The 138059-nt window shown below is 57.1% G+C and overlaps 3 protein-coding genes across 5 annotated transcripts; all 3 read left to right on the top strand.

The window, feature by feature from the left end:
* Window positions 1–32187: 32187 nt before the first annotated feature.
* LOC122114421 (rho GTPase-activating protein 11A-like) lies at window positions 32188–49125 on the top strand. Its single transcript, XM_042687584.1, has 12 exons — window positions 32188–32736; window positions 35491–35561; window positions 38315–38411; window positions 38811–39067; window positions 39779–39942; window positions 40109–40255; window positions 40959–41033; window positions 41723–41890; window positions 44779–44908; window positions 45661–45769; window positions 46327–46465; window positions 46800–49125. Exons 1-12 carry the CDS (start codon window positions 32614–32616, stop codon window positions 48371–48373), a joined length of 3054 nt encoding a protein of 1017 aa, XP_042543518.1. The 5' UTR covers window positions 32188–32613; the 3' UTR covers window positions 48374–49125.
* A 765-nt stretch (window positions 49126–49890) lies between these two features.
* On the top strand, window positions 49891–92408 carry LOC122114422 (neuroendocrine protein 7B2). Its single transcript, XM_042687585.1, has 6 exons — window positions 49891–49961; window positions 52043–52275; window positions 78634–78783; window positions 81322–81434; window positions 89100–89153; window positions 92188–92408. Exons 2-6 carry the CDS (start codon window positions 52050–52052, stop codon window positions 92281–92283), a joined length of 639 nt encoding a protein of 212 aa, XP_042543519.1. The 5' UTR covers window positions 49891–49961; window positions 52043–52049; the 3' UTR covers window positions 92284–92408.
* Window positions 92409–112154: 19746 nt separating this feature from the next.
* On the top strand, window positions 112155–112709 carry Grem1 (gremlin 1, DAN family BMP antagonist). 3 transcript variants are annotated; one of them, XM_042687997.1, is made up of 2 exons: window positions 112155–112181; window positions 112392–112709. In XM_042687997.1, the coding sequence occupies exons 1-2, from the start codon at window positions 112155–112157 to the stop codon at window positions 112707–112709; spliced, it is 345 nt and encodes a 114-aa protein (XP_042543931.1). The 3 variants fall into 3 exon arrangements, with proteins under 3 accessions (XP_042543931.1, XP_042543930.1, XP_042543929.1); XM_042687996.1 differs by having other exon boundaries at window positions 112155–112268; XM_042687995.1 differs by having other exon boundaries at window positions 112155–112709.
* Window positions 112710–138059: the final 25350 nt, after the last annotated feature.

Genomic DNA, 138059 nt, shown 5'->3' with positions numbered 1-138059 from the left:
ACTTGGGGGTGTCTTCCTCTTTTATGCATTTCTCTTCAGCTTACAGCAACCTCCCAGGCAGACGTGATGGAGAAGAGTCCGTAGGCAGCCTGTGGTTGCTCAGCCTTGTGGGTGGAGGGGAGGGCAGCCTGCGGTTGTGCAGCCTCGCGGGTGGAGGGGTAGGCAGCCTGCGGTTGTGCAGCCTTGCGGGTGGAGGGGAGGGCAGCCTGCGGTTGCGTGGCCCTGCGGGTGGAGGGGAGGGCAGCCTGCGGTTGCACAGCCTCGCGGGTGGAGGGGAGGGCAGCCTGCGGTTGCGTGGCCCTGCGGGTGGAGGGGAGGGCAGCCTGCGGTTGCGCAGCCTCGTGGGTGGAGGGGAGGGCAGCCTGCGGTTGCGCAGCCTTGCGGGTGGAGGGGAGGGCAGCCTGCGGTTGCACAGCCTTGCGGGTGGAGGGGAGGGCAGCCTGCGGTTGTGCAGCCCTGCGGGTGGAGGGGAGGGCAGCCTGCGGTTGCGCAGCCCTGCGGGTGGAGGGGAGGGCAGCCTGCGGTTGCGCAGCCCTGCGGGTGGAGGGGAGGGCAGCCTGCGGTTGTGCAGCCTCGCGGGTGGAGGGTGGCTCTTTCATTCAATGTTCGAATCATCCTTCCTTCTCCCTTGGTGCGCTGCGGGCCTTCAACATTCTTTCTGACTTCCCATTTCTGAAATGGAGACGTCACCAAATGCATGAGTTAGAGTTTCCCTTCCCCGGAGAAACTCAGAGCTAGACCGTGTGTCCTGACCTGTGCCAGCCCAGGCCTGAGCCTCACTCCGCCCAGGGAGGCTGGGGAAAGCAGCCCGGCTGCGGAGTCCCTGCTGGGGAGAGAGAGGCCGCAGCGGCCGTGATCCAGTCTGCGTGGTGTTGGTGCCCTTGCAGCCTGGTGCCTGCCGCGGGCGAGCAGAAGGTCTGTGCTGTGTGCTGGTACACCCTCCTCCACAAAGCCCAGCGCTGCTCCACTGGACTTGTGCGGATTTTAGGGCTTAAGTGCGGCTCCCAGTTCAGGTACGTTACGCTCAGCACGTGCATTTGTTGTGCAGGTCCCCAGTGCTTTATATTACTTATTGGTGCTGACATTAATCTGGATGAGACACCCAAGGGCTGGCGTAGGAAGGGTTGTGACCAGGGTATAGATAAAGAAGCCTGAGTGTGAACAGGGAACTTCAGTTTGCCTTAGGTAACTCAGCCGTCATGTGCAAAGCTGGGGCACGAACCCAGGCTCCCACACACGTGACCACCGCTGTCCCGGGACTGTCCTTCCTTGCGGTCCTCTCCCGGCGCCCGGCCGGCCTCCACGCGGCAGCCGCACCTGTGAGGAACACAGCCCTGCCTGCCGCCCTCACCCTTTACAAGCCTAGCCATTAGAAAGAGGAGCAGGTGTTACTTCACCACAATGGGACAGACTCTTCCCCTTGGAGACTCTTAGGTAGCTGGGAGAATGTCTACTACTCGTTAACCCGAAGAAGTGTTGCCGTCAGCGCAGGAGCGTCAAAATAAAAAGAAATAGGGATACCCATCCAAGCTGATTCTCGAGACTCTGCCCTGCGTAGGGTGGAATTCTGTGTAAACACGGCTGTTTCTGTACAAGATGTTGAGGTGAAGCGCCTTCTTCTTATTTTACTTTTTTGCTCCGAGACCAGGACTCGAGCTCAGCGCCCGCTGCACTTGCTCATTGGCTAGTGCTCTCCCAGCTGAGCCACGTCGCCAACCCCTGGTGAACATCACTGTTGGTCCTCATGGGCTTTGGGTCTGTGTCGCCCGCGTTTCCCAAGCTCCGTCTCCCAAACCTCGGGGGGGGGGGGGCGGGGGGGAGGGCGGCTGAGGACAGACCTGAGGAGAGGAGAGTGGTTGTTCGTGTTTGAAGTGGGGGTCCGGGGGTCTCAGATGTGACCCTAGAGGGACTGCAGCTCTCCCTCTTGACTTTTTATGTTCCTGTGTGTGTGTGTGTGTGTGTGTGTGTGTGTGTGTGTGTGTGTGTCCTGGGGCTTAAACTCAGTGTCTGGGTGTTGTCCCTGAGTTTAGTGTGATCCTCTGTATAATTTTTCTTTTTGGGGTCTGGTTATGGGGCCTGAACTCTGGACCTGGGCACTGTCCCTCACCTCTTCAGCTCAAGGCTAGCGCTCTACCACTTGAGCCACAGCGCCACTTCCGGCTTTTTTCTTTTTGCTTATGTGGTGCTGAGGAATCGAACCCAGGGCCTCAGGCATGCAAGGCAAGTGCTCTACCCCTGAGCCACCTTCCCACATAATTTTATTTTTTTTTTCTTTTTTGTTTTTGTTTTTTGTCGGTCGTGGGGCTTGAACTCTGGGCCTGGGCGCTGTCCCTCAGCTCTTCAGCTTAAGGCGAGCGCTCTACCACTTGAGCTACAGCGCCACTTCCGGTTTTCTGGTGGTTTATTGGAGATAGGAGTCTCACGGTCTCTCCTGCCCGGGCTGGCTTTGAACCGCGATCCTCAGATCTCAGCCTCCTGAGTAGCTAGGATTACAGGCGTGAGCCACCAGCGCCCGGCAATTTTATTTCTGTCTATAATTTTATTTCTCTTTGTTACTTATCATAGAGACACTTGTCTTCTAGGTCTCAACATGGTGAAACAAATTTTGACACCTCATCTATGATTATTTGCTGTGTTACAATGGTGATAAACACTATTCATATAACCACCAACGGTTGTTTATTGATTTTTCCCATAGCAGAGGATCAATAAACAGCTACTAGCCAAATACTAGTCTGCTGCTCACTCAGATACTGATCTTCGTCTTCTCTGATGCCCCAAGCAACTACCCTGACAATCATCCTCTCCTTACAGATAAGGAAATCGCGGTCCAAAACACTGAATAACCAACTTATCAGCCGCAGTCGGTCTGACCGCAGCCTGCCCGTTTTCCCCACTAAAGCAGGCTCTTGCGGCCACCAGTGATTGATAAGGACTGAGTCCCGGGGAGGGGGCAGTGGGAAGTCACAGGAGTGGCACTGGCCAGTGGCCCGCGCCCGGGCGTCTGAGCTTAGCCCGATCGCTGGCCCGAGGGCCACTTCTCAATACGTCCCTGGGTCACTGAGCGCTGGCGGGAGTTCTGGGCAGGGCATGGAGACGCAGTTCTGCCACTGTGACACCACCACCGCCCAAGCCCGCTCCACCGGGCCCAGGAAGTGCAACCTCTGACCCTGGGCCGGGTCTGCCTCCAGCCCTGAACTACATCTTGTCGCGCAGTGCAAATGCACGGCCACATTAGATCCAAGCAGATGAAGAGGAACCTGGCGTGGTGTCCCGGGTCCAGGATCAGGGCACGTGGAGTTCAAGGCCAGCCTTCATTTTCGGGTATGCTGACTCGGGGTCCCCCCTGCCTTCCCTGTCTCTGTGTCCCTTCGGTGACTGCCCACTCTCCACGCAGAAGGCTCTCCGGGGGCAGCCACGTGATGGCTTCAGCACCCACCACCACCACCCGCTCTTAGGAAAGTCGCCGGTCTTCCGTCCTGCTCACGCGCCCTGTGGAGGCCTCACTGATCTCTGATGATAACACGCCTTTCCCTCCGGTGCCTTTCAGCCTTCCCTCCTCTGCATTCTCTGCCCACCTGTCAGTATTTAGTTTTAAACGGTTTACTCTTTAATTCAATTAATTTATTTAGTGGGTCACGGGCCTCTGGGCCTGGGCGCTGTCCCTCAGCTCTTCAGCTCAAGGCTAGAGCTCTACCATGTGACTCGGGGAGCCAGAATGGACCCTGATGGACAGGCTGAGGGCAGACCACACGCCCGGGGACTGGGAAACACTGAGCCCCTTTCCCGTGGCGCAGGCCTCGCCTCGACCCCGTGACGGGGTTCAAAGGCCAAGTTCCATTCCTGTCTTGCTAGAGTTCCAGCCAGAGAAGAGCTTCGGCCTCCCGGGGTGGCAGGACATCTCCAGCGGTTTCCTCTCGGGCACCATGCGGTAAATCCAGTGACCAGCCCCCTTGGCCGGGAAATGAGGCCACTGTTTCAACGGGAAAAGATCAGAGCAGCAAGATCCTGCAGCCCGAGAGCGTGGCACGGACTGGGGAGGCTAATGGAATCAGACGAGGTAACGCGGAGCCTCTTCCTGGGCCTGCCCTCCCTCTGGTCCACGATGCCCCCTCTCCCCCTCTCCCCCGTCCCCCCCTGCCCCTCTTGAGAGCACCCCAGCTGCACGCTCCCAGTCGGAGGCAGGGCTTGGCTTGTTTAATATAGCACAGGATTTGTTGGTGTTCATCATGGCAAAAGGCCTCCACTGGAGGAGCCTGCTCTGGGGGGGGTCCCCCAAATCCAGGCCGGGCTGGTGTTGGGCTCTCAAGGCTCATTTTCCCCGTGCAGCCCCTCCTCTCCCGCACCCCACGGGCAGGAGCAGCTGCTGGCGCGCTCATCTCCAGCCACCCTGAAGCTTGTGGACAGCAGGCGGCCGGCCTGACCTCCTTGGCCTGGTTCTGCGGGGTCCAGCTGCCGCCGCTCCCTCAGGCAGCCCTGCCGCCGCCACCCACATCTGGCCGGGGCTTCAGCCAGAGAAGGCAGACGGCCTGCATCCCGAGCTGCCTGGCTCGGCAGGCTGTGGTCATGGCGGAGAGGGTCAGCGCCGGGGGAAGACGCTGCTGTCCCCCAGAACTCTGGGTCTTGTCCGTGGAAGGATGAGCGGGGACCCGGTGCCTGGGCCCAGTCTGTGCAGGGCACGTCTTTCTGCATCTCTGCGGGGCTCTCGGGGACCTGTGGCCGGCCAGGGGAGGGAGGAGGGGCTGCTGCCTTTGGGGGGGGGGGGGAGAGTTTCCAAACGCAAGATGGGTGACAATGTGTAAATATGCACAGATTGCTGCTGGAGCCCCCGGGAGGGGTCCCAGGTGGCGGAAGGGCTCATGTGAGCTAGGCCAGGAGATGCAGACAGAGGCGCAGGAGGCTGGGTCCGGGAAGAGGCAGCTGGCCCGTTAGCTTTGCGCAGATCCTGGGGTCCGTCCACAGACAAGCTGGAAACACATGGACTCGGGAAGACAAATGCCATGTTTCCTCTTGGGTGGGGAACCTGAACTTTCTTGAAGAGACATAGAAGTAGGATTGGGACGCTATTGGGCAGGGGAAGGGGCTGGTGGGAGGGTGGCCAAGGCAGGGGTGGGGTGGGGCGTGTATAGGACCACACTGTGTGGGTCTGGTCGGAAAGAGTCAGGACGAACCCCACTGACTTGTGTAATCAGCACATATTAGTATTTTTTGGGGGGGTCTGGTTGTGGGGCCTGAACTCTGGGTCTGGGCGCTGTCCCTCAGCTCTTCAGCTCAAGGCTAGCGCTCTCCCACTTGAGCCACAGTGCCACCTTCAGCTTTTTTCTTTTTGCTTATGTGTTGCTGAGGAATCGAACCCAGGGCCTCAGGCATGCAAGGCAAGCGCTCTACCACTGAGCCACCTTCCCAGCCCAAAGTGCTTAAACAAAAGTGAAGCCTGACGTCTCTCCGCAGAGCCTGTCAGTGCCTTTAAGATGCTAACACCACGGGAGCTGTCACTCCACCCACGGTCCCCCCTCTACTATGTGCCCCCAGCTCCAGCCCGGAGCCACCGCGGCCACACACCTGGGCGTGTGTGCACCCGTGGAAGGGGTGTGGGTCAGAGCGACAGAATGTCCAGCATGGCAATCCCGTCACCAACACGGCCGGTGGTCATCGTGGAGCTGACGACCCCAGAGAGAAGCACGGCCATTGCTGCGGGTGGATGTGTGGCCCGAGGCGGGTGGGCGTGGGCTCTGACGCGTGGCCCGCGAGGAGAGCGGGTGTGGGCTCTGACGCGTGGCCCGAGGCGAGTGGGCGTGGGCTCTGACGCGTGGCCCGCGAGGAGAGCGGGCGTGGGCTCTGACGCGTGGCCCGAGGCGGGCGGGCATGGGCTCTGACGCGTGGCCCGAGGCGAGTGGGCGTGGGCTCTGACGCGTGGCCCGCGAGGAGAGCGGGCGTGGGCTCTGACGCGTGGCCTGAGGAGAGCGGGCGTGGGCTCTGACACGTGGCCCGCGAGGAGAGCGGGCGTGGGCTCTGACACGTGGCCCGAGGAGAGTGGGCGTGGGCTCTGACGTGTGGCCCGAGGCGGGCGGGCGTGGGCTCTGACACGTGGCCTGAGGAGAGCGGGCGTGGGCTCTGACACGTGGCCCGAGGCGGGCGGGCGTGGGTCTGACGCGTGGCCCGAGGCGAGTGGGCGTGGGCTCTGACGTGTGGCCCGAGGCGGGTGGGCGTGGGCTCTGACGCGTGGCCCGAGGAGAGCGGGCGTGGGCTCTGACGCGTGGCCCGAGGAGAGCGGGCGTGGGCTCTGACGCGTGGCCCGAGGAGAGCGGGCGTGGGCTCTGACGCGTGGCCCGAGGAGAGCGGGCGTGGGCTCTGACGCGTGGCCCGAGGCGGGCGGGCGTGGGCTCTGACGCGTGGCCCGAGGCGGGCGGGCGTGGGCTCTGACGCGTGGCCCGAGGCGGGCGGGCGTGGGCTCTGACGCGTGGCCCGAGGAGAGCGGGCGTGGGCTCTGACGCGTGGCCCGAGGAGAGCGGGCGTGGGCTCTGACGCGTGGCCCGAGGAGAGCGGGCGTGGGCTCTGACGCGTGGCCCGAGGAGAGCGGGCGTGGGCTCTGACGCGTGGCCCGAGGCGGGCGGGCGTGGGCTCTGACGCGTGGCCCGAGGAGGGCGGGCGTGGGCTCTGACGCGTGGCCCGAGGAGGGCGGGCGTGGGCTCTGACGCGTGGCCCGAGGAGGGCGGGCGTGGGCTCTGACGCGTGGCCCGAGGAGGGCGGGCTTGGGCTCTGACGCGTGGCCCGAGGAGGGCGGGCGTGGGCTCTGACGCGTGGCCCGAGGAGGGCGGGCGTGGGCTCTGACGCGTGGCCCGAGGAGGGCGGGCGTGGGCTCTGACACGTGGCCTGAGGAGAGCGGGCGTGGGCTCTGACACGTGGCCTGAGGAGAGCGGGCGTGGGCTCTGACGCGTGGCCCGAGGCGGGCAGGCGTGGGCTCTGACGTGGCCCGAGGCGGGCAGGCGTGGGCTCTGACGCGTGGCCCGAGGCGGGCAGGCGTGGGCTCTGACGTGGCCCGAGGCGGGCAGGCGTGGGCTCTGACGTGGCCTGCGGTGGGCAGGCGTGGGCTCTGACGCGTGGCCCGAGGCGAGTGGGCATGGGCTCTGACGCGTGGCCCACGGGAGGGTCGCAGCCTCCTCCTCGTCCCTGGCTCCGTGCTGTCTGTCCGCTGGGGTCTGGCGTCCACCACCCCACGGGTGTCTGTCGCTCACGCGTGGCACGAGGTGTGTAAGTCAGGTGGAAGCATGTCCTGAAGGCAGCGGTTCTGACGCCTGAAGTGACAAACCATCAGAAACTGCGCTGGGGCCAGGCACAAAGCAAGACGCTCCGGCGCAGGTGGCAGGAGCAAAGGCAGGGTGGGAAGTAGCGGGAGGGGGCGGGCGTCCGGCTACGTTGTGCCCTCGGCCGCAGAGACAGCGCTGCGCCTGGTTTGCCCGCATGGAGACCGGGTCTGATCGATAAAGTGCGAGTCTGTCCTGGCTTTCCTGTCCTCCTGGGTTTCCTGCGCGCACGCTGGTACGCAAGCGTGCTCTTTCTAAGGTGGGAAACATTTGGAGGTGAGATGAGCTTCTGTCAATGCCAGAGGGAAGGGCCGAGACCTAGCGGGTGACTTCAGACTTGCAGTCCTTGCTGAGCGAAGCGTTGGATGAGAAGCGTCAGAGAGGAGATGCCGGGCAGAGAGGACAGAGAAAGAAGACAGAGAGAGGCAGAAGGAGAGATGGGAGGCAGAGGGAACAGGGAGGGAGGGAGGGAGGAGAGGGAGAGAGGCCCCGCTTCGGGCCGGGTCAGACGCGGGAGGAGGGCGCCAGCGCTCGGGCGGTGGGCGACCTTCATCTACCTTCATCGCAGTTAATGTGGCTGCGGGCATGTTAAGTGAATCTGCGATCGTTGCACTCATTACGTTTAGCAAAGAACCTCGTCCTAAGCCTTTGGTGTGCACTCAGGTGCTGGGGTCTGTCCGTCCATCCATCCATGTGGGGCTGGGGTTAGTCCAGGGCTCCATGTGTGCCAGCCAAATGTCCCTCCCGGCCCCCCAGCCGCCGCAGCTATGGGCACCAGCGGATCCAAGTAAGTCATCACGGCTCAATTGGCATGGACAGGATCTTGTCTTGTCCTCTGTCACCCATCCTGTGGGCTTGGGTGACCCTGAGTGGGATCTGTGGGCTCAGGAGCATTCCCACGGCTCCTAAAGAAGGCGCGAGCTCGTGGTGCGTCCACGCGAGGTCACGGTGCATCCACGGCCCGGGTCCTCGGCCCCGGAAGAAGCGGAGGGAGGAGGTCAGGCTGTGAGAGGTCTGAAGGGGAGATGAAGCTTCCCGCCCGCTCCGTGCATCCTGCTCCATTCCTGGGCTCAGCCCCTCGGTTCTTGGTCCTCGCCCCCGTCCAGACGCTTGGGAAGGCAGGTGTACTGACTTATTTATCGATGCCCGGTTCCTCGATATGGGTGGCATGAACAGATGAAGAGGCAGAGAGAACACCGCCGTCTTCGGCATAGGGATTTGGTAGCCATGCTGGCTCCCGGCTCTCTGGCAGGATCCGAGTCTCCGGGAAGTCCTCTTTGGCCCCGTCCGGCCCTCCGGCCCAGCCTTGTGGCTTCCCGAGGGCTTGCAGGGAATGGCGCTCGCCCGTGGCTTTGCACAGGCCTCCGGTTTTTGTTGTGAGGACCGTTTCCAGAGGCCTGGGTGTGCCAGGCCGGGGCACACCACCAACAGAGCAGAGCCCAGCACAAGCTGCACAGGGAGCAGCACCAGGCCCGGCAGGCCCGGTGCAGACACGCCCGAACGGGCAGGTTTGGGACACCCTGGCATCGCCTTACTTGAGCACCTGCTTCCGTCCAGGGGTGCAGACCTCCTGCTTTGCAGGCTGTGCTGAGAAGCAGGCTGGGGCCGGGTGCTGTTTGCCTGGCACAGAGTCTCTGAGCTGCAGACGCCGTGCCCTGGGTGCTGGGTGCTAAGTAGCGGAGGAAGAGCCCTCACCGAGTCTCCTTCTGCTCCTGTTGGTCCCGGTACTGCCGACGCTGGCCAGGACTCGGCATGCTGTCCCCAGACCTGCATCTCACGGGGAAGGAGGGCGTCCAAAGGCTTCCCTTGGCTGAGAACGGATGGTTGGCTTTTTCTGGCGTGCATTTGGTCTGTCTATAAAGCAACAGATGTTTTGTTTTTGCCTCTTTTCTCTCCGTCCACAGCTCCTAATGTGGGTGACACTAACCGGCTCTGACAGGTTTCGGGTTTTTATTTATAGCAGTGGAACATTGTCTCCAGGAAGCTGCAGGGTTCTGGGCTTCTGACCTCGGTCTTTGCACTGTCCCAACCGGAAATCCTGGAGGGCAGAGAGCAAGAGGCTGGAAGGATCTAGAGATTAGGAGTGCTGTTCTGAGCTGGGCAGAAAACTTGCCAAAATGGATGGAACTCCATCCCCTGTCCCAAGGCAAGAGACCCAGGGCCTGGCTGGAGCTGTAGGTTTGCAACCATAGAAATCCTTCCCTGTGGCATTGAAGTAGGAGTCTGCTGTCTGATACTACCAAAGCAACACTGGACAGTGAACTGAGGGGTCGAATGGCTACCTTCAGTGTTCACTTTAGCCAACACATATATAATATATGCATATGTGCAAATATACTTGTGTGTGCATATGCACATATATGCTGTGCATGCCTACCCTAGGTATCTACCCAAAAGAAATAAAAGCAGGTCTTACACAAACACACGAGTAGCACCATCAAAGCAGCTGTGTGTGTACAGCCCACCGTGGAAACAATTCAAATATGAATTCAGTGCATGAACAAGAAAACCGTGATATATGCCCACAGTGGAATGCTACTCAGCGATTTAAAAGAAGAAAACCATTGACACCATAATGAAGCTCATGCAAAAGCAAGTGTGTGTGTGTGTGTGTGTGCGCGCGCGCGCGTGCTGGTCCTGGGCTTGAATTCGGGGTCTGGGTGCTGTCCCTGAGCTTAGTGCTCTTGCACTTGAGCTACAGCTTTGTTTCTGGCTTTTTGTTGGTTAATTGGAGACAGGAGTCCCCAGGACTTTCCTGCCCAGGCTGACTTTAAACCACAATCCTCAGATGTCAGTCTCCTGGGCAGCTAGGATTCCAGGTGGGATCCATCAGTGTCTGACAAAACAAATACTATATGAAAAATTGACCCTGCTTTCCCATCAGTCAGGCCTCCCGACACACACGCATACTCCCCGACTCAGGCCGGGCAATCCTCCGGAGCCTGCCCGTAAGCATTCCATTGTGGGCCCCACTGAAAAGCCCCCCACCTCCCTAGACCTAATTAACAGCTTTTCCCTCCACCAGTCTCCAAGCCCGCGGGAAGCCTGTGCCCCTCGCCGCTCTATCTCAATAAACGAGTCCTGCCTGTTTCCTTCCTTTCTCCTCCATGTTCCTGGCAGTATGGAACTGCAGGAGATGCAAAAGCAGTATTTGACTTTGCTTACAAAGACTGGAAACGGTGTCGTGCCTCTTCTCTGGATTTCCTTTGCGGCGCTAGCCACGGCGGGTTGGGAGAGAGCAGGTGCTCCTCCGCTGAGCACCGCTCGTTTCCTGTGCTCGCTCTCTTTGGTCTCTTGGGTATTGCTGATTCTAGAACTTCTTTGTGAGATGTTGAATCACACTGATGATAGCTTGCCCTCACAATTAAGTGAGATGCTAGCTGGAAATACTTTGTAGACGTTCTTTATTAAGTTAAATACATTTTGCTCTTCTCCCTCCCTCCCCTCCTCTCTCTGCATCTGTGTTATATATATATTTTACATATTTATATATATATATATATATATGTAAAATTGGGATTTGACTCTGGGCCTTGTTTTGGCCAGGCAGGTGCTCTACCACTTGAGGCACGCCACCAGCCACTTTTGCTGCAGTTGTTTTTCAGATGGGATCTCTCTTTCCACCCAAGCCTCGCCCTCCTCCTGCCCTGCCCTCCCACATTGCTGGGGTGACAGGTGTGTACTGCTATGCCTGGCCTTCTCATGTTCTTTTTCCCAGCTGCCTTGAAATGTGATCCTCCCGATCAGCACCTGTGGAGTTGCTGGGATTACAGGTGTGAGCCACAGCACCTCTGTATTTTTCTGAAATTTTTAAGTGGGTATTGAATTTGTCAATGCTTTTTACAGGTCAGTCCCATGATGTTTGGGTTTTCTTTAGCTTGTGGGCATGAAGAATTACGTTGGCCCTTTTAATTTTGATAAAACATGCTGCCTGCAACTCACCCCTTTGCTCAGTTCACATTGACTTCTTTGAAGCGTGGCTCCACCTTGCGTCACCCTACTTGGCGCTGGTGTAGAATTCTTTTCATACATTGTTGTCGGCTACCCCCATGTCTCCAATCGCAGACGCTAATCCCTCTTAAAATGACTCAGCTAAAGTGGTGCAAATAGCTCATTTTTGCCAGGAAGCATGTGTGCATTTGGCGGTGCTATGCAGGCCCCAGAGGGAGCCACACGGCGGGATTCCCGGTGGCCGGACGTTCTGACCCTGACTCCTCCCGCGGGCTCTGCGTGGTGTCTGTCACCGCGTCCTTCCCCTGGGCGAGGGGAACGTGGAGAAGACCCCTCCAGCCCCGCGCTCTGTGGCTGCCGCCTAATCACACTGGTCTTTCCAACAGCACCGTGTCCCTGGGCTCCTCCTGCCTCCAGCTCAGGGTGCTCAGAATTACGCCGCAGGTTCCACACCCCGTGTTGGAGAGCAGCGGGCGAGCATGAGGCAGGCCCCGGGAGCAGGGTCCCCGGGAGATGGACGGGGCTCCGGGTGGGCTGTGTGCAGGGACAGGGGCTGGCTGCGGGGAGCTCTCGGCTGGGGCGAGGCAGGCCTGCGCCCACACCCCGCTGCTGTGCCTGTGCCCGGGAGGGCGTGGCAGCACTCCTGGTCAGCTGGCCCCGGGAAGAAGGCTCTCTGCAGCTCCGGGCCGGGCTCCTCACGCCACGCACATGCTGAGCCCCCACCGCAGACGCAGCCAGCCCGGGAATATGAGCCATGAGCGCACTGAGGTGTGAAACCAAACTTCACTGTAGGTCTGACCTCAGGGCTTGCTAGACATGCGCTCTGCCACCTAAGTGCGGCCCACAGGTCTCTTTGCTTGGTGGGGCGGTCAGTTCTCAAATAGGTTCTTACTCGTTGTCAGAGCCAGCTTGGGGTGGAGCGCATACTCAGTATACTCCGCACAGCGGGCTGGTATGACAGACAGAAGCACTGTGCCCCGCTTATTGGTTGAGATGGGGTACAGGTGTCTTGCTTTTTGTCCAGGCCGGCCTGGAACTGTGAGACTTTGGATCTTCACCTTCTGAGAAGCTGAGGTTACAGCAGGGATCTACTATATCTGGATGTGTGTGCTTTTCAAACATCACTGAAATACTGCAACACGATAGATAGATAGATAGATAGATAGATAGATAGATAGATAGATAGATAGATAGATAGATAGATAGATACACAAATACACAGATACACAGATACATAGATAGATACAGACACAGATACACAGATACATAGATAGATACAGACACAGATACATAGATACATAGATAGATACATAGACAGACAGGGAGAGAGTAATACACAGATAGATACATACATATATACAAATAGATACTAGATAGATACAGTGTGCAGAGATGTCTTCAGTGTGTAAGGATGCCTCCAGTGTGCAAGGGTACCTCCGTGTGCTGGGGTGTCTGTGTGTGCTGGGGTGTCTCCGTGTGCTGGGGTGTCTCTGTGTGCAGGGGCGTCTCTGTGTGCAGGGGTGTGTCCGTGTGCAGGGGTGTGTCCGTGTGCAGGGGTGTGTCCGTGTGCAGGGGTGTGTCCGTGTGCTGGGGCGTCTCCGTGTGCAGGGGTGTCTCCGTGTGCTGGGGTGTCTCCGTGTGCTGGGGTGTCTCCGTGTGCAGGGGTGTGTCCGTGTGCAGGGGCGTGTCCGTGTGCTGGGGCGTCTCCGTGTGCAGGGGTGTGTCCATGTGCAGGGGCGTCTCTGTGTGCAGGGGCGTCTCCGTGTGCAGGGGTGTCTGTGTGTGCTGGGGCGTCTCCGTGTGCTGGGGCGTCTGTGTGTGCTGGGGTGTGTCCGTGTGCAGGGGTGTGTCCGTGTGCAGGGGCGTCTCCGTGTGCAGGGGTGTCTCCGTGTGCAGGGGTGTCTCCGTGTGCAGGGGCGTCTCCGTGTGCTGGGGTCTCTCCGTGTGCAGGGGTGTCTCCGTGTGCAGGTGTGTCTGTGTGTGCTGGGGTGTCTCCGTGTGCTGGGGTGTCTCCGTGTGCAGGGGTGTCTCCGTGTGCAGGGGTGTCTCCGTGTGCAGGGATGTGTCTGTGTCCAGGGGTGTCTCCGTGTGCAGGGGTGTCTCCGTGTGCAGGGATGTGTCTGTGTGCAGGGGTGTCTGTGTGCAGGGGTGTCTCCGTGTGCAGGGGCGTCTCCGTGCGCAGGGGTGTCTCCGTGTGCTGGGGTGTGTCCGTGTGCAGGGGTGTCTCCGTGTTCTGGGGTGTCTGGGTGTGCTGGGGTGTCTCCGTGTGCAGGGGTGTCTCCGTGTGCAGGGGTGTCTCCGTGTGCTGGGGTGTCTCCGTGTGCAGGGGTGTCTCCGTGTGCAGGGGTGTCTCCGTGTGCAGGGATGTGTCTGTGTGCAGGGGTGTCTGTGTGCAGGGGTGTCTCCGTGTGCAGGGGCGTCTCCGTGCGCAGGGGTGTCTCCATGTGCAGGGGTGTCTCCGTGTGCTGGGGTGTGTCCGTGTGCAGGGGTGTCTCCGTGTGCAGGGGTGTCTCCGTGTGCAGGGGTGTCTCCGTGTGCAGGGGCGTCTCCGTGTGCTGGGGTGTCTCCGTGTGCAGGGGTGTCTCCGTGTGCAGGGATGTGTCTGTGTGCAGGGGCGTCTCCGTGTGCAGGGGCGTCTCCGTGTGCAGGGGCGTCTCCGTGTGCAGGGATGTGTCCGTGTGCAGGGGCGTCTCTGTGTGCAGGGGCGTCTCCGTGTGCTGGGGCGTCTCCGTGTGCTGGGGCGTCTCCGTGTGCAGGGGCGTCTGTGTGTGCTGGGGCGTCTCCGTGTGCAGGGGTGTCTCCGTGTGCAGGGGTGTCTCCGTGTGCAGGGGTGTCTCCGTGTGCTGGGGTGTCTCCGTGTGCAGGGTTGTCTCCGTGTGCAGGGATGTGTCTGTGTGCAGGGGTGTCTCCGTGTGCAGGGGTGTCTCCGTGTGCAGGGGTGTCTCCGTGTGCAGGGGTGTCTCCGTGTGCAGGGATGTGTCTGTGTGCAGGGGTGTCTCCGTGTGCAGGGATGTGTCTGTGTGCAGGGGTGTCTCCGTGTGCTGGGGTGTCTCTGTGTGCAGGGGTGTCTCCGTGTGCAGGGGTGTCTCCGTGTGCAGGGGTGTCTCCGTGTGCTGGGGTGTCTCCATGTGCAGGGATGTGTCTGTGTGCAGGGGTGTCTCCATGTGCAGGGGTGTCTCCGTGTGCAGGGGTGTCTCCGTGTGCAGGGATGTGTCCGTGTGCAGGGGTGTCTCCGTGTGCTGGGGTGTCTCCGTGTGCAGGGGTGTCTCCATGTGCAGGGGTGTCTCCGTGTGCTGGGGTGTCTCCGTGTGCAGGGGTGTCTCCGTGTGCTGGGGCGTCTCCGTGTGCTGGGGTGTCTCCGTGTGCTGCGGTGTCTCCATGTGCAGGGGTGTCTCCGTGTGCAGGGGTGTCTCCGTGTGCAGGGGTGTCTCCGTGTGCTGGGGCGTCTCCGTGTGCAGGGATGTGTCTGTGTGCAGGGGTGTCTCCGTGTGCTGGGGTGTGTCCGTGTGCAGGGGCGTCTCCGTGTGCAGGGGCGTCTGCGTGTGCAGGGGTGTCTCCATGTGCTGGGGTGTCTCCGTGTGCAGGGGTGTGTCCGTGTGCTGGGGTGTCTCCGTGTGCAGGGGTGTCTCCGTGTGCAGGGGTGTCTCCGTGTGCAGGGGCGTCTCCGTGTGCTGGGGTGTGTCCGTGTGCTGGGGTGTCTCCGTGTGCAGGGGTGTCTCCGTGTGCAGGGGTGTGTCCGTGTGCAGGGGTGTCTCCGTGTGCAGGGGCGTCTCCGTGTGCTGGGGTGTCTCCGTGTGCAGGGATGTGTCTGTGTGCAGGGGTGTCTCCGTGTGCAGGGGTGTCTCCGTGTGCAGGGGCGTCTCCGTGTGCAGGGGCGTCTCCGTGTGCTGGGGTGTCTGTGTGTGCAGGGGTGTCTCCGTGTGCTGGGGTGTCTCCATGTGCAGGGATGTGTCCGTGTGCAGGGGTGTCTCCGTGTGCAGGGGTGTCTCCGTGTGCAGGGGTGTCTCCGTGTGCAGGGGTGTCTTCGTGTGCAGGGATGTGTCTGTGTGCAGGGGTGTCTCCGTGTGCAGGGGTGTCTCCGTGTGCAGGGGTGTCTCCGTGTGCAGGGGCGTCTCCGTGTGCAGGGGCGTCTCCGTGTGCAGGGGCGTCTCCATGTGCTGGGGTGTCTGTGTGTGCAGGGGTGTCTCCGTGTGCTGGGGTGTCTCCATGTGCAGGGGTGTCTCCGTGTGCAGGGGTGTCTCCGTGTGCTGGGGTGTCTCCATGTGCAGGGGTGTCTCCGTGTGCTGGGGTGTCTCTGTGTGCAGGGGTGTCTCCGTGTGCAGGGGTGTCTCCGTGTGCAGGGGTGTCTCCGTGTGCTGGGGTGTCTCCATGTGCAGGGATGTGTCTGTGTGCAGGGGTGTCTCCATGTGCAGGGGTGTCTCCGTGTGCAGGGGTGTCTCCGTGTGCTGGGGTGTCTCCGTGTGCAGGGATGTGTCTGTGTGCAGGGGTGTCTTCGTGTGCTGGGGTGTCTCCGTGTGCAGGGGTGTCTCCGTGTGCAGGGGTGTCTCCGTGTGCAGGGGTGTCTCCGTGTGCAGGGATGTGTCTGTGTGCAGGGGTGTCTCCGTGTGCAGGGGTGTCTCCGTGTGCAGGGGTGTCTCCGTGTGCTGGGGTGTCTCCGTGTGCTGGGGTGTCTCCGTGTGCAGGGATGTGTCTGTGTGCAGGGGTGTCTCCGTGTGCAGGGGCGTCTCCGTGTGCAGGGGCGTCTCCGTGCGCTGGGGTGTCTCCGTGCGCAGGGGTGTCTCCGTGTGCAGGGGTGTCTCCGTGTGCAGGGGTGTCTCCGTGTGCTGGGGTGTCTCCGTGTGCTGGGGTGTCTCCGTGTGCAGGGGTGTCTCCGTGTGCTGGGGTGTCCCCGTGTGCAGGGGCGTCTCCGTGTGCAGGGGCGTCTCCGTGTGCAGGGGCGTCTCCGTGTGCAGGGGCGTCTCCGTGTGCTGGGGTGTCTCCGTGTGCAGGGATGTGTCCGTGTGCAGGGGTGTCTCCGTGTGCAGGGGTGTCTCCGTGTGCAAGGGCGTCTCCGTGTGCAGGGGTGTCTCCGTGTGCAGGGGTGTCTCCGTGTGCAGGGGTGTCTCCGTGTGCTGGGGCGTCTCCGTGTGCAGGGGCGTCTCCGTGTGCTGGGGTGTCTCCGTGTGCAGGGATGTGTCCGTGTGCAGGGGTGTCTCCGTGTGCAGGGGTGTCTCCGTGTGCAGGGGTGTCTCCGTGTGCAGGGGCGTCTCCGTGTGCAGGGGCGTCTCCGTGTGCAGGGGTGTCTCCGTGTGCAGGGGCGTCTCCGTGTGCTGGGGCGTCTCCGTGTGCAGGGGCGTCTCCGTGTGCTGGGGTGTCTCCGTGTGCAGGGATGTGTCCGTGTGCAGGGGTGTCTCCGTGTGCAGGGATGTGTCCGTGTGCAGGGGTGTCTCCGTGTGCTGGGGTGTCTCCGTGTGCAGGGGTGTCTCCATGTGCAGGGGTGTCTCCGTGTGCTGGGGTGTCTCCGTGTGCAGGGGTGTCTCCGTGTGCTGGGGCGTCTCCGTGTGCTGGGGTGTCTCCGTGTGCTGGGGTGTCTCCATGTGCAGGGGTGTCTCCGTGTGCAGGGGTGTCTCCGTGTGCAGGGGTGTCTCCGTGTGCTGGGGCGTCTCCGTGTGCAGGGATGTGTCTGTGTGCAGGGGTGTCTCCGTGTGCTGGGGTGTGTCCGTGTGCAGGGGCGTCTCCGTGTGCAGGGGCGTCTCCGTGTGCAGGGGTGTCTCCATGTGCTGGGGTGTCTCCGTGTGCAGGGGTGTGTCCGTGTGCTGGGGTGTCTCCGTGTGCAGGGGTGTCTCCGTGTGCAGGGGTGTCTCCGTGTGCAGGGGCGTCTCCGTGTGCTGGGGTGTGTCCGTGTGCTGGGGTGTCTCCGTGTGCAGGGGTGTCTCCGTGTGCAGGGGTGTGTCCGTGTGCAGGGGTGTCTCCGTGTGCAGGGGCGTCTCCGTGTGCTGGGGTGTCTCCGTGTGCAGGGATGTGTCCGTTTGCAGGGGTGTCTCCGTGTGCAGGGGTGTCTCCGTGTGCAGGGGTGTCTCCGTGTGCAGGGGTGTCTCCGTGTGCTGGGGTGTCTCCGTGTGCTGGGGTGTCTCCGTGTGCAGGGGTGTCTCCGTGTGCAGGGGTGTGTCCGTGTGCAGGGGTGTCTCCGTGTGCAGGGGCGTCTCCGTGTGCTGGGGTGTCTCCGTGTGCAGGGATGTGTCCGTGTGCAGGGGTGTCTCCGTGTGCAGGGGTGTCTCCGTGTGCAGGGGTGTCTCCGTGTGCAGGGGTGTCTCCGTGTGCAGGGGCGTCTCCGTGTGCTGGGGTGTGTCCGTGTGCTGGGGTGTCTCCGTGTGCAGGGGTGTCTCCGTGTGCAGGGGTGTGTCCTTGTGCAGGGGTGTCTCAGTGTGCAGGGGCGTCTCCGTGTGCTGGGGTGTCTCTGTGTGCAGGGGTGTCTCCGTGTGCTGGGGTGTCTCCGTGTGCAGGGGTGTCTCCGTGTGCTGGGGTGTCTCCGTGTGCTGGGGTGTGTCCGTGTGCAGGGGTGTCTCCGTGTGCTGGGGTGTCTCCGTGTGCAGGGATGTGTCTGTGTGCAGGGGTGTCTCCGTGTGCAGGGGTGTCTCCATGTGCAGGGATGTGTCCGTGTGCAGGGGTGTCTCCGTGTGCTGGGGTGTCTGTGTGTGCAGGGGTGTCTCCGTGTGCAGGGGTGTCTCCGTGTGCAGGGATGTGTCTGTGTGCAGGGGTGTCTCCGTGTGCTGGGGTGTCTGTGTGTGCAGGGGTGTCTCCGTGTGCAGGGGCGTCTCCGTGTGCTGGGGTGTCTCCGTGTGCAGGGGTGTCTCCGTGTGCTGGGGTGTCTCCGTGTGCAGGGGTGTCTCCGTGTGCAGGGGTGTCTCCGTGTGCAGGGGTGTCTCCGTGTGCAGGGGTGTGTCCGTGTGCAGGGGTGTCTCCGTGTGCAGGGGTGTCTCCGTGTGCAGGGGTGTCTCCGTGTGCAGGGGTGTCTCCGTGTGCAGGGATGTGTCCGTGTGCTGGGGTGTCTCCGTGTGCAGGGGTGTCTCCGTGTGCAGGGGTGTCTCCGTGTGCTGGGGCGTCTCCGTGTGCAGGGGCGTCTCCGTGTGCTGGGGTGTCTCCGTGTGCAGGGGTGTCTCCGTGTGCAGGGGCGTCTCCGTGTGCAGGCGTGTCTCCGTGTGCTGGGGTGTCTCCGTGTGCAGGGGTGTCTCCGTGTGCTGGGGTGTCTCCGTGTGCAGGGGTGTCTCCGTGTGCAGGGATGTGTCCGTGTGCAGGGGCGTCTCCGTGTGCAGGGGCGTGTCCGTGTGCAGGGGCGTCTCCGTGTGCAGGGGTGTCTCCGTGTGCTGGGGCGTCTCCGTGTGCAGGGGTGTCTCCGTGTGCAGGGGTGACCTCCCCCTCTCCCCAGTTTGCAGCCATGGTCTCTCACTCACCGGCGGCCCTGGTCTCCTTGCACTGGCGGCGCTCACGGTGTGGCTTCATCCTCTGAGTGGAGAGTTCCTGGCCGCTCTGCACTGGCGGCGCTCACGGTGTGGCGTTACCGTCTGAATGGAGAGTTCCTTGGGACTCTCGCCACGGTGTGGTGTCGCTGTCTGAATGGAGAGTTCCTTGGGACTCTCGCCACGGTGTGGTGTCGCCGTCTGAATGGAGAGTTCCTTGGGACTCTCGCCACGGTGTGGTGTCGCTGTCTGGAGAGTTCCTTGGGACTCTCGCCACGGTGTGGTGTCGCCGTCTGAATGGAGAGTTCCTTGGGCTTCTCGCTCACGGTGTGGTGTCACCGTCTGAATGGAGAGTTCCTTGGGCTTCTCGCCACAGTGTGGTGTCGCCGTCTGGAGAGTTCCTTGGGCTTCTTGCTCAGGGGTCTGTCACCCTCGCGAGTCACACTCCGTGCTGTTGAGCTCAGGACACACGTGCACCGCAGCATCCTCACCTGCTCTCTGTCTTTTACCCCACATTCCGAGGGAAGGAGCGTTTTCTAGCATTGTCCTTCCTGGAAGGGCAGACTCCCCCCTACAGTCCCCTGTGCAAGGGGCCTGGACGAGCCGCCGGAGCCCCGGGCTCCCTGGCGCTCCCCCACCTGCCCCCCACTCACCGCCCCTCGGGCTCTGGGAAAGCAGATGGGCGGGGTCACGCTGCCAAGGTGGCGTCCCAGGGAATGAGAGGGACTGTCCTGGTAGTGCAGTGGACAAAGCACCGAGTGTGCCCCGTCCCCGTGAAGCACTGAGTGTGCCCTGTCCCGACCCAGCGGGAAAGCCCTGGCTGAGGTCAGCCGGCCCAGCCAGGCCACAGGCTTCCCAGTGAGGGAGGAGGCTGGCGGGAAGGAGGAACTGACTTGAGAGGATCCCCTCAAACACCAGGACAGAGCCGGCCAGGCCTCGGCGCTGACAGAGAGGGACATTCTCATCACCACTGGTACCCTGGCCCCCACGGAAGGCCCTGGAGGCCGACACTCTCTAAAGCAGCACTCTGAAGTGCATAATGATGAAAATAGTCTCTGTGTTACTGTTTTAATCCTTAAGGTCAACAACATGTGGAATTATGACGACAGCAGCTGCTCTCTGTTATTAAACTCAAAGTTGGCTGTTTCACTCGTGCAGATCATTCTCATGTTTAAGTGGGAGTAATTAATTAAGTACTTAATACAGTGCTAGAGGTTGTACCCAGGGTCTCAGGCAAGCTTGGTAAGCAGTCTTCTACTGAGCTACCGGTGAGCTCTACTAGTAAGCTAAAATATCAAATTATTATTATTATTGTTTTTTGGTGCCCATCCTAGGGCATGAACTCAGGTCCTGGGCGCTGTCCCTGAGCTCTTCTGCTCAAGGTTAGCGCTCTACCATTTGTGCCACAATTCCACTTCTGGTTTTCTAGTGGTTAATTAGAGATAAGAGTCTCACAGACTTACCTGCCTAGGCTGGCTTTGAACCACAATCCTCAGATCTCAGCCTCCTGAGTAGCGAGGGTTACAAGAGTGAGCCACCGGCGCCCGGCTGGTGATGTATTTTCATTTTTATTTTTTTGTCCAAGACTAGGACTTGCGCTCAGCATCTGTGCGTTCACTCTGGCTGGTGCTCTACTACCTGAGCCACACCCCCACCCTCAAAATTGGTATTTTAAACAATTTCCACTAGCTTTCTATGTTGCTTGTACTTATTGTACAATTTACTTCATTTTCCATTTACATAAGAGCCATAAACAGATTTATGCTTCACACTTAGATGCCATTAAAATGTGCGAATGTGGCAATTCTGTGAGCACGTACTGCCCCTCGTGTAATTATAACCCTCTGTACACTAATTTTACAATAAACATTAAAAAAGATTCACATATTGGTCAATTTGGGGAAATACAAGACTTGATTTTTTTTTTTTTTTTAACCAGGCACCTTAAAATCTCTGACTTAGGCTACTTCCGTGTGTGGAGCTGGCCGAGCACCTCTGCTCTTTCGGAAGACAAGAGGAGGAGCAACTCTTCTGCCTGGGCCTTATTTCCTTCCCACAGGGCTTCTGAATGAGGAAGAACAGGAAGCTTAGTAATTAAAAAAAAAGTAAGCTAAAAAAACCCACCTTTAACACTACAATAGAAAGATTACAATCAAAAACTTTAGCCGCGGCGCTGGTGGCTCACGCCTGTCATCCTAGCTATTCAGGAGGCTGAGATCTGAGGATCGAGGTTCAAACAAAACCAGCCTGTGAAGGACAGTCCCGATTGACCGCCAAAACAGCCAAAATTGAAGGTTTGGCTCAAGTGGTAGAGCACTGGCCTTGAGAGAGAGAGAAAGAAAGAATGCCGCGGGACAGTGCCAGGCCCTGAGTTCAAGGCTCAGGGCCGGCTCGCAGCCTAGGTCTGCACGCGACCCGCTGCTGCCGGCAGTTGATCTTTCATGGAAGCCGAACGCCGGCTTGTCTGCTGAGAGCAAGCTTGCGGCCTCGGCACAGGGTGGGAGCCCCGGTGGGCACACTTCTGTGCGTGCGGCTTTCCCGACCGGCGGCGTGAAGAAAGGGGACTCACCCCATGATCTGGTGAGGCGCGTCTGCACAGAATTAGAGGGTGGATTATGGTGGATTTGCTTTCCTTTTGGAATTAGGGCTGGCACGGGCTTAGCCCGGTGCAGCAGAGGTATTAACGGAAATGCATTTCTGTCTTAGCGGCCGCATCCCTTTTAGCCTTGGTGACTTTGGAGCGACTTCCAGAGCAATCTCATCAGAGTGAGTCGGCAGATTAAGGCTAACTATATGTCAGAGAGGGGAGACTCCCGCACGGGCCTCCCGCGGCCAGAGCAAAGCCAGGCGGCAGGAGTGAGGGGCTGGCGGGCCGGCCGGGGTGCGGGGGGGGGGTGGCATGGGGGGGTAGCATGCAGTTGGGCTTCCCTCAGCCAGCCGGTGGCCGGAGGACTCAAAGCAACAGACAGCACTCAAGACAAGGGACACAGCCTGCAGCCGTGGCCCACGCCGAGGGCTCCCAGGCTCACCAGCAAGCGTGTGGAGAAGCCTCCTCCTTCTATCAATCTAGAACACTCAGGAGGCACCACCGGGCCCCTGGGAGCTTCGGCCCGCCCTCCGGCGAAGCGGGGCTGTAAGAAGGTGAGGTCACATGTCAGGACGCTTTGTAAGCCGCAAAGTGTCGCTTTTGCCATGTCCTTTCTCCGTGCCTAGTGAGCCAAACAGAAACACGGCCCGTCCCCCACGCTGGAAGTCAAGAAGTGGACTTAGGCGCTAACACCAGCTCAGCTCCTCGCCTCTCACCGCCATCGATAACTCCGCTGGGCCCTGGGGTGGGAGAAATGCAATCTGCAGAGACACAGGGTTCAGCCCGCGTTTCCGGGACTCGGAATGTTTTCCCGGTGCTTCCTCTTGCCCGCCCCTGCCCTGCTTGCTGGTTCTGTGCGGCACACTCGCTCTGTACTTGCCACACAGGAACTTCCCAGGGCTCTGCCACACCAGACCGGCTTTACGATCACCCCGGTGGGTGGTGGCCTGTAGTCCATAGCATCAGCTGCCTCCCAGGTTTTTCTGTTCTAAAATGCCTCTCCACTAATTTGGAATGTGTACCCCAAACCCCTTTATTGTGGGACCCATTTGCTTAAACCACAGACTCATTACATCTCAAAAAGATAAAGATTCCTTAGAAAAGTACCCACTATTGCGGTGGCTGCCAAACACTGGCAACTTCCTAGACTTCTCTTTGTTATATATTTTTCCAAAGTAGGAAGACATCGCTGTTTTTCTTGAACTCGGGGCCTCGTGCCCACGAGGTGGGTGCTGTGCCTGGTGCGCCATGCCTCCAGCCCTTTTGCTTTGGCTGTTTTTCTCGACTTCGGTGGCTGTGTCTGTAGGCTGAGGGGCAGCTCCAGCAGGTGTAGCAGCCACACGTGGCCATGGCTAGAATTATCGCGGGAGGGCATGCCACCGAACCCAGGCACTGGTTCAGATGGAGTTCTGTCAACTTCTTTTCTGTCTGGGTTGGCCTCGAACCTCCACCTTTGCTTCCCAAGTAGCTCGGAGCACAGGCTGAAGCCAGTGGCGGTTAGAAGCTAGGGGGATGGACAGGGCACAGACACGGGGAGCAGATGTCTCAGGAGTGGTGGGACCCTGAGCACCGACCGGCATCTCCCATCACGGCTTCAACGCGGAGGGTCTGCACACCCTTGTCACAAATACCTCCGAGACTCCTGGCCGTAGGCCTGCGTCCACTGGATTCACGCAGCAGAGGAATGAAGCAAAGGAAGGCCGAGTGGCTCCCAGGGTCACCCAGACCCCTATAGACAAGTAGAAAGAGCGAGGTGGTCCAGAGTGCATCTGGGCCCTGCCACCCCGGCCCACGCCACCGCCACAGCCCTGTGCTGGTCCCCACGGCACCTTGCTGCCCAGCTGCTGTCCTAGAAAGCCCCCCAAAATCAACGCTGGAACCTCAGCTTCCACATCAGGCTGTGCTCAGGGACAGGTCTGCGCCACAGGCCCCAAAGTGACAGGGGAGGGGGAGGAGAGGGGAGGGACAGAGAGGGTCAAAGAGGTGTGAACGGAAGCTATGTTGGTAGTGTCCTTCTCAGCTGCGTTTCACGTAGGTGTGAAGAGTGTATGGCCCACTGCAGGGTGTGACTGACTCCCCAGGAGAAACGGGAGAGACGGACCGACGGACGAGGATTTGCCTCCTGAAGAAGAGGGGAGGCTCCAGCCCCTGCTGGGTGGAGGAGGACCTTGAAAGGTCCGTAAGCCCCACGGATGGAACCCCAAACAGTAAACATAGAAACCAGTCACACAGCAATAACGAAAAGCAAAGCAGCAGATGTCCATCCAGCCTCCAGGCGCCGGGCGGGGGTGTGTGGGGGGGGGTGGGGACGAGACTTCTGCACAGAGAAGAAGGTGTCTCGGGTCAGGAAATGACAACAGCTCTGGTCTAGGGGTGCTCCAGGCGGACTGTGGAGACGGAGCTGGCTTTCACCAAGAGGGAAAAAGGCTGACACGGCCAAGGTGGTGGTGTGCAGGAAGAACCCCAGCTGCTGGAAAGGCACAGCAGGACCGGCCACACATGCACACACCACCACCACCAACAGCAAGAAGTCATGGTGGAAGATCTTCTAGGTCGCTGTCCGCGTCACGCGGGTTGGAAGAGGCCGCCTGCGTGCGGCAGGCTTTGCCACAGTCTGCTGGCTTATTTCCCCTCCTGCCAGCAGCATCTTCTTCCCAGTGTGACAACCAAAATTGTCTCTAGATGAGTGCCAAGACTGGGGGGAAAGCTCTTTTCCTGCGGAGAAACACTGTCTCGTGAACGTTGAGAAAAAGTAAAACCGTTGTAAAAAGCCACAGGCCCTAATTCTCGGGAAATCGGGTCGGAGAACTTCCGGCCCCACCCGTAACTTGTCCTGAACAAGGCGGGCAATTTCCCCAAGCCTGTCTTCTCACCTCGAGCTGGAAGTTCATTTTCTCACCACCCGAGAGAGCCGCGGAGCTTTGGATGAGAATACCGGTGTGAGATCCTTAGCAGCCCCTGACACGTAGCAAACTGCTAAAAACCCGACCCTGCGGAAAATAAGTTATACCCAACACCTCCTCCGCGGTGCCCTTCCCTCCAGAGACCTCTGCCTGCCGCACCACCTGCCTGCACTCATTTGTCTGACATTTGGACTCTTTGCACCCAGTGCCCACACGAGCCGGCTCCCCTGTGTGGGCTGATTAGACTCGGGACACCGGTGCTAAATTTATGTGATCTTATTTGTCTACATCTAGTTCCATGTACTGCCACTAAAGACTTACGTGAGTGGTTTGGGCCTAGTTTGTGTGTGTGTGTGTGTGTGTGTGTGTCTGCACATAGTGGGATTCAAGAATCTCCATCTATTTAAGCTTCAGAAGAGGAGGGAGAAGGAAAGACGAGTCTGTCAGTCCTGACGTGAAACTCTTCTATCAAAGCAGGACGTGCCCTGCTCCTGGGGTTCCTTCAGGGCCCAGTGCTCTGATAACGGCTTGTGCTTTGTTCCCTGCACTGGACTCCAACCCTCAGCCCGGGGACTGTGGGCATGCCCTCTCAGACCAGCCCGACAAGGCCCATTTTATCCATTCCTTCCCGACTCCCGTTGCACAGTGCCCGATCACATCTACTGCTGTTCCCAGTGGCAGTCACATCTCTGCTCACATCACGTGGCTCCGCCAGGACGGTAAGTTCACTAGAGAGGCAGGTGTCCTGCACCCCTCTGGGTGTGTGCGTATGACGCCCACTCTAGCTAGCCCAAGGGCCGAGCGGATTCTGGTTATCAAAGTCATGTGAGCCTAGGCAAGCAGGACCGTGCCGTGGGAATCCCCTCCCACACCCAACAAGCCTGGGCAACTCTCGGCAAGGGAGGCCTCGGGACCAGGAGCGGGCAGGCCTCGCTGTGCACGCACTTCTCTGGGCTCCAGGAGTGCTTGCCCAAGTAATTCCCCCTACTGTGGTTCATTAACAGATGTTAGCAATCCCCTTTGGCCTTAATTAATTACTTTGCTTGGGAGCTAAAGAGGGGAATGGTTGTCATGGGCATTATTTGCTCAATTACCCAGAGCCACAGACAGCATGTGGTAATGAGCTGGAAGATGGAACTCGGCCCCACTCCGTGTGTGATGTCAGCTCCTGGAGCTTGGATTCAGAGCAATACCGAGTGGAGTAAGACGTAGGTGCGTCTCCATCCTCAACAGAAAGTATCTCCGTTTACAGCAGACACAATGCTCCACCATGACAAGACTCAGTGCTCTAGAAAATTCATGGAGCAATTATTGGAGTTGCCAGCTATTTTTTTTTTTTTTTTGTCTGTCTGTCTTTCCTTGGAGTCTACCTTTGGGCCAACTGTAGATATTTCACAGCAATTTCATCCACAAGGTCTTGATGCTAAAATGACACTTGACTCATTTGCTTTGAAAAACTCATGTTCTATTAGGACTGGTTTGTAATTGCAAAGGACACGTCTTCTTCGGTAAAGAACCCATCTTCATTACAGAAAGGGTAAATCTTCACATACTTGAGATGGTTGCTAGGGAGCTAACAGGTTGGAAATAACAAAGCTTCGAGGGTTAAAGACATAAGGTAAAGAGAAGTCAGGTCAAAGGCCGGTTCTCTAAGGAGGAAAAGAAATCTGTATCCTACACTCGAGGGTGTGTGTGGCTGAACTTTCTTTTTACTTGAATGCGGGGAATAGAAAGCAACTCTTAATTTGGTTTGGTCAAGTCCTCGGTCAAGCCTCTGCTCCTCAGCTTTTGCACTGGCCTTGTTGGCTGCCATGGGTCTGAGCCATTCGGAGGGAGTGCAGTGATCACAAACCGTTCAGAATTTACGCTGCGATGTCTTCATCCGAGGGAAAAGGCGCTGTTTGGAACTGTGGGATGCACAGTCCGGTGAAGGCATGAGAACTGGCGTCGTGAACACCCAGGAGACAGTCCTCAGCTTTGTGTTGTGTGTGTAACACGCGTCTGGGGGAGCATGTGTGTGGCGTGAGCCTTGGGTGGGTACGGTGGTGTTGCGGTGTGTGCACCTGGGTTTCACTCCTAGTGTCCGCTGGGCTGAGTGTGAAGGATGGGCGCTGCGGGAGGATGAGGAGGGGAGACCCTTCAGGCAGGATGACCAACGGGTTCTGCTGAGGAGTCAGGCTGCCCGACAAGGCTGTCACCACCCGCGTGCCCATGCCCGGCGAGAATGGATCAGACCTGAGGGAAGAAAGCAGGTCCTTTGGGAGTGGCACTGTGGCTCAAGTGGTAGACTGCCAGCCTTGGGACAGAGAGGCTCAGGGTCAGCGCCCAGACCCTGAGTTCAAGCCCCAGGATTGGCAAAATAAAATAAAATAAAGCTGTGAAAACCAGAAGTGGCACTGTGGTTCGAGTGGTAGAGCGCTCACTTTGAGCTGAAGAGCTCAGGGACAGCGCCCAGGCCCTGAGTTCAAGACCCATGACTGAAAAAAAAAGCAGGTCCGGTTGTCATTGCTTGGAAACCTGCCACTCAGCAGGCAATGTAACTTGGCCTTCACGTGGACACACCTGCCCAGTGCAGACGCTAAAGTCACCAATGGGTTTACACCTACAGCACTTAAACTTCTGCCGTTTCCTTGGTCTGTCTGTTCTATTTTTTTTGGAGGGGTGGTGGTAGGGGGGTTGAGACACTTGACACTGTTTCCAGCTGTCTTGCCCTGAATCTGCGTCTTTGCAGCTTGAAAGGAAAATCTAGACTAGATCACATAGCTCAGTCACTCTGTGCACCCTGGTGTCCGTCGCTTCGTTGCTTTGTGTGGCACAGACCTGCATGCATCTCCACCGACACTAACCAGCCACGGCTGCCACGTGGTCATCGGAGTGCGCAGCCTGGCACAGCGCTTCGGGAATACACAAGGGTGAACTCTCTGAGTTCCTCCTGCGGTGAAGACCTTCATCCCTACATCGAAGGATCGTTCCCTCATAAGTGCTACTTACCCTGAAGGGGAAATCATGCTTCTGATCTCTTTCCAAATGTTCTGTTCCCGTGGCTCAGGTTTCTGTCAGGGAAAGCTAGGTTACTCCACCTTTCATGGAGAGAATGAGGTGTCACCAGAGGAGGGCAGGGATGACACAGGAGGCGGGCAGCAAGGCCCCAGCCGGCCCGGGGCGCCGTGGTTCTGAGCTGCGGGGGAAAAATCACTTCCTGACTGCCGTCAGCAGGCCGACGGTTCACTGCCAGGTGAGTTCTCTCTCTGTTCACACTTCATGTATTTCACACCCCGGCTTGGTTCTGAGGATGCTGCTGCCGTCACTGGATGCAAGTGGCACCCATTTCTCAGATAAGTTCACACACCTGCAGAACAGCCAGGCCTGTACCGGGTGTCAGTCAGCTGGGAGTGACCTGGGCACCGATGGCACTGGCATGGGGTAGAGGTCGGGGGAGAAGAGTACCTGTGAGGCCCTGAACTAGGCCACGCCTGCGTCCCGGTGGCCAGGGGGCGTCCCTAGTGATGGGCACAGGCAGCTGTACTGCACACTAACACTCTACCTGAGTCCGCAGCTGCTTCCATCTGGGCCTCTTCCTCCAGATTCTTTCCGAGGTTGGCACTTCTGCAGTTTGTGCCACTAACGCGGACTTTTTAAGGAGCTCACTCTTAGCTGGTGCCACGTGCACCGCACCTGGGGCCCAGGGTAGGGATGCAGGGTGTGGACCTGCTCTTCCATTCCCTGCTTCTTGGCCCTCCCCAGCGAGCTCACTGACAACCACAACTGGACCCAACCATGAAATTCTACAAGAGCAGCGGTAGTGAGGAAGATGGTCAGAAAGCAACCGTAGCTCAAGGAAAAATAAAATCTTTATGTGAAGAACAGGAGTCTAAGGAAGCAGCCTCCCAGACTGCATTCAGCCTTCCAGGGCAACACAGATCGAGTTAATGATGTCTCCCATGGCTCCGAGGCAAGTCAGAAACGGCAGGGCGCAGGCTAGCAGAGATGCGCTTCCTCGAGCTTGAGGAGGACCCAGAGCCAGGGCTGGGGGCTGGGCTGCCCCCCGCGGCGGGCACCCGCAAGCAGCCATTGCCAGGCCCTCTCCTTGTCTGTTTCCCCACCGGAAATCAATGGCTCCATTTTTTGGTGGTTAAGAGGCTTTGATACTGAAGTAAACTCCAAGGTGCAATGCCAGGAAATGAGGCTTATTAGCACATGCACCACTGAAAAACATCCCAATTCCATTTCACCCCCGGTGTTTATGCTCACCTCAGGAGAGATTAAAGTGAGTCTGTTTAGAAAAAGGAAATTTCCAAAGCCCTTGGGAGAAGAACTGGAGAGGTTTCCTGCTCTAAAAGGGTGGTTAGAGACCGAAGAATTCGCTCAAATTCATGTCCTTTTCCAGATTAATGGTAATTGCTACTTGGATTTAAGTCAATATTTTAGTCAATGAAGATCAATAAAAGACACCGAATTTCCTCTCTGCCACCTTGTTTAGAAACATCTTCTCAATAGAAACCTTCTAGGGAATTATTTAATTTTCTCAACATCATTTTAGTATTTAAAAAAACCTGACTCAAAAATCCTTATGAGCCTTGTGTGAGCTTACTTACACACGGGCACGTGAGCGCTTTCCTATGCACTCAGATTCACTGTAAGTTGTTTTGTGTTAGAGACAGGGTCTGGAGTGCACACACTTCATGCTTTGAGCTCCTGCGTGCTGGATTATAGGAATGTGCCACCACGCTGGCCAATGGGTCAGCTTTGCAGGTGACTGCATAGTGGTCATATTCTTTGGACTGTAAGCTCAGGAAGATTCTCTTTTAAAGCACAGCCACAGTGGACATGGCTTTTGTGTACTCATCTGGCTCCTGACTTACATCAACTTTTTGGGTATATGGTGGTGGGTGTGAAACCCACCCACTTTCAGTAGAAACTGTGCTTCAAATTTTGATCATTTTTCAGCCTAGCAGCATGTAGTGGCATACTACTCCAAGATGCTCGGCAGAGGAAAGCTGCCCTGCTGCTATATTGCCATGAACCTTGAGGACATAATAGGAAGGAAATACACTGGTCACAAAAGATTACCGTTGTGTGATTCTATTTATATGATTTATTTGATGCGACTCAAGTAGCCCCTGGAGACAGAAAGCAGAGTGGTGCTTCCAGGATAGCAGGAGGGAGGTGGAGAGCTTCTACAGTCTCCTCCCTCAAACTCAGAAGTTCTGAGACACTAACTTGAGTCTGTGGCTCACGTGGTAAAGTGCCAGCCTTGAGCAACAAGGCCAAGACCCCGAGTTTGAGCCCAAGAAATGGCACCATAGGAAAAACTGGCACACAAAAACAAATTTATTCTAGAAATAAGTTTCAATATTAAATCCTTTCTTCAGAAACTTCAGTACAGAAAACTGGTTTTAGTATAGTTTCAAGAAACATGAACGTAAAATGCAATCGGGGACACGTGACCATAGCAGAAAAAGAAGAAAAGAAATGGAAGGACCTGGAGTGGCTGCCGGAGCCTGCTGCAATCCCAGGACTCTGAAGGCCAGGCGTGAAGGTCCCGCGTTCAAGGTTAGCTTGAGCTACACAGCAAGGCAAGGTCTGAGGCCAACAGAACCAAAAGCACGGAGGCAGTTCACTCTTCATTTTGCCCGTGTGGTCAGCAAAGCTGTTTGTTTGCCTCTGCTACAGACGGAGCAGCTGACCAAAGTTAGTGCGCTCCCCCTAGCCCAGGGGCTGGCTAAGCACACAGCAGGTCTGAGCGCCAGCGCTCCACGCAGGCCCCGAGGTCTCGCGTTGCGCTCCGTTGCCGCCCTCTGCTGGTACGCGCTGACTTCTTAGGCGGCTGATGCGCGCTGAGAGCTGCGGTCTCCGGACGGCGTGTTTCGGACGGGCGCTGCGTAAAGCCGTGATTGTGGTGTCGGACGCTGTCTGGGCCCCGCTTCCGCCCGCACCGGCGCGGGGGACCGTGTCGGGGCCGGGGCTGGGACCGGGCTCGTCTGGTCAGAACTACTCACCCGCTCACCTCCTCTCCCCGCACGGGCCCTGCACACGGCCCCTCTCCCCGGGAAGCGGGGAGCCCCCGGCGCGGGTGTGTGTGGGGGCCCCGGCGCGGGGGTGTGTGGGGGCCCCGGAGCGGGTGTGTGGGGGGGGGCCCCCGGAGCGGGTGGGGGGGCCCTGGCTTGGGTGTGGGGGGGCCTGGCTTGGGTGTGGGGGCCCTGGCTTGGGTGTGGGGGGCCCTGGCTTGGGTCTGGGGGGGGCCCTGGCTTGGGTGTGGGGGGCCCCGGAGCGGGTGGGGGGGCCCTGGCTTGGGTGTGGGGGGCCCTGGCTTGGGTGTGGGGGGCCCTGGCTTGGGTGTGGGGGGGGCCCTGGCTTGGGTGTGGGGGGGGCCCTGGCTTGGGTGTGGGGGGGCCCTGGCTTGGGTGTGGGGGGGCCTGGCTTGGGTGTGGGGGGGCCCTGGCTTGGGTGTGGGGGCCCTGGCGTGGGTCTGGGGGGGCCTGGCGTGGGTCTGGGGAGGCCTGGCGTGGGTCTGGGGGGCCCTGGCGTGGGTCTGGGGGGGGCCTGGCCTGGGTGTGGGGTGGCCCTGGCCTGGGTGTGGGGGGACCCTGGCCTGGGTGTGGGGGGGGCCTGGCCTGGGTGTGGGGGGGGGCCTGGCCTGGGTGTGGGGGGGGGCCTGGCCTGGGTGTGGGGGGGGCCTGGCCTGGGTGTGGGGGGGGCCTGGCTTGGGTGTGGGGGGGCCCTGGCGTGGGTCTGGGGGGGCCTGGCTTGGGTGTGGGGGGGCCCTGGCCTGGGTCTGGGGGGGGCCCTGGCCTGGGTCTGGGGGGGGCCCTGGCTTGGGTCTGGGGGGGGGCCCTGGCTTGGGTCTGGGGGGCCCTGGCTTGGGTCGGGGGGGGCCCTGGCTTGGGTCTGGGGGGGGCCCTGGCTTGGGTCTGGGGGGGGCCTGGCTTGGGTCTGGGGGGCCCTGGCTTGGGTCTAGGGGGGGGCCCTGGCTTGGGTCTGGGGGGGCCCCCGCGCGGGTGTGGGGGGCCCTGGCTTGGGTCTGGGGGGCCCTGGCTTGGGTCTGGGGGGCCCTGGGTTGGGTCTGGGGGGCCCTGGGTTGGGTCTGGGGCCCCCGGCGCGGGTCTGCGGGCCCCGCGCACCGCTCCGCTCGCTCCCCGTCCCGCAGGAGCAGGCGGCCCTGGAGGCCGGGCAGGCGGCGCCTGGCGCGGGCTGGGCGCGCGCAAGCGCTCGGGGCTGGGCAGGGGCTCTGGGGTCGAGGCTCGCCGGGCTGCCCGAGCCCCGGGTTCGAGTCCTCGGCCCCCCTCGGGCAGGAAGGGCCGGAAGTGGCGCTGTGGCGCCTCGGGCTGAGGAGCTGAGGGCGGCGCCCAGGACCCGGGTTCGAGACCCAGGTCCGAAAACAAGCAAGTGGGGGGGCCCTCGGGTCCGGGGGGAGGCCGCCCGGGGCGCACCCCGCCGCGGCCCCGCACCCCGGCTCCGACGAGCGAGCCGGGCCCGCAAACCCCGCGCGACAGTCGGGACAGAGCCCCCGCCGCCGGCCGGCCCCGGCTGAACGCGGCTCCCGTCGCGGTCCGTAGACGCGCGCCCCGCCCCCGTGGGGCCTCGGCTGCGCCGGTCGGGGAAGAAGAGCCGCGGGCGTCTACCGCGTTGCCCGCAGCGTGGTGTCTGAGGGGCGCGGTCCGCCCGCCACCGGCTGCCCCGTCAGGCGGCCGCTGGACAGCCCTGGGGTCCTGATTTTGAAAAGCGCAGCGGACCAATCAGAGGCGGGCGCCGCGGGCGCTGCCGTTTGACTGTGCGGGGCCGGGGCCGGAGCGCGTCCGCGGCGTCCGCGCGGAGCCGGGCGGGGCGGGAGCCGGGCGGGAGCCGGGCCGGGCGGGGCGGCTCGGGGTCGGCGCAGGAGCTGGGCCGCCGCGCTGCGGCCTGCCAGACGCGGTGACGGCGGCCACCAGCCCGGGCGGGGACCGGGACCGCGAGGCCGCTGAGCAGCCGGCGGCGGGGCGCGGGGCGCGGGCTGGGCCCGGGGGCGGGCGGGGAAGAGGATGGCTGGAAGTGGCCGGAAGTGGTGAGAGGCTGCGCCGGCCTCGGTGACCGGAAGAGGCCGGAAGGGGGTGCAGACAGGAAGGGAGGCCGGAAGGAAAGTGCAGACAGGAAGGGAGGCCGGAAGGGGGTGCAGACAGGAAGGGAGGCCGGAAGGAAAGTGCAGACAGGAAGGGAGGCCGGAAGGGCGTGCAGACAGGAAGGGAGGCCGGAAGGGCGTGCAGACAGGAAGGGAGGCCGGAAGGGCGTGCAGACAGGAAGGGAGGCCGGAAGGAAAGTGCAGACAGGAAGGGAGGTTCAGACCGGAAGGGAGGCCGGAAGGGAGGTGCAAACAGGGAGAGAGACGGGAAGGGAGGCCGGAGGGAGGTGCAGACCGGGAGGTTTAGACAGGGAGGCCGGGGGGCGGCGGGGCCGGGATGTGGGACCCCGGGCTGGTCCGGCTGGCGCTGGCGCAGCAGCTGCGGGCCGCCTACGGCATCAAGGTCAAGGGCGGCCGCGGGCCGGGCGAGCGCCGGAGGCGCGGGGCGGCGGCAGCGGCGGTAAGTGGGGCCTCGGCCGGGCCGGCCCTGCGCTTGGTGAACTCTCATCTCTGTCGGCCCCTGGGCTTGAGCCCGGGGCTGGGCGCTGCCCCTCCGCTCCCCGGCCCAAGGCCGGCGCTACCGCAGGAGCCACGGCGCCACTTCCCGGTTCCCGGCGGTTCCCGCCTGGCTGGCTTTGAACCGCGGCCCGCCCCGCTCTGGGAGCTGAGCCTCCCGACCGGGCGGCTGGCGAGGGGTGGGCAGCCTGTGGAGACCCCGGCCCCGCCTGGCTGGGGGCCGTGGCCTTTCCAACCCAGTCGGCGTGCCGCAGGCACCGTGCCCACCGGGGAGAGCAGCGGCCTGCTGCTGGGCCCGGCGCGTGGACACAGGCCTGGCAGCCTGCGGGGAGCCGGGCCCTGCCTGGGGCAGGCCTCCCCACGCCCTGCAGCCTGCGGGGAGCCGGGCCCTGCCTGGGGCAGGCCTCCCCACGCCCGGGCCCTGCCTGGCGCAGGCCTCCCCACGCCCCGGGCCCTGCCTGGGACAGGCCTCCTCACACCCTGCAGCCTGCGGGGAGCCGGGCCCTGCCTGGGGCAGGCCTCCCCACGCCCTGCAGCCTGCGGGGAGCCGGGCCCTGCCTGGGGCAGGCCTCCCCACGCCCGGGCCCTGCCTGGGGCAGGCCTCCCCACGCCCGGGCCCTGCCTGGGGCAGGCCTCCCCACGCCCGGGCCCTGCCTGGCGCAGGCTTCCCCACGCCCGGGCCCTGCCTGGCGCAGGCCTCCCCACGCCCGGGCAGCCCGCGGATGAGCCCACGCCCAGCCTGGGGCAGGCCTCCCCACGCCTGGGGCAGGCCCGCTGTACTGAGCTACCTCTTAGCCGAGCCACTCCTTTGATAAATGAGAAAGGAGTGCCTGACAGCTTTTGGTGAGGTGTTGGTGGTGGAGGTCAGGGGGTTTTGAGGATGGTTTAATACCGTGTGTGCACCACCAAGAATGTAGTTGTGAAAAATAAAGTGCCCATAAGGCACTTGCTTGAAGTGTAAGTGCTTACTTTACTGGTACAGGGCAACAAAAACTAACAATTAGCTTGCATGGCTTTTTAATAGTTTATATTTCTGGAGGAAAAAAAGGATTTAGTGGTGAAAACTACTTAAAATAATTCCCATACACTTGACAACTTTTAAATTTTAGAGGAATTGTTTGCTGTTTGCAAATTAGTAATATGCATTTATTCTATACTTAAGCATTACTGTGGGTAATCCTGAGTTTCCCATATCTAGTTGAACATGGATTTTTAACTGTTGAACTGGAAAAGCTAACACTTGGGTGGATTTCCTGACATCCCTTCCGTTTCAGTCCTGTTCCACATTTAAATTTGTTGCTTACTCAGTTTCACAAGCTTCTCTGTCCCTTCCTGTAAAGTGGTATTTACGTGTTGGAGATGCAGCTCTGTGGGAGGAGGCTTGGCTGGTGTGTGTAAGGCCCTCTTGCCACAAGTGTAATGGTATTTATGTTGTCTTCCCTTGGATTTTATAGGGGATTTAAGAAAGATCAGGTCAGCAGGTAAGCAGCAGCACAGGCCTGTCAGATGTGACTTCAGAAAACACTTACCATCTGTCTGCGTTCTCATTGATGGTTGTATTGTGGAAGTTCAGCTCGAAACACTAATTGCATTAAACACCAATTGTATTAGTGTTTATAGTCTAATGGAGAAATACAGATTATTCTGTTCTAAGTGTGTGACCTACCTAATGAGATGGGTAATTTGAAGATGGATTTATTTTATTTTTGGTAGTATTAGGGTTTGAACTTAGGGTCTTATTTTTTTTGGGGGGTCCGGTCGTGGGACCTGAACTTTGGGCCTGGGCGCTGTCCCTCAGCATTTCAGCTCAAGGCTAGCACTCTACCACTTGAGCCACAACGCCACTTCCAGCTTTTTTCTTTTTGCTTATGTGGTGCTGAGGAATCGAACCCAGGGCCTCAGGCATGCAAGCCACCTTCCCAGCCCCGAACTTAGGGTCTTATACTTGCTGGGCTGGCTTGCTTGCCTGGTGTTCCTACCCACATGAGTTATGTCTCTATCCCTGCTTCTTGCTGGTTATTTTGGGGATGGAGTGTCATGGACTTCTCTGCCTGTACTAACTTCAGATTACAAATCTCCAGATCTCTCCTCCTGAGTAGTTAGGATTAAAGTATAAGCCACAGGTACCTGACTGGAAATTGCTTCTTAGGCCTGGTGTTAGCTAATAGTAATTCTTGAGGGTCTGTTTGTTTTTGGTGCTGGTCCTGAGACTTAAACTCAGGGCCTGGGAACTGTCCTAGTGTAGTTTGCTCAGGGATAGTGCTTTGTCCACCACCTGAGCCACAACTTCACTTCTTGCTTTTTTTGGTGGTTAATTGGAGATAAGAGTCTCATGGACTTTTCTTCCTGGGTTGAAAGTATTATAAACCTTAAAGAAAAGACTAATGCTTTTCTACTACATAAAATTCAAAATGCAATTTTATGAGATTACATTATAATGACCGAGTGGCTGGGCATAGTGGTGCATGCCTGTTATCATCACAGCTGCTTAGGAGGTAAAGGCTCATGGCCCAAAGTTGGTGCAAGAACTTACCCAGAAACACACTAAAAGCAAAAATTATTAAGGACAATGGCTCAAGTGTGGAGCACTCAGCTAGCAAACATGAGGCTCTGAGTTCTTTGACTTCGAATGTTTTATTTTGTCCAATGTTGACAATTTATGCCTACTTTTGGTAAAATACTGAGTTTGTCATTTCAGGGTAAAATATTTGGAGTTCCTGTTCGTGCGCTGCCCCATTCTGTTGTACCAGAATATGGAAACATTCCAAGGTAAGCAGAACTGGAAGTGCATCCTGTCAGCCTGCCTGTAGGGGGCTTAGAAAGAAACAGTTGGTGGATCACACACAGGTTCCAAGCTAGCAAATTACTGTATTTCTTTTTTTTTTTTTTTAGCAATCATTAATTTAATATTTATTATCTAACTACATTATAAAAATAATACCAATGACATTCTAAAAATATTTTTCCTTTAATATTGAAAACAAATCAGGATTCTTGAAGGAATTTGAAATATAAATTTTGAATTTTTTAAAAAGAAGGCAAAACAAAGGAGGAGGCTACAATGCTTGATAAGAAATGTACTCATTATTTTGCCCATGTAATTGTAACCCCTCTGTACAGTTTTTTCACAATAAAAAAATAAAAAATAATAAAAAAATAAAAAGGCAAAACATATAACAAAAACTACTGTTCTCACAGTTCAGAGTCAATATCAAAGTACTAATATTATTCTGTTTTTATTCCATAATTTTTATAAAAATGAGGTAAAACTAATTTAGTGTTTAAAATTTTTCATGAACACTTATCTATATCATTAAAAGTCTTTGAATATATAATTTTAATGATTTTATATATTAGAATACATCCATGTATCATAATTTTATTGCTTATTTTTTGTCTTTCTCTTTTTTTAGCCATTCAACAAATCAGTTTATAAGTACAATGCATCATGATTGATACTACCCCTTTCATTATGTTCCCCCTTCTTCCCAAACCAACCCTTCCCCTCAATATTTGTAGTTTCAGAGGCTATGCATTGAATATTCTGACTTCATTCTCCCTCCTTCCTCTCTTCATGTCTAATCCCCCTTTTCTTGATCTCCTCCCACACATTTCAAGTACTAGCCTTCTGGCATTCATTTTGTTGGACTGTGAGTTATTTTTCCCTAAGGAATTATATACTATTTGAATTCTCCCCTGCATACATTCTACTTCAGTTAATATGTTTGTGTATAATAGCTGTATTTTGATTTTATTTATTTTTAATAAGTTTTTTAAATTGTGAAGATACTGTACAGAGGTGTTACAGTTACATGAACAAGGTAACGAGTACATTTCTTTTTTTTTTTTAATTTAATTTAATTTTATTTGTGAACATACTGTACAGAGGAGTTACAGTTACATGGGCAGGATAATGCGTACATTTCTTACCAAGCATTGCAGCCTCCTCCTTTGTTTACCCTTCACATCCCTTCCCAGCCTCCCCCCCTAATCCCAATCCTTCTCCTTCCCCCCCCCCGAAATTACTGTATTTCTTAACATTAGCTAATGTAAAAGTACAAACTAGAACTTGTACATCATTTCAGTATACAATTTGTGCTTTTCAGGATTTGAATTTTAGTATCCAGTAATGAGTAAATGTTAAAAATCAATTTTTTGTTATTTGTGTCATACTGAAGCTTGAACTCAGTGCTTGGGTATTGTCCCTGAGTTCTTTTGCTCACGGCTAGTGTGCTATGACTTTTAACCACAGCTGCACATCTGGCTTTTTGGTACTTAATTGGAGATAAGAGTCTCACCAACTTCCCTGCCTGGGCTGGCTTTAAACAGTGATCCTCACGCTGAAGCCTCCTAAGTGGCTAGGATTGCAGGTGTAGCCCAGCTACTGTTCATATATGGGAGGGGGGGGGCTTGATTTTCCCATAGTAGAAACCAACCTGTATTAACTTCAACATTAGGAATCACAAAATCTTAAAGCTAGGAATGACTAAATTTTTATTACCATTTCTTGGTTCTTTAAAAAAAAAAATATATGGTTGGGTATTGGTAGCACACTCATGTAGTCCTAGCTATTTAGGAGGCTGATATCTGTGGATCACGATTCAAAGTCAGCATGAGGAGGAAAGTCTATGAGACTCCTATCTCCAGTTAATCACCCAAAAGCTGTTAGTAGAGTTGTGGCTTGATAGAGCACTAGCTTTGAGCAAAGTAGCTCAGGGATAGCACTCAGGTTCTGAGTTCAAGCCCCAGGACTAGAACCAAAAAATAACAAAAATCCATCCAACCCTCCGTGTGCAGGGGTGGCTTGACGCTCAGCCGTCATGCACCGGTATAGCTAGATCATCTGTTTACCTGACCTATATTTTGATTTGGGGGGAGTACAAGCTGTTAAATGTATATGTCTCTAAAGCTAACATTGGTTAAGGTTGTTGTTTAGAGTTTTTAAAAAATGAGTATGTGCCTCTTAAGTGTGAGCAAGATTGTAAGGCCTGGGATGTATCCTCTTTTTCTGAGTAATAGTGTTGAGGTGAGGGAAACTTACTTTTGGGAAAATGCAGTAGATGGTAGCTATTTGAGGCTATGTGTGCTCTCTGCGGTCAGTCTGGCAAGTAGACGTCAGGTAAAGAGAAGCCAGAGGAGCTCGGGAAGGAGCTGCTAGGGAGGTAATAGGAGATTGACTCAGATGGGTCAAGCATCATACAGAATGAGTGAACCGTGGATTTGGCACAGCAGTGTCCAGGGCCGGCCTTAGTGGGAGTGGTGTCGTTTGAGTATTGAGAGCAAATATGATTGGAGAGAGGTGAGTGAAGGCCCGCCCGGTGCATGTGGGTGAGGCCAGGAACAGCCTTGTGCTGTGACAGAAGCAGAGCCAGGAGTAGTATTGATTCCAGAGGAAGCTGGGCCTCATAAGAGTGTAGGAAGCAAGGAGGACCCTGAAAGGAAGCTATCAGGAGGGCTACAGGGACTGGGACCTGGTGCTTGTCTGCCGGGGGTCCCGCCACAGGGAAAGGTTTCTCTTGCAGCTTTCTTGTGGATGCCTGCACATCTTTGGAAGCCCACATTCACACTGAAGGACTGTTCAGGAAATCAGGATCTGTTATTCGTCTAAAAGCACTAAAGGTAAGCATACCCCTGGGCTACATATTTCATTTGTACCATTTTCTGATTGGGTTCTTGATGACTGAGATGTTTCGAACTTCATTGATAGAAATTGAGTTTACAAGTAGCTTTTATTCCTGGCAGAAAGAATCTTTTTTTTTTTTTTTTCCCCTGAAGAAATTCTGTGTCGTTTATATACTGCTTTCAAAGTTTACAGAGGACTTTCAAAATTCATTGTTTTTATTCCTATAAAGTTATATATTAAAATTTTCTGTTTTAGCTGTATAGAAAGGAGTAATGCATATAGAAATACGTGAAGAGAAACTTAGGAAAGAAAGCTTGTTAGTTGCAGATAATGGTTCCGTTATTTGCAATAAGCACTATGTCTGAGGCCTGCTTGCACTGTCTCATTCATTTCAGAGCAGAGTGGATCGTGGCGATGAAGGCAGCCTGTCTTCCGCACTGCCGTGTGATGTCGCAGGGCTCCTCAAGCAGTTTCTCAGGGAGCTGCCTGAGCCCATCCTCCCAGCTGATTTGCATGAAGCACTTTTCAGAGCTCAGCAGTTGGGAACAGAGGAGAAGAATAAAGCTACATTGTTGCTCTCCTGTCTTATGACCGATCATACAGTTGATATCCTGAGATACTTCTTTAGCTTTCTCAGGAATGTTTCTCTTAGGTAAGTGGTAATTAAAAAGCCTTGAGAATGACTTTAATTTCCCAACTTCCTAAAGATGTACTGCTGTAGGACATTATTGATGTCATTGTATAAGTGACATTTATTTGGAACGGAAATTTTGCTAAGGAGTTATTTTCTTACTATGTATAAGAATTATAGCCTGTATATTTTATTTATATAATTTAAGAAACAAATTATTTAATGTCTTTACCTAGAGTTAGTGTAAAAATGCCTTAATGACATAATTTATAAATTTAACTGTGGCTACTGTTCACTGTGTGTTGCTTTTTATGTTTTTGCTATTAGTGAGCATATTTTACATATACTTACTTTACATATACTTGCTACCTTTTTATGATTAAAATTCAATAAATGTTCAGTTTGTGTGAAGGAGTCCATGTGAACTCTGATTGGCATAGTTTTTGTGGATCATATTTAAGTGCAGAGAGGCCATGTGTTTTTGGTTGGTTCCTGTGTTTTTTCTGTTACTTTGTTCTGTGTTGCTGGGACTCAGCAGGACTGTGCATTGTAGGCAAGCTCTACCACTGAGCTTTACTCCTAGTGTTATGCCTTTTTCTTTAAGCCAGTTGTGTAGATGAACAGAGGGATAAGTTATTTTGACCTGTGTATAACTGATAAAGATGTCAGTGTAGTGTTCTTGATAGTGTTAGTTTAACTTTCTGTGCTTTTACCTTTTCTCCATCCTTAAAGAGCCAGTGAGAATAAGATGGATAGCAGCAACCTTGCTGTCATATTTGCACCAAATCTTCTTCAGACAAATGAAGGGCATGAGAAGATGTCTGCTAACACGGAAAAAAAGCTACGATTACAGGCTGCAGTAGTACAGACTCTTATTGATTATGCACCTGACATTGGTAAGGTGTAGCTACACTATTGAGTAGTGGGATTTATTGGAATGAGGGCAGTCCCAGCTGCAAATGAACTATGAATGTAGCTGGTAGGAAGTTGGCATATTACTTCTGCACACATTTTAGGGGAATGAGGAAGGGTAATAGTTATCTTTCAACCATTTTCATTAAGGGCGTGTACCAGACTTCATCCTAGAAAAGATGCCAGCTATGTTGGGAATTGATGGTCTGTGTGCTACTCCGTTACTGGAAGGTTTTGAAGAAGGTGAATGTGAAACTCCTGGTGAATGCAAGAGGAAACGGAGGCAGAGTGTGGGAGGTACGTGATCATCTCACTTAAGCAAGGTATTGATTTGCTTTTATCTACCTGTCCTTTAAGCATAAATAACCATAGCTCTCTATGTGCCTTTTGATGCTTATGGCATAGTTAGAAAAATTAGATATGGGCATGTTAAAAGATTCTAATATTAAGCTGGTGCCTGTGGCTCACACCTATAATCCCTGTACTCAGGAGGTGGAGATGTGGGGATCTAGATTCAGAACCAGCCAGAGCAGCAAAGTCTGTGAGATTTTTTTGTTTGTCCTGGGGCTTGAACTCGGCTCTTCAGCTCAGGGCCAGTGCTCTACCGCTTAAGCCACAGTGCCACTTCCAGTTTTCTAGTGGTTTATTGGAGATAAGAGTCTCACAAACTTTCCTGCCTGGGCTGGCTTTGGATTTGGACTGTGATCCTCAGATCTCAGCCTCCTGCATAGTTAGGATTACATGCGTGAGCCTCTGGCACCTGGCTGTGAGACTCTTTATCTCCAATTAACCACCAAAAAATTGGAAGTGCAGCTGTGGCTCAAGTAGTAGTATGCACAAAAGCTTAGGACAGTGCCCAGGCCCAGAGTCCAAGCTCTGGGACTAATACATACACAAAAAAGTCTTTAGCTCATCTGGAGGTTTTAAGACTATTAATAGCATTGATAGGTAAAGGTTATATTTTAATTGATTATGTGATTTTATGTACCTTGCATTTCAGATTTTGTTAATGGAGCCCTCAATAAACTTAAATATAACAGAACACCTTCTATTACACCTCAACAGGATAGAACTGGTATGTGTTTGTTAGATATATATCTAATTCAAAGACAACTATGGTAATTTATAAAAAAAAAAATTAGAAAAATAGTTACCTGACTTATTTTAGTTAATTAACCAAGTTGAGTTTAATCAAAGCCAAGTGTTTTCCATGGAGGTATTGTACTGTGTATATACTGTTGCATGATATTGCTAATTACATTGGTCAAATTGAACCTAAGATGTAAGATGGTTTAGTCTTTTGCCACATTTTAATTTTTTAAATCATTATCTTTACGTAGTTCTATTTAATGTTGTTAATCATTTTCAGTTTGGATGTAATTTCAATGCTGTTGAACTTGTAAATATAACCTCATTTTGTCTTAGAGCCAGGAATTTATTGTTACATGTTCTATTTTATCCTGTGCCTGTCAGGTTATCAGACAACAAAACCTCCATTTTTTTCTGTAGTAAAGAAATGAACTGTAAGTCTCAGTTGTAATGAGAAGCAAACAGATCAGTCTTGGTTTCAACATCTTGAGTATAATTTCTTTCCTCGTGTTAGTATTCTTTAAATAATTGCAGAGTATTTAGTCATATGACGTGTTTGACAATGGAAATATATCTCCTGCATTTTTGCTATCTCTAAGTAATAGCTTTATAATTGAGAAAAGCTTTTGTATTTTACCAACTCTGGGAGAAACAATAATTGGTTTTTGTTTTCAGCTCAGCTCTCTGTATCACCAGTGATTTTTACACCAAGTGCTAAACGCAAATTGCCAGTAGATTCTTCCCATGGCTGCTCGAGTAAGAAAAGGAAGTCCATCAAGCACAGTTTTAACTTTGAGCTGTTGCCGAGCAACCTCTTCAGTAGCAGTTCTACACCCGTATCAGGTAGCAAACAGAACTTAAGAAATGGAGTCATAAACAGTAAAGATAAATTTCTGTTCTTAGCAATGAGCTATTTCAAATTATTACCACTCTTAAGAGCCAACATTTTATTTTGTGTTTTATCAAATCTGAATGTTTGTAAGATCTACTGAAGATAGTTTTAATAGGGGTGTGTGTGTGTGTGTGTGTGTGTGTGTGTGTGTGTGTGTGTGTGTGTGTGTGTGTGTGTGTGTGTGTGTTAGCCATGTCTATTGAAAGTGAAGAGAAATAACTCATGAAGAGTTTGTCTTCTGCAGATAATGGTGCCACTCAGGCTTTATGTTACTTTAATCCTACCTTCATTACATCTGGACCCATAACTGATCACTTCTGAATACAGTGGTTATTACCACTGTTTTAGTTTTTAGTTTTAGTTGACTGTACATGGTAATTACATATTTATGGGGAACCGTGTGGTGTTTCAGTATGTGTATATTTGACCAGCACAGGAAGTTTCATGTTACTCCTGACATTTTACCAGTTCTTAGTTTGGAGATTATTTAGAACCCTCTCCATTAGCTATTTTTATTTATTTATTTTGGATGCTGGTCATGGGGCTTGAACTCAGGGCCTGAGGGTAGTCACTGAGCTTTTGTGTTCAAGACTAGTGTTCTACCACTTTTGAAGTATAGCTCCACTTCTGGCTTTTTTGGTGGTTAATTAGAAATAAAACGCTCACAGACATTCCTATCTGGACTGGCTTTGGACTGTGATCCTCAGACCTTAGCCTCCTGAGTAAGTGGAATTACAAGGGTGAGCCACCAGTACCCTAAACCCAAGTTTCTGTTACTGTAGGCTTAGATTTAATTGATTTTCTTAGCATGTGCAGTATATAGCAATTGCTCATATAAACTTGATGATTAAACACGAAAATCTAAGCCCAGGGTCCCCTCCATCTTCTGTCTGCCTCATAAACCGTGTGTGTGAGTGTGTGTGTGTGTGTGTTGAAAGTTTTATTTTGAGCCCAGTGCTGAGCTAGGACCCCTTCTTCCCCAAAATGTTTTCTTTTGTCTATGTTATTTGAAGGTTAGTGCTTCTTGTTGAAGTTGACCTGAACCAGTACTTCTTGCTACTCACTGAAGTGTAAGAACTCTGATGTTTCCATCTACAGTTCTGTCTGTAGTCAGAGATTCTAGACTTAAACTCCCTAAAAGTAACAGTGGTTTCTCAGTGCTTCCTAATAATGTTCTTACAGTTAGGAACATTTTACCTGCCTTTGCTTGTTAGCATGTTAGCATTACAACAAAGAATGACCCTTTGCTTCCTCCTCTAATTGTTCTTCACAATGGATGAATTTTACTATTATTCAGTTATTAAAAAGTTCAACAATACTTCCATTACTTTTTTTTTTTGGGGGGGTCGGTTGTGGGGCTTGAACTCTGGGCCTGCGCGCTGTCCCTCAGCTCTTCAGCTCAAAGCGAGCGCTCTACCACTTGAGCTACAGCGCCACTTCCGGTTTTCTGGTGGTTTATTGGAGATAGGAGTCTCACGGTCTCTCCTGCCCGGGCTGGCTTTGAACCGTGATCCTCAGAGCTCAGCCTCCTGAGTAGCTAGGATTACAGGCGTGAGCCACCAGCGCCTGGCTTTCCATTACTTTTAATTAACCTTTTTTGTTGTTGCTGATCATGGGGCTTGAACTCTGGGCCTCAATTCTTCAGCTCAAGGCTAACACTCTACCACTTGAGCTACAGCGCCACTTCCGGTTTTTTTGGTGGTTTATTGGAGATAAGAGTCCCACAGACTTTCCTTCCCCGGACTGGCTTTGAACCGCGATCCTCAGATCTCAGCCTCCTAAGTAGCTAGAATTACAGGCGTGAGCCACCAGTGCCCAGCCTTAACCATTTTTATTTGACTGTACTTTCTCATTCAAAGCAAATTCCATCTGTAAGATTGAAAATAGATGGATTTTTAAGTTTGAGTTTGGCGTTTTTTTCTCAGTTTATAGAGGCAGCAAAATGAATCTGCAGTCACCATGGTAGCTGTTTATGGCTTTCTCTTTTATGTGATAGTTTATCATTCTGACTGTGCCTCCTTAGGACACATTCTTAGGACAACCAGCCTGTAGCCAAGGACGAAATACCTGTGTCACGTTGTGGGTGTTATGTCTCTAAAGTCACTGTGGTGGTTATAGTTTTTTCTGTTTTCATGACCTGAAAACCCAAGAATATCTATTTGAAGAGCTTTCTGAGTTTCTGTGTTTGTTGCGTATATAGTAGAATCGGAGCAAGCCTTTGTTGATAATTTTCACTTTTTGCACACTAAATTGCTATAGTTGATTTCATGTTATAAATGCTGTCAAACAGTTTAATTTTGCTCTGTTGTAACCACAGGTTTGTTCTGAAACATAGCAGATGCAAAGTTGCAAATGATGACTCATTCTTACTGATAGTTTTGTTTTAAAATATATTCCAGATTCAGGTGGACAGCATTGACTGGCAGATACATTTTGAATAATCAGATTCCAAATTGTCAGTTTATTTTCTATAATAGCATTTACTAGTATTTTGTACCAGATAATGTATTGGAAATTCCTTGTATATTCACAGTGGTATTTATTTTCATCACAGTGTCTGTCTTCAGAGTATAAAACCGTTTGTCCAGTATGTTTGAGCCTATTTTCTTCTTCAAATGACTACAAAGGTCCAAGCCCAGTACTGCTTGCTTAACCTTTATTTGGTAATTAAAGAGTAAGAAATCAGTACCTTTTTTTACTTGACCTTGGTCTTCAACCGGAAATTGTGTTTTTTCACTTTTGCTTTGAGGTGTCAATAAACACTTTACATCCAAGTGCCACTGTTGCTGTTTTACACTTTGACAGTCCCCATGGTAATATGTGTGGTTATGCTTTACAGTTCACTTTGATACAAGCCCAGAGGGGTCATCTCAAAGTTCCATCTCTCCTGTAGCCATGAGTGGAAACGGTTTGATGAGTACAGATGTGCTGAGGCGGAGTAAAAGGATTGCAAACAAAAGACTTTGCAGGTAATCTAGCTCCCATCTGTTCTAATTATAGATGCGTACTTAGAGACTGAGATCATACTGAAATAGGGATCTTGATTAGATATTTTGTTATTCTACCAAGAATCATGTTGAATCATCATTTTTAAATAATCTTTTGGTCTTTATGTTCTTACTAATCTAGTGCCTTTCATATACCAACCAAGGGAAAAACTTTCTAATTTGAGTGTTTTGCTTACTTAAAATCTTCATATTATTGATGTAATTTTAAGTTTTCCTGCTACTTTTAAAAGCTGGAAGTGATTGACTCACTTTTATGATAAACTATTTTATATGCAAACATAACGTGCTCATAATTTAGTTTAAAAAATGTGCTGGCCAGGCCCTGGTGCCTCATGCTTGTAATCTCGGCTACTCAGGAGACTGAGATCTGAGGATCATGGCTCGAAGCCAGCCAGGCCAGGCAGATCTGCAAAACTCTCGCCTCCAATTAACCACCAGAAAACCGGAAGTGGTAGAGCACTACCTAGACTTGAGCAGAAGAGCTCGGGGACAGAACCCCGTCCCTGAGTTCAAGCCCAGACTGATAAAAACATTGTGCTGCAGGTGTGACCAAGTGGTAGAGTTTCTTCTTACCAAGTATGAAGCCCTGCATTCAAACCCCAGTGCTGAAAAGGATCACTCAATTATTAGCAGCAATAGGAGTTGCTATAGGAGTTCTCAAATTCCATTTTATAATATGTTATAAACTGACATTTTAAATTCCACTTTTTTAGGGTAGAATCTGGAAAAGCAGGCTGTTTCTCTCCTAAAATCAATCGTAAGGAAAAAGTTCGAAGATCTCTTCGTTTGAAATTTAGTCTGGGGAAAAGCAGCAGAGATGCCGTAAGTGTTACACACACCTCATAGATCTGATAGCACACTCTATGGTGTATTAGCCATAGTACTGGAGGCTTGTTACTAAAAGACCCTTTCAGCCCTCCCTCTGCTCCGGCTATCTCCACTCTTTATAGCCACACCCCTTTCCCAGCACGGCCCTAGAACTGCCCTCGTCTAGGTTGCCCGTGAATCCAGGATTGCTCAAAGCAGCGTGCGTCCTTACTGGATCAGACCTGCTAGCAATCACGGGTCCTCTGTGCTGGTCTCCCCTTGCCCCCTCACCATTGCCTTGGCTTCCGCCGAAGCTCCTCGTCAGTACACCGAGGTCTGTGGCCTTGGCAAAAACAGCACAAAAGCTTACTCTTTTAATTAAATAATGCAAGGCTATTTTTAAGTTGTACCTCAAAATATCAGGAATATTTGTGTTTATTTTGTTTTCCCAGTGAAGTATGTTTTTATGTCAGCTTTTGATTTCAAAACCCACAGAGTTCTATTTGGTTTGAACCTTTTGAATTAACTAGAATTACTTTTTACAACATTGTCATCTTTTCTTTTCTGCACAGAATGGGTGTTCTGGTGTCAACAGATCCGAGCATGTTGGTCGGCGACTTGCAAATCAACCAAGTTTAAAAACTAGGATCGAATCTGTAAAAACAGGTCTACTTTTTAGCCCAGATATTGGTGAAAGATTACCAAAGAAAGGTACCCTCGTATATGATATGTTAGAATTTTGCCCCAAAATCCTGCTTTAGTTGTTTCTTTAATGGTAAAACATATTAAATAATCTGCTGTTTTTAGAAGTTAGAAAAAGTTCCTGCTTCATAGGGAAAAATACTTAAATTGACAGCATATTTTTCCATCAACAATTGGAAGGTGCTTATAAATTAAATAGATGGTTGACATTTTTATATTATGTCTTCACACATCTTTAATTTTCTGAAGTGTAAATGCTTAATACTCTTACTTGCCATGTGTGGATAGTATTTCAAAACTAGAGATATAAAGTATTAAAAGCACTGAACCTACTTCATTTTAGGTCCTAAAAAGATCAGTAAGTCTGAGGAAAACTTACTAACTCCAGAGCAAATGGATGGAACAAGTTACCGGATGTCTTGGACAGGACCCAGTAATTTGAGTTTTCAAGAAATGGATGTAAATGAAGTGTCTCCAACAATGGCAAATCCTGAGGTGGAGAACTTTTCTTTGGAGCCCAGCGTCACGATTGAAAAGTTACCTGCTCCGTCATGTGAACTCAGGCCTTCTGCTCTGCAGGGCCGGCCTGTGGGCAGCGCCTTGGCGAGCTCCCTCAGTGGGGATGAAAACAGTGTCACCTCAGAAACGGTGGTGAAAATTCAGAGAGCGTTTTCTGAGTCCGGAAGTCATCTTCATGCACTGATAAGTCACAGACGGTCATCAGTGACTACAGAGGAGGAAGTAAAGTTAACCGAAACATTGTACATAGAAAGTAGCCCGGAGAGAAGCCTGTGTGAAGCTGATGATGTGACTGTGCGAGAGTCAGAAGAAAAGTATGGAAACGGTAGTGGTAAAGACAAAAATTATTCTTCAGAAGTAGATGGCTTACCCCATCAAAGTGAAACACTTGGAAAAGAAGCCGTCGTGGGGTGGGAGTCAGCTCAGATGAGGGTAGAAGATGAGGTTCATTCAGATATGCCAAAAGATCATCTAAGCCAACAGCTCCCCAGTCGTGAGCAGGTCCCGGAACAGCAGTCCCCAGGGAACGGTCAGACAACAGAGGCGAAGGACAGCGAGAAAGAGAGTGAAGACAAGAAATCTGCAGCTTCCAGCCCAGCTGAGGCTCAGCCCTCTTCCTCACAGCAGAGTATGTGCGGGGTTTTGGGCCAGTCAAAGCCTAAGCCTGTGGGACCTGCTAAACAGCGTGCTCCGGTAGAAAGCTGTGACGGGACTGTTTGTGAACTCTTGCAAATGACAGAGCCTGGGAAGGTTTCAGACCACATACAGTGGTTTAATAAGCTGTCTTTAAATGAGCCGAATAGAACAAAAGTGAAGTCACCTCTGAAGTTTCAGCGTACACCTGTCCGCCAGTCTGTTCGAAGAATTAATTCTCTGTTAGAATATAACAGACAGCCTGGTAGGCAGAAGCTGGTCATCCCTTGGGATGCAGCTTCGCCCCTGGTCAAGTCTGTGAGCTGTGACAGTGCCCTTCCCTGCCACACAGGGGGGCCGTCAGCAGAGTCCTCTACTTCAGATACTCGCTCAGCTCCTCAGGACCCCAGGGCCTCATCGTGTGAATGGTCGGGTATTGACGGGATTTCAAAGTCGAGCACAGGGCTACCTTCCAGATCTTTTTCAAAACTAAGGAGACACCCAGAGTCTGTGAATGCTACTCTTCAGCCTAGAGTCTTTAAACAGGAAGTTGTATCTGATGGCCAAATTAAGATTCCCTTGGATGATCTGACTAATCATGATATTTTAAGATCTGGTGTAAATAACAAGGGCTTTCCTCCTGGGATAAAAACAAGGGTCCTCAGGAAACCCTCGGAAAGAGAAAGGGTCTGGTACAAAGGATCTCCAAAACATCCTATTGGAAAGGCTCAGCTGTTACCAACAAGTAGACCTGTGGACTTGTGACTGGCATGTGTACCTGTCGTCAGTGTAAATAAAATTAGTGACTTGCAGGGCAGTGGACATGTTAGTTTGTAGCTCAGGGTGACTTTATGTAGTAAATTTTCCTTGAAACTTAATTTTTACCACAGGAACACTTTGAAATTCCATATTTGTGCATATGACTTTTTTCTTAATGATGGCAGTCTTTTAAACTTAATTTTCCTGCAGTCTCTTAAAGCGGAGGTTACCCTTTACTCTCTTCAACAAATCACTGTCTTGATTTACAAACACCTCTGCAAGTGATAATTTTTATTGTACAAACGATAGGAAGAATCGTGCAATTAAACCTATGGCTTGATTTTCCTCCAAGTCAGAGAAGGTTTCTGAAACAAATGTTCCTACATAAAGGGGAAGAGAGGGTTAGCCTCCCCGATCTTAGGTCTTGAATTACCTTAGTGTTTCTTGAATACCAAACTCCTTAGAAATGAGTTGCTCGGATGGTGCCCCGTGCGCGTCTGGTACCTTGTGTGGACTTGACCAGGGGTAGGGACTCAGTCCCGTGGTACCCTGCGGGTGTTGATTCTTGAAGCCATGCTGTTTTCAAAGGTCATCTGGGCCAATGCATGTGTGTCTGTTATACCCAATATGGAACTGAACTAAGAAGAATGGGGTTAAAGAAATGCAGGTGGCCTTCCCCTTGAGGATGCTTGGTTTTAACGTTTGGATGCTTGATGAATGTGTCTTCCTTTTACTTGGATTAAAAGCCGGATGTTTTATCTTGTGTGTACGTGGTCGGTCTTTAACACATGTGGAAGAGACCTGCCCAGAGTGGCTTCACACGCTGGGCCACTGAGTACAGGCGCTGGGCCTGGCTGTGTGCAGTTGGCCTGTTTCTCAGGGCCCAGGGCCCTGGCTGGGACCCCGAGGCCGGGCCCCGCCCAGCCTCCACGCTCCGCCTGGGCCCCGCCCCCGGGGAGGCAGGCCCCGCCCAGCCTCCAAGCTACGCCCGGGTCCCGCCCCCGGGGAGGCAGGCCCCGCCCAGCCTCCAAGCTACGCCCGGGTCCCGCCCCCGGGGAGGCAGGCCCCGCCCAGCCTCCAAGCTCCGCCTGGGTCCCGCCCCCGGGGAGGCAGGCCCCGCCCAGCCTCCAAGCTCCGCCTGGGTCCCGCCCCCGGGGAGGCAGGCCCCGCCCAGCCTCCAAGCTCCGCCTGGGTCCCGCCCCCGGGGAGGCAGGCCCCGCCCAGCCTCCAAGCTCCGCCTGGGTCCCGCCCGGGCCCCGCCCAGACGCTGTATGTTCTGAGAAGGTGCTTCACCGGGCGAGGGCCGACTCCCGAAGAGACCAGCCCAGCCTGCGGAGAGAGAACGGTCACGGCCAACCCCTGGCTCCTCCCGCGGGCAGGGACAAAGGGAGCACGGCAGGGGCGGGCGGCCTCCTGGGGGCGGGGCCAGGTGCGGAGTGCCGGGCCGAGGGGCGTGGCTTAGCCGTAGAGGCCAGGCTGGGGGCGGGGCTCCTCGGGGGCGGGGCTCGGCGCCGGGCGGGGCCTGCGCGGAGGGCGGGGCTGACGCAGGAGCTGTCCAGCACCGAGGCCCAGGCCGCCGCGGCGCCGAGCTCTGGTGAGTCCCGCGGGGCTGCGTCCGCGGCCTGTGCCGGGTCGGACGGAGGAGAGGCGGAGGGGAGGCCCGAGGGCCGCGGCCGCCAGCTCACGCTGACCCCCAGCGGGCCGGGCCGCTTCCGCGGTGCGGGCGGCGGGCGGGCGGGGACGGGCCTGCAACGGCCATCCATCCTGAGCAAGCGCTGCGGGCGCGGGCGGGGCGAGAGCGACGCCCTCCGCTGCTCCCCCTCCTCCCATCCCCCCTCCGCTGCTCCCCCTCCTCCTCCCATCCCCCCTCCGCTGCTCCCCCTCCTCCTCCCATCCCCCCTCCGCTGCTCCCCCTCCTCCTCCCATCCCCCCTCCGCTGCTCCCCCTCCTCCTCCCATCCCCCCTCCGCTGCTCCCCCTCCTCCTCCCATCCCCCCTCCGCTGCTCCCCCTCCTCCTCCCATCCCCCCTCCGCTGCTCCCCCTCCTCCCATCCCCCCTCCGCTGCTCCCCCTCCTGCCATCCCCCCTCCGCTGCTCCCCCTCCTCCCATCCCCCCTCCGCTGCTCCCCCTCCTCCTCCCATCCCCCCTCCGCTGCTCCCCCTCCTCCCATCCCCCCTCCGCTGCTCCCCCTCCTCCCATCCCCCCTCCGCTGCTCCCCCTCCTGCCATCCCCCCTCCGCTGCTCCCCCTCCTCCTCCCATCCCCTCTCCGCTGCTCCCCCTCCTCCTCCCATCCCCCCTCCGGTGCTCCCCCTCCTCCTCCCATCCCCCCTCCGCTGCTCCCCCTCCTCCTCCCATCCCCCCTCCGGTGCTCCCCCTCCTCCTCCCATCCCCCCTCCGCTGCTCCCCCTCCTCCTCCCATCCCCCCTCCGCTGCTCCCCCTCCTCCCATCCCCCTCCGCTGCTCCCCCTCCTCCTCCCATCCCCCCTCCGCTGCTCCCCCTCCTCCTCCCATCCCCCCTCCGCTGCTCCCCCTCCTCCTCCCATCCCCCCTCCGCTGCTCCCCCTCCTCCTCCCATCCCCCCTCCGGTGCTCCCCCTCCTCCTCCCATCCCCCCTCCGCCGCTCCCCCTCCTCCTCCCATCCCCCCTCCGGTGCTCCCCCTCCTCCTCCCATCCCCCCTCCGCTGCTCCCCCTCCTCCTCCCATCCCCCCTCCGCTGCTCCCCCTCCTCCTCCCATCCCCCCTCCGCTGCTCCCCCTCCTCCTCCCATCCCCCCTCCGCTGCTCCCCCTCCTCCTCCCATCCCCCCTCCGCTGCTCCCCCTCCTCCCATCCCCCCTCCGCTGCTCCCCCTCCTGCCATCCCCCCTCCGCTGCTCCCCCTCCTCCTCCCATCCCCCTCCGCTGCTCCCCCTCCTCCCATCCCCCCTCCGCTGCTCCCCCTCCTCCCATCCCCCCTCCGCTGCTCCCCCTCCTCCTCCCATCCCCCTCCGCTGCTCCCCCTCCTCCCATCCCCCCTCCGGTGCTCCCCCTCCTCCCATCCCCCCTCCGCTGCTCCCCCTCCTCCCATCCCCACTCCGGTGCTCCCCCTCCTCTCATTCCCCCCCTCCAGGCACAGGGCCTCGCTGCTTTTTGATGGGAGTTGTCACACACAGCCCCACAGCCCCACTGCACTCCTGCTCTGCAGCAGAGGAAGCCCAAGGGCTTGGCCAAGCGCCCCAGGCAGGGCTGAGGGAGCACCAGCACCCGCCAGACAGGGCCAGGCCTCTGGGGTCTCAGGCGCTCTGGTTGTTGGCCGGGTAGAGATGCTCTCCATCACCACCCCTAGACATTTTCCTAACTCCCTCCCGTTAGCCTTCTCCTCCCTCCATGGGAGTTCCGAAGACGTCACCCTCTCCAAACTGAAGCGGTTTTGTGTTTGTGCGTGAGGGAGAGGAGGGGCTTGTGCGGGTCCTGAACAGTGTGGGTGGCATTGTCTTCCTGCCCCGCTGCCCAGCGCGGGCGCCCAGAGGGCTCTGCCTGCCGGGCTGCTGTTGCTGACCATCCCCCCAGGGACTCCTCCCTGCGCTCTCTTTTGGGTGGTCCTCCAACCACAGCCCCTGGTGGCATTCACGCTGCGGTTCACCCTCACTGGTTGTGGCCATTTGCTATAGATTGAGGCTTTTTCCTCCCCTCCGAAGGTTAAAAATGGCGTCCAGGATGGTCCCCACTGTGCTCTCGGGACTGCTGCTCTGGCTGGCGATTGGAGATGTCCCAGCACTGGCCCACAGCCCACGGACCCCGGACCGAGTCTCAGAAGCAGATGTGCAGCGGCTGCTCCACGGCGTCATGGAGCAGCTGGGCATTGCCAGACCCCGCGTAGAGTACGCGGCTCACCAGGCCATGAACCTCGTGGGCCCCCAGAGCATCGAAGGTACTTCTCCATCCTGTGTGATGCTGTGTTTTCTTTGTTTTTCCTTCCTGTCTGGCTCCAGGGGCACATACATTCACAGGCCCACCCGGGGGTGAGCCCATCTCTGTCCTGAGTTTTCCTAAGTTCCTAAGTTTCTGGCAGTGTGCTTGTAACTTTCATTAGGAAGCTGTATTTCATTTGTTCGTTGTTTAATAATCTATAAGGAGGATTTAGCCTCTGGGGTGACTAAGAAAATGCTTGCTTGAAAAAGTAAAGAAAAATGCAAACATTCCCTGAATTTCCACAAGACACACGCATACCAAGTACTATTCACTACCCAAGTGGACTGGCTGTGGTGATGTCCTAAAAGGGTTCCCTGGGTCCATGAATCTTGTTGCTCTGCACTTGCCCTTTCTGTCTTGTTGCTCGTCGTTTTCTGTAACTGAGTAAAGTGGTCTCTGAGACTGTCATGCACTTAGGATAGCGTTTGATTTCAGGAGTAGACTACACAAATAACTGGAAGCAGCAGACATGCTCCCTAGTGGAGAGCCTGGGTTGAGACACACCAGAAAGTGCTTCCTGCCCTTCTCTTAGTGAGAATCGCCGTCCTTGTGAGCACTGGCTGGCTGCCTGTATTTGAGCACACCTGTCCATTTCAGAGCAGTTTGATGGAGATGGGAAAGGCTTGCCTGTGGACAGCTGCCCAGCCGTTGTCATGGAGAAGCGCTCCGAGTTTCCGTCCACACGCAGGCCTGATCTGCTGTGCTGGAAAGGAATGACGTCAAGGCCTGTGTTGATCAGGGCCTTGTTCTGGTTCAGTGCTCAGTCTGGGGTACAGGGAGTGCAGGGCGCAGGGCAGCACACCCCGGGAGTCAAGGCTGGGCGTGGGAGGGGCGGGTCGCAAAGAGCTGACTGGTGGTACAGGTGCGCGCACTGCTGCCATGGAGACAGCCAGAGGCTGCGGAGCGGGGGAGGAAATGCTGCTGCTGTGTGTGTGTGTGCCCGTCCTGGTTTGACTCAGAGCCTGGGTGCTCTCCTGGAACTTCTTTTTGCTCAAGGCTAGTGCTCTACCACATGAGCCATAGTGCCACTTCTGGCACTATGAGTAGTTTATTAGAGACGAGTCTTTCCTGCCTGGGCTGGCTTCAAACCACAATCCTTCTGAATAGTGTAGCTAGGATGACTGGCGTGAGCCACTGGCGCCCATCAGGAAGTACTTCTTTGAAGAAGTAACATTTGGCCAGGGGTTTTTGAGTTTACTCAGGAAATCCTCAAGGAACCACAATGGATGGCGTGGTAAAATGGACAGGTGTGGTGGCGTGTACCTGTTTTCCCAGCTACCAGGGGGGTGTATGTAGGAGGCTCACAGTCCTGGCCTGGCCCTGGTGACAGTACAAGAGCCTGTCTGAAAAGGAAAGGAAAGCAGAGAGGACTGTGGGAACTTGGCTCAAGTGGTAGAGCACCTGCTCGGAAGGTGGCAGGTCCTGAGCCTGAACTCAATGTCATCAAAATAAAGACATGGTTTTTCTAGTTCACCCTCGTGGTAAGGTGCTACGTACAGGCAGCAGTCTCAAGCCTCCCTTCTCCATGTCTTCATCCATGAACATGGACTTGTGTTTCAATCTCGGTTGCTATAGAACAAATTTAGCCCCTAAGCCGGGCGCCAGTGGCTCACGCCTGCCATCCTAGCTACTAAGGAGGCTGAGATCTGAGGATCACGGTTCAAAACCAGCCTGGGCAGGAAAGGCCGTGAGACTCTTATCTCCAGTAAGCCACCAGAAAATTGGAAGTGGCGCTCTGGCTCACACATAGAGCGCTCGCCTTGAGCTGAGGAGCTGAGGGACAGTGCCCAGGCCCAGAGTTCAAACCCCATGACTGACCAAAAAACCAACAACCAAAACAAAACAAATTAACACAATACCCATTACCACCAGTCAGAAGTTGTCCAGAGTCTTGCTGGGCTGTCTTTGGGCCTTGGACAGAGATGCAGCCTCTGCTGGCCTTGGGTCTTCGGAGGTCATGAAGGTTCTGGGCTGATTTCTGCTTCTAGCTGTTGCGGGGCTGAGATCCCTTTTCCTTAGAGACCCCCAGGGCTCCCCTTGAGCGCGTGCAGCGGCTCTTGTGAGGTTATAGAGTAATGCAAACCAAACACCAGTAAATGCAGCTCCTCAGGCCAGCGTGCCCTGTCCCTGCAGCAGGAGGCTGACCCTTGACGGCCAGGTTGCCATGTGGCCGTGGGTGTGACTGTTCCTGCACACTAAGGGCAGGTAATGATGCAGGGCGTGGCAGATTGGAGTCGTGGGAGTCATCTCAGAGCTCTGCTCTTACCGCTTGGGTGACCCCAGCAGGGATAAAACTGCAAAGACAATGGGGAGGAAAGGCACGGAATTCGAATTTACCTAGATTCAGCTGCCTACATCATCATTTCTTAGTAGCGCGGCCTTTTAGCTGACTTTTAAACTACTCCTGTGTGCTTCTGTTCAGCTTAAATTTAGTGATAGGCAGACAGTATTCCAACACAGAGAAGCAAAAATAGTTTTACAGATAAGACTGTACTGTGTGAAATAATTTCTCAACAAACCATCACTATCATCATCACCACCTTCACCACTATCATCATCATCATCATCATCTTAGACCTTTACTGGATGCTAAGTTCCTTGCAGGCAATGCTGTGTATTGACCAAACACAGAAAAATAGAAGACAGTCATCTATTTTGTATTGTCCTGGTTAACTAATTGTATGTTCCATAGACTTTATTCTCATTTTAAATATATTTACTCTTAAACATAAGATTATAAAAACTAGCCTCTTGGTATAGGAAATAGATTAGTATAAATGACAATTTGGTCAGTGAGATCATGTATCTTGTTTAAAAGGGAAGTGCCTACCTGCGTACCATTAACTCATGCCTATAATCTCAGCTATTTGGGAGGCTTAAAATGGCAGAATTGGGCAGAATGGTTCATAAAGTCTCTTCTCCACCCATAGCTGGGCACAGTGGTGTGTGCCTGTCAGCCTAAGCTATGCGAGGATTACGGTTCCAGGCCAGCCCAGGCGGAGATGTCCACGAGAGTGTGTCTCCCTGGTGGAGGCTGTGTGCGGTGGCGGGCACGTGTGATCCCGGCCATCACGGGAGACGCGGAGTGGGCGGTGCTCGGGCACGCACCATGCGTACTGTGTTAAATAAGTCCAAGAGCCTCTGGGGAAGAGCTGCCTGGGCCACGGGGCTGGGTAACATGTCTTTTCGCTCTTCTAGAACAGAACTGGCAGAGCCGACCGGTAGATGGTTCTAGAGGGGTGCCGGAGCCAGCCTCTGCGGCCCGAGGCTCTCAGGCCCCGGGGAGGGGGGGCAAGGTCAGCGCTGTCTGTCAGGGAGTCAGGCGTTATGCCCTCCCGGCGGACCCCTGCTGGGACGTGCACATTTTTCACCCGAAGGAGAGCGATGACGGCGGCATGACCGACTGCGTGCGGAGTGAAGACAGGCGTGGGCCCGGCCACGAGGGCCACGCCTCTGTCAGGGCCGCGCCGGCCACCGCGCACACGCCTGGCAGCAGCGGGCGCTGGCAGCCAGAGCCAGGCCTGCTTCCCCGCAGACGGGCCCCGGGTGGCTCGGGCTGGCCACGCAGCTCACACCTGCTTCAGGTGACCTGGATCCCCAGCGCAGGGCGGCTCCTCGACCCCAGCAGAGCCCCACGGCCGGTGCCGCCACTTTATCCCCAGATACCAGAAAGCCGCCGCCTGGCGCTGGGCCCATTCAGAGAGCCATTGGCTGTGGGGCCCTCGGGAGCCCATACCGGGTCTCTGTGGGCTCTGATTTGGATGAATCAACCCAGGAAAAATGTGTTAGTTTCTAGAATGTGGGCAGCCCCCAGAGCCAGGTGGCCTGCCCAGTGTCTGCCCAGTGTCTGCCCAATGCCGACCCAGTGCCAGCCCAGTGCCGGTGGCGCCTTTCTCCTGTGTGATGGGCCACAGGATACAGAGCGCGCTCATGGCTGGACGGAAGTTTATAAAATACCAACATTATCCTGCTTTTTATCTATAGTTCTTAATTTTGGACTTCTGTATTTTAATTTCAAAGTGAAGAGAATCAAAATTATCTTCCTAGTATCAAAGGACAAGTCCTTTGTAAGACAGAATGAGATGCTTTGGCCAGGGCAACCGAGCGGCAGTGCCCACACGCGACCACGAGGTGGCAGTAGTTGTTTCTACTGGAGCGCTGGAGGGCCGGGAGAAGCGGCGGCTCCTCCACGCCGGCCTTAGTTGCTGCCTTTGTACAGCTGAGGGAGGAGCAGGGCGGCTCTCGCACGGGTGTCTTGACTAGTCTGTTTCTAGGTGATCTCCCTTCCACGGCCTCTGTGAGAGGATGGGTTTGCAGGCTGTCTGTTGTCATGCGGCCTTTCTTCTCGGTCTGCGTGGCCAGCGCTTGCTGAGCTCTGCCGGCCTGTGTCAGCGTCCGGAGGCTGGGGGTGGGTGGCGGGCCTCTAGCATGCCACCGCCGTGGGAGGTTCGAGGCGCAGCCGGGCTGGGTGAGGGCTGGAGCCTGAGCGGGCCCCGCGGCCCTGTCCTCTGGGCTGCCCCTGGCCGAAGGTTCTTTGGTGCTTATCAACCGCTTGTGACTCAGCATTGAAGGGCCAGTCTGCTTCACTGGGCTGGGAGGCCTGTGCGGCAGACACCTGCCCTGCCCTGCCAGGGAGCCAGGGAAATGACAGACAGCACCGGGCCTGATGGACTCACTCCTTGAAATGACACTGACCTGAGAGCCCAGCAAGAGAGCCAGCCTCACAGCGACAGGCACTTCCAGGCAGCCGCGGGAGCCCCGACCGGCTGCACGCGGCTCCAAGCAGGCACTATGCGGCACAGGGCTGTGGCCCCGCAACGGTGTCAGGCCTTGGGCCCCCGAGCCCCCCTCCATCGGCAGGATTCCGGTCCCATCAGGAAGAAGCGAAAGGAAGCGCATTGCTTGGGTGGTATGGGTGGGCGCGGCCTGGAGTCAGCCAGCCTGAGCCAGCTCAGCCGCCCGGGGGCCGGGAGGGGACGCCGGTGACCCGGCCGGGTCCTCTCCGTAGCCACGGAACAAATCGAGGCTCTCTCTTGCCTCTCTCCTTTTCCGTCTTGATTTTTGTCTGTCTTTTAATGTGTAGCAGAGGCCGGGAGGGCCGCTGCTGAGTCTGTCCAGACTCCGGTCCCTGTACAACCACGGCAGCAGTCAGGGACCGTTGTCCGAGAATGATCCTGAAGCGGGGAAACAGCTACTCCCACAGCAGATGAACCTCGCCGGCATTAAGGGGTTGGGGACATGTGGTCCTTGCATGGAGCACCTGGCAGGGGCTCTCTCTCATTTAACGAGGTTCCTGTTCAGCGCATGGAAGCCCCGGCGTCTCTGGCGTTTTCTCTTTCACAGGCTGAGTTTTGGTGCCTGGAGGCCGGGGCATGGACGGGGAGACGGGTGTGCAGTAGGGTGGCTGCAGCTGCCCGCCCGCCCGGGGCCCCTCCCACCCCAGCCAGAGCAAGCGCACGGCCAGCTCCGATCTCCACCCTGGCCCCTGGCTCCCAGGTCTGCCCTCAGCCGGCCGTTTGTCAAGGAGCTGCCTAATGGGGGCGATGGAGGAACCTCGCGGGCAAAGCCACACCAGGCCTGCTCCGGGTTCTTTGGGGCCCCGGGGCTCCCACTTCCCACCCGGCCTTCTTGCTCATGCACCCGTCAGGCTCCACCTGTGCTCCCGGAGTCTTTGAACCAGTGTTTGATGACCAAACATTTCTTTTTTCTTTTCCCTCCTTCTCTCCCTCCCTTTTTTTTTTGTTATCAAAGCTCTAGAACCTTGGGAGATAGTCAGAACTTACCCGACCTGCTTGAAATGGAAAGCTGAAGCAGACTGGAAAGGGTAGAGAGCATTCTTTATAACACCGAGCAAAGGAAGTGTTCCTTGGAAAGGGAGCGGTCGCTGATGCAGGCTTCAAAGGAAATGCAGAATGTAGAGGATGAGACTTTAAGGACACTCAGGTTACATTTGAATACTTTTCTTACTATGAGAAAGTGATAGAAGCCACAATGGATCATTTCAAAACCGAAAGATTATTTGTAATCTCACCACCTGTACACACCTACTTTTAACTTTGAATTTTCTGGGGCACATATATGTAGGGCCTTTTCCTCTTTTTCTTTTGATTGTGACTTGAACTCAGGGCCTGGGCGCTGTCCCTGAGCTTTTATGTCAAGGCTAGAGCCACAACTCCACTTCTGGTTTTTGAGTGGTTAATTGGAGACAAGAGTTTCATGGAGACCTTTCTACCCAGGCTGGCTTTGAACCGTGATCCTCAGATCTCAGCCTCCTGCGTAGCGGGGTGGTGTGAGCCACCGGCGCTCAGCTCACAGGATATTATATGTGTGTGCCACGGTTTAAGTAAGCTTGCCTGAAATGTGAGACAGGACGTTTTTCCAGTGTATTCCCATCACAAATATGGCTGTAATGTGCATGGCTGCACCTGACACTCTTACGTAGACTTCTGATCAATTCTCCAGGGCATATATTTCTGTTAAAAGAACAATGGAGTCATGCACTTTGTCCATCTCCTTTGTGCTGAATGATACAGTTATGTGCCATCTGCCTGCCTGCCTGCCTGCCTGTCTGTCTGTCTGTCTGTCTGCCTGTCTTTCTGCCTGCCTGTCTGTCTGTCTGCCTGCCTGCCTGCCTGTCTGCCTGCCTGTCAGCCTGCCTGCCTGCCTGCCTGCCTGTCTGTCTGTCTGTCTGCCTGCTTGTCTGTCTGTCTGTCTGTCTCTCACACAGTTGCATAGAGTGGGCATCTATTCGCTTTGTTTCTTCTAGGTGTTACGTTTGAAAGTCTTCTGGCAAGTGAAAGTAGCACCTCATTGTTTCAATTTGTAAGAACTGGACGTCTTTCTTTCTATTATGTAGCGGTTTGTGGTTCCTCACCTGAGCCGCTTCCTGGTCAGATAGATCCCCTCTCAGGGCTCTCTGCTTTGCCTTCGCACATGCAGACTGATCACTGGAGTTCCTTACGCTGGGGTCCGGACGCTGGGGAGATGCGGAAGGGAATTCTTCTTAAGAAACTGGAGATTGCCTAAGCCAGTGCTGCTGGACGGGTGGGTCCCCGGTGGTGCGGGCCCAGGGGCCCCGTCGGGTTCCTGTCGCGGCCACCAGGTGGCGACATTGGGTGGGACAGCTGTCCTTTATGCGTGGTCACGTGCGGGACGCCAGTGTGGCTGGGCATTAACCTCCAGGCCGCACCTGCGCCGGGGAGGCAGGGGCGGGCTGTGTAAGTTACACATGGCATGTTTAGCACGGGAGTTTGAAATCGAGGTCTCAAGCTTGTAGGTGCTCTACCGTGTGGACCAGGCCTCCAGCATGCTCTTTTCCTGTGCCCCGGCCGGCCTGGGCTGCGAGACGCCCACGTGTGCTTCCTTGTGTGTCTGGGAGGATGGTGCAGGGCACACCCTGCCGTTGGTGACACAAACAGCCTGAGCCACCGTCCCTGGGTCTCTCCCTCCCAAGTAGCCAGGATTACAGCATGAGCCACCACGCTCTCCCCGCCCCCACTCCCCTACTTCCCTTCCTCCGACCCTGGCCACCAGGGCTCCCCCCCCCCCCGTGGACATGGCATCCGAATGTCACCTCCAGCACGGCCTGGAGCTGGGGTTGGGGGTGGTGAGGAAGCAGGCCCCGAGACCCAGGCTGGCAAGCTCCCAAAGCAGCATCTGCATGCCCAGGCCCCGCAAGGCCGCCTGGGAAAGCTGTGGCCACAGATTCCCGGCTCCCGGTCCTGGGGGTGCTGGGGGGAAGACAGAGGTCAGGGCCTGGCGACTGTGCTGCCCAGGAGCCCAGGTGGGGAAGGGGAGGCTGGTTTGAGGGGGGCATGGGAAGGAGGCGCCCTGTCCCCTCTTGGCTGTGCCAGTGGCAGCAGCAGACCCACCGCTCCTGCACCCCGGCCAGGCTGGTGCCTCTCCGCTGTGGCATGGAGGTGGAGGCTTGCTAGAACGTTCCAGAGAGGATGGACGCGGGATGTCGCGGCACATGCCAGGTGTGTTCCAGCCCAGCAGCGACTCGCTCTGCACAGAGTTCTCCCCCGAGCAGCTTTAGTGTGGCTGGCACAGCGCCGAGCATCGCCGTGGCCTCCTGTTCCTCCCAGGCCCGCGCCAGCCACTTCCTGAAAGATACGTTGAGACAGAGAAAGAGGAGGGGGAGGGGAGGAGAGGGGGAGGGGGGGAGAGGGGGAGGAGAGGGAGAGCCAGGCTCTGGCGGGATGGAGCTAGCGTTGGAGAAGGAGTTTGTTCCCTGTTGCACTGAGTTGTATGGAGCTCCCGGGGGGGAGGACAGAGGTCAGGGCTGAGAAGTCCTAGTCCCATCAGCGAGAGCGAGGCTGTCGGCTGGGGGGGGAGAAGGCAGGGCTCCCCTGGCCCCAGCCGCGGCTCTGCGGAGGTTGCTGTCCCTGGGAGGGGACCCCGGGGCCTGGGGGCGCGGAGGGCATTCACCTCGGGGGCATGGCTGGGCGCTGGTGTCCACCAGGCCCTGCTCACCATCCTTCCTTGTTTTGAATCAGTGGATTTCAAAACCTTCACGAGTCCTTCCCGCTCATTCTGCAGCTCTTAACCAAACAGACATGCAGAGGAGCAGACACAGGTGTTAATGAAGGGCGCTACGCTTTCCTTCCCCAGATCCTGCAGGAGCCACCCTGAGTGGGAAAGCCGCCCAGCAAGTTAGGCTCTCTCCCCGCCTTGCTTCTTGACCAGGGGTGGGGGCTGTGGAGCTGGCTGGGAGACGGCGCCTCGTGTGCCTCGGTCTCCCCAGGAGGGTGAACTGCCGGCTGTGGCTCAGCTGCTGGGAAACGGACGACTCACGCGGCTCAGGTGTGCTGCTGCTCTCCCGCACAGCGCCCGCCCGCCGAGGGTCCACACCCATCCCCGCCCCCCCCCCCACGGTCCACACCCATCCCCACCTCCCCTCCCCCCGGCTGGGAAGCGCACGTGGGTTATTCTCCTCCCCCTGCCCCCTGCCCAGGTGGGCCTTTGGCACGCACTGTTGGCTGGCTCCTGACTCCAAGGGTAGGCAGGATCATTTACTACCGGCCACGAGCCAGTCCATCAGCACTGCAGAGAGGACCGCGTGGAGAGGTGAAGCTCACCTTCCGCTGCGCATGGAGCCTCTGGCCAGCGTGCGCACAGCAGCCCTTTAGGGTGAGCATTGCCAGCTGATGCCGCAGCCGGGCTCAAGCAGTCGGGTGCTGCGGCCGGCTGAGTGCCAGCCCGCATCCTCCGCTTCCCCAGTCCCCCAGGGCAGCAAAGCCCTCGGGACGCAGCTGGGTTGAGGGCCTGTGTCCTAGGACCCCAGTTGCATGGCACATGTCAAAGACAGTAAGAAAAAGTCATAAAACAGCTTACCGGTAGTTTTCTACCAATGACATTGAAATGACAGTTAGAATATATTGGGATACATCATTATCATCATCATCATCATCATCATCATCATCATTTTGTTGGTTGTGGGGCCTGAACTCTGGGCCTGGGCGCTGTCCCTCAGCTCTTCAGCTTAAGGCTGGTGCTCTACTACTTGGGCCACAGCGCCACTTCTGGTCTTCTAGTGGTTTATTGGAGATAAGAGTCTCACGGACTTTCCTGCCCAGGCTGGCTTTGAACTGTGATCCTCAGATCTCAGCCTCCTGAGTTGCTAGGATGACAGGTGTGAGCCACCAGCATGTGGCTATTGGGATGTATTATTAAATTCAACGTTGCCTGTTTCTACTTTCTAAAATGAGGCTACAAGACAGTGTAACAATATATAGGAGATTCACATGATGGCCCTTCTTAGATGCAATTCTAAAATACTATATTCAAAGAGGCCTGCTGGCTGCGGTTCAAAGGGCAGCCAGGAGCTGGGGGAGGGTGGCAGCAACTGGTTTTCTTTCACGTTGTATTGCCAGGGTGATGTACAGAGGGGTTACAGTGAGTACGTTTCTTGTCAAGCTTGTTACCCCTTCGGGTTGGCACCGACCTCAAAGGTAAGTGCTGCCATTTATGAATTTTGACTACTCAATTCTCTGTACCCGCTTTCATCTTTGGGTAACAGAGCTTGGCATTCTCATGGATCCAAGGAGTTGTGTGTGGTGTTTTCATGGTCTGTAGTTTACTGACCGTCAGGTTGTGTTAGTGGACGCCCTTCTGTCTGTCTGTGTGCTGTGCTGTGCGCCCTTCTGTCAGTGTGCTGTGCTGTGCGTCCTTCTGTCTGTCTGTGTGCTGTGCTGTGCGTCCTTCTGTCTGTCTGTGTGCTGTGCGTCCTTCTGTCTGTGTGCTGTGCTGTGCGTCCTTCTGTCTGTCTGTGTGCTGTGCTGTGCGTCCTACTGTCTGTCTGTGTGCTGTGCGTCCTTCTGTCTGTGCTGTGCTGTGCGTCCTTCTGTCTGTCTGTGTGCTGTGCTGTGCGTCCTACTGTCTGTCTGTGTGCTGTGCTGTGCTGTGCGTCCTTCTGTTTGTCTGTGTGCTGTGCTGTGTGTCCTACTGTCTGTCTGTGTGCTGTGCTGTGCTGTGCGTCCTTCTGTTTGTCTGTGTGCTGTGCTGTGTGTCCTTCTGTCTGTCTGTGTGCTGTGCGTCCTTCCACCTGAGTGCTGTTTCCCTCCCCGTGCCCCGTGAGCACGGCTCCTGCAGGTCTTGCTGGCAGCACTCACATGCCGCTGCACGTGAGCAGATGGCTCCTGATGAGTAGCTGGCATCTTTGTTTGTGTTTTTAAATTCTTCATGGCTGTTGCCAGGCGGAGATTACATAGATGCAAAAGGAAGAGGTTGGGAGTGTGTATGTGAGATGGAAAACCACAGCTAGAAAAACATTACCAAGGTTTATTAGGGGATTTAATGCATGCCCCCTCCCCCCCCTCCCCTCCTCGGGCTGGAACTGAAAAGAAAGAACAAGAAAAGGATCATAACCGCTAGGAGCTCAGACACGGAAAAGAATGTGCTGTGTGTCCAAAACAAATGTTTATTGTAAGCGTTTATAAAGGAAGCGAGTCTGCATGGCGGAGGACCAGGGACAGAGACAGGTCCCAGTTCATCAGACCACGTGACGAGGCGCAGAGGCCGCGTTCTCTGTCTCTCCCGCGCTGTCTCTGTCTCTCCCGCGCTGTCTCTGTCTCTCCCCCGCTGTCTCTGTCTCTCCCGCGCTGTCTCTGTCTCTGTCTCTCCCGCGCTGTCTCTGTCTCTCCCGCGCTGTCTCTGTCTCTGTCTCTCCCGCGCTGTCTCTGTCTCCCGCGCTGTCTCTGTCTCCCGCGCTGTCTCTGTCTCTCCCGCGCTGTCTCTGTCTCTCCCGCGCTGTCTCTGTCTCCCGCGCTGTCTCTGTCTCTCCCGCGCTGTCTCTGTCTCCCGCGCTGTCTCTGTCTCTGTCTCTCCCGCGCTGTCTCTGTCTCCCGCGCTGTCTCTGTCTCTGTCTCTCCCGCGCTGTCTCTGTCTCTCCCGCGCTGTCTCTGTCTCCCGCGCTGTCTCTGTCTCTGTCTCCCGCGCTGTCTCTGTCTCTCCCGCGCTGTCTCTGTCTCTGTCTCCCGCGCTGTCTCTGTCTCTCCCGCGCTGTCTCTGTCTCCCGCGCTGTCTCTGTCTCTCCCGCGCTGTCTCTGTCTCTCCCGCGCTGTCTCTGTCTCTCCCGCGCTGTCTCTGTCTCCCGCGCTGTCTCTGTCTCTCCCGCGCTGTCTCTGTCTCCCGCGCTGTCTCTGTCTCTCCCGCGCTGTCTCTGTCTCTCCCGCGCTGTCTCTGTCTCTGTCTCTCCCGCGCTGTCTCTGTCTCCCGCGCTGTCTCTGTCTCTGTCTCTCCCGCGCTGTCTCTGTCTCTCCCGCGCTGTCTCTGTCTCTCCCGCGCTGTCTGTCTCTCCCGCGCTGTCTCTGTCTCCCGCGCTGTCTCTGTCTCTGTCTCCCGCGCTGTCTCTGTCTCCCGCGCTGTCTCTGTCTCTCCCGCGCTGTCTCTGTCTCTCCCGCGCTGTCTCTGTCTCTGTCTCTCCCGCGCTGTCTCTGTCTCCCGCGCTGTCTCTGTCTCTCCCGCGCTGTCTCTGTCTCTCCCGCGCTGTCTCTGTCTCTCCCGCGCTGTCTCTGTCTCCCGCGCTGTCTCTGTCTCTCCCGCGCTGTCTCTGTCTCTCCCGCGCTGTCTCTGTCTCCCGCACTGTCTCTGTCTCTCCCGCGCTGTCTCTGTCTCCCGCGCTGTCTCTGTCTCCCGCGCTGTCTCTGTCTCTGTCTCTCCCGCGCTGTCTCTGTCTCCCGCGCTGTCTCTGTCTCTCCCGCGCTGTCTCTGTCTCCCGCGCTGTCTCTGTCTCTCCCGCGCTGTCTCTGTCTCCCGCGCTGTCTCTGTCTCCCGCGCTGTCTCTGTCTCTCCCGCGCTGTCTCTGTCTCTCCCGCGCTGTCTCTGTCTCTGTCTCTCCCGCGCTGTCTCTGTCTCTCCCGCGCTGTCTCTGTCTCCCGCGCTGTCTCTGTCTCTGTCTCCCGCGGCGTCTCTGTCTCTGTCTCCCCCGCTGTCTCTGTCTCTCCCGCGCTGTCTCTGTCTCCCGCGCTGTCTCTGTCTCTCCCGCGCTGTCTCTGTCTCTCCCGCGCTGTCTCTGTCTCTCCCGCGCTGTCTCTGTCTCCCGCGCTGTCTCTGTCTCTCCCGCGCTGTCTCTGTCTCTGTCTCTCCCGCGCTGTCTCTGTCTCTCCCGCGCTGTCTCTGTCTCTCCCGCGCTGTCTCTGTCTCTCCCGCGCTGTCTCTGTCTCTCCCGCGCTGTCTCTGTCTCTCCCGCGCTGTCTCTGTCTCCCGCGCTGTCTCTGTCTCTCCCGCGCTGTCTCTGTCTCTCCCGCGCTGTCTCTGTCTCCCGCGCTGTCTCTGTCTCCCGCGCTGTCTCTGTCTCTCCCGCGCTGTCTCTGTCTCCCGCGCTGTCTCTGTCTCCCGCGCTGTCTCTGTCTCTCCCGCGCTGTCTCTGTCTCTCCCGCGCTGTCTCTGTCTCCCGCGCTGTCTCTGTCTCTCCCGCGCTGTCTCTGTCTCCCGCGCTGTCTCTGTCTCCCGCGCTGTCTCTGTCTCTCCCGCGCTGTCTCTGTCTCTCCCGCGCTGTCTCTGTCTCTCCCGCGCTGTCTCTGTCTCTCCCGCGCTGTCTCTGTCTCTCCCGCGCTGTCTCTGTCTCTCCCGCGCTGTCTCTGTCTCCCGCGCTGTCTCTGTCTCTGTCTCCCGCGCTGTCTCTGTCTCCCGCGCTGTCTCTGTCTCTCCCGCGCTGTCTCTGTCTCTCCCGCGCTGTCTCTGTCTCTGTCTCTCCCGCGCTGTCTCTGTCTCTCCCGCGCTGTCTCTGTCTCTCCCGCGCTGTCTCTGTCTCCCGCGCTGTCTCTGTCTCTCCCGCGCTGTCTCTGTCTCCCGCGCTGTCTCTGTCTCCCGCGCTGTCTCTGTCTCTGTCTCTCCCGCGCTGTCTCTGTCTCCCGCGCTGTCTCTGTCTCTCCCGCGCTGTCTCTGTCTCCCGCGCTGTCTCTGTCTCTCCCGCGCTGTCTCTGTCTCCCGCGCTGTCTCTGTCTCCCGCGCTGTCTCTGTCTCTCCCGCGCTGTCTCTGTCTCTCCCGCGCTGTCTCTGTCTCTGTCTCTCCCGCGCTGTCTCTGTCTCTCCCGCGCTGTCTCTGTCTCCCGCGCTGTCTCTGTCTCCCGCGCTGTCTCTGTCTCTCCCGCGCTGTCTCTGTCTCTGTCTCTCCCGCGCTGTCTCTGTCTCTCCCGCGCTGTCTCTGTCTCTCCCGCGCTGTCTCTGTCTCCCGCGCTGTCTCTGTCTCCCGCGCTGTCTCTGTCTCCCGCGCTGTCTCTGTCTCTCCCGCGCTGTCTCTGTCTCCCGCGCTGTCTCTGTCTCCCGCGCTGTCTCTGTCTCCCGCGCTGTCTCTGTCTCTCCCGCGCTGTCTCTGTCTCCCGCGCTGTCTCTGTCTCTCCCGCGCTGTCTCTGTCTCTCCCGCGCTGTCTCTGTCTCTGTCTCTCCCGCGCTGTCTCTGTCTCTCCCGCGCTGTCTCTGTCTCCCGCGCTGTCTCTGTCTCTCCCGCGCTGTCTCTGTCTCCCGCGCTGTCTCTGTCTCTCCCGCGCTGTCTCTGTCTCTCCCGCGCTGTCTCTGTCTCTCCCGCGCTGTCTCTGTCTCCCGCGCTGTCTCTGTCTCTGTCTCCCGCGCTGTCTCTGTCTCCCGCGCTGTCTCTGTCTCTCCCGCGCTGTCTCTGTCTCTCCCGCGCTGTCTCTGTCTCCCGCGCTGTCTCTGTCTCTCCCGCGCTGTCTCTGTCTCCCGCGCTGTCTCTGTCTCTCCCGCGCTGTCTCTGTCTCTGTCTCTCCCGCGCTGTCTCTGTCTCTCCCGCGCTGTCTCTGTCTCTCCCGCGCTGTCTCTGTCTCCCGCGCTGTCTCTGTCTCTGTCTCCCGCGCTGTCTCTGTCTCCCGCGCTGTCTCTGTCTCTCCCGCGCTGTCTCTGTCTCTCCCGCGCTGTCTCTGTCTCCCGCGCTGTCTCTGTCTCTCCCGCGCTGTCTCTGTCTCTCCCGCGCTGTCTCTGTCTCTCCCGCGCTGTCTCTGTCTCTCCCGCGCTGTCTCTGTCTCTCCCGCGCTGTCTCTGTCTCCCGCGCTGTCTCTGTCTCTCCCGCGCTGTCTCTGTCTCTGTCTCTCCCGCGCTGTCTCTGTCTCTCCCGCGCTGTCTCTGTCTCTCCCGCGCTGTCTCTGTCTCCCGCGCTGTCTCTGTCTCTGTCTCCCGCGCTGACTCTGTCTCCCGCGCTGTCTCTGTCTCTCCCGCGCTGTCTCTGTCTCTCCCGCGCTGTCTCTGTCTCCCGCGCTGTCTCTGTCTCTCCCGCGCTGTCTCTGTCTCTCCCGCGCTGTCTCTGTCTCTCCCGCGCTGTCTCTGTCTCTCCCGCGCTGTCTCTGTCTCTGTCTCTCCCGCGCTGTCTCTGTCTCCCGCGCTGTCTCTGTCTCTCCCGCGCTGTCTCTGTCTCCCGCGCTGTCTCTGTCTCTGTCTCCCGCGCTGTCTCTGTCTCCCGCGCTGTCTCTGTCTCTCCCGCGCTGTCTCTGTCTCCCGCGCTGTCTCTGTCTCTGTCTCTCCCGCGCTGTCTCTGTCTCTCCCGCGCTGTCTCTGTCTCCCGCGCTGTCTCTGTCTCTCCCGCGCTGTCTCTGTCTCTCCCGCGCTGTCTCTGTCTCTCCCGCGCTGTCTCTGTCTCTGTCTCCCGCGGCGTCTCTGTCTCTGTCTCCCGCGCTGTCTCTGTTTCCCGCGCTGTCTCTGTCTCCCGCGCTGTCTCTGTCTCCCGCGCTGTCTCTGTCTCCCGCGCTGTCTCTGTCTCCCGCGCTGTCTCTGTCTCTCCCGCGCTGTCTCTGTCTCTCCCGCGCTGTCTCTGTCTCTCCCGCGCTGTCTCTGTCTCTCCCGCGCTGTCTCTGTCTCTGTCTCTCCCGCGCTGTCTCTGTCTCCCGCGCTGTCTCTGTCTCTCCCGCGCTGTCTCTGTCTCCCGCGCTGTCTCTGTGTCTGTCTCCCGCGCTGTCTCTGTCTCCCGCGCTGTCTCTGTCTCTCCCGCGCTGTCTCTGTCTCCCGCGCTGTCTCTGTCTCTGTCTCTCCCGCGCTGTCTCTGTCTCTCCCGCGCTGTCTCTGTCTCCCGCGCTGTCTCTGTCTCCCGCGCTGTCTCTGTCTCCCGCGCTGTCTCTGTCTCCCGCGCTGTCTCTGTCTCCCGCGCTGTCTCTGTCTCCCGCGCTGTCTCTGTCTCCCGCGCTGTCTCTGTCTCCCGCGCTGTCTCTGTCTCTCCCGCGCTGTCTCTGTCTCTGTCTCTCCCGCGCTGTCTCTGTCTCCCGCGCTGTCTCTGTCTCCCGCGCTGTCTCTGTCTCCCGCGCTGTCTCTGTCTCTCCCGCGCTGTCTCTGTCTCCCGCGCTGTCTCTGTCTCTCCCGCGCTGTCTCTGTCTCTCCCGCGCTGTCTCTGTCTCCCGCGCTGTCTCTGTCTCTGTCTCTCCCGCGCTGTCTCTGTCTCCCGCGCTGTCTCTGTCTCTGTCTCTCCCGCGCTGTCTCTGTCTCTCCCGCGCTGTCTCTGTCTCCCGCGCTGTCTCTGTCTCTGTCTCCCGCGCTGTCTCTGTCTCTCCCGCGCTGTCTCTGTCTCTGTCTCCCGCGCTGTCTCTGTCTCTCCCGCGCTGTCTCTGTCTCTCCCGCGCTGTCTCTGTCTCTCCCGCGCTGTCTCTGTCTCCCGCGCTGTCTCTGTCTCTCCCGCGCTGTCTCTGTCTCCCGCGCTGTCTCTGTCTCTCCCGCGCTGTCTCTGTCTCTCCCGCGCTGTCTCTGTCTCTCCCGCGCTGTCTCTGTCTCCCGCGCTGTCTCTGTCTCCCGCGCTGTCTCTGTCTCTGTCTCCCGCGCTGTCTCTGTCTCTCCCGCGCTGTCTCTGTCTCTCCCGCGCTGTCTCTGTCTCCCGCGCTGTCTCTGTCTCTCCCGCGCTGTCTCTGTCTCTCCCGCGCTGTCTCTGTCTCTCCCGCGCTGTCTCTGTCTCTCCCGCGCTGTCTCTGTCTCTGTCTCTCCCGCGCTGTCTCTGTCTCCCGCGCTGTCTCTGTCTCTGTCTCTCCCGCGCTGTCTCTGTCTCTGTCTCCCGCGCTGTCTCTGTCTCTCCCGCGCTGTCTCTGTCTCTCCCGCGCTGTCTCTGTCTCTCCCGCGCTGTCTCTGTCTCCCGCGCTGTCTCTGTCTCTGTCTCCCGCGCTGTCTCTGTCTCCCGCGCTGTCTCTGTCTCTCCCGCGCTGTCTCTGTCTCTCCCGCGCTGTCTCTGTCTCTGTCTCTCCCGCGCTGTCTCTGTCTCCCGCGCTGTCTCTGTCTCTCCCGCGCTGTCTCTGTCTCTCCCGCGCTGTCTCTGTCTCTCCCGCGCTGTCTCTGTCTCCCGCGCTGTCTCTGTCTCTCCCGCGCTGTCTCTGTCTCCCGCGCTGTCTCTGTCTCTCCCGCGCTGTCTCTGTCTCTCCCGCGCTGTCTCTGTCTCTGTCTCTCCCGCGCTGTCTCTGTCTCTCCCGCGCTGTCTCTGTCTCCCGCGCTGTCTCTGTCTCTCCCGCGCTGTCTCTGTCTCCCGCGCTGTCTCTGTCTCCCGCGCTGTCTCTGTCTCTCCCGCGCTGTCTCTGTCTCTCCCGCGCTGTCTCTGTCTCCCGCGCTGTCTCTGTCTCTCCCGCGCTGTCTCTGTCTCCCGCGCTGTCTCTGTCTCCCGCGCTGTCTCTGTCTCCCGCGCTCTCTGTCTCTCCCGCGCTGTCTCTGTCTCTGTCTCTCCCGCGCTGTCTCTGTCTCCCGCGCTGTCTCTGTCTCTCCCGCGCTGTCTCTGTCTCTGTCTCCCGCGCTGTCTCTGTCTCTCCCGCGCTGTCTCTGTCTCCCGCGCTGTCTCTGTCTCCCGCGCTGTCTCTGTCTCTCCCGCGCTGTCTCTGTCTCTGTCTCTCCCGCGCTGTCTCTGTCTCTCCCGCGCTGTCTCTGTCTCCCGCGCTGTCTCTGTCTCTCCCGCGCTGTCTCTGTCTCTCCCGCGCTGTCTCTGTCTCTGTCTCTCCCGCGCTGTCTCTGTCTCTCCCGCGCTGTCTCTGTCTCCCGCGCTGTCTCTGTCTCTGTCTCCCGCGGCGTCTCTGTCTCTGTCTCCCGCGCTGTCTCTGTCTCTCCCGCGCTGTCTCTGTCTCTCCCGCGCTGTCTCTGTCTCCCGCGCTGTCTCTGTCTCTCCCGCGCTGTCTCTGTCTCCCGCGCTGTCTCTGTCTCCCGCGCTGTCTCTGTCTCTCCCGCGCTGTCTCTGTCTCTCCCGCGCTGTCTCTGTCTCTCCCGCGCTGTCTCTGTCTCTCCCGCGCTGTCTCTGTCTCTGTCTCCCGCGCTGTCTCTGTCTCTGTCTCCCGCGGCGTCTCTGTCTCTGTCTCCCGCGCTGTCTCTGTTTCCCGCGCTGTCTCTGTCTCTGTCTCCCGCGCTGTCTCTGTCTCCCGCGCTGTCTCTGTCTCCCGCGCTGTCTCTGTCTCCCGCGCTGTCTCTGTCTCTCCCGCGCTGTCTCTGTCTCTCCCGCGCTGTCTCTGTCTCTCCCGCGCTGTCTCTGTCTCTCCCGCGCTGTCTCTGTCTCTGTCTCTCCCGCGCTGTCTCTGTCTCCCGCGCTGTCTCTGTCTCTCCCGCGCTGTCTCTGTCTCTGTCTCCCGCGCTGTCTCTGTCTCTCCCGCGCTGTCTCTGTCTCTCCCGCGCTGTCTCTGTCTCCCGCGCTGTCTCTGTCTCTCCCGCGCTGTCTCTGTCTCCCGCGCTGTCTCTGTCTCCCGCGCTGTCTCTGTCTCTGTCTCTCCCGCGCTGTCTCTGTCTCTGTCTGTCCCGCGCTGTCTCTGTCTGTCCCGCGCTGTCTCTGTCTCTGTCTCTCCCGCGCTGTCTCTGTCTCTCCCGCGCTGTCTCTGTCTCCCGCGCTGTCTCTGTCTCCCGCGCTGTCTCTGTCTCTGTCTCTCCCGCGCTGTCTCTGTCTCTCCCGCGCTGTCTCTGTCTCCCGCGCTGTCTCTGTCTCTCCCGCGCTGTCTCTGTCTCCCGCGCTGTCTCTGTCTCTCCCGCGCTGTCTCTGTCTCTGTCTCTCCCGCGCTGTCTCTGTCTCTCCCGCGCTGTCTCTGTCTCCCGCGCTGTCTCTGTCTCCCGCGCTGTCTCTGTCTCTGTCTCTCCCGCGCTGTCTCTGTCTCCCGCGCTGTCTCTGTCTCCCGCGCTGTCTCTGTCTCTCCCGCGCTGTCTCTGTCTCTCCCGCGGCGTCTCTGTCTCTCCCGCGGCGTCTGTGTCTCTCCCGCGGTGTGTCTCTGGGTCCAGCTTCCCTCTGGAGGTGAGGCTGGCTGGAACGTTGGGCCTCTGCAGACAGGTGGAAGGGCTTGGTGTGTGGTGGAAGGTCGCTCCGCAGGCGTGGAGGCTTGTGGTCTCTGGGCTCGCTAAGTGTGCAGTTCTGCAGATCTTTCTTGGGGCCCCCTCCCCCCCCCATGCTGATTCTGGGGCCTGAGCTTGGGCCTGGGCACTGTGTTCTTACAAATGCCTTTTTTTAACCAGGTTCTGGTGACTCCCACCGATCCCAGCTTCTAAGAAGGTAGAGGTTGGAGGTCAGCTGGGCACAAAGTTCACAAACATCCAAAAAGCTGGGTGTCGTGCATGTCTGGCATCCCAGCTGCAGGGGGCATGTTTAAAAAAATAAGCCGGGCGCTGGTGGGTCACGCCTGTCATCCTAGCTACTCAAGGAGCTGGGTCTAAGGATTGTGGTTCAAAGCCAGGCTGGGCAGGAAAGTCTGTGAGACTCTTACCTCCAATAAACCACCAGAAAACTGGAAGTGGCACTGTGGCTCAAGTGGTAGAGCACTCGCCTTGAGCTGAAGAGCTGAGGGACAGTGCCCAGGCCCAGAGTTCAAGCCCCACGATTGACAAAAAGAAGGAGAAGCAGCAGCAGCAGCAGCTAGACCCCACTTCTACCAGAGCAAACAAGGCTGGAATCATGGCTCATATGGCAGTTCAAATCCAGTGCCATCCCCAGGAAAAAAGCCTTCAAAGCCCACCAAATTTGAAGTCATCCTGAAGATGCCTCACTTCCCAGTTATATTGAGGAATTGGTAGGGTCTGTGGTGGCAGCAGGAAAGATTACATTCATAGACTAGAATTTGAACTTTTGCAAATAAGTAAACAGCCAAAACAAACACTCTTGGGGAAAAACAATACACATTTCCTTCTTTTGAAAAGCAAGCAATGCCTAAGCAAAATACCTTAAAAGTGAACTAAAAAGCTTTTCTAAAATAAACAGCCCGCCTTGTGATCCTAAATTGGGACCACATGTAGCTGCTGCAGGGTCTCAGACTCCTGCCTTCCCTCCCCAGGCCGCCCGCCCGCCCGCCCTCCCTCCCGCCCTCCCTCCTTCCCTCCCTCCCGCCCTCCTGCCCGCCCTCCCCAGGCCGCCCTCCTTCAGTGCTCCTGTCTTGCGTGCGGGATGGCACTGCCTTTGGGCTGCTTAGATCTCCCCCAGGGAACCTGCAGAAGGAAGTCGAGGAGTGATCGCCAATGCTTTGTGGATGAGCTCCCCACGCGCCCACCGGGCGGCCCCGTGCGGAGGGCGGAGGCCCGGAGCGGCCGGAGCTCCCCTCGGAAGGGTCACACTCCAGCCCAGGGGCTCAGGACCCCACCAGCCAGCTGTCCCCCCAGCTTGGGCCCTGAGGCGAGACCAGGAACCAGCCGTCTGGGCCCGGGATAGAATCAATCGCTCCTTTGTGTTTTGTTCTCATGAGCGTCTTCATCAGCTCCCGCGGGCTGTGTACTCTGGGGTCACGTGGCGCGAGCTTGGCGAACGTGGCGTTGCACAGAGCACGTGCAGCTGCTTTTTGTTCCTCCCCGTGCTGCTGTCGCTCACAGCAGACCAGCACTTGAGTCCTGGGTGGGATTGCTCTGTCCCCTGTAACTGAAGGGTGAGGGTCAGGAGCGGTGGCCGGCAGCCGGGGCTCCCCGAGGAGGGAGGCGAGACTTCCCAGGGGGAAAAGAAGAGCAGAATGAGCTCCAGCACGAGTTTCACCTCGCACCGGTTAGGAGGCAGTTTGGGCGGCCGAGGCTCAGGTACGGGACGGTGGGGTCCGAGGTCTGGGTGGTTGGAAACGCGGCGTGTGTTGCTGCTGCCGCACGCCTTTTCTGTGCAGCGCTGGTTGATCTCACTGAGAACGGTCGCTCTTCATGGAGTCACGCGGATGTCAGGATTCTCGTTTCCAAGTGTTGGCATGGAGTGGGTGTTGGGACGGCGGTGTGCAGAAGCTGCTTGATTCTTTGGGCCCCTCCTCTTAGCCACTTGAGCTGAGTCCCAGGCCGCAAGGCCTGCCGAGGCACTCGGGCTCAGCCTTACCCTCTCGCTGGCCTCCTCCTCCGGGCCACCCCTCTGTGCCGGCCTTCCCAGCCCCTGCTCCCGCCTCGTCACCTTCGTGCCCACGGGCATACTGCACAGAGAAGGGGGAGCTGAGGTTCGGGTTGTTCAGACGCTGATGGTCAAGTCCTCGTTACGGAGAAGAGGTGGACCTCCTGCACAAGCCACAAAGCAGCAGGAACTTCGAGGCCAGCAGAGACTTTCCTCCGTCAGCCTTCCAGGTTTTCTGGGGTGAGGGCCCGAGTTCCCCATGTCTCCCAGGCTTCATGCAGTGTCCTTGCCTGCCTCCCACACCTGCTCTGTGATCTCTGAGAGGGGGCTTCAGATGCTGCCTCCCCCTCCCCTCCCCTCCTTTCCCATCCCTCCATGCCTTCCCTCCCCTCCCTCCTCCCACTTCCCTCCCCTCTCCCTCCCCTCTCCCTCCTCCTCTCCCTCTTCCCTCCCTCCTCCCTTGGGTCCTGTTCCTTTTGCCTCTCAGTACTCTTGTAAGGGTCTGGAGATGAAAATCAAGGAAAACGTTCCTTGAGTCGGCCTAGCTGACTGACGCCTCAGCTGTGCGTGTGCGACTGTGCGGCTGTGCGTGTGCGGCTGTGCGTGTGCGGCAGTGCCTGTGTGGATGTGCGTGTGTGGCTGTGTGTGTGTGGCTGTGTGTGTGTGGCTGTGTGTGTGCGGCTGTGCGTGTGCAGCTGTGCCTGTGTGGATGTGCGTGTGGCTGTGCCTGTGTGGATGTGCGTGTGTGGCTGTGCGTGGGCGGCTGTGCATGTGTGGATGTGCGTGTGGCTGTGCATGTGTGGATGTGCCTGTGCGGCTGTGTGTGTGCAGCTGTGCCTGTGTGGATGTGCGTGTGGCTGTGCCTGTGTGGATGTGCGTGTGTGGCTGTGTGTGTGTGGCTGTGTGTGTGCGGCTGTGCGTGTGCAGCTGTGCCTGTGTGGATGTGCGTGTGGCTGTGCCTGTGTGGATGTGCGTGTGTGGCTGTGCGTGGGCGGCTGTACATGTGTGGATGTGCCTGTGTGGATGTGCGTGTGGCTGTGCATGTGTGGATGTGCCTGTGCGGCTGTGCGTGTGCAGCTGTGCCTGTGTGGATGTGCGTGTGGCTGTGCCTGTGTGGATGTGCGTGTGTGGCTGTGTGTGTGTGGCTGTGTGTGTGCGGCTGTGCGTGTGCAGCTGTGCGTGTGTGGCGGTGCCTGTGTGGATGTGCCTGTGTGGCTGTGCGTGTGCATCTATGGCTCTGGACATGTGGTCTGCAGGCGAGTGTCTTTAGCGTGTGCTGTTAGTGTGACCCGGGTGAGAGCGTTGGACCTGTCCCTGGGCAGCCACACCCCTCACCCGGCTCCCATGTTCCGGGGTGGGGATGGTCCCTTGGCCCAGGCTGCCCAGCCGAGTCCAGCTGCGTGGCTCCCGAGGGCTTTGGTGGCTGTGTCCGGTGTAACCGGCTTGTGAGGCAACTGCAGGGCAGGGCTTGGTGGGGTCATGGCGCCTGGGGTCTGGGACCCGACGGAGGACCGGAGCTGGCGCTCCACCTCGGCGCCACGTGTGACAGCCGACCCTAGGAAGCCGAGCCCCGGCCCCCGCCCTGGGGTCCAGCGGAGGGAGCCCCCTTCCCTGTCAGTGTCCTGCACAGTGCTCTGGAGCTGGAGATGGGCTCTGCGGGGCCGGGACACTGGGAACGGTGGACGGCCGAGGAGCCGCAGCCCTGTGGCAGCGTGCGTGGAGGGCACACCGCACCCCGCTGGGCCCCGCGTGCAGTTCCATGCGTGTAGGGGTCTCTGCAGCCATTGGAACCGCGGCAGGACCCCAGCACACTGAGGCGTGCCCCCGACTTCCATGGGACTGACCGCCGGCCAGCGGCAGGGGTCCTGCGTGGAGGCCAGAGCCGGGGCGGGGGCCGAGAGCCTGCTCCCTGCACCCAGGCCGGGCTCGTCTGCATGAGAACGCCGCGCCATGCTGGGCTCGCCAGAGCAGCCTCCGGCCCGGCCTCCTCTCTCCGGCGACGTGCCAGGCTCCCGGCAGAGCCGTGTGCTGCACCTTCTAGAAAGCAAGAGCCTCGCTCTGTGGTGCTCTAGAGCCAGTTGTCTTGTTTTCTCTAGAGTTCTAGTAAAGCTGGTTCTCCTCCTGTAGTCCACACTGCGGGTGTGAGCAAGTGTGAGCAGGGGAGGGAGGGAGGACCGCGGGCGGGTGTGAGCAGGTGTGAGCACGGGAGGAGGGAGGGAAGACCTTGGGCAGGTGTGAGCAGGTGTGAGCACGGGATGAGGGAGGGAGGACCGCGGGCTGGTGTGAGCAGGTGTGAGCACGGGAGGAGGGAGGGAGGACCGCGGGCTGGTGTGAGCAGGTGTGAGCACAGGAGGAGGGAGGGAGGACTGCGGGCTGGTGTGAGCAGGTGTGAGCATGGGAGGGAGGGGGGAGGACCGCGGGCAGGTGTGAGCAGGGGAGGGAGGGAGGACCGCGGGTGGGTGTGAGCAGGTGTGAGCATGGGAGGGAGGGGGGAGGACCGCGGGCAGGTGTGAGCAGGTGTGAGCAGGGGAGGGAGGGAGGACCGCGGGCAGGACTCGCTCCTCTGGAGAATCTGTGTCTCGCACAGCCTTGTCCTGGCTGGCTGGGTTTCAGCCGGTTGCTAGACTGTCCACACCGTGGCACGTCGTTCTGGGGAAAATATCCCGTTACGTAGCACTGGCTTGGCAGGCTAGTCTCGAATATCCAAATCAACCCACGGCCAGCTCTCCAGCAGGAAGGTGCCTTTCACACGCACCTCTGTGACACGCAAGCCGGGCTTCCTGAGGGAGGCCGCCGCCGTCCCAGATCTGGGCACCTCCTATTTCCCAGTCATGGGATGAGCGCCGTCCTCCAGCCATTTGTAATCCATGAAGGAGAGCCCGTGGTAATCTGATTCTAACCCACATCTCGATGGGCAGGGTATGTCCAGTAAGGATCTTTAACTGGGTTGAATTATTTTAGAACAAGTGTGGCAGTGCCGGCCATGGAAGCTAGTCGAGGGGGCAGAGGCAGATGGTATAGTGCCATCGCGTTTGGGCCAGCTTGGCCTCAGAGTAGACCAATCCAACCTACCCTTGGCAGCGGACCAGGCGACTGTGGCTGAAAATGCCCAGGTGTGATTTCTTGTTTTTATGAAGGTAGATCAGTTATCCACTTCATTGTGAGGTTTCCAAGGATGTGTATGATGCACTTGAATCAAATCATCCCATGACTCCTTCACCACCTCCGAGATCTTCCACTTTCTAGATTCTTTTTCTTTTTGGTGGTGGTAGGATTTGAACTTACGGCCTCTCCCTGCCTGGACGCTTTTGTGGGTTTCGTTACGCTGTGATGTTCGTTGCGTACATGTAGTTGCTCTTGGTTGCAGAGGACAGCATGTTTCCCTCTCGTCTGCCCCAGTCCCTGGCGCTCTGACTGAGTCAGGACTGGATGCCGTTTGGAAAGAGGGCGATCTCGCCTCTGCCTGGTCTGGACCTCGGCTTCCTGACGGCTCCGTTCTCGCCTCTGCCTGGTTCTCAGCCCCCACCTCCCAGGAGAGGGTCCGCGCCGCTGCCCGGCCTCCTCGCGGCGCTGTGCCCGGGCCCACGGGCCTCTCAGGAGGAGGCCGAGTGTGCTTCAGTGCTCACTGACGGGGCGTTCGGACACGCACCGCCTGGAGCCAAGTCGAAGCGTTCCCGGCGCCGGATGCCATGTGGAGGTGTGTGCCAAGTGACGCACCGGCGCGTACCCTGGTGCCCAAGCGTGCCACGCTGCCAGTACGTGCACACCAGCGCGTCCGACAGCGTGACTTGTGCAGCGTTGGGTTAACATGGTGGACCACCGTGCAGCCCCACAGCAGCTCTGAAAGCAGCCAGGGTCGCATGGACAAAACATCCGAAAGATGCAGAGAGGTTAAAGATCAGAGGTGGCGGGTCGGAGCACTTGAGAGCAGCAGGCAAACAGGAGCGGAGCATGACTTAGGGTTCAACAGCCATTACTGACACGATGAGAGCGAAGGGCCTTACTATGTTACCTAAAAGTAAGATGCGGCTTCGGCTGTCATCTAAGACACATGGGAAAGGTGGGCACTACCACACAATCTACAAGATGCGGAGAAGCTGGAGAGGAGAATAGAGACAGGAAATCTGACTGCACAACTATGGAAAACTTACGCTAGTAAAATGCTGTAATGTCGACCAGAATTTGCAGACAGACAACGGGGGAGCATAGCTTCAGAAGGCCTGATTCCGTTATTATGTAAAGCATTCCTACAAACTGGAGAGAGAAGCACTCTAAGAGGACAGACAGACAGACAGACGGGCCATGAAAGCGTTTCAGCAGGTGTGGGGGCCCACGGTGCGTCTGTGCTGGGAGCCCCGGCTCACCGGGGAGACTGAGGGGGGCATCTCAGTCCCAGGCCAGCCTGAGCTCAGAGGGAGGCCTGTCTCAAAAGATAAGCAAAAAGAGGAGCTGGGCGCCGGTGGCTCACGCCCATCATCCTGGCTACTCGGGAGGCTGAGATCTGAGGATCGCGGTTCAAAGCCAGCCGGGAAAGGAAAGTCCGTGAGAGTCTTATCTCCAATAAACCACTAGAAAACCGGAAGTAGTACTGTGGCTTAAGTGGTAGAGCGCTAGCCTTGAGCTGAAGAGCTGAGGGACAGCGCCCAGGCCTAGAGTTCAAGCCCCACAACCAACAAAACAAACAAAAGATAAGCAAAAAAAAAAATTAAAACTAGCAACTAACCCTATGCTAAAATATGTGAGCCAGTAAACAAAGATGTTTAATGTTTCCTAAATTTAAACCAGCAAAGAATATAAAATTTTATTTTTATGGAACCCAGTGCTAGTGAGGATGTTGTAAAAATGGTACTGTTTGGTAATGTTTTGTAAATTAGTACCTCCTTTTTGGAAAAGGCTTGGCAGTCCAATATCATAACCCATAAACACGTTTATAGTCTTGGACTCAGTAATTTGACTTCTGGGAATTTATCCTGAGGAAAATTAATCCAAAATACGGAAAAAAAGGGAAACACAATACGTCTCACAGTTGGGGAACGGTTATGTGTCTTGGCACAGCCATTGTCATTGGTAATGACAGGCACAGAGTGCTTCTAGACAAATGGAAAGATGCTGGTGATTTTAGATGAAATGAAGACTTAGGAAAGATGTGTATAAAAAGACAGGAAGAGGACGGCTGGGAACATGGCTTAGTGTTAGAGTGCTCGCTTAGCATGCACAAAGCCCTGGGTTCGACTCCTCAGTACCCCATACTCAGAAAAAGCCAGAAATGGAGCCATGGCTCAAGTGGAGGAGTGTCAGCCTTGAGCAAAAGCAGCTCAGGGACAGCGCCAGTCCACGGCCCCCAGTATCTCCATCACAGAAACAGAGCCGCCGGCCTGGGCCTGTGCAGACACAGGGCCTCCTCCCCAGTGCCCCCTCCCTTCCCCCTCCCCCAACCCTCCCCCTCCCCCCAGGAGTCCCCACTGAGCTGAGCCTGGCCCCCTCCCCTCCCCTCTCCCCCTCCTCCCCTCCCTTCTCCCCCTCCTCCCTCTCCCCTCCCCCCCCCTTGCAGGCCTCCCTGGGGAGCTGAGCCTGGGCCCCTGTCCCTCCCGCCGGCAGGTGGCGCGCATGAAGGGTTGCAGCACTTGGGGCCTCTGGGCAACATCCCCAACATCGTGGCGGAGCTGACGGGCGACCACGTGCCAGAGGACTTCAGTGAGGACCAGGGGTACCCGGACCCCCCCAACCCCTGCCCCGCTGGGAAAACAGGTACCTACCGGGCTTGCGCGGGAGCACAGGAGGACACTGGGAGCGGAGATGCCTGCTTCCCGCGGGCCGGGGAGCCCTGCGAGCCAGGAGACGGCAGGCAAAGGGCTGGCGGGGGGGGGGGGGGGTGCACGCCCACCGCAGCCACCCGGCTGGGCTGAAGCGATCCTGTCCAGTGTAGCAGGGTGAGCCTCCGTCCCTCCCTCCCTCCCTCCCTCCCTTACCCCCCTCTTCCTCCTTCCCTCCCTCCCTCCCTTACCCCTCTCTCCCTACTTCTCACCCTTCCCTTCCCTTCTTCCCTCCCTCCCTCCCCCTCCCTCCCTCCCTTCCCTTCTCTCCCTTCCTCCCTTCCATTCCCTCCTTCCTTCCCTCTCTCCCTCCCTTTCCTTCCTTTCCTTCCCTTCTCTCCCTCCCTCCTTCCCTCCCCTCCCTTCACTCCCACCCTCCCACACTCCCTCCCCCTCCCTTCTTCCCTCCCCTCCTTCCCTCCCTCCCTCCTGCCTTTCCTCTCCCGAGCCACGCCTCCAGCCCCTCCCCTTTGTCTGTGCACTGGGTACTTTTGAGACAGGGTTTTGCACACGCCTGGACCACAGTCCTATTCTCTGCCTCACGCCGCACGGAGGGGCCAGGCACACAGCATGCTACCACACAGCATGCTACACACCCACGTCTTTCTGTGTGGAGTCTGCCGGGTCCTCAGTCTGCCTGCCAAGCGGCTGGCTGGGGTGAGTCTGGAGGCGCCGTCCTGAGACCTGCCAGCTCGTGAGATGCCAGTGTCCCGGCCCAGAAGCCCTGGGCTGGGCGCAGTGCGTGCGTGCGTGCACTGCTGCACCGCGTAGTCAGCGGCTGTGGTTCTGTGAAGCTGGGCGAGCTGCTGTGGAGGAGAATGGAGAGGTGGCGTTGGAGCAGAGACAGTCATTCACCCGAGCCCCACGCCCTCCACCTGGAAAAGCACGACATAGACAATGCCGGAAAGAAGCGCAGCATAGCTCCAACGTGTCCTGAAACACAGAACAAAACAGGAAACCAAGTCCAGCGTTGTGCCCCTCGGATGAGGAGAACGGAGCGAGCCGTGGAGACGGCCCGCCCCGGCCGCGCTCAGTCAGAGCTCATCTGCTTCCTGGTCTTTCAGTCTGTAATCTGAAAGGGCGGTCGTGCTAAACCTGGCCACGCTGTGAGAAGCGGCTTCAGTCTCCTTGCAAAGAATTGCCTACGCCAGGCAGGCGCAGCCTGGCTGAGCAGCCCGAGGGGGAAAGGCTGACTTCCCTCCGCGCAGTGAGCACCCTGCGCGCAGCAGCCCGGCCGGCGGTGCCCCTCAGGGCCTCCCAGAGCTGGGAGCTCGCGTGGCTTCCCATGGTTTGGAGTCAGCCGCTGTCTCTCTCCACCCCGATCTGTGTCCACGCAGGTGCATGAGAACCACGATCCAAAGCTTTCCTGGTGTGCACCTGACACGGCCCAAACTCTGGCCACCCTTCCCGTGTGTGCGGGCGGGCCAGCGGGCCAGGGCCGCCTCACTGACTTCCTTCTGTGAAGGGCAGAACCTACCAGACCGCTCCCCCTCCATCCCAAGAGCCACACGATGAGCCACACGCTGAGCCTCGGCCTCCGCTACAGGCCACCTGGGAGGGTCGTTTTTCACCTTTCTCCCCCCCCACTCCCCCTGCTGTGTGTGTGTGTGGGGGGGGCTCAGCAGGTCCCCTCGCCCTGACCCAGCCCCCACCCTGCTGGGAAAGACGTCCAAAGACACAGTGGACAAGAAGAACAAGGCTGAAGGGCAGGCAGGGTACTGCATGGATCAGACACCACCGCCGCCCTGTGCACAGGCCTCTACCCCAGCGGGTAGCGGGGTGGGTGGTGAGGTAGAGGCCAGGCCCGCCACAAAGTGAAAAGAAGCAGGCAAACACAGCGCGGCCAGAGTGGGTTCTGTTCAAGGGGTGGGCCCGTGTGGCAGGCGTGGTCGACCCATGTGACGGATCCTCTCCAGCGTCTGCAGCTCAGCACGCAGAACTGTTCACCCACCCTCGGAACCGCAAGAGCAGGGACTCAACCAGGCTCCGGTCTGCCGAGGAGCCTCACGGCACCCCCCGGGGCCCTGCTGGGAGCCTGGCCTTGGCGGAGCCTCATGGCACCCCCCGGGGCCCTGCTGGGAGCCTGGCCTTGGCGGAGCCTCATGGCACCCCCCGGGGCCCTGCTGGGAGCCTGGCCTTGGCGTCTGCGATGGCTGGGAGAGAGGAGGGGCTCTCTCTGCACGTTCAGCTGGCCCTGTGCAGAGCCCAGCTCTGCCTGATTGCAGAGCGGGTCTGGGGATCACTCGTGTGTGGCGGGAGGGCGGCAGGCGGGTTTGCTGGCCGCCCGCGGGGCTCTGCTCCAGGCCTGGACTTCGGGGTGAGTGGTCCCATCCTGCGGGGAGCAGACCCCAGAGCGGAGGCGACGGGAGGGGCTGCTCTGAACAGACCCTCGCCCCCTGTCCAGGCGGGTCGGGCACTTGGGTCTGAGGAGAAGCGCGGTGGCCGCTGCTGAGCCGCTTTTGTCTTCCCGCAGCAGCGGATGGCTGCCTGGAGAACACGCCGGACACAGCCGAGTTCAGCCGGGAATTCCAGCTGCACCAGCACCTCTTCGACCCGGAACACGACTACCCGGGGCTGGGCAAGTGGGTGAGTCTCCCCGCCTGACACGGAGGGGGAGGCGCCGGGTTAGAGCGCAGGGGAGCGGCTGCCAGCCCAGGCCGCGGCCGGCCCGCGCGGGCGTGGGCGCGGATCGCTCCATGTCCGTGCCCGCCTGCCGAGGGGGGGCAGGGCAGCCGTGGGGGCGGCCACCGCGCGGCCCCACGCCCACGCCGCGTCCTCACCGTCGCGCTTGTGCTGCGAGACGGAGCGCGCGCGTGTCCCGCGGAGAGCACGCGTGTCCCGCGGAGAGCACGCGTGTCCCACGGAGAGCACGCGTGTCCCGCGGAGAGCACGCGTGTCCCACGGAGAGCACGCGTGTCCCACGGAGAGTACGCGTGTCCCACAAAGAGCACGCGTGTCCCACGGAGAGCACGCGTGTCCCACGGAGAGCACGCGTGTCCCACAAAGAGCACGCGTGTCCCACGGAGAGCACGCGGTCCCACAAAGAGCACGCGGTCCCACAAAGAGCACGCGTGTCCCACGGAGAGCACGCGCGTGTCCCACGGAGAGCACGCGTGTCCCGCGGAGAGCACGCGTGTCCCACGGAGAGCACGCGCGTGTCCCGCGGAGAGCACGCGTGTCCCACGGAGAGCACGCGCGTGTCCCACGGAGAGCACGCGTGTCCCACGGAGAGCACGCGCGTGTCCCACAGAGAGCACGCGTGTCCCGCGGAGAGCACGCGTGTCCCGCGGAGAGCACGCGCGTGTCCCGCGGAGAGCACGCGCGTGTCCCACGGAGAGCTCGCGCGTGTCCCACGGAGAGCTCGCGCGTGTCCCGTGGAGAGCACGCGCGTGTCCCGCGGAGAGCACGCGTGTCCCGCGGAGAGCACGCGTGTCCCGCGGAGAGCACGCGCGTGTCCCGCGGAGAGCACGCGTGTCCCACGGAGAGCACGCGCGTGTCCCGTGGAGAGCACGCGCGTGTCCCGTGGAGAGCACGCGTGTCCCACGGAGAGCACGCGTGTGTCCCATGGAGAGCACGCGTGTCCCGTGGAGAGCACGCGCGTCCCACGGAGAGCACGCGTGTGTCCCACGGAGAGCACGCGTGTGTCCCATGGAGAGCACGCGCGTGTCCCATGGAGAGCACGCGTGTCCCGCGGAGAGCACGCGTGTCCCGCGGAGAGCACGCGCGTGTCCCATGGAGAGCACGCGTGTCCCGCGGAGAGCACGCGTGTCCCGCGGAGAGCACGCGTGTCCCGCGGAGAGCACGCGCGTGTCCCGCGGAGAGCACGCGCGTGTCCCACGGAGAGCACGCGTGTCCCGCGGAGAGCACGCGTGTCCCGCGGAGAGCACGCGTGTCCCGCGGAGAGCACGCGCGTGTCCCACGGAGAGCACGCGTGTCCCGCGGAGAGCACGCGTGTCCCGCGGAGAGCACGCGCGTGTCCCACGGAGAGCATGCGTGTCCCGCGGAGAGCACGCGTGTCCCGCGGAGAGCACGCGCTTGCCACTTACCTTCTCGGAGGCCGGAGGAGGCCGGAGGAGGCCGGAGGAGGCAGCCGGACGAAAGAGCCGGGGTCCAAGAAGATCCTCGCGGGACGGGCCGGCCGCTCGGCACGCGTGGGCTCCGCGTGGGTGCGGGCGTGCGAGCCGTTCCCGCGCCCTCGGGCCCTTCCGCGGCTCGCTGCGGAAGACGGACGGCAGAGCCGCCCAGGCCCGGCGGCCGGCACCTCGGGCCAGCAGGCCGGCGGCTCCCTGGGCGCCCGTGGGGCTCCGGGACATGTCCGCTCCCGTCTGCGGCCGGGAGGCAGGCAGCACAGGCGGGAGGAGGCGAGCCGGGTCCCTGCAGGGGGCAGCTGCTCGCGGCAGGGCCGGGGAACGTCAGGCCGAGAAGCCGCCTTTCAGAGGGGCGAGGCGGAGCGGCTGCGCCACGGGGGCCGCGGCGTGAGGGGGGCCGCAGCGTGGGCGGGAGCCGCGGGGTGGGCGGGGAGCCGCGGCGTGAGGGGGGCCGCAGCGTGGGCGGGAGCCGCGGGGTGGGCGGGGGACGCGGCGTGAGGGGGCCGCAGCGTGGGCGGGGGAGCCGCGGCGTGGGCGGGGGCCGCAGCGTGGGCGGGGGAGCCGCAGCGTGGGCGGGGAGCCGCGGCGTGGGCGGGGGGCCGCGGCGTGAGGGGGCCGCAGCGTGGGCGGGGAGCCGCGGCGTGGGGGGGGACGCGGCGTGGGCGGGGGGACGCGGCGTGGGGGGGGGACGCAGCGTGGGTGGGGGACGCAGCGTGGGGGGGGGACGCAGCGTGGGGGGGGACGCAGCGTGGGGGGGACGCGGCGTGGGCGGGGGACGCGGCGTGGGCGGGGGGACGCGGCGTGGGGGGGGGGACGCGGCGTGGGGGGGGGGGCCGCGGCGTGGGCGGGGGACGCGGCGTGGGCGGGGCCGCGGCGCGGGCGGGGGGGAGGGGGACGCGGCGTGGGCGGGGGACGCGGCGTGGGCGGGGGGGACGCGGCGTGGGCGGGGGGACGCGGCGTGGGGGGGGGACGCGGCGTGGGGGGGACGCGGCGTGGGTGGGGGGACGCGGCGTGGGCGGGGGGACGCGGCGCGGGGCGGGGCCGCGGCGTGGGCGGGGGGGAGGGGGACGCGGCTGTGGGCGGGGCCGCGGCGCGGGCGGGGCCGCATCCGCGTGGAGGGACGGTGCGGGCGTCTCCGCGGAGGACCTTGGACAGCGGGAAGGCCCGGCCAGCGTCCGCTCAGGTCCTCGCCGGGCGCCAGCGCCGTCTCACCAGAGCACAGAGCGTGTTCGCAGCGCTGGCGGCCCTGTCCTGCGGTGACCGGCGCGAAGGCGGAGCCGGCTCACCTCCTCCTCTGCGACCTCGGCCCTCCCCTTACACGCTCACAGCCGAGTGCTGACCTGCGACCTCGGTCCTCCCCTTACACGCTCACAGCCGAGTGCTGACCTGCGACCTCGGTCCTCCCCTTACACGCTCACAGCCGAGTGCTGACCTGCGACCTCGGCCCTCCCCTTACACGCTCACAGCCGAGTGCTGACCTGCGACCTCGGTCCTCCCCTTACACGCTCACAGCCGAGTGCTGACCTGCGACCTCGGTCCTCCCCTTACACACAGCCGAGTGCTGACCTGCGACCTCAGTCCTCCCCTTACACGCTCACAGCCGAGTGCTGACCTGCGACCTCGGTCCTCCCCTTACACACAGCTGAGTGCTGACCTGTGACCTCGGTCCTCCCCTTACACGCTCACAGCCGAGTGCTGACCTGCGACCTCGGTCCTCCCCTTACACACAGCCGAGTGCTGACCTGTGACCTCGGTCCTCCCCTTACACGCTCACAGCCGAGTGCTGACCTGCGACCTCGGTCCTCCCCTTACACACTCACAGCCGAGTGCTGACCTGTGACCTCGGTCTTCCCCTTACACACTCACAGCCGAGTGCTGACCTGTGACCTCGGTCTTCCCCTTACACACAGCCGAGTGCTGACCTGCGACCTCGGTCCTCCCCTTACACGCCTACAGCCGAGTGCTGACCTGTGACCTCGGCCCTCCCCTTACACGCTCACAGCCGAGTGCTGACCTGTGACCTCGGCCCTCCCCTTACACGCTCACAGCCGAGTGCTGACCTGTGACCTCGGTCCTCCCCTTACACACTCACAGCCGAGTGCTGACCTGCGACCTCGGTCCTCCCCTTACACACTCACAGCCGAGTGCTGACCTGCGACCTCGGTCCTCCCCTTACACACTCACAGCCGAGTGCTGACCTGCGACCTCGGTCCTCCCCTTACACACTCACAGCCGAGTGCTGACCTCTGCGACCTCGGTCCTCCCCTTACACACAGCTGAGTGCTGACCTGTGACCTTGGTCCTCCCCTTACACGCTCACAGCCGAGTGCTGACCTCTGCGACCTCGGCCCTCCCCTTACACGCTCACAGCCGAGTGCTGACCTGCGACCTCAGTCCTCCCCTTACACGCTCACAGCCGAGTGCTGACCTGCGACCTCGGTCCTCCCCTTACACGCTCACAGCCGAGTGCTGACCTGCGACCTCGGTCCTCCCCTTACACACAGCTGAGTGCTGACCTGTGACCTCGGTCCTCCCCTTACACGCTCACAGCCGAGTGCTGACCTGCGACCTCGGTCCTCCCCTTACACACAGCCGAGTGCTGACCTGTGACCTCGGTCCTCCCCTTACACGCTCACAGCCGAGTGCTGACCTGCGACCTCGGTCCTCCCCTTACACGCTCACAGCCGAGTGCTGACCTGCGACCTCGGTCCTCCCCTTACACGCTCACAGCCGAGTGCTGACCTGCGACCTCAGTCCTCCCCTTACACGCTCACAGCCGAGTGCTGACCTGCGACCTCGGTCCTCCCCTTACACACAGCCGAGTGCTGACCTGCGACCTCGGTCCTCCCCTTACACACAGCCGAGTGCTGACCTGCGACCTCGGTCCTCCCCTTACACGCTCACAGCCGAGTGCTGACCTGCGACCTCGGTCCTCCCCTTACACACAGCCGAGTGCTGGCCTGTGACCTCGGTCCTCCCCTTACACGCTCACAGCCGAGTGCTGACCTGCGACCTCGGTCCTCCCCTTACACGCTCACAGCCGAGTGCTGACCTGCGACCTCGGTCCTCCCCTTACACGCTCACCTCCTCCTCTGCGACCTCGGCCCTCCCCTTACACGCTCACAGCCGAGTGCTGACCTGTGACCTCGGTCCTCCCCTTACACACAGCCGAGTGCTGACCTGCGACCTCAGTCCTCTCCTTACACGCTCACAGCCGAGTGCTGACCTGCGACCTCGGTCCTCCCCTTACACGCTCACAGCCGAGTGCTGACCTGTGACCTCGGTCCTCCCCTTACACACAGCCGAGTGCTGACCTGCGACCTCAGTCCTCTCCTTACACGCTCACAGCCGAGTGCTGACCTGCGACCTCGGTCCTCCCCTTACACGCTCACAGCCGAGTGCTGACCTGTGACCTCGGTCCTCCCCTTACACACAGCCGAGTGCTGACCTGCGACCTCAGTCCTCTCCTTACACGCTCACAGCCGAGTGCTGACCTGCGACCTCGGTCCTCCCCTTACACAGTGCTGAATGGTGCTCTCTCAAGGACGTCACCTCCACGAGTGAAAGCTTCATCCCAAATGCTGTGCCGCCTTGTCGCCAGAGCCTGATGGAGCGGAGCCTGCAGGGAGGAGGCAGGGCCGGCGTCCCCTCCTGCCTTCCGAGACGTCGCCCGCGGAGGTCGGGTGTTTCTCAGGAGTCCGTGGGACGGACTGTGCGGGCCCTCCACGCCTTCTCCGCCCGGCGCCGCCCGCAGCCGGCACGTTGTCATTTCTGCGCTGGGGAGCACTGTGCTGCTCGGCAGTCGTTAGAGCCGCCGCTCCTCGCTCCGCTTCGCCAGGTCCGCTTCCTGCCGCGGTGTCCCTCCGGACCTGTGCTCTTGCTCTGGTTCCTGTGTTGCTAGTGAGCAGCCATCGCTTGCCCTTGGACAGTCCTGGCTGCTGCGGGGCGTGCGCGGGGCGTGTGGGGCGTGCGCGAGGCGTGCGCGGGGCGTGCGGGGCGTGCGGGGCGTGCGGGGGCGCGTGCGCGGGGGCGTGCGCGGGGCGTGCGGGGCGTGCGTGGGGCATGCGGGGCGTGCGGGGGGCGTGCGGGGGGCGTGCGCGGGGCGTGCGGGGGGCGTGCGGGGGGCGCGCGGGGCGCGCGCGGGGCGCGCGGGGGGCGCGCGGGGCGCGCGCGGGGCGTGCGGGGCGTGCGGGGCGTGCGCGGGGCGTGCGCGGGGCGTGCGGGGCGTGCGCGGGGCGTGCGCGGGGCGTGCGGGGCGTGCGCGGGGGCGTGCGCGGGGCGTGCGCGGGGCGTGCGGGGCGTGCGCGGGGCGTGCGGGGCGTGCGCGGGGCGTGCGCGGGGCGTGCGCGGGGCGTGCGGGGCGTGCGCGGGGCGTGCGCGGGGCGTGCGCGGGGCGTGCGGGGCGTGCGCGGGGCGTGCGCGGGGCGTGCGCGGGGCGCGCGGGGCGTGCGCGGGGCGTGCGGCGCTAGCCGCTCCCGGGAGCTCTCCCTGAGCTCCGAGCACTGAGTCATGGACCCGGGAATTTCCTGCGTCTAGTTTTGATGGCCAGTGTGTCCTAAACTAGCCGGCTGGCCTCTCTCCAGGCCGGCCTCCCTCCCCGCGGCGCGTGGCCTCTCTCCAGGCCGGCCTCCCTCCCCGCGGCGCGTGGCCTCTCTCCAGGCCGGCCTCCCTCCCCGCGGCGGGAGTCCTCGTGGGACAGGCCGGCCTCCCTCCCCTGCGCCCGTCCTGGCCCTCGTGCTGGAGCCGTTTCTCTGAGAGCCCGCTGTCGGCCTCCAGAGCCGGACGGTGCTGGAAGGCCGTGACAGAGCCACGGACGGGAGCCACCCCGCGGCGCCGACCTCGGCCTCCTCCCTGCGCCTGCCTTGAAGCCCGAACACTTCCCGGGCCGGTGGAGGAGTCGGGCTCTTCCAGGGAGGAGGGCCCTGCAGGCCTCTGCCACTGGCTGCCGAATGGAGACTTACGGTGCGGTCTGCACGAGCCCTGCCCAGAGGAGGCTGACGGAGGCCGGTGTGACCTGTCAGCCCGTCCGCCCCTGAGCCCCGCCCCGCACCTGACCCCGCCCCGCACCTGACCCCGCCCCGCCCCTGAGCCCCGCCCCGCACCTGACCCCGCCCCGCACCTGAGCCCAAACCTGAGCCCCGCACCTGAGCCCCGCCCCGCCCCTGAGCCCCGCACCTGACCCCAGCCCCGGACCTGAGCCCCGCCCCGCACCTGAGCCCCGCCCCGCACCTGAGCCCCGCCCCGCACCTGAGCCCCGCACCTGACCCCAGCCCCGGACCTGAGCCCCGCCCCGCACCTGAGCCCCGCCCCGCACCTGAGCCCCGCCCCGCCCCTGAGCCCCGCCCCGCACCTGACCCCGCCCCGCACCTGAGCCCCGCCCCGCACCTGACCCCGCCCCGCACCTGAGCCCCGCCCCGCACCTGAGCCCCGCCCCGCACCTGAGCCCCGCACCTGACCCCAGCCCCGGACCTGAGCCCCGCCCCGCACCTGAGCCCCGCCCCGCACCTGAGCCCCGCACCTGAGCCCCGCCCCGCACCTGAGCCCCGCCCCGGCAGGAGCACAAGCACCGGGACCGGGCCCGGGAGCCCGCAGATGACTCCCCCGCGTGGCCTCCGGGGCTCGCGCTCTGCCTCGTGCAGTCTCCGTGCGTGTGCCGGCCAGACCTCGCGTGGGCAGCGCGCTGGGGACGCCGCGGGTGTGGAGACACTCGCACGAACGGGCACACGCAGCCCGCCTCCCCCCCCGCAGCGCTGGCCTTTCTCCACGAACCTGGGTTTTTGGTAGTTTTTAAAGCGTGGCAGCCCGCGGGTGTCCCGGGCGAGGCCCGCAGAGCGGCCTCCGTCCTGCACACAGGACGCTGCTACGAGACTGCTCGTGAGGGGTCGACGCTGAGACGAGGTTATTTATGGTAAACGAGGGCTGTTCAAAGTGAAGCGCAGGGCTCCGAACCCCGCGTCCGTGAGTGCGGACCACGCGGCCTCGGAAAGGCTGCGCGGCGCCGGCCTCGCTCTCGCCGGCGCCTGGACCCACATTCCTTCCTTCTAGCTTTCCAAAATACACGCATGCACATGGCCAGCAGACACACCCTGCACTGCTCCGACCAGACAGTCCCCAAATCCGATCCATACGCGTGCATGTGTGTTTTCTTTTCTCCCCACGCCAGAACAAGAAACTCCTGCTGGAGAAGATGAAGGGCGGACAGAGACGCAGGCGGCGGGTGAGGCTGCGGGCCGTTCTTCCGAGGGGGGGCCGGTGGGCTGGCTGCGGTGTGGGGAGAAGTAGCGGGTCCTCACCTGGTCCTGTGTGGCAGAGATCACCGCCAGGAGATCCCCATGGCGCCCGGGAGGGCCCCTAGCCCGGGCTTTGGGGGGCCCTCCCCAAAGCCTGCGCGCCCCCTGGTGGTCTCTGGGGGCAGTGAGGATGGCACCACGGCTGCATCAGTCCCTGGGACGCGCTGGGCTCCAGGTCACAGTTCTGAGGGGGGCAAAGGTCACGCCAGGCAAGCTTCCTGCTCCCGCAGCCCTGCCCGGCCTTGGGGACAAGGCCAGCACCAAGTGCAGAGCAGGCTTCGCGTTCTCTCACGGCAGCCCACGGCGGGGCTGTGGCGGGGTCCAGGCCGCGGCCACCGCACGACAGTGGAGCATCCAGGTCGCGCTGAGACCCCGAGGCTAGCAGCGCCTGCCTCCCACACACAGGCCCCGGCGCGCAGGCCGCCGCTGGGCGCGCAGGCCCACGGGCACACAGGCCGCTGCTGCTGGGCACACAGGCCCGCGGGCACGCAGGCCGCCACTGCCCCACGGAAGCCACCAGTCCCTTCAGCTACACAAATGCACGACTCAAACCACACACCCACCCAGGCTACTGGCCGGGTCTGCAGCCTCTCTGACCAGCTCTGGCAACCTAGTCGAGTGCTCAAAGAGGTGTAGACGCCTGTCCCAGCACCAGCCCCGAGGCCCCCGGGGGCTGACACAACCCCGGCAGAGCTGTCACTTCGGAAGCTGCTCCTGGGGCCGCACATGGGCTGTGAGGGGTTCTCGGTGATCACGGCTCCCGACGGCAGACGTGACGGGAAGGGTGTGATGTGATCTTGAGAGGAGCTCAGAACACACCTGCTGTACCAGGCACGTGCTCGGGTAGCTCCCCATGGAAATAATAAGACCGATGGCCGACCCTGAGTGGGCTGCTGCCGGCCCGCAGCGGCCAGACGAAGGGACGTACTCCAGCCAAGATGCAGCACGAAGGGTTTTACTTTAGCCTTGATTTCCTTCACGTGGAATTTAGGGAAGAAGGTGCTGTGCCCTCAGCTCCGGGCAGCTCGCTCTCAGGACCCGTCCCTGCGTCTCAGGACGGGGAGACAGCCCTGAGGGCGGCCCAGCTCCCCGGAGACAGCAGCTGCGCCCTGGCCACAGCACAACCCAATGGAAAGAAACCGGCCTTGCTTCCCCAGGGCAGCCAAGCCTCCGCCCAGGGCTCCCGGAGGCCCGGGAGAGCCAGGACCCTCTGCAGAGGCTGTGAAACGCAGTCAAGTCCCCTGAGTAAGCCACCGTCTCTTCCCCTGCCCCGGGGAGAGGTGCCTGCAGGGGCCCCTGGGCTGCCTGGCACCGCCTCAAAACAGCACGGGGCCTGAGCGGCTGAGTGCGGCTCTGGCCTTCCCTTGGGCACATCCGCTGGAATGAACCCCAGGCCAGGTTATACCACCCTCTGAATCCCTGTTTGCTCAACGAAGAAGAGACCGGTTTACTCTTGAATGACTTTGCAGGATTTTTTTACTCTGAAGCTGCGTCTTTTTAATACCTGAGATGCTGTCTGTGGATTTTAAACACACCAGCGTTTCAACCCCAGAGCTGGCGAGTACGAGGAGCATCTCCCATGCTCCCTCAGTGTAGAGTCGCAGGATGGCTGCTGCCACTCAGCAGAGACACACTGAGGAGGCTGAGCACACCTGCCTCTCCAACCCCAGAGGCCCTCTCCCGGGCCCTGCCACCGGCAGTCCCCAACAGAAGAAGCATCCTCGATATTTTAGGCATGGCTTCTTGTGACGCGTCACTTTCTAAACTATGGGGACGTGGGCTGTTGCAATTTTTACCTTGTTTGTGATGCGGGTTTTGCAGAGCAAGTATAGCAAGCACATCTTTCAGGATGGTTGATATTTTTACTTGTCAGATTATGAAAGGATGCTTGCAAATTGCCCAGCCCTAGGCTGGGAAGGTGGCTCAGTGGTAGAATGTTTGCCAAGCCAGCGCAAAGCCCTGGGTTCAATTCCTCAGTACACCAAAAAAGCCAGAAGTGGCGCTGTGGCTCAAGTGGTAGAGCGCTAGCCTTGAGCAAGAGGAGCTCAGGGACAGCGCCCAGGCCCTGAGTTCAAACCCCAGGACTGGTAAAACAAAACAGAAACCAAACTGCGGAGCCCAGGATCCACCCCTTCTCCCTTAGAGAATGTCTGCTCACGTCTGAAGGGCGTCTGGGTTCTCCTGTGCCGTGAGCAGCCCCAGTCCTTCCCTGCGGGGCCGGCAGCACGATCATTCATCACTACAGCAGATTTCTTGTGTTTGTGCTCATTACTGGAAGGCAGTTTCAGTAAACAAATATCTTCCGAGACTCTTGCATTTTTTTGCACGCTAAAGACTGTGCTGAAAGCTCCAATGTCTAGTTCAAATCCAAACCTCAAAAAAAAAAAAAAAAGATATGCATTTAGAGAATGAATGGGAAAACCCTGAGTCATTCAGAACATCAGCAGATGAAAGAGATTTCAGACTGTGGAGTCTTGTCCCCAAACACAAAGGATCCTTCCAGATAAGTCCCTTCCCTCTGAGCCCGGGGGGTGGGGGGGGGGAATGGGAAAGATGGCTAGAGCCCCCAACTTGGCTATGTATTGGAAGCAAGCCGTGGCTGAGATGCAGTTCCTCCTTGGCCCACTCTGTCTACTTGGCAGCGTTCTTCTTGTAAAATAACTCAATGCATTTCAGATTCTCCCACCTGAATAAGGGCCGCAGGGGTCTTGGTGGCTAAGTAGCAAGAGCTTAGGAGCTGTTCCCCCTGGCCAAAAAAAATCTTTAGGTCAAAAAGAATCCTTTTTCAGAGAGCACGTTGTATTGATGAAGACAGTTGGTGACATGTTCCCCATGGGACTGCATGAGTGAAGTTTGCAGCTCTGTCTGCGCATGGCGGCCCCCCGTACCCCGCTGTGGACCCACAGCGGACGGCAGACGGCCCTTCTCTGAGGCCCGCTAACCCCAAATTGTGTTTCCCAGAGTGCCAATCCCTACCTGCAAGGACAGAGGCTGGACAACGTCGTCGCAAAGAAGTCTGCCCCCCACTTCCCGGAGGAGGAGGAGGACTCAGAGTAGCGGTGGCAGGCCCTCCCGCATGCATGCCACCCCCGGCCGGCCTGCCCCCTCCGCCAGGCTCTGCAAGAAGCATCAAAGTTAAAATGTGTATGTTGAGTACAATAAAATCCACGCCTATGAAATGACCCGATCACTCGCAGTTTAAAATGGTGTTGGGGGGCTGGGAAGGCGGCTGGGTGGCAGAGTGCCCGCCTACCATGCGGGCAGCCCTGGGCTCCATTCCTCAGCTCCACATGCACAGGAAAAGCCAGAAGTGGCCCAAATGGTAAAGTGCTAGCCTTGAGCAAGAAAAGCTCAGGGACAGCGCCCAGGCCCTGAGTTCAAGCCCCAGGACTGGCAAAAAAAAAAATGGTGTTTGGGCTGTGCTGTGTAAAAAGCTGGCCTTTGATGTGATGAAGTTTATGCTCAAGGGGAGGCTGGAAAACACACGTGTGGGTGTAGGTGTGTGCCCTCAGTGGCTGGAGCTCGAAGGGAAAGCTTAGTGCCGTCTCTGGCTTCTATGCTCACGGCTAGCACGCTACTACTTGAGCCACAGCACCACTTCTGGGTTTCTAGTGGTTTACTGGAGATAAGAGTCTTACAGACTTTCCCGCCCAGGCTGGCTTTGAACCGTGATCCTCAGATCTCAGCCTCCTGAGTAGCTGGGATGACAGGTGTGAGCCACCAGCTCACAAGTCCTTTTTGTAACAGGGGAGCTTGACACTCGTGACCTTATCAGCTCTTAACGGCAGCTCTGCCTGGCAGGCGGGCTGGTTAGGACTGCTCACAGACCTGCGTGCGCTCTCTGTGAGACCACGGCACACAGTCTTTCAGTAAGCAAACGGGTGGGAAAAATGGGCTTCAGCGAGACATAGGAGCCAAGTCAAACGTGTATAAATCAGATTTGAATCCAGACAAAAATACCATTAGTTGGATAATTAGGGAAGCCTGAGCAGCGGCTGGCGCGTGGCTGCGAGCGTCGTGGGCAAGGACAGAGCCCTCTGCGGGGGGAGCTCCGCGGCGGGTCAGGGTAGGGATGTGGAGGGCGACCAGCCGCGGGGGCTGGGCCACCGTCCTGGGCCAGCTCGCCCCGAGCCGACGTTTTCCAAACCAGAACCACGTTTGTGGTTTAACGGTAAAAGCGGACTACAGTGTGCGCCGGCCGGAGCACGCGTGAACGGGGCTGCAAGCGTGAGGCCCGAAGGCGGTGAGGACAGCTTCGTCGGGCCCTGTGGGAGAAGGGGCGCGGGCTGAGGGGCAGGAGGGCCTCCGGCCGCCGGGCTGAGGGGCAGGGCCTCCGGCTGCTGCCAGGACGAGGGGCAGGGCCTCCGGCCACCAGGCTGAGGGGCAGGGCCTCTGGCCACCAGGCTGAGGGGCAGGGCCTCTGGCTGCCGGGCTGAGGGGCAGGAGGGCCTCCGGCTGCCGGGCTGAGGGGCAGGAGGGCCTCCGGCCGCTGGGCTGAGGGGCAGGGCCTCCGGCTGCTGCCGGCTGGCGACCCCGTGGCCAGGGCAGCAGGGACAGCTGTGCGGGGTCCAGTCCACACCGGCGTGGGGACGCCGCGTTTGCGGGGCACTGGCATGGCCTCCCCTCCGGGTCAGCCTGTTCCGCTTTCTGCAAGGATGCAGACTGGGCGCTTTGAAAGCAGGAAGACACCCGGGACCTCTGGAAAACAAAAGAACAGAAGAACGTCAGCCCCAGAGCCAGGATGGGGACGGCCATTCGTCTTGCCGGACTCACTGTGGGGACGGACGGACGGACGGACGCCTGCTGCTGGCACGAGCCTGCACACAGCCCAGCCCAAGGAGTTTACAACCAGGCTGTTCTAGGAGAATGCTTCCTCTCATTGCTGGGGAGGGAGGGGGAATGAGAGGGAGGAGAGGGACAGACAGACAAACAGGCCGAGAGACAGGCAGATCTAAAAATCTCCACTTCTCCTACCTCGAACCAAGAGTCACCAGCCCGAGTCACTGAGGGGTGACTGTCAGATTGCATGTGCTGGGATTCCTGGAAGGGCGCCGATGCCAGTGGTTTCTGCCGGGGCCGGGGCTCCGTCCGGAGAGCAGGAGCAGGGATGCGGTCCTGGAGATTCAGAGCCACCACCGGCTCCACAGCCCCAGGACACGGCCACCCACCCACACCCGCGAGCCCGCACGGGACCTGCCACGCTCACCCAGCTAGCCCAGGGTGGCAGAAACCTCCTCCTCCTCCTCCGAAAGCCTTCGGAGATGCAGGTCTTCACGGAGTCATTCCACAGACTCGGCCTCAGCCACAGGGGCTCCGGGTCCCCGAATCTGCCCCAGAATTGCCGGGAAACGGCCATGGTCCAGGGAGGTGGCAGAGCTGCAAGAACGTGAAACTCAGTCAGATTGTCAGTTGCAGAAACCATCCCCCAGGGCGGCCGGGCCGGGCGGAGGCAATGGCTACACCCTGCTCTGACTGGCAGGGAAGCCAGAGGACAGTGAAATGGTTGAGAAGCAGGCTGGGAAGGTGGCTCAGGGGTAGAGCACTTGCCTTGCATGCCTGAGGCTCTGGGTTCGATTCCCCAGCACCACATAAGCAAAAAGAAAAAAGCCGGAAGTGGCGCTGTGGCTCAAGTGGTAGAGCGCTCGCCTTGAGCTGAAGAACTGAGGGACAGCGCCCAGGCCCAGAGTTCAGGCCCCACGACCGGACCCAAAAATAAATAAATAAACAAATGCACAACTGAAACCACATTGCAGAATTTTTGTTAAGTAGAGCAGAGGATTGAAAATGTGAGGCTAGTGTTTCTTCTGTGAAATGCATATGCTTGATACAAAGCTGCCCCTAGGCTCAGAGCAACTGTGCATGCCACCTTCCCCAGTTAAATGGGATCTGATGCCAGTCCACACACGGGCTGCCTCCTCTTACAGCCCCAGAGAAAGGGCGATTTTGGACAGCGAACAGAATAGCTTTCCGAGGGGCCAACGTGTTTTCATCCTGATTCACTGTGGATGTCTACAAGAATATTTCCTTTTAAGTTAAAGCAACTTGGAAATTCTTCCCACTGGGTCAGTTTTCTTATTTTTACGGCCACCATTTTAAATAAGCATCTTTTCTTTTGATAAATTCATTTCACTCTGCCCCAACCTTTCTGTGTTTCTTGGGAAGAGAAGAAACAGAGCTCACTTAAACACTCTTGTTTATGATGGGTGAAACCACAAGCTTTGTGTGATGTTAACCCACTCGCAGGAAGACAATCTGAACTTCAGAGAGGTCTGTGTCTGGCGAGAAGGCTCACCAAGGAGAATGGGCTCATTTCAATTCCATGTATTATAGGAAGGAAAAGATCAAGGAAGAGCTGGTCTTAAAAATGTCAAAATATGAGGATTTGATGGGAAGAAAGAAGGAAAACAGAGCAGCTAGAAATGCAAAGATAAAAGAGCTGGATCCAGACACGTCTATGTAATTTCCCAGAAATGGAAACTGTACTGGCAATTTGGAAAGAGATATCGAAAAACAATATGCATTAGAAGCTGAGCGTTTCTTGTAGCAATGAACTTGAAGGCTCTTGGAACACAGGGCACAGTGGCCTCAGGATTCATCTACATATGTGGTGAAGGAGGAAGGGAGAGACCAAGTTTCACAAGGAATTAGACACAGAAGGGGGAGCGAAATGCTTTTCCAGAAACAACTCCAGCGGGCTGGAGGGTCACCAGCGGAGCAGAGTGTGAGGGACTGGGCTGGCTGGACGGCCGGGGGGGGCGCGGGGCCTTCCCCGGATGCTCCGGCCATGCTGTGACGCCGGTGTAGCTCCTGTTTCCTCAATCCGTGAGTCGAGCTGACGAACATGGTTCTAGCCACTTGTGCTTGAGGAAGGGCTCACAGAATTCTTTCCCCTACACCAGCGGTTCCCAGACCCGGCTGCTTGTCAGAGTCCTCTGTGGAGCTGTGTAGAAAATGCAGATTCTTGGGTCCCATCCCAGGAAATTCTGATTCAATAGTCTGTGGCCATCGTTTTTTGTTTTTTAAGCTCCTCTCCTGACTCTGGCACACCGTCAGTTTTAGGAATCATTGCACGCCATTGCCGAGTGGAGACAGAGAGAGAGAGTAGACGAAACTCAGGCCCGGGAGGGACGTGGAGAAGTAGGAAACGACTCTTCTCTGACACACAGCTATAATTAGTCTTGCAAAATTCTACCCAGATCTGAAAGGCATGCTTTGCTTCACTTGAATTTATTTCCTGGCCCCAGGTCTTTGGTCAGCTCCTCTCATGGACTCTTTCCAGCCTCATATGGTTTGTAAGGAAGCTTCTAGAACCACACGGCTACTCCAAAATCCTGTCACTTCCTTGCTTTCTCCAGGTGAATTACAAGGAGATATTTCCCGATCCCTCAAAGCTCAGCGGAAGGCGGGCATCGGAGCGAAGCCTGCCTCTCAAATGTCCTTCCCTGGACACTAGATCTTGTTTTTCAAAATAAAAAAAGTTAAGAAATCAGTGGTAAAATCCCTAGATTGATGGCATAGAGCACACATGGAAATAACTGCCACCCAGACCGGCCTCGGCCCTTGACACACAGCATGACCCCGTCTCAAAACAGAAGCGAGTCAGATGCCGGGCTCACACCTGTAATCCCAGCTACTTAGGAGGCTGAGGTCTGAGGACCATGGCTCAAAGCCAGCTGGGGCAGGAAAGTCCGTGAGACGGTTATCTTCAAATAACCATCTGAAATAAGCCAGAAGTGAAGCTGTGGCTCAAGTGTTAGAGCAACAAAGCCTTGAGCTTTAGAGCCCAGAGACAGCACCAGAGCCTAAACTCAAGCCCCAAGCCTGGCACACACACAAAGAAACACAAAAGAAGTAAGAGCAAATAGAGGTCTGACCTTGAGCCAAAAGCCGGGTGATAGCACAAGGCTGAGTTCAAGTCCCAGTACTGGTGGAAGGAAGAGGGAAGAAGGAAGGAAGGAAGGAAAGAAGGAAGGAAGGAAGGAAGGAAGGAAGAAGGAAGGAAGGAAGGAAGGAAGGAGGGAGGGAAGGAAGGAAGAAGGAAGGAATGAAGGAAGGAAGGAGGGAAGGAAGGAAGGAAGGAAGAAGGAAGGAAGAAGGAAGGAAGGAAGGAAAGAAGGAAGGAAAGGAGGAAGGAAGGAGGAAGGAAGGAAGGAAGGAAAGGAAGGAAGAGGGAAGAAGGAAGGAAGAAGGAAAGAAGAAGGAAGGAAGGAAAGAAGCAAAGAAGGAATGAAGGAAGGAAGGAAGGAAGGAAGGAACAAGGAAGGAAGGAAGGAAGGAAAGAAGGAAGGAAGGAAGAAGGAAGGCAGGAAGGAAGAAGGAAGGAAGGAGAAGGAAGGAAGGAAGTAGGTAGGAGGGAAGGAAGTAGGTAGGAAGGAAGGAAGGAAGGGAAGAAAGAGAAAGGAAAGGAAAAGAAAAGAAGAGAAAATAAGTAGGTCTACGGAGCTAAAGTTCAGGGACACTTACGGGAAGCTGCATTTTCTGGAATAATGTGTCCTTCCTATTGGAAAGCACCGTATTCTTCCCTCCCCAGGCCTGAAGCTCTCCCCCCTCTCCCCCCTTCCTCTTTCCACTAAGACTAGAAAAACAAGAGGCCAGGCTGGAGCCCTCAGGTCTCGCTAGACAAAGGTTTTGCAGAAGGGACAGCTACAGGAACTTGTCTGAGGGAAGTTCACCCCGTGCTGCCCGTGGCCGATCACTGATCGCTGTGACCAGGGTTAGCTTCCCAAAGCTTTTCACCTCGCCAAGGATCCCTTCCACAGTCCCCTGCCCTGGCAGGTGTGGAGTTGGGGGCGGGCGGGCCCTGTGCCTGGGGGGTCTGACATGGCCTCGGGGCCCAGGTCCCCACAGACGCCCTGAAGACGCGGAGGCCAAGGCTGAGGGCCTGGCAGGCCCGTGGGGACTCACGGCGGCGGTGAGCGGGTCATCGGGTCTCTCTGGTCTTGCAGACAGCACAGACAGGGTTAGCTCATCTCCTGGAAAGTGTCTCCGGTCTGCGGGGCTCAGTGCGGTTCGGATCTCACCTCCCAGGTCCTCAGTACACTGGCCGGCCGGGAACGGCTCTCCTCCTCTGAGCCTTCTCAGGAGGCACTGCTTTTCTCTAGAGAGCATCGTCCACAGAGCTCCCTGCAGCACGGACAGACAAACATCCAGCCGGAGGCACTGCTCTGCAGCAAGGGGCGTTTACATGTCATCAGTCTTGTAAGAAAGAGTGAGAAGGCATCTTCCAGATGCGCAGCTTCTTAGTCTAGGGAGGAAAGGCACCAGCAGGGAACAGACCAAGACCTAAAACGCACGCCTGCCTGAGGCCCAGCTTCCGAAGTAAAGCAGCAAGTGCTACCTGCCCACCCTGACCCTCCCAGCCTGACCCTCCCACACCTGACCCTCCCACACTGACCCCTCCCAGCCTGACCCTCCCAGCCTGACCCTCCCAGCCTGACCCTCCCAGCCTGACCCTCCCAGCCTGACCCTCCCAGCCTGACCCTCCCAGCCTGACCCTCCCAGCCTGACCCCTCTCACACCTGACCCTCCCAGCCTGACCCTCCCAGCCTGACCCCTCCCAGCCTGACCCTCCCACACCTGACCCTCCCAGCCTGACCCTCCCAGCCTGACCCTCCCAGCCTGACCCTCCCACACCTGACCCTCCCAGCCTGACCCTCCCAGCCTGACCCTCCCAGCCTGACCCTCCCAGCCTGACCCCTCTCACACCTGACCCTCCCAGCCTGACCCTCCCAGCCTGACCCTCCCAGCCTGACCCTCCCAGCCTGACTCCTCCCACACCTGACCCTCCCAGCCTGACCCTCCCACACTGACCCCTCCCACACCTGACCCTCCCAGCCTGACCCTCCCACACTGACCCCTCTCACACCTGACCCCTCCCAGCCTGACCCCTCCCACCCTGACCCCTCCCAGCCTGACCCCTCCCAGCCTGACCCTCCCAGCCTGACCCTCCCAGCCTGACCCTCCCAGCCTGACCCTCCCACACCTGACCCCTCCCACACCTGACCCTCCCAGCCTGACCCTCCCACCCTGACCCCTCCCAGCCTGACCCCTCCCAGCCTGACCCTCCCAGCCTGACCCTCCCACACCTGACCCCTCCCACACCTGACCCTCCCAGCCTGACCCTCCCAGCCTGACCCTCCCACACCTGACCCCTCCCACACCTGACCCTCCCAGCCTGACCCTCCCAGCCTGACCCTCCCAGCCTGACCCCTCCCAGCCTGACCCTCCCAGCCTGACCCTCCCACCCTGACCCCTCCCAGCCTGACCCCTCCCACACCTGACCCTCCCAGCCTGACCCTCCCAGCCTGACCCTCCCAGCCTGACCCCTCCCACACCTGACCCTCCCACACCTGACCCCTCCCACACCTGACCCTCCCACACCTGACCCTCCCAGCCTGACCCTCCCAGCCTGACCCTCCCAGCCTGACCCTCCCACACCTGACCCCTCCCACACCTGACCCTCCCAGCCTGACCCTCCCAGCCTGACCCTCCCAGCCTGACCCTCCCAGCCTGACCCTCCCACACCTGACCCTCCCACACCTGACCCTCCCAGCCTGACCCTCCCAGCCTGACCCTCCCAGCCTGACCCTCCCACACCTGACCCCTCCCACACCTGACCCCTCCCATACCTGACCCCTCCCAGCCTGCCCCCTCCCACACCTGCCCCCTCCCACACCTGACCCCTCCCAGCCTGACCCCTCCCACACCTGCCCCCTCCCACACCTGACCCCTCCCAGCCTGCCCCCTCCCACACCTGCCCCCTCCCACACCTGACCCCTCCCATACCTGACCCCTCCCAGCCTGACCCCTCCCACACCTGCCCCCTCCCACACCTGACCCTCCCACACCTGACCCTCCCAGCCTGACCCTCCCAGCCTGACCCTCCCAGCCTGACCCTCCCAGCCTGACCCTCCCACACCTGCCCCCTCCCACACCTGACCCCTCCCACACCTGACCCCTCCCATACCTGACCCCTCCCAGCCTGACCCCTCCCACACCTGCCCCCTCCCACACCTGACCCCTCCCACACCTGACCCCTCCCAGCCTGACCCCTCCCAGCCTGACCCTCCCACACCTGACCCCTCCCATACCTGACCCCTCCCAGCCTGACCCCTCCCACCCTGACCCCCTTCTCCACCCTGAGCACCGCCCCCTCAGATTCTCCGCAAGCTGGAATCTGAAGCACGTCTACAGTCATGCAGTCTGCAGTCATGCACAGTGGCCTGAGAGCAGCCGGCAGGCTCGAACACAGCGCGTGGCCAGGGCCTCAACGGCCATGTGCTCATAGCTCCTCCCAAGTCACACGGACCCCCACAATATTCCTCATACATACGTGTGTGTGTGTGTGTGTGTGTGTGTTCATCCCTGAAACAATCGATGTTGTCACCGCATCAGCTATTGAAGTAGTTCAGTCCTTGGGATTTGAAGGCGCTGTTATAAACATTCAAAGTCGTGAACATGACTGACAGAGCACAGAGGCTTTCCTGGTGACATTTCCCACCTGCACAGACGGACCTGGCCCTAGTCACAGGGGGCGATCTCTTTGGGGGGAGCCGGGCACTGAACAGCTCTTCGAATGCAGCCTTTGATGTAGACTAGGCTCAGACATCCAGTGTTGACGGGAGGGGCGCCACTGGCCACCGCCGCCGGCCGCCCCTACACCCTCCAAACCGGAACAACGCAGCCGCAGCCGCGGCTCCTGGGGCTGTGGAGACTGAACTGGGCAAAGCACACACACACACGAAGTGCGAAGCGGCCAGCGCGGCCTGACTCACTCCTTCGCACACGTGTTCTTGGCCACACACACACATGCACGTGCCTTTTCGCAGATGCGCCCGGTGCGTCATCCTGCAAACGTCTGCAGAGCAAGGCGATGGCCGGGGAAGCTCAGAACACACGGCCCGTCAGGAACCAGACTCTGTCCTGGACACGCGTCTGACCTGGCCGAGGCTGGGAAGACCCAGTGGGAAGGGACCAAAATCTAACCGTCATCCCCGAGCCTTTCACCCAGAAATGACGGTTGTCAGCATTCTGTCATATGCATTTCAAGATGAAGAAATACTGTTAAAACATCAAGTTGAGAACCTTTCCATTTCACCTCTAATCTGCTCCCTCCCACGCGGCTGTAGCGAAGGTCTGGATTGTAGCCAGCACGCATCGCTCACAGGAACACACATCCACACCACGGCTTCACACACACAGGATAAAATTCACATCGCCATGTCTGTCATTCTGCATGGATCATTCGGCAACCTCGGCAAAGCGGCCCTGGTTCTGAGCCGCCCGCGGGCACACACATACTCTGCTTAGCAGCTCCATGGCGTCTTTTGTATGACTAATTTCTCCTGTCACTTTTCATGCCTATCCACTACACACAGACGTCCAGGCGACAGCACGGTGACATGTCACATGATAGCGAGGCAGTGTGTGTGGTGGGGGTGTGTGCGTGTGTGTGTGGTGGAGGTATGGTATGCTGTGTGTGATGTGTGTGATGTGTGTGTTGTATGTGTTGTGTGATGTGTGTGGTGGAGGTATGGTATGCTGTGTGTGACGTGTGTGATGTGTGGTGTATGTGTTGTGTTGTGTGATGGGTGTGGTGTGTGTGTGTGTTGTGTGATGGGTGTGGTGTGTGTGTGTGTGTTGTGTGATGGGTGTGTGTGGTGCAGGTGGGTCTGAGCAGTCTCCTTACAGAGGCAGTGATCATCAACATTACCAGACTCCAGAAGCAAGCACTCCAGGGCATTCATCCCCTTTGTATTTGCTTTGTGGGCAGTTTGTGTCCATCTGGAAAGCTCTGGTTTTTAGAAGGCGTCGAGTGGATATGTTTGTAAAATGGGAACCCTCTGTGGTCGGTGTATTTTGTCTCTCACGAGCTCATTCTTGGGAGGGACAGCTCCCCAACCCTCTGACAGCTCCCGAGAGAAGGACCACAAGGAGAAACAAACGCGCAATAAGCGGAGTTCCTGCTCAGAAACCCACCAACATAAATGGCGCTGCGATGTTGATGAATCGCAGCTTCCTTTGTGCTCCACTTACTTTTTGAAAATGGTTTGAAACATCTTTCAGGTGTTCGGTAGCTTTCTTGATGCCTCTTCCCAACAGCATTAAAGAGAAAGTAAAATCTCCTTCCTCCTCCCCTCGTTCTGATTTCCTAGCCAGGGGTTTAAATCGCTCGGGTGTTGTCAATGTTTCTTAAGTGTCTTTTGCTGCAGTCTCACTAGTTTTGCTCACTTCCCCAGGACATCTTCTCAGTGTCTTGGCCTGGCTGGGTTGAAGGAAGATTCTGGATGCGGGTGTTTACAGATTGTAACTTACACACCTAGAACTTGAAAGGTGCGGCTCCTGAGAAGCCAGCGATGGAGCTGCTGTTACCCATCCATCCGTCCATGTCCATCCATCTGTCCGTGGGTCTGTCTCCACATCCTGGGCCCTTGGCACCTGAGAGGCAGTGGCCAGGCGCAGAGGCTGGCGGAGGTGGAGATGGGGATGGCGATGGAGCTGGAGCTGGAGCTGGAGATCGTGATGGAAATAGAGATGGCGGTGGTGATGGCGGTGGAGAGGCGCTGCAGCCCCCGAGGACATGGCTGAAACACGGCGCATTATTCTCTAGGTTCTTCCAGCTCTGTGCTGCCTGCCAGGCTCTGTGGTCTTCTCTGCGCCCCCCATGGAAAGCCAGGCAGACACCCAAGCGTCCTGGGACCAAGGGGTTCCCTTGCGACAGTAGGGGGCAGGAGGGGATGGGGACAGGAGGGACAGGAGGGACAGGAGGGGCAGGAGGGACAGGAGGGAGGAGGGACAGGAGGGACAGGAGGGACAGGAGGGGACAGGAGGGACAGGAGGGGCAGGAGGGACAGGAGGGACAGGAGGGACAGGAGGGAGGAGGGACAGGAGGGACAGGAGGGGACAGGAGGGACAGGAGGGACAGGAGGGACAGGAGGGGACAGGAGGGACAGGAGGGACAGGAGGGACAGGAGGGGCAGGAGGGACAGGAGGGACAGGAGGGACAGGAGGGGACAGGAGGGGACAGGAGGGACAGGAGGGAGGAGGGACAGGAGGGACAGGAGGGGACAGGAGGGACAGGAGGGACAGGAGGGGACAGGAGGGGACAGGAAGGACAGGAGGGGACAGGAGGGAGGAGGGACAGGAGGGACAGGAGGGACAGGAGGGGACAGGAGGGACAGGAGGGGACAGGAGGGGACAGGAGGGACAGGAGGGGACAGGAGGGACAGGAGGGACAGGAGGGGACAGGAGGGACAGGAGGGACAGGAGGGACAGGAGGGGACAGGAGGGACAGGAGGGAGGAGGGACAGGAGGGACAGGAGGGACAGGAGGGGCAGGAGGGACAGGAGGGACAGGAGGGGACAGGAGGGACAGGAGGGACAGGAGGGACAGGAGGGACAGGAGGGGACAGGAGGGACAGGAGGGAGGAGGGACAGGAGGGACAGGAGGGACAGGAGGGGCAGGAGGGGACAGGAGGGACAGGAGGGACAGGAGGGGACAGGAGGGACAGGAGGGGACAGGAGGGACAGGAGGGACAGGAGGGACAGGAGGGAGGAGGGACAGGAGGGACAGGAGGGACAGGAGGGAGGGGGGACAGGAGGGACAGGAGGGACAGGAGGGGACAGGAGGGACAGGAGGGACGGGAGGGACGGGAGGGACAGGAGGGACAGGAGGGGCAGGAGGGGCAGGAGGGGCAGGAGGGACAGGAGGGACAGGAGGGGACAGGAGGGACAGGAGGGGACAGGAGGGGACAGGAGGGGACAGGAGGGACAGGAGGGACAGGAGGGAGGGGGGACAGGAGGGACAGGAGGGACAGGAGGGACAGGAGGGACAGGAGGGGCAGGAGGGGACAGGAGGGACAGGAGGGACGGGAGGGACGGGAGGGACAGGAGGGACAGGAGGGGCAGGAGGGGCAGGAGGGGCAGGAGGGACAGGAGGGACAGGAGGGGACAGGAGGGACAGGAGGGGACAGGAGGGACAGGAGGGGCAGGAGGGACAGGAGGGAGGAGGGACAGGAGGGACAGGAGGGACAGGAGGGAGGGGGGACAGGAGGGAGGGGGGACAGGAGGGACAGGAGGGGACAGGAGGGACAGGAGGGAGGGGGGACAGGAGGGACAGGAGGGACAGGAGGGAGGGGGGACAGGAGGGACAGGAGGGGACAGGAGGGACAGGAGGGACAGGAGGGAGGGGGGACAGGAGGGACAGGAGGGGACAGGAGGGACAGGAGGGACAGGAGGGAGGGGGGACAGGACAGGGGGGCAGGGAGACAGGAGGGGAACAGGGGGACGGGGACAGGGGGTCCCCTCCAGCACCTGGGGAGCCTGGGGTTCAGCACCTGGGGAGCCTGGGGAGCACCTGGTTCAGCCTGGGGAGATAGGGGTGCTGTTGGCGGCGCTCAGGCCCCATCCCTGTCCCGTCCTGGTCCCCGTCCTGTCCCTTCCCATCCCCTGTTCCCGTCCCCGTCCCCATCCTGTCCCCTGTTCCCATCCTGTCCGCGTCCCAGTCCCCGTCCCGGCCCCATCCCGTCCCCTGTTCCCGTCCCGGCGCCATCCCCGTCCAGCCCGTCCGGTGCGCTCCGCTCGCTCCTCCATGCTGGAGATGGATTTGCTGCGCTTTCCAAGGGCCGCTCGGTGACCGTCCCTCCCCCCTCCCCTCCTCCCTCCCCTCCTCCCTCCCCTCCTCCCCCCCCCCCTCTCCCCCCCTCCCCTCCTCCCCCCCCCCCCCCCCCGCAGGCTCCCGGCCAATGGAGAGGCGCCGCCCGCCCGGCCGCCAGCATTTAAACCGCGCGCTGCGCAGGGCCGGGCACTGGGCGCCTGGGGACCGGGCCGCCCGGAGCCGCCCGGAGCCGCCGGGAAACGCTGCCCGGAGCCGCCGGGAGCCGCCGGGAAACGCTGCCCGGAGCCGCCGGGAGCCGCCGGGAAACGCTGCCCGGAGCCGCCGGGAGCCGCCCGGAGCCCAGAGCCCCGCGCCCCGCGCCGCTGGAGCCGAGCCCAGAACGGAGCCCGGAGCCCCGCTCCCCCGAGCCGCCGGGAACCGCCCGGAACCGCTGCCTGGAGCCGCCCGGAGCCGCCGGGAACCCGGAGCCCCGCATCGCCCGGAGCCGCCCGGAGCCGAGCCCAGAACGGAGCCCGGAGCCCCGCTCCACCCGGAGCCGCCCGGAGCCGAGCCCCGCGCACGCACTGAGCCCCGCGCACGCACTGAGCCCCGCGCACGCACTGAGCCCCGCGCAGCTCGGGCGGCCGGGCCCGGCCCTGGCCGTGCGCAGCGCCCGCATTGTGAGCGCGGACCCCGCAGATCCACCGCACGGACAGGTGAGCCGAGTGCGCGTGTGCGCGGGGCAGGTGTGCGCGGGGCAGGTGTGTGCGCGGGGCAGGTGTGTGCGCGGGGCAGGTGTGTGCGCCCGTGTGCGGGGCAGGTGTGTGCGCCCGTGTGCGGGGCAGGTATGTGCGCCCATGTGCGGGGCAGGTGTGCGCGGGGCAGGTGTGTGCGCGGGGCAGGTGTGTGCGCGGGGCAGGTGTGCGCGGGGCAGGTGTGTGCGCGGGGCAGGTGTGCGCGCCCGTGTGCGGGGCAGGTGTGCGCGCCCGTGTGCGGGGCAGGTTTGCGCGCCCGTGTGCGGGGCAGGTATGTGCGCCCATGTGCGGGGCAGGTGTGCGCGGGGCAGGAGCGGGGATCTTCCCCCAACAAGGCCAAGAAAGGTTCCAGAAGCAGCAGGAGCCCCTCGTACAGCCTAGGTGCGGCGCGAGCGGCAGGGCTGCGGGGCTGCGGGGCTGCGCGGGGCTGCGGGGCTGCGCGGGGCTGCGGGGCTGCGGGGCTGCGCGGGGCTGCGGGGCTGCGCGGGGCTGCGCGGGGCTGCGGGGCTGCGCGGGGCGGGCGTCCGCCTTGGACAGGACGCAGCGACGGGGCTGCGCTCCGCTGAGCCAGGTGCAGCGGTGCCTGGTGTCCGGTGTCCGTGCCTCCCCGGGCCCCGGGCCCCTCCCCAGACCCCGGGCCCCCTCCCCGGGGCCCCTCCCCGTCCTCCCCGGACCCCGCGCCCCTCCCCGTCCTCCCCGGACCCCGCGCCCCTCCCCGGGCCTCCCCGGACCCAGCGCCCCTCCCCGGGCCTCCCCGGACCCCGCGCCCCTCCCCGGGCCTCCCCGGACCCCGCGCCCCTCCCCGGGCCTCCCCGGACCCGCGCCCCTCCCCGGGCCTCCCCGGACCCCGCGCCCCTCCCCGGGCCTCCCCGGACCCCGCGCCCCTCCCCGGGCCTCCCCGGACCCGCGCCCCGGCCCGAGCTGCAGAGGGCAGCGCTGGCCTTGGCCGGGCTCCCAGGCCTTGGTTGCTGCTCGTCTGTTCTGGCCAGGGGTCGTCCCCAGAAAGGGCGCAGAGCATGGGAGGGCAGGGGACAGGAGAGGGGACAGGGGACAGGGGAGGGGAGGGCAGGGGACAGGGGAGGGGAAGGGACGGGGGAGGGAGAGGAGGGAAGGGGGACGGGGAAGGGATGAGGCGGGGAGGGCAGGAGACAGGGGAGGGGACGGGGGAGGGGACAGGGAGGGGAAGGGAAGGGGGAGGGAGGGGAGGGGATGAGGAGGGGAGGGCAGGAGACAGGGGAGGGCAGGAGACAGGGGAGGGGAGGGCAGGGGACGGGGGAGGGCAGGGGACGGGGGAGGGCAGGGGACGCAGGACTTTCCTTCTGCTGGGCTAACAGGTTAAATTGTAGCACAGGAGCGGCAGGACGCCCCTCCCTCACCTCTAAGGCCGCCCCTCCCCTTTTCCTTTTCTCTTCTGGGGGCAGGGCCAGGGCTTGACAGTAGGACTTCCCGAAGCAGTGAGCAAAAATATCCTCAGAAACCAGATTTTCCTTCCCAGCTCTCCCGGCCCCGAGTCCACCAATGTGGGTGACAAGATTCTTGGGTAAATTGCTCCACTGGAACCGTTAGGACGTGCTGGTTGAGAGCTCTTTAGGAGCAGTAGTGGCTGGTGTGTGTGTGTGTGTGTGTGCACGCGCACGCATGTGTGTGCATGTGTGTGAGTGTGTGTGCGTGCATGTGTGTGTGTGTGATGCTTGACCTCAGGTCATTGTAAGAAGTAGTCTTTTGTAAACTCTAATTTCACAGGTTTCCTATTTTCTTAAGAGTTCATGTTGAGTGAAACGTTTTGGTAACCCAGGATCTGTAGGAAATCCAGGTGACAAGCAGTCTGGAAGCCCGGATGCCCCTCGCTTCCCAGTGCGCACCCGCCGCCTATTTGTTTAAGCAGAAGGTGTCCATGACCTCGGTCCTGGTGGCCAAGTATTAAAAGCGATACAATGGGAAGGAATGTCAGCCACAGATATGCTCCAAGAAACGCCTGCTGGCTGCAAAGTGATCGAGTGTATTCTGGAATGGAAACTAAAAGAGGGCCAGGAAACCTTTACTGGAGAGGAGAGGGGCGGGGAGAAAGAGGGATGAGGGAGAGGGAGAAGAGATGGGGGGAGGACAGGAGAGCGGACACACCCACCCAAAGCCACCCGGAGCCAGATGCTGCCAGCCTGCGTCTGACAGCTGGAGAGTTTTCTTCCCCTCTGACCCAGGCTGTCAGAAATCGGAGGGGCAGCAGCAGCCCCCGGACTGGGCAGGTCTTTCCCTTCCTATGTAACCTAAGGATACAGAAGAGCTAACTATCAGACTTACTGTATTCTTCAAATTCTGCTGCCCGAGAGAACAAGTCCACGCGTGGTTCTTGTGAAGTACTGAGCTGAGATGCGCTGAGCCCTGGCTCCACCGACGAGCCGGATGATCTGGAATAGATTCCCCACTGGAAGAAGGAAGAGTATCAGCTACCTCGTGATTTGCTGTGAAAAATGAATGATAAAATTGGGACAGAACTGAGCATAGTGCCTGGCAGAGCCAAGGCGGAACGCGGAAAGCTGGCTTCAGTTCTCAGTGGTGGTAGGAAGAAGTACTAACACGGGCAGCCTGGGACGAGGCCCCGGAGGCTCTGAGCCTAACCCCATGCCCACCCCCCTTCCCACAGCGGTGAATGCATCCAGCTCTACAGCACACAGCCACCCCCCAGTGTCACCCTCTGGTGCTGCTCAGTGAACCCTTAATGCTATATACTTTCTGGCTCATTTCCTGTTCACCTCAGAACTGCATACAGCCTTCAACTCCACTGACAGACACCCAAGGATGAACGTGGCACCAGGGAGGTGATCTCCCCCGCCCAGCCGGATCTCACCGACGTGGTTTTAGGAACAGGGAGGCTATTGGTGAAGAGATTTTCAACTTGTAGGGAATGAGGTTTTATTGAATGGCATACCAGTCTGCAATTCTTATATCCTGGATTCAATTTGCCTGAAAAAAAAAAAGTGACCTTACTCTAGAAATTTTCTACTTATTAGTAGAGATTATGATTTCCATTAAAGTTCAAATTGAAAATAATCATTGAGTTTCCCAGAGATCTAGTCCTGGAAAAAAAAGGAGCAGATTGCTTTATAAAGCCTGTCTTGAATGTGGCATATTTGCAGTCAATCCAGCCGTGGCTTATGCTGGGGGATGTTTCATGTGGGATGTCTGTCCTCAAACTTGATTCACCAGGAGGACGTGACCAGAAGCTGGGGCAGATATTTGGCTTCACTGTAGTTCTACGCCAATTCTAACTCTGTTGAACTGACTGTAGGAGCTTGGCCAAGGTTGCCTGGCTACTTTAAGAAATATGCTTAGGGGAGCGTAGAAGGGAGCTGGCCCAAGTTTTCACAAAGACATAAAGGTCAAACATGACCATTGTGTTCCGGATCCACAGAAGTCTGTCTTCTCAGAGCCTGGGAAGGCTCCGGTGAGTGCCAGGCCTATGTGTGGGGAGGTGGTGGTTGATACGCTTACCTTGCTTGTAGGTGTTCACTCTGTCACTAGGGGAAAGTAGGAAGAAAGTATAAGGCAGAGAAGATAGGCATGTATCTGTCAAGAAGAGGCAGCGAGTGCAGGGAAGATTGCTGGTGGAGAACAGTCAGAGAAAACTTGCCATGAAACTAGTATCATGTTGCTTGAGCAGAAATGCATGAAGGGGAGGTTGAGGTAAGGTTTGGGATGAAGGATGATACCATCTGCAGGGGGAATAAAGGGAGAGAGGTTGGTGGGTGTGGGGGTGCACACTGACTTCATACGATACGGCTACATTGACTGACGGAACCCAGCCACTTTGGAAATGGAAACAGCCACCAAGTGTTTGTAGCTAATGCTGGACATGGGTGATCATCTGTAGGAACCTAAACCTGGAATTTTTTTTTTTGAGCCCATGGCCGGCCCTTGCTTGTCGTGGATGTGGATAACAACCATTTCGATGTCCTGCGTGTTGGTAACGTTGATGAAGCGCAGGTCACTTGGTGGCAGTACGGTTGTGGTTCCCAGGGTGTGCATTCCCATCTCCCCCACGAGATCAGCTTGGAGGCGGGGCGGGCTTTGGGGATTGCCCACCGAGCCTGACAGGTCTGGGTCTTACTGACTCTTACTCAGGTAGAACATCCCAAAGCACACGGGTAATCTACTTGATCAAGAGAGAGCAGCGGGGTTCCCAAGTCTTGGCTGGTTAATGCCCCCACGATGCGGGTTTCACCTCGCGGAACCAAAAGCCTCACAGCACCAAGGCTATTTTTAAAGCAGTCTCTTAAAAATGAGGAACTATTTACTTTCCCCTGGTAATCAATCTTACGGGAAGAAGCACTTCTTCTTTAAAGAAAAACAAGCCTGTTACTCCAGACCTCTTGGCTTCTGGGGTACACACACTCCCTGAGGAACAGGAAGTTTGTCTCAATTAAACCTGAAAGCCACCGTTGACTAATTTTGAGTTGAGTGCCTTACTGTTGAGGTAGTGTGTCCATTGGCTTCAATTAGAAAATAAACCCCACAGGATCCTGAGGCACCAGGTACAAGTTGGGATCATTTGGATCTTGTCTTGAAAAACAAAACAAGGGCCAGGGGACTCAGCGGGCCTCATGGATTTTCTAGTAGTCAGAGTCGGAAACCGGAGGGTTGCTGCTGGCTCTGGAGAAGCGGCTGGGGGTGTGGCTCAGGGGCAGAGCACTTGCCTACCACGCACACGGCCTTCGGTTCCATCCCCAGCACCAAAACAAGAGCAGCACCACCGAAGGTCAGGCCCTAAACAAGCGCTCGCGACTCTCAGAGTAGACAGAGTGTACATTGTCCCAGCACAGCTAGAAACGTCAGGAAGACAGAGTGGAGGACATAACGTGGGCCTGCCTGTGAGGCCGGCCTCCGGCCCCTGAGGGCCAGGCCGGGAGCACAGGGCCACCCCGGAGGGCACACAACGTAGATCTCGGCCCTGAGAAACTTGCGAGCGCGTCTCAAGTTCTCATTGCGTCTTCCGGGAGACGGAGTGTCTGTGGCTCAGGTCTATGACTAGACTTAAATAAAAAGACAAAGGAATTAGGATTATCTGTTACTGGGGCAAAAAATAGCCCCGTTCAAAGACGGCAGCACGGTAACAAGAGCCGGAGGATGGAACCGAGTGCCACATGATCAGCCCCAAGCCCGAGGGAAACGCTGGAAAGATGACACATTTAAGGACATTTTAAGTGCGATACTGAACTATCTTATTAGCCTCTGGGCTGGTGGGCCTTCGCTGGCCAGGGACTGGCCCTTAAGGGGTGTGCATGCATGCTGCCTTTGTCCAGGGGCTAAGGTGATGCTCAACTCTGCTGCTAGTGAGTGGCACTTGGACATGATCATGCGTAACACCGGTGTCCAGAAGAAAGCAAGAACATGGGTCTGCCTGGCTGTGCAGGTCCAGGTCCGCAGGGGACCGGAGGTGACAGCCTGGGGACCCAGGCTGCTCTCCCTGAAAGGCACCTCCTTCTGAGTGCTCTGCCCCATGGGAGTCTGCGTTCAGCACTGGTCCCAGAGAACTGTCAACCCCGAGAAACTGAGCGCCAGAGTCCAACTGCTTCATGCCTCTCCCTCCCTCCCCCTCTCTCCCTCCCTCCCTCCCTCCTTTTCCCTCCCTCCCTCCCCCCTTCTCCCTCCTCCTTCCCTCCCTCTCCCTCCCTCCCTCCCTCCCCCTTCTCCCTCCTCCCTCCTTCCCTCCCTCCCTCCCTCCCCCTCTCTTGCCAGTCCTGGAGCTTGAACTCAGGGCCTGGACTCTGTCCCTGAGCCTCTCTGTGCTCAAGGCTAGCACTCTATCACTTCAGCCATAGCACCACTTCCGGCTTTTTCTGTGTACGATTCTGAGGAATTGAACCCGGGGTTTCATGCATGTTAGGTGAGCACTCTACCCCTGAGCCACCTTCCTGGACCTCTTGCTTCTCTATCTCTGTAAACACTATCAAAGCTCTCCTTTCTCTGTGCTACTCTGCTCCATCATTTTTCTGTGTTTGCTTTCCGGGGGATTGCCGTGTCTTGCTTTTTGGGTATATTTGTTTAAGCCATTGTTTTGCCTCTGCCCTTTAGGACCCATAGCTAAGTCCAGTTCCATCCAGAATAATCACTGCTATTGAGGCATTCAAGATGCCCGTGCTATTAATATAAACATTTGCAGACACCCGTGGCATTGCCGCCACCATTTTCTACCTTTGAACACTGGTTTGTGTGCCCGGCCGGGGAGCGATGACAAACTGTACCCCTGGGAAAGCGGGAGCGTGTTCACCACGGGGGGCGGGCGCTGTGTCCTCTGGGCCTCTGCCAGCCGCATGCTGTCTGTTCATACTGTCAAATACAATAACGAATGCTGCAACGTGACCATAGGCGGAGTCGGACTTAAAGGTGTCAGAGTCCAGGAGGATTGGGGGGGGGCAGTGGTCACCTCACAGCCTCAGGGCCGGCAGTGTAACGGGAAAGGCCGGTCCCGTCCCTAGAGGTGTGACACAGCCACCTGCGGCCCGCAGGGGCCACGCCAGGCGGGTGCTACTGTTCACTGTGAAAGAACTGACTTCTTCCATTTCTGTGTCTCCCTCCTCCAGCATGAGCCGTGCGGCCTACACTGTGGGAGCGTTGCTTCTCCTCTGGGGGACCCTGCTACCAGCGGCCGAGGGGAAAAAGAAGGGGTCCCAGGGGGCCATCCCGCCCCCCGACAAGGCCCAGCACAATGACTCGGAGCAGACTCAGTCGGTCCAGCAGCCCGGCTCCAGGGGCCGAGGCCGGGGCCACGGGCGGGGCCCAGCCATGCCCGGGGAGGAGGTCCTGGAGTCCAGCCAAGAGGCCCTGCACGTGACGGAGCGCAAGTACCTGAAGCGGGACTGGTGCAAGACACAGCCGCTGAAGCAGACGGTCCACGAGGAGGGCTGCACCAGCCGCACCATCATCAACCGCTTCTGCTACGGCCAGTGCAACTCCTTCTACATCCCCAGGCACGTGCGCAGGGAGGAGGGCTCCTTCCAGTCCTGCTCCTTCTGCAAGCCCAAGGCCTTCACCACCATGACCGTCACCCTCAACTGCCCTCAGCTGCAGCCGCCCACCAAGAAGAGGAGGGTCACCCGCGTGAAGCAGTGCCGGTGCATCTCCATCGACCTGGACTAGCCCCGCAGCCCACCCCGCCGGCCAGAGCCGGGCCAGACCTCCCCTTCCTCCTGCTCTAACCTAGAGGCCGGGAGGGCCGGCGGCCGCCTCCTGGCCGCCTGCTTGTGTGCCATGTGTGCGCGGGCACACGTAGTGCCCGTGAGTGTTTTCGGACGCCAGAAGGACCCATCTGTGGCCCGGGCCTCTGCTGTGGCTGGCTTGGAAGGGGGAGGTCTGACACGCTCACACCGCGGGGCTCACGGCTGGGCCCCCCTTCTCCCCGGCCCCCCACGCTCTGAGGGCCGGAGACGCGACACCACACGCTCGCGTCCCTCCTCCCGGCCGGTGCTGCGATGCGGCTTGCTCTCCTCCTCCACTCACACTCCAGTCTGTGGAAGGGTCTCAGCGGCGACTTCAGCCTCCTCTCGCGTCTGCCAGGGTTTCTAAATGAGCTCGCTGGACCGCGGGTGTGGGAAGGACCTCCAGATCTGGGCCAGGCTGCTGTGGTCCAGGACACAGGCACCCGAAAGGGAACGTGGGCCGCGGCCAGCTCCGCAGGGCCGTGAGCGCAGACCGGAAAGGCTCCCTCGAGGCAGAGGCCGCGCCTCAGGGCAAGGCTTCTCCTGGTATTTTAAGAGAACACAGGTGACCGGATAAGGAAGAAGGTAGCCAAGAATCCTTAGCTTCTGTCACTGCGATCTACTGAGACTAGTTGTAACCCAGCACAACACTGTAACACTGACCAACCCAACATTTCAAAACAGAGGGAGATGAACCAAGGCAGGCTCTCCTCAAGGACAGGTGGCCCAGTCCAGAAGCTGCTACACAGGGATGGGCGGAAACAAACCCTCCCTGGCTGAGCTCTGATAGCTTTTCTCCTTGGCTGCCTTGCCCTTCCATTATTCATGCACAATGCTTCAGAGGGAAACTGCCCTACAGGATAAAAGTTCACCTCTGCTGAGTACCCCTGACAATTCCAGAAGAGTCTAAGATGCGAGCGTTTACTGCTCCATTGTAGCTAGCAGTCTGTGCTGGTGACGCCCGTGGTTGGGAGGCTGCATCGGGGAGGAGGGGCCAGGCCTCCGGGAGCCAGCCTCCTGCCTGCAGGCTGCGCGTGGGATTTGAACTCCTCTGTACGGAGCGCAGTGGGCTTGCAGGCATCCACTCACCACCAGTGGGTCCCGCATCTCGTCCCACGCCTGCCACCGGAAGTCCTGCCCTCTGAGCATGCCGGGGCGGCTTGCGGTGGTGACTGAGTTTACAGAACGGCCGGTGAGCAGCGTGCCACGAACCTCACTACACGGTGGATCTGGCCACGCCGTTCTCCTGAGACTAGCCCACATGCAACCAGCCTCCAGGCCTCTATCTCCTCCGTCTCACTAGCCAAGTCCGGTGACATTTAGAAAATAAACATGGCAGACATGGGGTGCAGTGGCCCACCAGGGCCACTGAAGTTAAAGAAGCTGCTTTTATTATTATTATTTTCTCTTATTGTTGTGTGTTGGTCTAGTGTTCTCACATCCAACAACTAAACAGAGTTTCTCCTGAACACACAAAAAGTTGAGTCTACTCTTAAAACTTTAATAGTTGCTACTGATGATTCCACACTAGGTGAATTTGTGCGTAGTCTGCGTGCCTTGTATCCACTGTATGTCCCTGCCCTAAATCTCTGTACCATTCCTGTCATCCAACTATAAAACACAGGATGGATTTGTTTAAACACATTCGTGAATTGTGAGGGCAAGCGAGAGGAAAAGAAAGGGAGAGAGCACTGTAAATATAAAACCTCACCAGAGAAGGAATATGATATTCAGAACGCGCCAGCCTTGAATTCCTGTTGTTTCCGTTCTGCCGCAAGCGTGCGATTCTGTTGAAATCTGATGGCTGCCGCGGGCAGCGTCTCTCAGGCCTGGTCCCACAGTCATGTAAGTGCGACCTGGCTCAAGTGAAGAAAATGTCCTCAAAATTAACCTCTGGAATAACCAGCAGCACAAATACCCTAAAAGCACAGCAGTAGCCACAGAGGCCAAACATCTGCTTTTTTTTTTTTTTTAAACAAAACTTTGCCTATTTTAAGACTAGCACAAGCTGTCATTCAACAATTATTGAAAATGCCCTATCTGTTACTTATTTTACTGGAGTCACCAATCATGTTACTATATATATAATATATTTCATTATTAAAGTAGAATATGTTATGGCAAGACACTTGTGATCTTGAGCTGACCTATTAAACTAGTGCCAAACATTAAAAGAGGAAAAAAAAAAACACATCCTGAAAATCTGTAAGTTGTTTTTGTTACTTTAGTTCTTCAAAGTTAAAATTTATTAGTGAAAAATCCGGAGGAAAGGATAATTTCCACTGTGTGGAATGTAAGCAAAGAGTTATGGTTATTTAATGTAATTATTACTTCAAGTCCTGTGGTCACTGTGACTTCAAGCATTCTTCTCCTTTCTATGACTTCCTTGGAGTTGGGCAGTGAAGGAGCTGGTGCATTGTATGTTGGTCAGGTTGGAGGGAAACATAACACATTGGCAGGTGTCTGAGCTTTTGTCTGTTTAAACTGAATGTTGCTTCAAGGTCACCATTTCTGTAGCAATATTAAAACAGATTTGAATGTTATTTTGAGGGACATGTTATATGTATACAAGCAGATAATGATGGATGGTTTACAGTGGAATTCCGTAAGGAAGAATGAAAAGTGTATGGAAAGAACGGTTCTAAGTGACCAGTTGATGCCAAAGCGTGAAAGAAGTTGTATCGATTAGTCATTCTTCAAGATATTTAATATAGACATAATGTATTGCGACTTCTTTAATCATTTTTAAACAACAAAAGGTTCTATAGACTGTGACTGAAGTCCCTTGCTCAGCGAGAAGGTATCACTGCAGTCTCATAAAAGCTAATCTGGCCTCGGGTTTTATCAATCTGTAACTAGAATCTTATTTTTATCCCCCATAATGTTCTGTATAGTCTTTGCCAAATAGCAACCAATAAATTAAACCTCTCCTTTTTGTGTGTATTTGTGTGGGGCAGGGATTCACCTGTCACAAGAAGGGAGGATGGGATGAGACACTACTGTCTCCTGGACTCTCGAGTCTGCAGGCCCTGTGTGAGGTGGTTGCAGACCAGGCAGAGTTGGCTGCCACCGAGAACGCCAGCCTCCTCCCACAGCACCGCACCGGGAAGAGCAGAGCTCTGTGATGGTGCCTACAGATGGCAGAGGGGCAGGAAAGACGTAGCTCTCTGTCAGGGTGTAAGAACAGAAAGAGAGGCTTTGGGTTCAGTAGAAGGAAGTGCTCTGTAAGGCCGAGAGCGGTTAGTTGTTTATGAGTTCGTAAATCCTTCTCCTAGAAGTACTTACAAAGGTTCTAGCTATCACCGGGATGCAGGTCAAAGGAATGGCTTGCCTGGTGTTAGCCAGTGAGTCTTTAAGGTCGCTTCCCACTTGGACATACAGAAGGACTTGGTACTGGTGCTCTGACAACAAAATCCAAAGGCTAGCAACTGCATGAGGTGCCAGCGTTGCCGGCTGCACTGCGGCCGGGTGTGAACTGCTCCCCTGGGCTCCGAGGGCTGGCTCCACCAGGCGGCACCACGGCCATCCCTGCCAGGAAACAGACTGAGCTGGCGCTCTGACAGCACCTGAGGCCTTTAACACTGTAGAGTTGTGAGATTTCCAACTTTGCCTGGCTTATTCTTTTAAGGAAAGAAACAGGGCCTGTGCTTCTAGCAAGTACTCTACCACGTGAGTCATGCCCTCCACCCTGACAGAAAACAGAAGTCTAGACGCATCCTCAACTATTCAGTCAGTATCTGCACCAATGAGTAGGTTCCTCCTGAGGTGGTCCCTGGCACAGACGGGAGCCAACTTTGCCACAGCTCTTTTTTTGTTATTGAACTAGAAGAGGGATGTAGAAGCAAGTACCAAGGGTACTTGCCACACCCAAGAGGGAGCATCTAAGGCTAACAAGATGAGAACATGACACAGAAGGACATTAAGGTTAAAAACTAAAAACTGACCAATCAGAACCAGAGGCATGGTAGAGCAAAACTGACCAATCAGAACCAGAGGCATGGTAGAGCAAAACTGACCAATCAGAACCAGAGGCGTGGTAGAGCAAAACTGACCAATCAGAGCCAGAGGCATGGTAGAGCAAAACTGACCAATCAGAACCAGAGGCGTGGTAGAACAAAACTGACCAATCAGAGCCAGAGGCATGGTAGAGCAAAACTGACCAATCAGAACCAGAGGCATGGTAGAGCAAAACTGACCAATCAGAGCCAGAGGCATGGTAGAGCAAAACTGACCAATCAGAACCAGAGGCGTGGTAGAACAAAACTGACCAATCAGAGCCAGAAATGTGGTAGAACAAAATTGACCAATCAGAGCCAGAAGTGTGGTAGAACAAAACTGACCAATCAGAGCCAGAGGCGTGGTAGAGCACCAGCTGTAAGTTCAATGCTTGAGTGAGAGGCGTGAGGGCCAGAGCTCAAGCCGTGTCAGCCCCGTGCACACTTACAAGCTCGCTCCTTCACACTCACACTGAAGCACTCGGATGGCACGTGAAAGCCGGCCAGCGAGATGCAGAATGAGGATCATTGCAAAGTAACAAAAGAGAGGGAAACAAACGAACGGAAACCAATGTGCAGTCCACTGTGTGGGAAAAGTCAAGGAGGGGAGCCGGTGCCGGTGGCTCACGCCTGTCATCCTGGCTACTCAGGAGGCTGAGATGCGAGGATCGAGGTTCAAAGCCAGCCTGGGCAAAAGTCCATGAGACTTTAATCTCCAATTAACACCCAAAAAACAAAGTGGCGCTGTGGCTCAAGTGGTAGAGCACTAGCCTTGAGGAAGAGCTGAGGGACAGCGCCCAGGCCCAGAGTTCAGGCCCCAGGACTGGACCCTCCCCACCCCTCCAAAAAAAGCTACCTCATGCAAATCATGACCAAAAAGGGCAGGGCTGCAACTACTTATATAAGACAAAGTAGATTTTAAATAAAAAACTGTCATGAGAGACATATACATACATACATACACACACACACAATGATAAATGATCAACCCATGAAGGAAATATAATAATTATAAATACATATGCATTCAATCCGATAACACCCAAATGTACTAAGCAAACATTTACAAGATTGAAGGGACAAATATACAGCAATACATTACAGTAAAGAATTCTAATGCCCCACTTTTAATGCTTGAACATCAGACAATAAGGAAATAGAGGACTTCTCTACCCCAATAGATCTAATGATCTAACAGGCCAGACAGCAATAGAATATATACAGTAATAGAATATATACTTTACTTTGAAAGCACACACAGAGCTTCTTCAGGATGATAGATCATTTTAAGTGAGAAAACAAATCTTCTTTTTTTCTTTTGTCAGTTGTGGGACTGGGCGCTGTCCCTCAGCTCTTCAGCTCAAGGCTAGCACTCTACCTCTTTGAGTCACAGCACCACTTCTGGTTTTCTGGTGGTTAATTGGAGATACGAGTCTTATGGACTTTCTGTTGGGGCTGGCTTTGAACTGTGATCCTATGATTTCAGCCTCCTGAGTAGTTAGGATTACAGGCGTGAGCCACCAGTGCCCAGCTCAGAAAACAAACCTTAACACATTAATAAAACTGAAATCTCATCAAGTATTTTTACTACCACAGTGGAGTGAAACTGGAAACCAACTGCAGAAAGAGAATCGAAAATCAACAAATATGTAAAATTTATGCATTTTCTTTTGTATGCTGGTCCTAGGGCTTGAACTCAGAGCCTGGGCACTGTCCCTGAGGTTTTATGCTCAGAGCTAGAGCTCTACCAGTTAAGCCACAACTCCATTTCTAGCTTTATGGTGGTTAATTGGAGATAAGTCTTACAGACTTTCTTGCCTGGGCTGGCTTCAAACTGTGATCCTATGATCTCAGCCTTCTGAGTAGCTAGGATTACAGGGGTGAGCCACCAGTGACCAGCCTTAAATAACATACTTTTAAACAACCATTAAACCAAAAAAGTCAAAAAGGAAATTAGAAAATCAAGGCACATGACAACAAAACACAATATGTAAAGAGCTAGGGGTCACAGTAAGAACAGTAACAAGAAGGAAGTTTATCGTAATCATCTACATTAGAAAAGACGACTTAAAATTTTTGACTGTATTTCAGTGATCTAGAAAAGAAGAAAAGTTAAAGCTTGAAGTTGTCAGAGGGAAGGAAATAAGATTATAGGAGAAATAAACAAAATTGGATATAGAAATAGAAATATAGAAAATAACAAACTGGATTTTTTTGTAAATATAAGATTGACAAACTCTCAGACTAAGAAAGAAAGAAGACTTGAAACGTCAGAAATAAAAGAGAAGACAACTGATACCAAAGAAATACAAAGGACCACAAAGTACTGTGAACAATTATACACTAGCCAACCGGACTCCTAGAAGGAAAGTCCATCAATGCTAAATCGAGAAGAAGCAGAAGTCTGAATAGCTCCGGGACCAGTACGAAGGCTGAGTCAGTCATCCAAAACCTTCTGATAAGGAAGGCTCAAGACGCCATTTTTCCAAACCTGGGTTTTGCATTAGGGCCTGGGCACTAGCCTTCAGCTGCTGCTCTCTTTCTCTTCTTTTTTTTTTCTCCAGGCTAGCACTCTGCCACATGAGCTACAGCACCACTTCCAGAGTTTTCTGTTTCTGTGGTACTGAGGAATCAAACCCAGGCCTAGACGCATGCTAGGCAAGCACTCTACCACTGAGCCACCTTTCCAGCCCTATTCAACAATTGTTTTAAGAATTAAGATCATCTTTCTCAAACTCTCCAAAACAGAAGAAGAAACAATATTCTTAAGCTCATTTGATCATCGTTACCCTGATACCAAAGCCAAATAAAGACATCACAAGAAAAGAAAACTATAGGTCAGTATCACTGATACAGATGAAGGAAACCTCAGCAAAACAGGAACAAAGTAGAATAGCTCAGGAACGGATGATACGCAGTGACCAAACGGCACTCATCTTTGGGATGTGTCCATCGACGCCCAACCTCCAAAAGACAAGGTGACATACCCTATTCCTGGATTAAGAGATAAAATCACCCCGTATTCCAACAGACACACAATGGTGAAAAACAGAAAGATAAGGGAAGAGGAAAGGCTTCCCACTCTCACCATTTCTAGTCAGTATAGTTCTGGAAGCTGTAGCCTGAGCAGTTAGGCAAACAATTCCAGGCTTATTGCTTGAGATGGGGTCTTGTGAACTGTTTGCCTCAACTGGCCTTTGACTGTGAGCTTTCTGGTCTCTGCCTCAGGAGTCCTGGTGCCTGGCGATGTGGCAATCTATGACATACCACACATGCCTTCCCTGGCTGGAAGAAAGGACATGGCTTCCACATTTCACAACAGATCCTGACTTGGTGAGTCTCCCTGTGCTCAGCCCTGAAGCCCGTGGATGAACCTCGCCCCTGACTCCATTCTCTCAGGATCAAATGTAGTTTAGATCTTCCCATTAACTGTCTACTTCCATGGCTCTGTCTACCTTCCATTCCTGGAAAAATTTACTAAAATTCCTAAATTTCTATTACTTTTAATCATTGTTCTTTTATGCTTATACCCTTCCTTCCTTCCTTCCTTCCTTCCTTCCCTCCTTCCTTCCTTCCTTCCTTCCCTCCTTCCTTCCTTCCTTCCTTCCTTCCTTCCTTCCTTCCTTCCTTGCTGTTTTTTGGTGGTACTGGGGTTCAAACTCAGGGCCTGATTGCTGTTCTTCAGCTTTTTCACTTCAGGCTGGTGTTCTACCACTTGAGCTATCGCTCCACTTCTGGCTTTTGGGTGGTTAAATGGAGATAAGAGTCTTAAACTTTCCTGCCTGGGCTGATTTTGAATCATGATCCTCAGATCTCAGCTTCTGTGAGCTAGTAGCATCTGGCTGAATTCAGGGCTTTGAGCTTACTTACCTGGCAGGTGCTTTGGCTTAAGCCGTGTCTCCAGCTTTCATTTTTAATTTTTAGGAGTTTTTAATCACGCATGGGGCTCAGGAAAACTAGAATTGCTCTGGTACTGGAGTAGTCCACTAATAGTCTTGGATTTTGATGCAAATGAGCAGTTGTGCTGGGGCTGGTTAGGAAGCACCCAATGGCAAGCCGGGAGGGTTTTGGTGACAGCTCAGCGCCCACTTCGGGCTGGACTCCAGTCCTTCACCTGGTCCACATGCAGGGATGCCAGGGGTGCAGGCCACAGCCCTTTGCAGGATCCCATTTTGGCTGTGCTTGTGGTGGCGGCGGAGTTTCAAAGAGGAAGAGTCCGTAATGTCTCCCAGGCACACTACAAAGGAAATCTAAGTCTTCAGATAGTAGGTCTGGATCGGGGCCAGGATAACTCGACTCTTCTTGTAGAAGGTGCCGGGGATCCGCAGTGATGGAGGACGTGGGTCCCTTTGCTTTATGTCTTGTCTGAAAGATGATAACCACGATAATAAATGTCATGCCGCAGTCTCTGCCCTGTGTGCATCCGACCCCGAGCACAAGCCATAAACCATAATGGGCTCTGTGATGCTTTCAATTATTAGACATCCATTTCAGATCTTCATGTTTCCCGTCTTCTGACAAAATTCGGCCTTTCTGATTATGCTTTTAGAAGGGATGGGAGAAGTTAGGGGTAAAAAGTACACTTTTTAGAAATCCAGGAATTATATGTTTATCAAAATAAAACCTAGGCTCTGTAATGGGGGAACCCCCCACCCCCCCGCAGTATCTACCATGAAGAAATAGACATAACATACTGAACAGTCTGTTTAGGCCATGAGCAAGCCTTTCTGAGTCACGTCTATTTTGTGTTATCAATACTCCAGTAAAGAGAAGATTCAGCTTTTCTCTAAGCAGTTGACCGCTGGGCATGTGCACCCACACTTCTTGGCTTTCTCGAGACCAGCAGGGCAGCCAGTAAGGTTTAGAAGATCTGGTATAGAGCCCAAAGACAGGCTTTTTGTCCCCCGAGTACCTGGGGAAAAGAACAGAAGCAGGTTTTAGAGTTAATTTGAGTTTCCTGCCCTAGTGCTCAGCACTGAAGGCTTATAAATAAGGGAGTTATTTTTGTTCCTGCTGTTACATTTCATTTAACATTATAACTCTGCTATAATGTAAACACCCAAATGCCAAGTTCATACCAAATTTTCACTTTTGATTCTCACTCACTAGTCAAGGAGAATTAGGCACACTCAAAGCAAGGTTAAAGAACCATTCACACTGATGAAATCTAGGTTAAAAAAAAATCCCAATCTTCCAGAAACCCTCAACATTTTACTCAGAATTATCATGCAATCAAAATTAAAATCTCCCCTTTTTACCTCTCACTTAAGATTCTTTGTATTTATGAATGATAGTCTTTCATCTACAGCAAACATCACGCTGAAGAGAAAAATAAATTGAAGGTGGAATCATGTCTCCTGGAAAATATGCGTAGGCTAGGATCACAGCCAATTTCTTAGTGCTTTCCTTCTTGTCTTTTTTTTGCTTGTGGTTGGCAGAGAATCTTCTACCTGGAAGATTGGGGTAGGTGAGAGGAGGCTGTGGGAATAAGGAAAGACAGAAAATTTTAAGTTTGTTTTGTGAGCTTTTAGAAGGTCTTTATGCAGGAAGAGAATCAAAACTGGTAGGCGGAATCATATGTGAGGAAAATAAAGCTATGCGGGTTCCCCAGGAGGAACTTACCACCATGCTGGGGAGCACATGGACCATGTTAGTCACAGGATCTGCACTGTCAGTCATTCTAGACATTCATGAGTTGGGGAAGCTGGAAAGGGCTGCACTGAGGCCCCGGGCCCCAGTAACTGAAGGGGCAGGCCTGGCATTCTCTTCATTACTGTTCCCTTGGAAACAATCCGAGGGAGAGCTTCATCCCTGTGTTTGTGCTGTTAGCTCAGGAGAGCAAGGCAGAGGCATCTGCTAACAGAAGGATCCTGGGTTGGGATATTAGGGAAGGCTTTTGTTTTTTGGTTGGTTATGGGGCTTGAACTCTGGGCCTGGGCGCTGTCCCTCAGCTCTTCAGCTCAAGGCTAGCGCTCTACCACTAGAGCCACAGCGCCACTTCCGGCTTTTTTTCTTTTTGCTTATGTGGTGCTGGGGAATCAAACCCAGGGCCTCATACATGCAAGGCAAGTGCTCTACCACTGAGCCACCTTCCCAGCCCCCAAATCTACTTTTATAATGACACTAGAGGAAAAAAAAGTACAAACGTTTCAAGTAAACATTCAGCAAGTCAGTTCTAAACTGTGATTTGGGAAAAAAAGGATATAAGTAACGTAAAAATATACATATCCTCAACCATGAAGTTAGCTATGCCAACCATAAAGTTCTAATTTTGGGGCATGGCGCTAGAGAGGGATGGGGGGACCACATAGAGACAGGGTCATGGCTTTCGGTTTCTGAAGCTCTCACAGATGACCAGAGTCAAATCCAGCCCTCTGCTTCTGCATAACCTGGAGAGTTTGCTCCTTTCAGAAAGCATAAGGTGGGTTGACCACTTCCCCCAGAATGCTGGGTTCCGTAGGCCCTGAATAGGGAGAGTGGATGGATCTGATTTCGGTAGGTGATGTGATCTGCCTTTTGTAGCAAACCAGAAGCCAGATGTCCCCTCCCCTTTGATCTGAATAACGGGTTACGCTGCAGACAATAAGATTGGTTTTAAATTTATTGTCTCTTTGATTTGTGCATTCTAATGCTTTTTAAATTCTTTTGCAGACAGGGCTATCTATAGGCAGCTGGGGTGGTTCAACAAAGGCCAAAACCATGCCAGTAGCTATGAGCTGTGCCCGCAGAGTCCCACGCACATCTTCTATTACCTTCACTCCAAAACGAAGTTTTCAGTTTTTAGTCCCAGGCCAGTGCATGAAAAACAAATCCAGAACACCTCTCTTATGAAAGCCCTTCAGAAGACTGTGGGTTAGGGGACGGAACCAAAATCTGAACTGCTTCCTTTTCCTTCCTTCCTTCCTTCCTCCCTCCCCTCCCTCCCTCCCCCCCCTCCTTCCTCCCTTCCTCCCTCCCCCCCCCTCCCTCCCCCCTCCTTCCTTCCTTCCTTCCTCCCTCCTTCCCTCCCTCCCCCTCCTTCCTCCCTTCCTCCCTCCCCCCTCCCTCCCCCCCTCCTTCCTTCCTTCCTTCCTTCCTTCCTCCCTCCCTCCCTCCCCCCTCCTTCCTCCCTTCCTCCCTCCCCCTCCCTCCCCCCTCCTTTCTTCCTTCCTCCCTCCCTCCCTCCTTCCTTCCTCCCTTCTTTGTGGTTGGTTGTGGGGCTTGAGCTCAGGGCCTGGTCACTGTCCCTGAGTTTCCTTTTCTCAAGGCAAGCACGCTACAACTTTGCGCCACAGTTCTACTTCCAGTTTACTGGGGGGTTAATTGGAGATTAAGGGTCTCATGGACTCTCTGCCTGGGCTGGCTTTGAACCGTGATCCTCGGATCTCAGCCTCCCGAGCGGCTGGGATGGCGGCGCCCGCCCGGCCCGGCAGCGCCCCCCAGTCCTTCCCGAGGCCGCGGCTGCCTCCGCGCCGTGCCCCGCGGCTGTAGCGCGGCCCGTGCCCGGTCGGCCTCCTGATAGAGACGCGCCGGTGCGTGGGGACGCCAGCGACAGCCACTACGTGCTCACGCAAGTGGTGAAAACGCGAGGCCAGTGTCAGCTCCGGCCGAGCTGCCACCCGCGGCCGGCCGGCCCGGGGGACGACCGTGCGCGCACACCGAGAGCCACCCACCGGCCCCGGGGGACGACCGTGCGCGCACACCGAGAGCCACCCACGGCCCGGGGAACGACCGTTGCGCGCACACCGAGAGCCACCCGCGGCCGGCCGGAGGGCGACCGTGCGCGCACACCGAGAGCCACCCACGGCCCGGGGGACGACCGTGCGCGCACCATCCGAGAGCCACCCGCGGCCGGCCCGGAGGGCGACCGTTGCGCGCATCACACCGAGAGCCACCCGCGGCCCGGCCCGGAGGGCGACCGTGCGCGCACACCGAGAGCCACCCGCGGCCCGGGGGACGACCGTGCGCCGAGAGCCACCCACGGCCCGGAGGGCGACCGTGCGCGCACACCACCCAGAGCCCACCCAGGCCAGCCGCAGCACACCACCAGAGCCACCCAGGCCAGCCGCAGGGCGACCGTAGTGCGCGCACACCGAGAGCCACCCACGGCGCACACCGAGAGCCACCCGCGGCCGGCCCGGAGGGCGACCGTGCGCGCACACCGAGAGCTGCGGCACAGAGCGCCCGTCCAGCTCTGCCGCCCGCGGGTCGCGCTCTGCCGCCCGCCCGCCTCGGTGCCTGGCGCGCCGGGTCCGCGCCCGCAGCATCGCGGGGCAGCACGCAGCCTGACAGGCCGCTCCCGCGCGGGAGGCCGGGCAGGGCCGCCTCGGGGCCGCTCCCCTCCCCGTGCGGGAAGCCGGGGCAGGGCCGCCCCCATGCGGGAGGCCGGGGCAGCCTGACGGGGCCGCTCCCGCGCGGGAGGCCGGGCTGAGGGCGGGCCTGCCCCCTGCCCCCTGCCCCCGCGCCCGCTCCTCGCCAGCGCCTCCGTCTGGCCTCTCTGGGCACCGCAGGACATTTTGTCTGCAAAGAAGCCTCTAGAAGGAGGGCACTGCCTGGACAGTCCAGGTCCGATCCCTCCAACTCCCGCCAGAGGACCGCCGGCCGTGAGCGCGCGGCCGGGGGAGGAGGCGGCGAGGAGCCGTGAGCGCCGCGGCCGGGGAGGAGGCGGCGCCGGCGGCCGTGAGCGCGCCGGCAGGGGAGGACGGCGAGGGCCGTGAGCGCGGCGGCCGGGGAGCGCGGCGAGGGCCGTGAGCGAGCGCGCGGCCGGGGAGGAGGCGGCGCCGGCGGCCGTGAGCGCGCGGCCGGGGAGGAGGCGGCGAGGGCCGTGAGCGCGCGGCCAGGGAGGAGGCGGCGAGGGCCGTGAACGCGCGGCCGGGAGGAGGCGGCGCCGGCGGCCGTGAGCGCGCGGCCGGGGAGGAGGCGGCGAGGGCCGTGAGCGCGCGGCCGGGGAGGCGGCGAGGGCCGTGAGCGCGCGGCCGGGGAGGCGGCGAGGGCCGTGAGCGCGCGGCCGGGGAGGCGGCGAGGGCCGTGAGCGCGCGGCCGGGGAGGAGGCGGCGCCGGCGGCCGTGAGCGCGCGGCCGGGGAGGCGGCCGAGGGCGTGAGCGCGCGGCCGGGGAGGCGGCGGCCGTGAGCGCGCGGCCGGGGAGGCGGCGAGGGCCGTGAGCGCGCGGGCAGGGGAGGCGGCGGCGAGGGCCGTGAGCGCGCGGCCGGGGAGCGGCGAGGGCCGTGAGCGCGCGGCCGGGGAGGCGGCGAGGGCCGTGAGCGCGCGGCCGGCAGCGAGGGCGGTCCCGCACCGCGCCGCAGCCCCCCGGCCGGCGGAGCGGAGCCAGCCGTCCCCGGGCCGGCGCGTCCGTCGGGCCGGCGCGCGCCGTCCGCTTTCCAGCCGGTGCTCGGTCAGCTCCCGGATGTCAGGTATTAGGCATAAACCATTTCTTTCAACTTTATGGTTCAGAAATATGAACTGTGGCCACAGCGGAAGCTTTAAGGTCTGGTGGTGACGGCTCCCCAAAGGGCTCCCAGGGGGCGTCCCTCAGAACGGGGGGCGTCCCTCAGAACGGGGGGGCGTCCCTCAGAACGGGGGGGACGGGGGGGCGTCCCTCAGAACGGGGGGAGGGACGGGGGGGCGTCCCCTCAGAACGGGGGGGACGGGGGCGTCCCTCAGAACGGGGGGGGACGGGGGGGCGTCCCTCAGAACGGGGGGGGACGGGGGGGCGTCCCTCAGAACGCGGGGGGGGGACGGAGGGGGGCGTCCCTCAGAACGGGGGGGGACGGGGGGGCGTCCCTCAGAACGGCGGGGGGGGGACGGGGGGGGCGTCCCTCAGAACGGGGGGACGGGGGCGTCCCTCAGAATGAGGGAGGTGGGGGCTGGGGGTTTCTCAGCAGGGGTGGGGCTGGGGGGGGCTGGGGGGTTCTCAGCAGGGGTGGGGCTGGGGGGTTCTCAGCAGGGGTGGGGCTGGGGGTTCTCAGCAGGGGTGGGGCTGGGGGGGCTGGGGGGTTCTCAGCAGGGGTGGGGCTGGGGGGGCTGGGGGGTTCTCAGCAGGGGTGGGGGCTGGGGGGTTCTCAGCAGGGGTGGGGCTGGGGGTTCTCAGCAGGGGTGGGGCTGGGGGGTTCTCAGCAGGGGGTGGGGCTGGGGGGGGCTGGGGGTTCTCAGCAGGGGTGGGGCTGGGGGTTCTCAGCAGGGGTGGGGGCTGGGGGGTTCTCAGCAGGGGTGGGGCTGGGGGGGCTGGGGGTTCTCAGCAGGGGTGGGGCTGGGGGGGCTGGGGGTTCTCAGCAGGGGTGGGGTTGGGGGGGCTGGGGGTTCTCAGCAGGGGTGGGGCTGGGGGGTTCTCAGCAGGGGGTGGGGCTGGGGGGTTCTCAGCAGGGGTGGGGTGGGGGGGGGCTGGGGGTTCTCAGCAGGGGTGGGGCTGGGGGTGTTTCTCAGCAGGGGGTGGGGTTGGGGGGGGCTGGGGGTTCTCAGCAGGGGTGGGGCTGGGGGGGTGTTCTCAGCAGGGGGTGGGGTTGGGGGGGGCTGGGGGTTCTCAGCAGGGGTGGGGCTGGGGGGGTTCTCAGCAGGGGTGAGGGTTGGGGGGGCTGGGGGGTTCTCAGCAGGGTGGGGCTGGGGGGGCTGGGGGTTCTCAGCAGGGGTGGGGCTGGGGGTTCTCAGCAGGGGTGGGGTTGGGGGGGGCTGGGGGTTCTCAGCAGGGGTGGGGCTGGGGGGTTCTCAGCAGGGGTGGGGTTGGGGGGGCTGGGGGGTTCTCAGCAGGGGTGGGGTTGGTGGGGCTGGGGGGTTCTCAGCAGGGGTGGGGTTGGGGGGGCTGGGGGGTTCTCAGCAGGGGTGGGGCTGGGGGGTTCTCAGCAGGGGTGGGGCTGGGGGGGAGCCGTCCTCCCTCCACCACGCCGCCCCTCTCCCTGGCGCGCCTTCTCGGTGGCCATAGCGTCATAGTAGATGATTTGGAGCAAGCGAGGAGCGTGTCAGATGAAAGGGTAGAAACAGCACCAGGAAGCGCGTGAAGGCGCACGGGGAGACAGACCCTCGGGCAGGGATCCGATGTCTGCTCAGTTTTCCTTACCACGCGAAGACTTCGCAGACCCCGCAGAGCCAGGAACACCTTGCTGTCTCTACACGTCCGTGCTTTCCAAAACAAAGTCCGTCGTATGTCGAGGCCTTCCAAGGCTGGGCACCACAAGGCCATCGCCTCGGGCGCCCTGGGAGACACACCGTGGGTCTTGGATCCTCCTCAACTCCTCGCTGGCGGCTGGCTGAGCCCTCAGGGCCGGGAGGAAGTGAGATGCCACTCACTCCTGCACACACGAGACCACTCCTAGTGACAAAGATTTGGATACCAGTATCGTTTATTTTCCTGACCTGGAACTAAACAACCCATGAGGGGGCAATCTAGCTGGTCTCGGCCTCACCTAAAACAAAGCCAAGAAGTCAGGCAAGAGCCATCCATGTCACAGTGATTGTAAGTTGAAGTCATCCAGTACGTGGAGCAAAGGGCTAATTTAACCATGCACTTAAGGTATAAAGAATATTCCACCACCACCAGAACACAGCATATAGCAACCTGCTCTTTCATAAAGTGCTAGTGTCTGATACCATTTCATTCTTGTAAATAAGGAGGCGAACACACACCTGGAAGACCGAGAAACCAAGATCATGAGAGATCCAGTGACTTGTTGAATTCGTAGAACAGAGTTGGGAAGGAAGATGGCGGCTGAACGACCTTCCTGGGTGGACACCAGCCTGAGCTGCTGTTCTCACACCAAACTCTCTCTACAGGAGCTCAGGGACTCGCCACACAGTCCACTGATTTACACCAGTATCTCACAGACAAGCCAGCAGGCGCTGGTAGATGTGAGATGAGCAGAGTCCAGAGGTGGCCATGAGGAATAGGGAGCGTCTCCACGGTCCCGGGCAGGACTGGCTCCTCCACACCCACCAGCTGGCAACAGTTCTCACCTCTGGCACGCCCCAGGGTGCATCTGGGACCTCTGGCGTGGACCCCAGAGGTGGGGCCACGAAGGCAGAGAACAGCACCGCAGCGCTGGCTCAGCACCCACTCCTCTCCTCTTCCTTCCCTGCCCTTGTTAGACACGGGCCACACGCTCAACATTTTTTTTTTTTGTCTGTGGTGGGGGCTTAAGCTGGGCTTAAGCTCAGGGCCTGGGCGCCGTCTCTGAGCTTTTTTTTGTGCAAGGCTGGTGTTGTACCACTTGGGGCCAGTTTTCTGGTGGTTCATTGGAGATAAGAGTCTCGTGGACTTTCCTGACCAGGCTGGCTTCAAACCACGATTCTCAGATGTCAGCTTCCTGGGTAGTGCTGGATGACTCATTTTAAAATATCGTCTCTTCCCAATCTCCTATTCCCATCCCCATTACTATTTCTTTCTACCTACATTTACTTCTCTTATTTTCCTTTCCTCTCTCTTCCTCCATCTACATCCTTGTCATTATTTTTTGTAGGTTGTGAGATTGCTAGGTTACATTTCCTCCTCTTTCTCTTTTCTCCCTCTACCTTTAGCCAGATCTTTTCTAAGTCTTTCAACAACCCACCAAGAAGAAATAACCATTTTTAACTTATATGCACCAAACATTGGCATACACAGTCTTATCAAATACTGCTGGATATAAAAACACAGTTAGGTCCCAGTGTAATAATAGCTACTTACATAACCCACTCACATCAACAGATGTCATCCACAAAAAGTTCATCAAACAAATTTCAGAATTCAATGACGTTATCGACCAAATGAGCTCAGCAGGATATGTCATCCGCCAGCTACCCAAATCACATTCTCTTCAGCAGCCCGTGGAACTTCCTACAAGATATATTGTATTGAGGTCACAAACCAAGTCTTTACAAACACAAGAAAACTGAAACATCATCTCTGTCATATCAGACTACATGGAATAAAACTAGAAATCAACACCAAAAGAAATTACAAAAGTAGTCAAACACATGGAGACTCAACAGTCTACTGCTAAATGGCCAGTGGGCCACCAAAAGAAATAATGGGGGAATAAGAGCTTCCTGGAACTCAATGAAAATGACAACCTGCAGAACCTTCCTGATACAGCACCGGAAGTTCCAAGAGCAAAGTTTGTAGCTCTAAGAGCCTATCTCAAAAATAACGAGTGTAAAATGGGGTTAGAGGCATTGCTTAGTGGTAGAGCACCTAACAAGCAAGACAAGATCCCGAGTTCAAACTCTATCACCACCAAAAACTAAAAATAAGAATATAAATTATTCTAGTTTGGTGAGAATATTTCCCCCCATTATTAGCCATGACAGAGTTCTTTCTTTCTTTCTTTTTTTTTTGGTCGTGGGGCCTGAACTCTGGGCCTGAGCGCTGTCCCTCAGCTCTTCAGCTCAAGGCTAGCGCTCTACCACTTGAACCACGGCACCACTTCCAGCTTTGTTTGCTTACATAGTGCTGAAGAATCAAAACAGTGCCTCATGCATGCAAGGCAAGCACTCTACCACTGAGCCACCTTCCCAGCCCATGACAGAGTTCTTAAAATGTTTTGGGGTACATCAACTGAGATGATCATGTTGCCCCTTTATTTGGCTATGCCAGTGGATTAAGTTACTCAGTTTTCCAGTATTAACTAACTGTAGCATTTCTGGAATAAATCAGCTTAGTTTTATCATTTTGGTGTAGTATCACAATAAAGCCCCTTTGTATGGTATATACTAATAAAAGCTTAAAAAGAAATCTATTCTGATAGAATTTGTCTTTTAATTAGATATATAATCTACTTACGTTAGATGCAACCTAGATGCAGCTAGTTTGAATGTCGTACTGCGACCCAAACCCTTTGATCTTCATGTCTTTGGACACTTTGATTTTAGCTTCTGTTTCTCTGGAGGTTAATTACCCTGTGTTGGGAAGTGGCGTTCTGCTGAGTGGGGTTCTGACAGCTTCCTGAGCCCATCAGTGCATTTCATCCTCTGTATCTGTCACCTGACTAGTATTTCCTTGTTACTTCTTTTTGCTTCTTCTACAGTTATTACCTTTCCCTTTATATCTCCAAGTTTCATTTCGTATATTTATTTTGCTGATCTGTCTTTAGCTTACTGATTTTCTATTACTCTACTAATTTTTAAACTGGGATTACTGTGGGGGTGGCCTCAGGAAAAACAATATTGTTCTTACGTGAGAGACTGCAATAAATGTTCATTGTCTTATGTCAGGGACCTTGAAAGTCTTATACAATCCATTTGAGGTATTTTCCTGCTTTTTTCATTTGTTTGTTTTGTTTTGCTGGTCCTGGGCATTGTCCCTAGGCTTCTTTTTGCTCAAGGTTAGTGCTCAGCTCTTTTTTTTTTTTTTTTGCCGGTCATGGGGCCTGAACTCTGGGTCTGGGCGCTGTCCCTCAGCTCTTCAGCTCAAGGCTAGCACTCTACCACTGAAGCCAGGGCCTCATGCTTGCAAGGCATGCACTCTACCGCTGAGCTACCTTCCCAGCCCCTAGTGCTTACCTCTTGAGCCACAGTGCCACTTCTAGTTTTTCTGAGTAGTTTATTGGAGATAAGCGTCTCATGTACTTTCCTGCCCAGGCTGGCTTCAAATCATGATCCTTAGATCTCAGCCTCTTGGGTAGCTAGGATTATAGGTGTGAGCCACCAGCACCCAAGCCATTTGAAGTGTTTTTTTTTTTTTTTTGCCAGTCCTGGGGCTTGAACTCAGGGCCTGGGCACCGTCTCTGAACTTTTTTTGCTCAAGGCTAGCACTCTACCACTCAAGCCACAGCACCACTTTGGGCTTTTTCTGTGTATGTGGTTCTGAGGAATGGAACTCAGGGCTTCATGCATGCTAGGCATGCGCTCCACCACTGAGCCACCTTCCCAGCCTGAAGTGTTTTTGGTTCTTGTGTTTCAATGAGAACTCTGAGGCTTCAAGCTCTGTAACATCCCTCAGATTGGGGCAAAAGGGGGCCATGGAATTTGGTCTAACCTCTCCCCCCACCCACACTGAAGCCAAAACCGCTCTGTGGAACAAATGCCCACGAAAGGTCTCTCGAGACAGTCAGAGTACTGGTTGGTGCTGGAAGACCAGGCAACGTGATTCCGCCTTCTTCCCCGTGGTAGGAGTCTGCTCTGCCTCGCAGATGCATTCCGGGCTGGTTCACCACAGGCTGCTTCAGCACTGCTCCAGGGCCCGTGGCTCCGGCACCTTCCGTCCTCACGGGGCCTCCTGGGACCTGCCAAGTCCTGGTCAGCTTCTGCTTCCTCGCCCCTGCAGGAGGAAGAAAGGTCTGGAAGATGTACGCTAGTTGCTCCGTGAAAGATGCACAGCACACTCAGTGGTGTGATGTTAATTTCCTTGAATTTTTTTGCAGAGATGCTGATGGATGATACTTTTGGGTTGATTATTTGAAAAATAAAAAGGCACATTCAAACTTGAAAGATTAGTAACAGATGATAAAGAAGCATGCTGTTAGCTGGTAGAGTTTTATTACCAAAATAAAAGTATACAACCAGGAACGTTTTAACACCATATACTAATCGCATACGAATCCACTGTCACCCCTGCGGTCAGTGTTTAGCGCTGACGTGTCAGGGGAGGGCAGGCTCACGTTTCCTTCGGCGTCTCCAAGCCAGCTTCTCACCTGGGCCACAGTGGTTTTACTTTGTGTTAAACACAGCAGTGCAGGCAGGGCAGAGGAGACACCCTTGATATCACAGGTGCTTCTGTAACTTGTTGTGATGATGAGATACGTGAAGCTCACCAAACTCACTCTCGCTATTTCTTGTTGCTGCGGTGAGACCCAGACTCCAACTCGGTACGTGGCGCTTTGCTCCCTGGCCAGTGCTCTACCAGCTGAGCCACACCTCCCATCCTCCTTTCCCCATCTTAAAATTCTATGCTTTGAAACACGTTTACTTATTCAACCACCACCACCATCTTCCCAAACTGACAATGCACCCATCCAACTAACGCCACACTCTCTTGCTCCCGGGAACCACCGAGGTGCTTCTGCATGTCTGATCTGGTTACACTAGGTGCCATGTATGACTAGACACAGAGGTTATCCTTTCTCAGCAGCATGCATTCAAGTTTTTTCATGCTGTAGCATGAGCCCTAATGTCTTTCCTTTTCCTTTTTAATGTCTTTCCTTTCCTTAATGTTTTTCCTTTTTAAGGCAAAATAGTGTGTGTGCGTGTGTGTGTGCGCGTGCGCGTGTTGGTTGTGGGAATTGAACTTAGGGCCTGGACGCTGTCCCTGAGCTCTTTCACTCAAGGCTAGCTAGTGCTGTACCACTTTGAGCCATAGCTCCACTTCTGGTGGTCAATTAGAAATAAGAATCTCACAGACTTTCCTGCTGGAGCTGGCTTTGGACTGTGATTCTCAGATCTCAGCCTTCTAAGTAGCTAGGATGACAGATGTGAACCACAGGTGCCCAGCTAATATATGATAATATTCTATTATAGGTACACATATCTGTTATAACAGTTAAAGACAGCTCCATTGAAAAAGCATTGAAAAAGAGTGATTTCATACACTTACTGGCCAGAACTCAGCTCCAGGGATCACAAACCTTCCTCAGCCACGCAGGCCGATGCTTTTGAAGTAAAATCCGGGATCCCTCTGTCCTCTCCTCTCCTCCGCTGTGTTCATTACAACCCCATCGGGATGCAGCTCATTTCCTTGGGTAAGAAATGCCCTGGTATCCAGGACAAAATGTCTGCATTCTTGTTTGCAGACCAAGAGAGGGAGATTTACAGGAAAGAAGCACATTTTCAGATAATCTGAAATTTTCTTTTAGGACAAAAGTAAGTGGAAGAAAATACAGAAAAGACTAAACAGACAAGACAGGCCAGCGAGACAGACAGACGTCACACCACCCACAGCCCCCACCTGCTCCCGGAACGTGGGTTGACGTTTCCCATCAAGTGGGGGGTCCCCAACCTGGAAGGCCATTCTAAATGGTGCATCCAGTGGAGTATGTAAAACAGTACATTAGACCCTAGATCCTTCTTCTGAAAGTTGCAGAACATTTAACCATAAAGTAGTTTGAGTTAGAAAGCGGCTTAAACTGGGAGAGCGGGGGAAGTGGAGACATCGTCCAGAAAGAAATGTGCTTTTTACCTGACTTAGCTAACCGTAACCCCTCCGTATATCACCTTTATAATAACAATAGTTTTTAAAAAGCAGCTTAAACAGTGAGGTTACAGCGAGAAGAGCTTTGATCTGGTGTCAAGGTGTCTGGCCTCCGGTCTTGAGTTACCTGAGTTCTGTGTGTGATCTTCAGCAAGTCCATCGAGCTATAGTTTACAGAGATACAAAGATTTTTTTTCTTCCTTATTTTGGGGGTGGCAGCTTAATGACCCTTAGATTTCCTGGTGATAGGACGTCTTCCCGAACAGCGAGGAGCCTGTACATTAATGCTGCCACACGTAATCAAACATATTTTAACAAACATCCTAGAACTCAAGAACAAATCAATCAAAGACACATAATTACACTTGAATTTCAACAGAAGTGTTTGGCTTAAATGTGTTTATTTTTGTTTATGAAGTACTTGCATGCTTAACACTGTTGCTTGAAAAGAATTTGTACTTTGAACATGGTGCCAGAATTGAATACATGAATACACACAATGATGTTTCTGCTCTTTGCTGTGTCATCCTGCATTTGTAATTCAGAGCCACAGAGTTGTGTGCTCAGCTCCTGTTTAGGCAATGAGACAATGCCAAGAGGGAATCTTACCTCGAGCCTTGGATGCTCAGCCAGATTACCCACTACTGGTTGGGTGGAGAGAGGAGAGAGGAAATACAAATAATGGACTTTCTGATCTCAGTAGTAACATTGCCGGGAGGTGACTGAGATTTCCCACGCTAGTGTGTTATCAGTACAGACATTACTTTAAACGCCTCTTGAAAATAAATCTGCACTGCACACCAGGTAGACATGAAACCAAGATTTATTAAAATACTTAGCATATTTACAATTGGGAGCCAGGAATGCAGTTCTCTGAGATTTCCAAAAAATAGAGTTCTGTCTCTTAAAATTAATTAACAGAAATATCATAGATTAGGATAAACACAATCTATCACAGAGATAGAATTCTTCAAATAGCCAATCTAAAATTTTCTAGCTAATATGTATTTATATACAAAAATACACTTGATATGGTGATCAGATCTAGAGTCCAGAAGGAAAAATACATATATATACACACATATTTTCATTATGTACAAATCGATAGTGGTTCCTTCATCCTTTCTTTTTAAAAATAAATACTTCATTTGGTTGCAAATTACATTTACAAATTCGACTTATGAGCATGTCCTAGCTTTACCAAAATTAAATATGCAAATTAGAAATACCTACTTTTTTTAATTTAAAGGGAAAAATACCTGAATCGAATCAGCTTATTATGTTCAGAGACATCCAAGAGCTTATAGTGTAAGGTTCCATGCCTCTAAAGTGCTTTCTTATTTCTCAGACTATGTTTATTACTGCTTAAAACCCTAAAAAGTTAACATATAGATTGGCCTAATAATTACACGGAAAAGCCAAGGCCCTTCTTAGGTCAGATGGCGATTTCAAACATGCTTACACTTTGGCTCAAGTGCTTTTAAGAGCGTAACAGTTACTTTAATCTGAACATAACCGTCACATGCCAGCATCCTGATGCAGACTGGGGGTAGATGTTTGGATCACGAGTAGTAGTAAGAACAGAGTGGCACTAAGAAGTCTCATCGATTCAAATGTTTGCGCAGTTTTCCAGCAGCACAGAAAGCTGCATGACAGTCAAAAATGTAGTCTTAAGTATTTTTATTGGTGATAAACTTATCAAAAAACATCCTCTAATTAGTTTTAAAGTGAAATCTACGAGAAAGTGAGGACCAGGACCCGTGCGCCCCACTTTAACAGAAAAAAGGAAATGCAGCCTTCTCTGCCTCTCGTGTGGCTTTTCCCCTCTGCCAGGCGATGGGGTGACCTGCACTGGGACGCGTCCTGGCAGGAGCCCCCGGGGCCTGCGGGCAGCGCAGCCTCGGGCCTCACTCGGCAGGGCTCAGGCCGTGCGGGGTCGGGCAGGAGACGTTCTGTGTCTGCCGTGCAGAGGTAAAAGAACCACCACCGGAGGAGTGGCTGGGGAGACGTGGGGACATGGCTCTGTGGGAAGGGGAGGCGAAAGAAACGTGCTGCGAGGAGAAAAGCAGAATGGAGGAGGTAAGGCTGCCGGGACGGGCACAGAGACAGGACGGACCACGGACAAGCAGCCCCGTGGACCAGAGTGGGAAGCACGGCGCCACGGGGGGGGGAGGAGCCCACGTCCCCACACAATCCCCACGGGGGGAGCCCACGTCCCCACACAATCCCCACGGGGGGGCCCACGTCCCCACACAATCCCCACGGGGGCCCACGTCCCCACACAATCCCCATGGGGGCCACGTCCCCACACAATCCCCACGGGGGGGGCCACGTCCCCACACAATCCCCACGGGGAGCCCACGTCCCCACACAATCCCCATGCGTGCGTGCCTAACACGAATGCCTCGGCTCTCCTCCAAGGAGCTGACTACGATGCCAACGCGGCAGAAGCCAGCAGCTCTGCACTGGCCTTTCTTCTCAGAGTTTCTCCCATCCCGTTGCCTGCGTCTTCATCACGAGCCGGACGAAGATAACCACACTCTCAGGAAGCAGCACCCGCCGTCCTGGTCTGACCACAAAGGACTGGAGCCCGCAGGGTCTCTGTTCCATCTGACGTGTATTGGCTGCTAGCTGAGCCCGCTTAGGCTCCAGGCAGGCAGGCCAAAGCACGGCTCCCTAAATCAAAGTCCAGCACACTGTCTTCCACACTCGGCCAAATCACAGCCCACGCGGAACTGAGGGCGTGCGTCCTATAAAGATTCTGAAAATCACTCAAATTCTAATTCTCAAATAGTTCTGCCTTTTGGGGAATACTGTGTCTTTAAAGGAAAATCCTTCTTCTGTAGTGCAAGAAGTCCTCAAAGATTACATACTAAGATTATATTAGGGAAGATTGTGTCTTCGGAGACCTATAGAATTGCAAGGTTAGTGGTTTTGGAAGTGCCATCTCGTTTATAGACCTCAAATCTTGTTTGTATCATAGCCTCCCTGCAAACAGAATGTTAGCAGCCCTCCTCCTCCATGAATGCTTCCCGAGGACTTTAGGGAACAGACTCTCAGTGGGGCTGTGACCACTGTGATGGTCAAGTATACGAAGAAATAAGGTTGTACCCAGAGCCAAGTTGGCAAGAAGGGAAAAAAGTGACAGTTCACATAAAGCACCTAAGATGCACAGCTTGTGAATGCCTTGGTCCCTCGCTAGACAAAGCAGACGCAGCTCGTGTTCTGTACCTGCCACACAGAAGCCAGAACTGAAGGCTTGTGCCCACCCGAGAGCATCTGCACAGATCACACCCCTGCACACAGCATCCGGCAGACCAACCTCTCATGCTGGAAGGATGGACTTGTAGAGGTTACTGAGGTACACAGTAAAAAATACATTGGCTTCCTATAAGTGGGACAAAGTTCTGAAAGAGAACAATGAAGCAGAGCATTAAGGGAGACGTGTGGTTTCTGGCTTGATATGCTAAGTTCAGGGGAGGCACTGGAAATGCACTGTATTTGGGAAGAGGTGTCTGATCTCTTTTCAGCTGTTCTTCCTTTCAAAGGTAGAGGGCTTCGATGTATGCACGGGTAGAATTGGATAAAATGCCCAGAACTCGTGTGACAGTGTGAACGTGTATAGGTTGTTCAGGCCAAGTTATCTCGAGGTTAATTTCTGCCTCGATCTAAGGCCCATGTGCATTTTGCCAGCTTTCAAGTTTCACAGAAACAATTAAACATAAAGCCCACTGACATAGGTGGATCAACCTTTAAGAGATTATATATTTGAGAACAGAACATTGGAAAATCCTATGAGAACAGAGAGAACTTATGGATTGAATTTATCTACTTTAATCTACTGGCATTATCTGCTGTATTCATATAAAGCCTGAGATGCTCAGTTTTCTCCTCATTAAGATATAGTATGTCTTTACACATATGTAATAGATACAATGTGTGACCAAGTGTAGAGTTCATGTGAGCTGTAGATCGCAGGGTCAGAGGGGAAGGCAGAAACGGGGAAGGTCTCCCGGGGGCCCTAACACACCAGTCATCCGCAGGGCTGAGGACAGAGGTGGCCGGGCCGGGACACTGGATTTGCTTCTGCAGCCCTGCTGGCAGACCCTCGCGGTGGGTCGGGGGGTGGTTATCATCATTTCAGTGCCTCCACATTCCCAACCAGGTTGTTAACTGTACAAATTTCCCCAGTGCAATGCAGTGCGTCTATCGCATTATTAGCTCAGAATC

This window comes from Dipodomys spectabilis, unplaced genomic scaffold, assembly GCF_019054845.1.
Source record: "Dipodomys spectabilis isolate Male_0828 unplaced genomic scaffold, ASM1905484v1 ptg000108l, whole genome shotgun sequence".
Classification (NCBI taxonomy): Eukaryota; Metazoa; Chordata; class Mammalia; order Rodentia; family Heteromyidae; genus Dipodomys; species Dipodomys spectabilis.
The sequence above is the reverse complement of the archived record's forward strand: the minus strand, read 5'-3'. Positions and strand labels throughout refer to the sequence as shown.

Bases quoted from the DNA above. Each gene is read 5' to 3' on its own strand.
- Grem1 (XM_042687995.1), top strand. From the start codon at position 112,155: ATGAGCCGTGCGGCCTACACTGTGGGAGCGTTGCTTCTCCTCTGGGGG.
- LOC122114421 (XM_042687584.1), top strand. From the start codon at position 32,614: ATGTGGGACCCCGGGCTGGTCCGGCTGGCGCTGGCGCAGCAGCTGCGG. The intron at 41,891-44,778 runs GTAGCAAACAGA...TATGCTTTACAG, and splicing joins CAGTTCTACACCCGTATCAG to TTCACTTTGATACAAGCCCA. The intron at 46,466-46,799 runs GTACCCTCGTAT...ACTTCATTTTAG, and splicing joins TGAAAGATTACCAAAGAAAG to GTCCTAAAAAGATCAGTAAG.
- LOC122114422 (XM_042687585.1), top strand. From the start codon at position 52,050: ATGGCGTCCAGGATGGTCCCCACTGTGCTCTCGGGACTGCTGCTCTGG. The intron at 81,435-89,099 runs GTGAGTCTCCCC...TCCCCACGCCAG, and splicing joins ACCCGGGGCTGGGCAAGTGG to AACAAGAAACTCCTGCTGGA. The intron at 89,154-92,187 runs GTGAGGCTGCGG...TGTGTTTCCCAG, and splicing joins GACAGAGACGCAGGCGGCGG to AGTGCCAATCCCTACCTGCA.